A 116,450-nucleotide genomic window follows, 5' to 3' on the forward strand; every position below is an offset into this window, starting at 1 on the left:
AGACAGCTACCTGGCCAACCAACTGGAAAAGATCCAGATTTGGGCCCATTTCAAAGAAACGGGATCCAACAGAATGCAGGAATTTCAAACAATATCATTAATATTACACACAAGTAAAATTTTGAAGATCATTCAAAAGCTGTTGCAGCAATACATCTACATCGACAGGGAACTGCCAGAAATTCAAGCCAGATTCAAAAGAGGATGCAGAACCAGGGATATCATTGCTGATGTCAGGTGTATCGTGGCTGAAAGCAGAGAATACCATTAACATAAATTCACTACCCCCTCAGTTTCCTATATAATCTTTGAGTTGTTGTTAATTTGATATCATGTAAATAGTTCTTAAAAGAATATAATGCTCAAGGCAGACGTTTTTCACTAGTTAAGCTAAACTATTGTTTGGTTTTAAGAAGACTTCAGGAGATATTTTTGGCTTAAGGTTTAAAGATAACCTCAGGGCAACAATTACAGGGGTTTATCCAACCTTCACAGTTCCAGAAAGTCTAGAGTCCCTGAGATTTTGAAATTCTGTTCTGTATTTTCTCCCCTTTGATCAGGGTTCTTTTATAGACTCTTTGATCAAAATGTTCAGTAATGACAGCCAGGCACAATCTAATTCTTCTGGTCTCATGGCAAAGGAGGCAGTTGTTCATGGAGGCAATTAGCCACACATTCCATATCTCCCTCCTATTCCTGACTCTCCTTCTTCCTCTGTTGCTCCAGGATAATAGAGAGGAATTCTTGTGCTTTGGATGGCCACTTGCAAGCTTTTAAGACCCAAAGCACTACACAACAAGCTAGGGCGTAGAACAGAAGCACTAAACATGTTACTCAGCTAATTAACTCGGATTTCCCATGAAACCACGACTCTAAACCTCCAAATCAAGAAACCAAAAAGCTTGCCTTTTCTGGTTGTACATAAGTAGACTCAGCAAGCAGCTACTCTTTGGTTGTTGTTGTTATTGTTGTAAAGATATCTACCACACAACTTTTGCCAATTCAACTTTTACAGGTATGCAACTTATTGACATCAATTACAGTAATCGGCTGTGCAACCCTACCCCTTAATCAATGCAATTTTTCCATCACAGTTAACCTCCCCTTTTTCTTCCCTCCTGTCCCTGGTGACCACACAGTTAACCTTCCCTTTTCCTTCCCTTCCACCCCTGGTGACACCAGCAAACTTCGTTTTCTAAAAATTTTTATATAAGTGAGGTCATATAATATTTGTCCTTTTGTGGTTGACTTATTTCACTCAGCATGTCTTCCAGCTCCATCCAAACTGTAGCATGTATTAAGACTCCATTTCTCCTACTGGCTGAGTGTTATTCCACTGTGTGTATGTACCACATTTTGTTTCTGCATTCATCTGTTGATGGGCATTTAGGTTTTTTCCACCTTTTGGCTAATGTGACTAGTGCTGCAATGAACACTGGTATGCAAGTCTCAGTTTGAGTCTCTACTTTCAAGTCTTTTGGGTATTACTTAGAAGTGGAATTGCTTGGTCATATGGTAGTCCTGTTTTTAGCTTTTCGAGGAACTTCCACACTATTTGCCACAGTGGCTATACCATTTTTTATTCCTACCAGCAATGGGTAAGTGTTCCAATTTCCCCACATCCTCACCAACATTTGTTCTTTTTTTTTCAAATCTTAGCCATCCTACTGGAAGTGAAATGGTATCTCATTGTAGTTTTAATTTGCATTTCTCTGATGGCTAATGATGCTGAATGTCTATTCAAATTTTTTGCCCATTTCATGATTGGGTTAGGGATGTCATGTTGATTCCTGCTAAATAGTATAGAGAATGAAGCTTTCACAGAATGTAATTTCCTTGGAACACTGGTCATGGGTAAAGCCAGTATTTCTTGCCCCTTTACCATTTACGCAAACAATAATAGTCAACAATTAGTGACTGCTCACTATTTGACAGGCATTATGCTAAGGATGTCCTTTCATGGCCTACTTTTTTAAATATTCAAATATTTATGTAAATATGTAATTCCACTATTCGTCTGTCATTCTGTGGTGGCTTGTGTGTTGTTCTGATGCTGAAAGCCATGCCACCAGTAATTCAAATGCGAGAAAGGTGACCCATGATGGACAGGTTTTAGTGGGGCTTCCAGACTAAGACAGACTAGGAAGAGAGGCCTGGTGATCTACTTGAATATTAGCCAGTATAGTGCTAGATAATAAACCATGTGGGTTGGAAGGCACTCAAAATACACAGTGGCTACAACAATGGACACAAGCATATCAACAATCATGAAGATGGTGCAGGACCGGGCACTGTTCTGATCTAATGTATGTGGGGTCACCACGAGAGGTCACCATGGGTCAGAACTGACTTGACAACAACAAAATATCTAGTTTATAAGTAGGTGTTAAAAATTCCTCTGTTGAAGAGGGTCAGAAGCTGGCCGAATGGACATGAAAATAGAGAGCTAAGGGAAAGAGTATGCTGTCTCATTAGGGGGAGAGCAATTAGGAGTATATAGCAAGGTATGTATAAATTTTTGTATGACAGACTGACTTGATTTATAAACTTTCACTTAAAGCACAATTAAAAAAAATTCCTCTGTTGAAATTTATTGCAAAACTAAAGAAGATGCCAATATAATCCTAGATAGGGTTTCAGAATAGATAAAAGATTTATAATAAAACTAGTATTATGTTAGTACACCAGTTAAAATGAAGTATTAAGTCAGAACTAAGGCCTGATTACACTGCTTTACCTTGAGGCTAGCTTTACATACTTGAAAGTTAACTGTTGAGTAATACGTTCATAGCTCCTATCCTTGGGTCCTTCCTCAAGCCTCTTCTAATCATTGCTGTTATCATGTGGAGGCAGGCAGGGGGCCATGTCAGGAAAGATCCTGGAAAATGGGTTAAGGATTTGCATGTACCCCAAGAGCAATGAGAAGACCTCTAAGAGTTGTATATCAAAAGCAACATGATCTGATTGGCATTTTAGAAAAATTCTGGCTGCAGAGTGGGGAGCAGGTTAGAGAGAAGTAGCAGGATGAGTTCAGAAAAGAGGCTGATAGAGGAGTCGGGCTAGGACCAGGTGGTGACATTGAAGTAAAAGGATTCAGAAGACGTGTAGTAGGTAGACTCATTGAACCTGGAGGTTAATTAGGATGAGGGAGGAGAAAGCAAGATATCTAGAACAACTCCTAGATTTCTAGCTTGGACCACTGACTGAATGGTACAGACATTGTATTAAGACTGAGAATTCCAAAGGAGGAGCAAGTGTAAGGGAATAAAGTGAGTTCAGTTTTGAACGTGTTGAGTTTGCAGGGCTTTGTAGATATTCAAGTCTTGATATACAGGGTCAAGGCAGGAAATAAGGATTTGTGTACACATGGTAACTAAAGTCACAGGAAAGAATAATGTCACCCAGGAAGAAGGTTAAGAGTGAGAAGAGAAGGGGAACTAAGAAGGATGGAGGAAAGAATCTGTCAAAGAGACTGAGAAGGAGCAGCCAGAGAGGTAAGGAAAAAACTAGAAAGGTATAGACCAGAAGAGACTCAAGGAGGAGGAACTGGCCCACAGTGCTGACCATGGAGGATGTCAAGAGAGGCCTGGCAGACCTTGACTGTAGCCTTCCCAACGCTCATTAGCCCCTTCTCCTTGAATTGTCCAAACACAATTTGCACTGATAGACCAGATAAGAAATGAAAAGTGTCCCTTGAGCTTGGTGGCACAGAACTCATGGGGGCCTTGGGATAATAGGCTCAGAAGTCTGGAGTGGACTGAAAAGTGAGTGTGAGGTGGGACGGCGAAAACCTGGGTGAACGTGACTCTTCTTAACTGGTCTTTCAAGATGTTTGGCTGGTGGGTGGAGGGCAGAGAGTGTAGCTTGAAGGAGTAAGATAGGATCAAGGCTTGTGCTATTCTGAGACAAGCTAGACCAAGGCACATTTAAATATGGATAAGCAAGGCAACAGAGAGGCTATTGGACCAGGGAGACAGAAGATAATAGATAGTAAAAGGTTCCTAAGATAAGACAACATCTAGGGCAAAGGTGCTGGAACCAGGGATCGGCCACCTATAGGAGAAGACCAAGTCTTCTGCTGTAGTAGGAGGGACTGAGGGAAAGATGGTGGGAGAAAGTGATGGGAAGCCAGGAGTGATGGGAGAATGGACTAGGAGCCACAGTCTCCTTGAACGATGCTGAGTTAGATCTGAAAAGTTAAGGAGGATTTTCCTTCCTGTCTGATCTAGTAATAAAACTGCTCTTTTAATCTCTTGTGATGGCTGTAGTCACAAACATTAAAGCCAGCCTTTTGTAATGTAATAACAAATCTGAAACCTAATGGGCTAAATTTCATGCTTCTCCAACGTGAATCAAAATTAGACAATGGGATTACAACGCTGGGGCGTTGTCACTTTTGTTCCCTATAAGATGCCTCTGGTTAAAATAAGCCTCAAAGGCCAGCAGCCAGAATGGAAAGGAAGGAAGGCCTCAAAAAGAAACTTGCAGCTGGAGGGCGGCTTCCTTCCTTCAGTCTGCTTTCTCCACGAGTCACTGAATACCTTCAACCATCTGGTCTAAGTAGGAAAAAAACCAGTTACCGTTGAGTCAACTCTGATTCATGGCTACCCCATGTGCTTCAGAGTAGAACTATGCTCCGTAGGGTTTTCAATTGCTCATTTTTTCTGCAAGTAGATGGCCAGGCCTTTCTTCTGAGGTGCCTCTGGGTGGACTCAAACCTCCAGTCTTTTGGTTGGCAGCTGAGCGCGTTAACTGTTTGTACCACCCAGGGACTCTGGTCTAACTAGAGAAGTACCCCAAAATGTGGGTCTTTGGGCAACAGCCAGGGAACTGAAGATCTGAACAGCCACTGGAGCGTTCAGGCTGGCATGAAGTTGTTCTGTGTCTGGGTAACTTGGCCTCCTCTCTGCCTGAGTCAGTCCAGGATAAGTTCTCTTTGTATCTAGTACACACTGAGCCCTTCTTCCCCAGCATGTGCTGTTATCGTGAAGAAAGCTGACAATTTTTGAGTCTGCTTGCACACTAGAACTATACATCAAACTGGTTATGCAGAAAGCAGGAAGTGGTATGTCTTACATTTTTCTTACCACCTACTATAAACAGAGGCTCTTTCATATCTTGGGTTTTAATTCATTAAAAAAAAATAAAAAACCATTTATTTCTTGAATTCTTGTCACTCTTTCCTAGTGCTCTGAGGTCTGGAGGATTTGGGGGTGGTGCTGGTGCACATTTGATAATGTTATTGGGCTTCAAAGGGCTGGCAGGAGTTATCGAAATCAGATAATGAACAGACATGCTCTGTGAATTGAAAACATTGTGCAAACATGGTGTTTTTATTTGATAAATGTGTTTAAAATTTTAACTTTATATTAAGAATTGAATCACGTATCACCTAGTTAATTTTTGCATTTCCTATGAGGCAACGGATAGTGCAGGCCAAATCTGCAAGAATTCTTGGGAGACCAGGACAGGTAATCAGAAAATCTGAGGCAGGAGGAAATGCAATTTCCTGGGAGAAATAGGAAGGCAATTTAGAATTGAGCACCACGTGGTGCAGATACGAGAATAGTACCCCTTTAGCGAGAGAGGAGGCACAGACAGCCCCACAACTGGGGTCAGAGAGAAATCAGGGAACTTTGTTGAGGTAACACCAAATCTGTCTTGGAAGAAATACAGCCAGAATTCTCCTTAGAAGCAAGGATGGCGAGACAATGTCTCACATACTTTGGACATGTTATCAGGAGGGGTCAGTACCTGAAGAAGGATATCACCTTGGTAGAGGGTCAGCGAAAAAGAGGAAGAACCTCAAGGAGATGGGCTGACACAGTGGCTGCAACAATGGGCTCAAGCATAACGATTGAGAGGACGGTGCAGGACCGGACGGTGTTTTGTTCTGTTGTACACAGGGTCTCTGTGAGTTAGAGAGAGCTGAAGCATTAGGAATGGGCTGGAAGAGGCTGGTGTGATACCCTTAATGATGTCCTCTGAGTAGCCACACAGAAATGCATGAGAACTCTACCACCTGATTGAGAGGAGTTTCATGAGGCAATGCTGAGTAGGAAAAGCAAGCTGAAGAGATGTGACAAAAACACCTCACCAATATTTACGTGTTTGGTTGGAACCATATGAAATGGTCCTTTTTGTAAGTTAAAACAGTCAACCATTGGCAATTTCATATTGGTCCAATCTAATATTTATGTATGTCTGTGTGTTATTATATGAGTGTGGAGAAAATATAAAAGGATAACACCACAGGTTGACATGCGGCAGAAAAGAGAAGGTAAAACAAAAAGGGAAGGCAAGAAACAAAGATAAAGAAAAAACGAAGACTACAAACAAAACAAAACACAACAAACCAAAAAGAGAAACCTAGCATATATAATGTAATCCTACTTATGAAAAATCATGTTTATGCACATATGTAAGAAGCCCTGGCAAGGAGCCCTGGTGGCACAATGGTTAAGTGCTTGGCTGCTAATTGAAAGGTCAGTGGTTAGAACCCAGCAGCAGCTCCGAAGGAAAAAAGACCTGGCCATCTACTCCCGTAAAGATTACAGCCTAGAAAATCCTATGGACAGTTTTACTCTGTGATGTAGGGTCACTGGAAACCCTGGTGGCATAGTGGCTAAGTGTTATGGCTGCTAACCAAATGGTCGGAAGTTCGAATCCACCAGGCACTCCTTAGACACTCTGTGGGGCAGTTCTACTCTGTCCTATAGGGTCGCTATGAGTCAGAATCGACTCGATGGCACTGGGTTTGGTTTTTTTTGGTTATAGGGTCATTATGACTCAGAATTGACTCGACTGCCCCCAACAACAACGATATAAACAAATGCATTTTAACAGAATGATTTTAGATATATCTACTGACTTGTAGCTATGTCCATAATAAATTAAGTGAAAAAAAACTTGCAGCGTATGAGGCCATTTCAGCCAAAGCAAATTAAACCTCTACACAGGTGTAAATATGCTTGAACACACACAGACAGGTTTGTAGGAGCACGGAGATGCGTGGAAGAAGGCCCACAGTCTGTGAACATTGGTTACTCTAGGTGAGTGGGAAGAGAGGGAAGTGTACATTGAGAAATTCTTAGCTTTTCTATATTTCTGTTTGTAATGTTTCATTTTTTTGCACAGTATGTATTGCTTTTATAATTTGAAATATTATTCAATGAAGAAAATTTAAAGAAAAAAAAATGACCTCTGGCTCAATCCTTAGGAAACTCATTCCAAGACCATTCAAAGAAAAGATCACAAAATGCAGAACAGTATCTTTCTGGGGACTTCAGTAGTATCAAGAGAAATGGCAACAGTATCTATAGTAGCAGGAATGTGTTCGCTAGAAACATTGCCTAGGAAAAGGGTAACAAATCAATGTGGAAAGGATGGTGTATTTGTCAACTATTTCACCATAATGAGGCATAACAAACCACGCCAAAACACAGTGGAAAACAACAATAAGCATTTATTTTTTATTCATGTCTGTGGGTTGGCTGGGATTTAGTTGATCTAGCCTGGGCTCAGCTGGGCTGGACTCCAAGCTGCAGGTTGGGTCCAGGTTTGCCCCAGATGTCTTTCATCCCCCTTGGATGCTGTAGTCCCTGGGCAGTGCAAATGTTGCTTGATTGCTAACTGAAAGGTTGGAGGTTCGAGTCCGCCTGGAGGTGCCTTGGAAGAAAGGCCCAGAGACCTGCTTCTGAAAAATCAGCCGTTGAAAACCCTGTGGAGCACAGTTCTACTCTGACACACATGGGGTTGCCATACTGGTTGCTTATCTGCCGCAGAGTCGGCTCTAACTCATGATGGTGACCTTATATACAACAGAATGAAATGATGCCAGGTCCTGTGCCATCTTCATGATTGTTGGTATGTTTGTGCCCATGGTTGAGGGTATTGTGTCAATCCATCTCATTGAGGGTTTCCCTCATTTTTACTGTCTCTCTACCAAACATGATATCCTTTTCTAGTGATTGGTCTTTCCTGATGACATGTCCAAAGCAAGTGAGCTGAAGTCTCACCACCCTCATTTCCAAGGAGCATTCTAATTGTAGTGGTTGTAGCTCTCAAAAGGTCTTTGTACCATGAACTTATGCACATGTACCCACAGAGTTAGTGGGATCAGCTCCAGCCCTCTATTAAGACCCTGCCCTGACCCTAGATGAACCACACTGCCTTCCCCAGGAATTCAGAGTGAGGACCAGGATTCCAGCTTCAATCAGACTAGTTTGAAAAAAGAGTTGCTGTGGGGAGTTTTTGTGCCAATGGCTCTACTGGAAAGACAAGAAAAGAGTTAAACAGAGACCACTCTGAGAAGACTTCATGGCCTTCGGGTACCGAGACCCAGCAGCATCCTTGACTCGAACCCTCACACACAAAATGATCTCCTTTTTTCAGCTAAAGTTATTGCAAGTCAAGAGTTCTAATGGAGACACCAAATTCATGATTTGGGGGCCAAAAATAACATGACTACTTTAGGAAGATTCATCTGGCAGCAGTTTATAAGCTACATGAGAAGACAGAAGGGACCAAAAGCAGAAAGAAAATCTATTATAATGGCCCAGGCAACAGAAAATCATGATGCGGAGGCAACGGAAACAGAAAAAAGGAGTTTAAGGGTGGAGGGGGAACACATGAGCATTCTAGTTCCTTCTCCAAGTTCCATTATACCCTTCTAGTGGCCAAGGCTGGAATACCCCCCCAGACAGCTTGATAAGTTGATAAGCTTTTCTTTTTCCATAAAGGATGGATATACTACCATGGACATTTTTTTTTTCTTTCTAATTCTGTGTTTATGATTAATTTGTGAAAGATTTAAAAAATTTTCCCAGCGTATTATGAAACATTTCAAACACACAGCAAAGTTGAAAGAATTTTATGTGCACACTGTACTCCTGTATACCCACCTTGAGATTGTACTGCTGACGTTTTACTATACTTGCTTTATCATATACGTAGTCATCTCTAGCCCTCGATCCATCCACTAATCCATTTTATTTCTGGTACCATTCCAAGCAAACCGCAGAATCAATACACTTCCCCCTAAATAATTCAGTGGGAGTGTCATTAATTAGAGTTTAATATTTTTTTTTCATTGATGTAAAATTTAAGCACAGTGAAACACACAAATCTCAATGTACCTTTGCTGAGTTTGAGATACACCTGCATAAACCAAATATTTATCAAGATACAGAATGCTACCATCTCTCAAGAAGATTCTTTGATGCCCTTGCCTGTCCATCCCGTCCCTATCCCTCACCCCCAGGCAACCTCTCCTGACTTTTTCCCACCCTAGATTAGTTTGGGGGAGGCTGTTTTTAATATTCTTCTTGAGGGTACCGAGTAGCTTTCCAAGCCCAGGTCTGCAGGGTCAATCTAGGGATAAAATGTAGCCAATCTGCATTCCTTCCCTACCCAAGAAGGGCATGTACTTGTGTCCTTTCGTGCTGGGGATGAATGAGCAATAAATTCAGGTGGCCTCAAACTTCTGTCAAGATAATAAAGAATTGTAAAGTCCTCCACTTAAGAGTTCATGAAAAGATTCAGGGCCACACAGCCTTTTATGAAAGCAATTTTCAATGTAAATTAAAAAAGTATATATAGGAGTTCTCTGCACTTACTGCTCAATTTTTCTATGAACCTAAAAAGTCTATTAATTAAAAAAAAAAAAAAAGGGAACTGCTGAACAAAAACTGGACTAGCTAGCAAAATCGGAAAGTTAAAAAAAGATCCATAAGCTTACTGTGTTATTTTTCCATATGATTATACACTTCATATCCTTTAATTGCTAAAGGCAGACGGTGTAATAGGAGGATTAAAAAAAAAAAAAAAAAAACCCTGGGCCTAGCCACAAAAAAGGCCAAGATGTCTGTGTTTTTCAAGACAAAAAAACACTTGGACACACTGCTTTACCCTCAATGTATAAATGACATTTAAAACATTTATTTTGTTACCGCGGCAGTGGTGCTCTGGTGGTAGAGTCTTGCCTTCCACGCAGGAGACCCTGGTTTGATTCCAGCCCGAGCATCTCAGGCACAGCCACCATCTGTCCGTCAGTGGAGGCTTCTGTTGCTGTGACGCTGAACAGGCTTCCATGGAGCTTCCAGACTAAGATGGACCAGGAAGAAAGGCCTAGTAATCTACTTCGGAAAATCAGGCAATGAAAATCTATGGACCACAATGGTATCATCAGCAACCAATCATGGGGATGGTGCAGGACTGGGAAGCGTTTTGTTCTGTTGTGTGCGGGCCAACTCAACTAACAACATTTTGTATTAACCATGGCTGATCTGGTTATCAGCATACGTGCTAGCACATCCCTGGTTACGTTGGAACCCATGGCACTAATGTCTTCCCTCTCCCATGCCCAGCTTAACATTTTTAATGGCTGGATTGTGTGTGTGTGTGTGTGTGTGTGTGCTGGGGAAGGTGTCGTAAGGGCCTGTGTGGCAGGTCACCATGGTAAGGCCATCTGTCACTACAGATCCTGTCCCTGTAGCAGAGCAGGAGGATCCTGAGTACTCAACCCCAATTTGTCCTGCTCCAGGGACAACTTTATAAATACTCTAAGGCCACGGTGGGGCACATCCACAGTTAAAGAGACTTTTTCCTTGTTGAGCAACTTTGACCACAGTCACAGGAGGTGCTCAGAAACAGGCTTCAGTTCTGGCTTACTTGGCCCTCAACTCCTTCTTTAAAGAATGGAGGTGACACGAAGAACAGGGGCCCAGAGTCTGTTATCAACAGAAGCATCCCTCCTCCCCATTTCACATTAAAGGGAAAATGCCCCACTCTTTACCCCCCATGAATCTGCCCCTCCCATTAAATGTCGCAGATGGGCCCTCAACTAGAAACCAAGGAACACACAAAACAGAGTGAGGGACGGGTGAGTCCACAAAAAGTCCAAGAGCTAAACAAAGGTGGAAAATAAGACTAAAGCTGCTAAACTATAGGGTCACAACTGCTACTTAGGAATTTAATAAAAATATCAAAGAATTAAAATACCTGAAAAGAAGGTGGTGGCAACAAGGGCTTATTTAATTCCAGACATGTCTTTCTGGACATAAGAAGGTGGATCTGGATGGATAGGAAGTGATGGGGGAAGAAGTAGAGGAGCGGGCAGCCTCCTCTCATCCTCAGGGAAAGGAAAAGGGCTGCAGAATAAGGAAGGTCAAATAAATGGAACTTCTCAGTACAAAAACAGTGAAATGTCTCAATCTATGTGTTAAACAAAACTAAAAAAAAAAATCCTACTCATAAATCATCTCACTTGCTTGTCTTCTCTGGAAGGAAAAACAAAGCCTCTTCTCTCTCTCATGGTTTAAATGAACTCAGATCTCTTCCAGCAATAAAATCACATTCTAATTTTACACATCTCCATAAAAGCAGAGAGGCAGCAAGATTTAATTTCGGGAATTAAATAGGACCTCTGACCCTATTTTATTTTTCTTCAGCAAATTTTTTCACCACCTAAAATCCTAATTATTTATTTGGTTATTTGCCCTTCTCTTATCAAACCCCCTCACCTATCCCCCCGCCCCAAGAATGTAAACTCCAAGACAGCAGAGACCAGACTTACTGCTGCAGTACTTCCCATTTCCCCGGTACCTACTAAACCAAAACCAGTTAACTTTGATTCAGTTCCTACTCATGGCAATCTCATGCGTGCACAGTAGAACTGTACTCCATTGGGTTTTCATGGCTGTGATCTTTCAGAAGCAGATCACCAGGTCTTTCTTCCAAGGTGCCTCTGGGTGGGTTCGAACTGTCAACCTTTCAGTTAGTGGTTGGGCACTCAATCATCTGCACCACCCAGGGCTTCCTTCTGGCACCTCGCACATGCTTAAAAACATTTCCACAATGTGTGGGGACCACGGTCTTGGGGAACATCCAGCTCAGTTGGCATAACATCGCTTATAAGGAAAATGTTCCACATTCTCCTTTGGTGAGTTGCATCTGGGGTCTTAAAACCTTGTGAGTGGCCATCTAAGATACTCCATTGGTCTCACCCCATCAGGAGGAAGGGAGAATGAAGAAAACTAAAGACACAAGGGACTAATGGACCACAACTGCCATGGCCTCCACCAGACTAAGTTCAGTACAACTAGATGGTATCCGGCTACCACCACTGACTGCTCTGACAGGCATCACAATTGAGGGTCCCAGACAGAGCCAGAGAAAAATATAGAACAAAATTCTAACTCACAAATAATAAGACCAGACTTACTGGCCTGACAGAGATTGGGGAAACTCCAGGAGTATGGCCCCCAGACACCCCTTTAGCTCAGTAATGACGTCACTCCTGAGATTCACCCTTCAAAGATTAGACAGGGCCATAAAACAAAACGAGACTAAAGGGGCACACCAGCCCAGGGGCAAGTACTAGAAGGCAGGAGGGGACAGGAAAGCTGGTAATAGGGAACCAGAGGTCGAGAAGGGAGAGTGCTGACATGTGGGGTTGGTAACCAATGTCACAAAACAATATGTGTACTAACTGTTTACTGAGAAGCTAGTTTGTTCTGTAAAACTTCATCTAAAGTACAATTAAAAAAAAATTCCTGAATGAATGAAAGTAATGACTCCATGTGTTATACGAACCACATCAAATACAGTACTGCTTTTAAACTGTGCTTTAATTTCTGCAATCAGATATGATGCAGTGAGATACAAGTATAAACTTTTGTTGTACATTCAGAAAATAAAAAGCACATTTATACAGATTTAGCCCAACAGCTTATTCCCTTGGAGAAAAAAAAAAGGAAAGTTTTGGATTTAATTAAAGCTAGTTTATCTTCAGTGTAAAAACTCGGAGGTATAAACAAACTCAAGATACTATATACAGTAAACTAATGTACATTTTCAAACTTGCACAGTGCAGCATTTTCAACAAAGTCAATGGTCTCATTCGAGCTTTTAACTGCTAAGCATAACCCACCTCTCAAACTTGAATAAAAATTCCACAATATATAAACCCACTGAGAATTCTGTACACAAATACAAGTTATAGAAATCTGATTTCAAATATAAATACATAAATTGTCATGACCTTACATGTTAAAACAGCTTCCTTCGTTTTCTATTGAAGTTTTTTAAAAAAAATCGTAGAAAAATATTTCAATGCACATTCAACTGGTGTGACAAAAGCCATGACCTTGTGCCTTTAAACCATACTTTGTGGAGTGTAAAGCATCACACCGGGCATTTCTGGAATGAAAATCGCTAAGATCCTAAGACTGAAGAGGCTACCATATAAATATTCGCCTTGTAATATGGTAACAAAAATAGCTCCATAGTGTATTCGGGAGGCAATGGGGCAGAGAAGTGGAGGTTAGTGCTAGTTTAAGAAGGCCCAGGGGACATGTGTGAACGTGACTAATGAACTAGTGTATTTTTAAAATCCCTCTTGCAAACCTAACACTGACCTCACTAGCAAGATGCCTAAGGTGACCAAGGCTTGACGTGTGTTTGCCCCTCCGACGCAGGAACCCTGCCCTCCCCTCAAATCTGTCCTCATTGCAGACCAACCAAACATGCTAACATGGAGTCAGGAGAAGAGCAAAACAATCTGTTGTGTGTACCAAACAATTCAGTGCAAACTTAGAAACTCCTCTTTATCAATACTTTCAAGATTTCTTACTTCCCTTGAGCAACTGAAAGTTTTTCTGAACAGTTAATATTCAAATTGGGATCTATATTGGAGAGCAAATGTATATAAAAGGCAAACATTCAGTTTGAAACAGTCTAGCATGAGATTCTTTTTTTTTCCTTCCTCTTGTGGGATTTGACAGGGTTCCATTAAGAGTAAAAAAACTGGTCGTTACAAAGTGTGCTTTCCTGCATTAAAAATATATATATCATTTAGACAGCAGATCCAAGAAGGATATCAGGCATAATCAAGTTTCTTCTATGGCTTTTTAAATCACTGAGGTACTATATAATAATCATCGCTTCTGACATTTATGTTTAACTGCTTTCCTACGAAAGCCACATTCAAAGGTGGTCCTACCTCGTGTGTCTGTGAAGGCAGCAGACAGTGGGAGGAAACATCTGCGGGGTTGCTACAGAGGGCCACACTGCAAATGCTCCGGAGCTTGGCACGCATTAGAAACTGGCAAAGCAATTAATTTCCAACACTGAAAGACTCCAGAAGAATGGAAGCTCCCCTGGGCAAACCAAAGATATTCCCCAGCTGAATGATAGGTTTAGCAGCAATAAACCGGGACTATGTGCACCAAGGCAGGGAGCATGGAGGGTGTGGTCCAAAGCAGGCAGGGTAAGTCCTGGAGGTGTCAGTGCGTGTCAGCCCACCACCCACACACAACGTGACACAGTCTAGAAAGGAGGGTCTGGAACTACAGTGAGTGACACGGGGTGTTTCCCCAGCTTTCCTACAGGCAAGTGGGGTAGATGGAAAAATGCTATCAATAGTTTGTTTAAACAAATGCCATACATCCTCATACCTCTAATCTGAATCATTCAATTCACCGTATGAATATCACGTAAAGCTGCACTTGCTTCTAACTGAGATAGGTTATAGAGAAACTTACTATTCCCAACGGCTGGATAAATTTTCTTGGCACAGAAAGTAACTGAAGAGAGTATCAAGTTCAAGAATATCTTACAAAGCCCTTTTTAGTTAGTAAACCAGCCATTGTAGGTTCCGTGTAATACTTAAGCATCAGAAAACAGCCATGATCCTTTTATAGGTCAAGTAGTAATCCCTCTCAATTAATAATACTAGATATATGGTTTTAATTGCATAGCCTTTCACGACCACGGAGAAAAGTGAGAACCAGCTCTTTTCCCGAAGGCCCGGGTTTACTCCAACACCGCACCAGGCAATGACCCTCCCAGTATGAAGCTTCAGCATGACACACCAATCCAGAGATCAAATGTGTTTGATTCCTGTCCCAATCTTCAACGTTCCTTTTTCCCCAAAACTGAGAAAACAAGTCACACATCTCCTAGATCCACAAACTCATCTTCTCGTTTGGCCAAATCTTCTTCATCTCCCAAAGTTTTCCAACCACTGGTAGGTAGGACCGGCTTAGAGGAATGCCGCTGGAGCAAAGCGAAAGGAAACAGAGAGGATAGGCGGGCAGAATTCCTCAGCAGGGCAGGGGCCTCTGCCTGGAGGGCCACCTGCCTGTGGTGTTTCTCGTTTATTTTCTCTTGTAAGATCTGTACTTCCTCCATCATTTCCAAGAGTTTGCTCATAGTTGCCACTCCGCCACCTCCTAGGATCTGGGCTTCTGGAATCCAACGCAAGTACCTTTGTGCCCAGACTTTGATTTCTGCTCCCTCTATGTGTGGCAACAACAAGCCATGGTAGTCAGCAGGTTTGCTATGCCAGCTGTCATAGAACTCTCGAAAGTTGTCTTGTAGCTCATCAGAAGAATTAATAAGTTTGCTAATTCTCTTGCCCAGAAGGTTTTTAATTAAATGATCTGTTTCTTCCCTGAAAAATCCTCTTTTGGGAGATGATTTCGATTGGGTGAGTGGCAAAGAAAGCTGTCGTTGATGCTTTGAGAGAAAACACAAATAAAAATCTCTGCTTAGCATAATAGCAACCACTACACTTGTTACCATCAAGGAAAGGGCATAACTGTTTTAACAAGTATCAAGAGACATCAGAATTGCCATCTGAATGCAAATTCGTTAAAATGCTGTAACATACACAGGGGAAGGGGAATTACTGGTTTATCCATAAGATGAAAACGTTATATGTATACTGTATGCATAAACCAACGGGTGGGCCCTGGCGCGTACAGAAGCTCGCAGAGAGGCACGCTTTGACGCCAAGAGTTAAGCTTTTAACACTCCGTTCTCTGTAATTTTGTTGTTGGTAGCTGCTGCTGAGTCAGTTCCAACTCATGGCGACCCCGTGTATGCTGAGTAGAACTGCTCTATGGGGTTTTCAAGGCTGTGAACTTTCAGAAGCAGATTGCCAGGCCTATATTCCAAGATGCCTCTGTGTGGGTTCGAAATGCCCACTTTTTGGCTAGCAGTTGAGCGCTTAATTGTCTGTGCCACCCAGGGACTCACCCCTGTAATACCAAAAACTAAACCAAACCCGTTGCCATCAAGCTGATTCCAACTCACCAACCCTACAGGACAGAGCGAAACCGTCCCATTGGGTTTCCAAGGCTGTAAATCTTTATGGGAGCAGACTGCCACATCTTTCTCCCATGGAGTGGCTGGTGGGTTCAAACAGCCAACCCTCTGGTTAGCAACAGAGCACTTAACCACTGTGCCACCAGGGCTCCTTCTCTCCTCTAATAACCTGTTGCCGTCAAGTCAATTCTGACTCACAGTGACCCTAAAGGACACAGCAGAACTGCCCCATAAGGTTTCTAAGAAGTGGCTAGTGGATTTGAACTGCTGACCCTTGGATCAGCAGCCGTAGCTCTTAACCACTGCACCACCAGGGCTCCCTCCCTGTAATAATGGTATACAAATACACAAGTTTAACTTAAGATAGGTTGGTCTGGAAGAGTTTGGGGGTGATACCTAATCATTTTTGGATGGAAGTAAAATGTTTCCTCTTTGGAGAAGTTTAGGGCTGTTGGCTTCTATCATCTCCTGAACACCTGTGAGGAAGCAGTGACAACTACCTGAAGATTCTATCATTTTAATGAAACAACTGCAGGTTTTCAGGCACTCAGCGGGCGTTTAAGACATGAAGTTTTTTTTTTTTTTTTTTGGCAAAGTGAGCAGAGGCAGGTAGGGGCAAAAGGGAAGTGAGGAACCAGCGACACTGGCCAGACATCCTTGTTTGACGACCTGCATGGAGCAGAGGATGTGAGGGCATTTACGTGTTCTCCCCGGAGTAATCCTATCTGCAGCAAAAGCAAGGCATTATGTTTGGGGTGCACTGTGAATGGGCTGTAAAGATGAATAAAGTGCCCAAAGGAGAAGTAAAAAATGTGGGGAGAAGTTGCTTCTCTCCAACTCTTTTGCTCCTGAGATGTTCACTCGAACTAAGAGTAGATAAAAAATTTTACAGCCTAGCCCTAAAGTTCTCTATTTCTGCCAGAAGTACTTTCTTTGTTAAAAAAAAAAAAAAAAAGTATTCTTTATGATTAAGGAAATATTTCCTTATTATAAAAATTATGGATTATGGAATAACAAATCAAAAGGATGAAAGGAAAATCATCCACAATATCATGACTCAGAGAGTACCATGATTTCCGACTTTCCATCCCGGGACAGTAGAGACGAAGGCCAGGAGCCAGCTGGCCTCCCTTCTCCACACTGACGAAGCTGAGTCAGGCAGGGCAAGGGAACATGGAGTATGGATGAAAACCACCCATCACTGAGTGCTTACACCTTCTCAAACAACCCTCTGAGGTACTCACTATTATTGCCCCATTTTACAAAGAAGAAAACAAGGCACAGAGTCCAAAGGTATCAGCTACCAAGGGCCAGAGATGGTTTCAAACAGTCTGGTTCCAGCCCTACTCTCTTAATCTTATAAGGAGCTCTTAAGTAGATAGAACATTCTAGATGGACCAAGGTGGGGGCAGCACCATGTGTCCAAAGCCTGACCAACCCAGAGGCTGAAGCTGAGCAGAAACCATACGGCTCAGGTGACAATTCACAATACAGCATTGCCTGCTCTCCATCTGCACGGTCTTCAGAGTCTCTACAGAACTTCTTACAGCCATCTGTCCACTCAACATGGTGCCCCAAGCCTGACATCTGCATGTCTTACTCAAATGATTCAAAGTTCCTTGTTGTTCCAGCCCCCACTCTGCTTTATCGAGTGCAATCTGAGATTCCCCAGCCCTTCTGCTCCAACATCTCCCACCAGTCTGCTCTTGCAGCGTAAATCATGTGCCCCACCTACAAGGATAAGACACATTTAGAAAAACTGGACCTGGGGAGAGAAATGAAATCCAGTCTCACAAGGCAGAGCCTCAGCCTCTGAGGTTGGTCCCTTCCAACTCTGCTGTGGAGCCATTCTGCAAGCCTAACTCAGCAATCACAAGATGTGTGCATGCAGCCACCAGGGGGCATCACACACTGAAGAAAAGCTGAGCTCTGGCCAAGCTGTCTGGAGCCAAGCATAATTCTGGTCAAGCTGGTCAAGCCAGCAGAAAAAGAAGTTGAACCAGAACATCCACCCCCAGGCCTCAGGACCCCTGAAAGGGCAAAGTGGCAGTTCTGAGTTGTTCAGCAACCCACATCTTCTATGTGCTGGCTTTGGTTCACTCAAGTCCCCAAACCACTTTAGGATGGAACTAGCTTCCACCCCAAAAACAGCCAGGCTCCCTGGAACTCCACAACTACGGACAGACAGAAGCAACAAGGCAAGGCGGTGAAGGCAGCAACACACTTGGAGTTTACCACACTGCTCTGGTGTGGGGCCTGTGGGGAAGAAACTCCGGGCCAGAAGAACAGAGCTAGGAGATACCATTTAAATAATTTATCATACAGGGAAGTTTAGGGTAATAATAACCAGTAAAATGAATCTGAAGGAGAACCCAAATAATTCTTTGACATTTGTGGTTTACAGTCCAGGCCAGCAAACTACGCCCAGGCCGGCAAACTAGAGGCCACAAAGCAAATCTGGCCTGCTGCCTGTTTTGTAAATCAAGTTTCACCAGAACCCAGCCATGCCCATTGATTTACATACTGTCTATGACTGCTTCTGTGTTACAACAGCAGAGTGAAGTAGTTGTGACAGAGACTATACGGCCATGTACACACACATCTTGCCCACCTGTGGTTTATAATCATATCTAATTAAGAAGAGTCACGCTGTTTACTAACATGAACCCGTATCTACTGAGAGTAGAACCATACGATCAGCGCACCTTCTACTAACCATACACATAGGCAGAGTGACAGGCATGACTCCGCCCAGCACGACTACTGTGGCGGCAGCATCTGCAGTGATGTGAAGCAATGGCCGTATCTCATCAGGGCAAAGGCTGATTTGCTGAAAGCAAAGGATTCTAAGGAGCCCTGACAATCTGCCAGTCACAAATCTGGGTTCTGCAGGCTGTTTCAACGGGGAAACCATACTGACAGACAAAATCCATAAGCAACACTGATCTGTACACACATGGGGCTCTCCGGGCAGAGGACAGGGTTTAGACACACAGACATCTTACTCTGAAACGCATTCCTTTCCGCTGGCTTTTGTCCACTTTTGGCTTTTCCACATAGAGAGGGTTTCTGAGCAACATCTGGGCTTCGGGTTCAAACTGTACATGCCAATCCCACACGGTGAGCAGATTCAAAGGCTTGCTTTGTGTATCCTGGCTTTCCCTACCCTGCCAAAACAAGCACAGGTCACGATGGCTTCCAGGAGAGGGCTGGGGAAAGCACACACATAATTCTGAAGGACAGGCACCAGGAAGGGTGCTCCTGCTCTGCCCTGAGACTGAGCAGTCACGGGCACGCATCTCTAAAGGACACAGCCATCAGCAGTTGTTCACTAAAGGTTTTAGGCGAGGGAGAAGAGGGAGAGAAGAAACATTTATTATTTTCCAGCTGACCACAAGCCAGCCACTGTGCTGGGCACTTTTCATAAGAACCTTGTGAGGTAGGTGTTATTTTTCCAGTTTTACATTTGGGGAAACTGAGGCTCAGAAAACTGAAGTGAATTGCCTGACTTCACAGAGCTGGTGAGTGGCACAGCTGGAACCCAAAACTGGGGCTTTTTGGTTGGGAAGCCCAGGTTCTGTCTCTCCACTTGACTGTGGGGTCTGGTCAAATCTCTCCCGGAGGGCCAGCAAACCCTGAGGGTGACAGACGGCCGGTCAGAGTGCTGAGAGTCACCCACACAGAGAAACCTCTGGAGCACAGCCTTAAGTTAGACCAAAACGGTCTAAAATGGAAAGCAAATGCTTAGCTTCCCTGCTCTGCCTCTCACCATTCACTTCACAGAGTAACTCCAGGCGTCAGGCAAATGAAGACAGGGCATCTGAACTGTCTTTAAAAAGGACAACTTTTAATTTTCCTTAATTCCCTGGCTACAACACTTGTTCCCAGAGCCAACACTTAACTAGCAGTGTGAACATGGACAAGTTTCTTAGCCTCTCTGTGCCTCAGTTTCCTCAGGAATTATGATAGTAGATTCCCTATAGGTGCTGTGAGGATGAAATATTACTACCTGGAAAGCACTTAGAACAGTCCCTGGTATACAGTCAGTGTTATATAAACGTCACTTTTATCATCAAGATTACTGCATTCTGCTTGGGAGACACAGCTTCTTTGAGACACAGGTTCTGAAGCGGAATTCTTACCAGGTTAGTATCTTTTTGATGAGGTGAGTTGAAGAAGAAGGTGCTAAAAATAGGTATGTACAGGCTATCTGACAAAACAGTCAGGTACGTCTCTGTGAACTCGAAGGCTGGGGGATGCTGGTGGACCAGTTGCCACACGCAATCTAAGAAGAGCAGGAACACAGGAACCTACACAAAAACAAGCACATTACTCAGCAGGCACAGAGCCGGATTCAAGCTGTCCTGAAACTGGGGGGTGGGCGGCTATCTCACCGGCTGTGGGAGAACCATTATCTGGGCATTACAGTCGCTGAGACACACAGCGCTGTGCTGGCCAGTCAACACAAAACTCTACCCCATTCCAACCGAAGAATATGCTGAACTGAAATCACATGCTTGTGCGTTAGTGTCAGTATCTAGTAGTACCTTTCTGCGCAAAAAGACATTTTCAACAATGAAATCGGTAAAAATCCCATTACAAAACAGCGTTAACAGAGGAGCATTTGCCATAGATTTTGATGACAGCCACTTAAGCTCTGAACCCCAATTAAGGGAAATGTTATCCTCCAAAAAAAGAATTCCATTCTTCTCATTAGTAAACCTGCATTCTAACAAACTGTACTCAATTACAATTGCTGTTTTGAATTTTGTCAATAAAAAACTGTGTGTGTTGTGTGTGGGATGTAACAGCCCGGGGCTGCTCCTGAAGGCTCAGAAAAGAAAGAGGCCGGTAAAAAATGCAGAAGCAGCAAAAATGAGCTTCTAACATTTTCTCAAAAACATAATTATGTTTAACCCACAGCCCTCCTTTACATCTACGTGGCGCGTAAGGCCATAGTAGTACAGACAGCAGCTTCTAGGTTGCTTTATCACTTATAAAGCCCTTATCTCCACCACAGCACCTCCTGCATTCCCAGTGAGCCTGTCAGGTAGGTAAGACCGGCCATGTTACAGCTTCTTCCTTATAGATGAGCAAATAGAAGATGAGGACGCCAGAGGCTGGCTCAGCTCAGGATAAAAAGGAGCTGGGAATCCAGCCAGTGTGTTGCTTCAACTATATCACAAATTGGAGCACTCAATATGTTGACTCTGAGACACTGAGAAAAAAAGTCTATACGGCAACTCCATTTCACACCTCATTTTATGCTCAGCATCATGAGATAGAGCGGACAATATCTGAACCTCGTTGTACAGTCAGGGAAATGGCCTCAGAAAGTATGAGTGACGTATCCAAGGGCTGGGTGAGCAACAGCTCAAATCTTCTCTTCGAATCGTTCCCCATCAGACATGGTGCCTGTCAGTCCCCCTTCTCTCAAGATACACGAAAAGCACACTCTTCCCCACACGGCATCGGCTGTTTCTGCCATCACGCTATCTGAATCCCATCAACCTCTCAAATTAGGTCCCTGGAAAGCTAAAGTCCATTCCAAGACTGAAAGATGGTGATTTCCATTCAGCTCGATGGGACACGGCCTGAAAGAAACCACCAGGCCTGGGGAGAGATGCCTGGGTCTCCCCAAGAACACACCAAGCCCTGAAGCCAAGAAGCCTGGCTCTGTGTATTTCCGAAGCATGCTGTGTCAAGCTGCTCTACACCACTCAGACAGGCATGCTTATTATTATCTGGAGGACGAAAAACCACAAGCTACGCTACTAGCATACATTAGCACTACAGGTGATTTAATTAAAGAAGGCTTACCCGCTTTCATTTTTCTTCCACAACCGTCAATAATGCAGCCAAAGGAGTTTGAACAGCTGTAGCCTAGATAAGTACACCACAGTTTTGGGAATTCATTTTCCCTAACTAAACTGCTTAAGGCTCCAGGCCTGGACCAATCACACTGCCAGAAGGCAAAGGAAGTTGTGAGCACAGCCTCACAGACACAACCCCAAGGCTCTGGTAATGGATGGAGTTAACATGACCACATGCTTTAAACTGAAAAGGTTCATGTGCAAGGAAAATGTGCTTCATGCCATTATGCAATGTGTTTTCTATGGGAAACTCGCATGCTGAATATCCCTTTTTTTGCACAGACTAACTTAGCAGAAATCGCAGGAGTCTCTCTCACTGAGTTGATTCCTATTTAAGTTTTACAAATTAACAATACTCCCACCACAAACATATGTATACACTCTTGGTGTGCACAATTGCTATGAGTGACAACTCAGATGACAAGACTCTGAGCTCATGTGCTAATATCCCTTTCCTTTGGGAAGGGGTTCAATATTGCTCAGAGCATTCAAAGTCAACATGCAGTGAGGTGACAACAGTTTCCCAACAAGCCTGCTGCACAATGTGCACCTTGCTGGTGGCAGCCCTACCCCTGGACAGGTACTGCCTGTTTGAGACCGCGTGCTTCTCCCCATGACTGAAACATCTGGCAATAGGAAACCCACCTCCTCTTTGTCATTCTGGCGTAACTGGTTGCAGCGATCCAAGAAGCAGTGACCGCCCATGATCCACTCCTTTTGGATGAGGCTCTGGAAACCAAGCCTGGTTCGACAGTGGGGGTCCATCATCACTTGCACCAGAGAGGAGACGATACAGCAGAGGTCTGAGGCAGTCTCCTCTGGAGGGGGCAGGGGGCAGCAGCGGTGCAAAGAGGAAGGAAGGCACAAAGCATCAAAAAGCTGCAAAGAGAGCTCTCACTTGCTGTTAATAAGGTTCCCCACACCTAGGTCTGCTATGAACAGTCAAGCTCTTATTCCCTAAAATGCGAAGGCCACTGAAAAAGTGGTAACACTTTCAGACCGATAAACTGCTTCACACCTGTCTCCTATAGGTTCCAGCACACACCAGTACTGAATATGTCTTTGGTACCAATGAATAAAGGCAGTGCTGCAAATCCACGTCAGCACACAGACATCCAGATGTGCCACACAGCGAGGGCCGAACCACACACAGAACAACGACCTGCTCCTCTCCACAGACCAAGTCTAAAGCCCATCCCTCTTGGTCTATCACTGAACTCACTGCTCCGAGGCTCAGACTGCTGCTCTCAGACACACGCTAGAGTCTTCCCTCCCCTCCAATTCCCCCATGAACTCTGCTTTGGGGAAAGTTTAGTATTTTTGGATTGTACCAAAATGGCATCACCTTATCAGTTCCAAGGCACTTTCCTTTTCTGTTTCAGGAGCAGAGAGGTACCTGCTTCTCCTTGCCTGGCCTGGATGAGAAAGTCCTTCTTGGTCTACTTCCACCTGCCCACCCCTGGAGTGCACTTTACAAAACCCATACGATGAAGGCTCCATTCCCATACTTACCATGCATGACTTTTAGCAAATAAAAACATACCCCTATATCCATGCATCTGTCTCAGAGTTTTAAGATCCTAAAAGTCAGGGTCTACATCCCCATGGTTTCCTTCTTCATAAAAGTAAGTACAATTCAAGTTGCTTTTAAAAATGTTCACGAGGATGACAGTACTGGTATTACTGGGGTGAGAGAAACTTAAGAAGGGACTCTAGGTAGGGAGGTGTTTCTACTGTTAAACTCTTCATTCTGATCCCTGTAATCATGTGACATACAAGCCTAGTCTTACACTCGTGCTTCTATTTCTCCTTCACGAAACAAGCCTAAAGTACGGAAACTCAGGGGTTTAAAAGAAACAGGAGTTTTTATTTTTGTCTTTGCCATTTTTATTTTTAAGGGGACTTTCCTTCTTGCATCTGAAGGATGTTAAGAGTAGAGCTGTGGGTGATAGGAAGGAGAGCTAGAACATGAAATTCTGGATGACAGACATCTCAGCAGTCCGTTTAGGAGTGACGTATTTCAGTTGCATCAGCCAAAGATTTGGATTTCATTTTCGGCCAACAGCTCACGATTAATGCAGTCCGGCTCTGGGTTCTTCCACCTCTCAGACCCTCAATCTTAATCCCTCCTTTCACCAGGAACTCAGTACTAAAAGAATACTCTGTTCTCTCATTGTTGGTTAGGTCTTTTTTAATAATAAGCCCTCCCATTATGCTGTAAACTTCTAGAAGGGGGCCAAAGTACAGAAGTCTACACACTTTAGGTGTTCAATAAATGTGTTATAATCTATGTCAATGAGCCGGCGTCGCATGGTACGGGGTCACAGGCAGACACATTTTCCAGTCTGCTCTTAGAATCTAAATCCTAAGTGACGGAGAGCATCAGAGAAATTATAAAATCTTGTGAGTATAGAAGCATGAGACTGTCTATTTAATTTGTAGTGTGGAGCTATACGAAACTTCAAATATTCTAAGCAGGTCAGATCTAACCAGCGAGAGCAACTATTTTTAATTGCATGGCGGTTTACACCTGCTTTGACACATTCTATACCTTTTAAATCACCGTCCTCACGTACAGTGAGTTACGCCCACTGAGGAAATCGCAGACCGTCAAGTTCATATGGCAACTGTTTGAAGTTGTCATAAAAATACAGAAGTAAAAACTAAACCATTTCCTGGGCCCCTTTACATAAAGGGGATGATCAAAATATTTTAACTTTAACCAAGCCGAGTTAATATAAAACAAAGTCCAAAACATTAGGAAGTTTAAGCTTTGGTAAAGATACCAAACAATTCCTTCTTGGGCTGAAAACAGGCCTGCCAAGTTCCAAGTGAAAGAATTTATTTTTAAACTGAAACATTACAATCGAAGACAGGCTGCAACAAATGTCGCAAAACAAAATGTGTATGAATTATTGAACGGGGAACTCTGTAAACTTTCACTCAATAAAATTTTAAAACAAAAAAAAAAAAATCCACGGCAAAGGATTCCAAGGTCAGAGCAGAGAACAATGGAAAGGATTTCTACACTAGCTTAGTCACTCCTTTTCTAAGACAATCCCAATTACATAAAGCTGTGTATACAAAAATTGAATCTCAAGAAAATGGAGATCATCCTTTGTGCTTTAAATATATTACCTAAAAGAAGAACGTTCATGTTTTGTGCTTCCAGACATTCTGTAATCTCTATTGCTTTTTTAAGGCAACGTCTAAATAGGAGAGAGATGAGAAAAAGGGGCGTTAGTTCTTGAGCTTGGTACCATAAAAGATGAGAACTTTAGATCTTCAGTTTTCTGTCTCACTTATCTTTCTATGTTATAGTCCTCCAGAAAAGAAACCATTTACCATTTATGCTATTCAGATACTGGAAGACAAACATCTGCCATAAAAAACTTGACGTTTTTAGACAGGAATCCTAAAATGGACATAACAATACTCAGAGGTAATTTCTAAACTAGATTTGTATTGAAAACTCATACTGAAGTCTGCCTGTGAGTTCTAGTAAGACCCATAAATACCCCCACCTGGAGAATCTGATGCATGTCACCATATTGTTTGACTCAAGTCAACCTGCCATCTGTATCAGCATGGCTGAAAAGATTCAATACGACCAGAAGTCCTTTTTGCTCTCTCTAGACAGATCATTCCCTTTGAAACTGTGGTCACTAAGCAGCTTTGATTTGTCCTGGACTTAGTCTAGGGGCCTTCACATATGCTACTCTCTGCAGTGGTGACCCCTTCTTCCCCCCACCTACACTGCTCCCCAACTCCTCATCTGGTTAACGATGCTTACCCTTCTCTGATCACCCCACAGAGAGAGGGGTTCTTTCCTGTTAAAACATTTATCACAGTTTGAGATTATAAACTGAAATCATGGGACATGTAGCAAGCCCTTCAACACTTATTTACAGGGTGGGTAGATGGCCGAAGCTCCTTTTCATAATACCCACCAGGGCAGACCCGAGAGAGGGTTCTATGCTGGGGTGAAAGGAAGAACCCTTCTCTCTCCTCACCTTGGGCGTCCTGTCTACTTTGTGCCTTCCTCTGCCCTGTCTTCTATCTAACTACAAGAAAGGAGGCATTCAAAATAGGAGGTAGGAAAGGAAATCTAATACTGTTCTCTGCAAATCTCAACCCAACTCCATAACCAAAAATGACTACTTGACATTAATTATGATTTAAAAAAAAATCTTTTAATAGGTAGTAGATGTATAAGACACAACATGCAAAAGGTACTCAATGTCAAGTCAGTATCCTTACTACCCCGTTTCCTAGTTTCCTCCCTGGAGGCAAGCACCGCCGCCTCAGTTATTCCCCTTTTTTACAGTCTTTCAATGCCTAGACTACGAGTAAACGTCTCTGTAAGCAGGTACCACGTCTGTAAATTCCTATCAAATGTGTACAGAAATAAGAAATAACAAATGTAAAATCCAGCTGAGCCCTGAACAGAGTATTCAATCTAAGAATATTTAACTGTGAAATATAAAATGGTTAAATTACTTGTCAATTTGCTTTACTACTTTGAATTAGAGCGTTATAAAATTCACAAGCAGAAGAATAGCGTGAAATACCTGATTATCTCAAGCCAGCCGCTGCTTTCCAGCAGAGAAAACCATTTTATATCTGTGTCCCAAAATTCAGTACTATTGTCTGAAAAGAGAAAAAAGAGTAAAGAAGTCAGGTCGTTGTTCACTGACATACCTCCCACAGAAAACCTGTGCTACTCAACTGTGCTGTTCAGATTGGTGGTCCTAGGCTTACACTGCAGAATCCAGGCACAAGCCTCCACCTTAAGGGCATTTCAGAACTTCAGCTGAAGTGTTTTTTTGAACTGTACGCCCCTATAAGGATGTAGCAGTCAAAAAACAGATCTTTATTGCTCAAATAAGAAATGCCCTACAATACGGGTACAAAGCCACGGTCTACCCTACAATTCAACAGAGGCAGTAACTTGTTTCAGGTGGAAAGAGTCAACATCCAGGCGACTGTTCCTAGCAGTGGAAAATACAACATATATCCTGATGCCGTGGAAGCAGAGGGGTGAGGCCCGAAATACACAAGTACAAGTATCCTGAACACCAGTACACAATTCCCCCTATGTATTTTGTAAAATAGAAAACCTTGAATTTTACCGACATCTAATACATTTAAAAATTACAAACTTAAATCAATGACTGCAAATCCAGGATGATTAAAACAATAGCAGCAACTGTAGAATCACAGTCCTAGGTCAGTTAGTAAAGTTAATCACTCTCTCCCTCAAATCCCTACTTCTTACAAACTTATGTTATAACACGCATCACAATGTTTTAGTTAGAGATGTACCTTTCTGTTTCCCCAGAAGAATATGAGCTTTTGGTGTCCTGTTCATCAATGCCTAGCATGGCTAGTATATACAATGGAAATTCAATAAAAGCTGGCTGAATGAATAAATGAGGAAATCCCAAATTAGGCTAAAAGGTTCACATTAGGAAAAGGTCCCGATATTGAGAAAAATTTCAGAGGGATAAGACTCATACAAGAATGAAGAGAACCAACGGGTGACTGAGCATGATGACCTAGGATTCGGGCCATAAACTGCTAACAGTGGGCAGCCCGGACAAGGACGTGGGGGTGGCTGGCATGGGCTTCTTTCAGTTTCTACTCTGCACATTTCTGATTGATTTTTTTACATTGTAAAATATATATCTGTGTGTATGTATGTACATATATATTCAATAAAAAAAATTAAGATATTTTCTCTTAGAAAAAATAAAGTCAATTCAATATGATACTAAAGAAAACAGATCATTCAGGCTTTATAAATCACTACAAACAAGTCAGTGAATACAGGTGCTGCATAGGTCAACAACTGTTAAAGAGAGAAGCCAAAATGCTCATCTGTGTGCCAGGGAAAGGAGAGAAGGGGTGGCTTTGTGTGCACTGCCTTAGGAAGGGGGCAGTGGGGTAAAGCCTGGAGAAAGATGGAGAGGTGGCGTGGCACTGTCTGTTGCCCTCGGCTACTGGACCCTCCGCTCCACACGAGCTGACCCTCATGACCATGGGTATCTGTGTACTACCACAAGGAACCCAGGGAAAAGGCACCAACTTTCACCTGATCCATGTGGCATGTCTTCCCCCATTTGACAGAAAGGTTTTGCTCAGCATTCTTCTCACCTATCAGAAATAGCTGTTTAAATTTAGAGTATGCAGTCTGGATTTCCTGCAAGGAGAGGAAGTTGCTTGACAGGTCTTCAGTTTTAACAATTTCATAGGGTGGCCTGTGGATGGTCTTGTAAATTCTAGGTATCAAAGAGTAACAAGAGATTAAAAAAGCACACATAAACTAAAAACAGTTATTTTTTCCCAAGCTTTTACTGTGTACCAAGATCTGTGTTAAGAGCTCTGTTGGTCTCCTTCCATTTAATGCTAACCATTGAGGTAACTAATATCCAAAAAACCAAACCCATTGCTGTCAAATCGATTCCAACTCATAGTGACCATATAGGACAGAGTAGAACTGACCAATAGGTCCAAAGAGCAGCAGGTAGATTCAAACTGCCAATCTTATGGTTAGCAGCCGTAGCTCTTAACCACTGCGCCACCGGGGCTCCAATGAGGTAACTAGTACAGGGCTGCTATTCCCAGTCAACACATGTGGAAACAGAGGTCCACAGGGCTTAACTGCCTGCCCAAGATTATGAAGTTTATAAACCGATAGAACTATGATTTAAATCAAGGCAATACAATTCCAGAGTCTACTTCTGGACTCACTTTTAATTAATCTACTTTTTTTTTTGGCGGGGGGGTTCAAACACTCAGAAAAGTAGAAAAGAATAGTTCAGTGACATATACCATGACCTACGTTTCAAAACTGTTAACATTATAGACATTATGTCATTCTGTCCCTAAATACTGTAACATGCATCTCTCATAACACTAGAGATGACTTTTGTAATGATTAGGTTATACTGACTCTTTTCACAGTAATTAAAAATGACTACTATAAATGGTATTTTCCTAGCACTGAGCTATCAGTAGGTAAACAGAAATGGACATACTACAAAGAACTATCCCCTGCTTCTTGCAGAGGTAGAAAAACTGAACTAAATGATGGCAAAATACAGAACTAGTACTGACCCATCCAAGAAGCTTTTTTGGATTTGTAAAATGCCATCATCTTGTTCTTTGGGCAGTGCTGACATTTTCATAAGAGCACATCCGTTGTTGTAGGACCAACACCAAATCTGCAGAGAGGAACAAATAAAGGTTTTCCAGACATAATATACACAACCTAACCAGGGACACGTAAGTTAGCATTTAAATGCATACCGGGAAATTTAAACTTCAATAAGAAATGGCTGAATGTTCCCCATTTTATTAAGCCAAGGGGTTTTTACTTGTAATGAAAAAGAAAAAACAACAAAACAAAACAGGTCTCGCTGTGGTCAGACTCAGATGTGCACCTTTGGATTTGACCTTAGTGCTGTAACCTAGAGGATGACACCACCAACAACACTATCGTTACCAGGATGGCAGCTGTCACTGCAGTGCAGCTTACTAAGTGTCAGGCATTTGACATGAAATTAACTCATTTAATTCTCACAGTCACCTTCTGAAACAAGTACAATTATTATCCCTATTCATAACAAGAAACTGAAGCCCAAAGAGACTGAATAACTTCCTCAAGATGCACAGAAAGTAAAAGCAACCTGACTCTAAAAAGGCCATGTTCTTGTCCACTGTATTGAGCTGCCACTCTTACTGTTGTTAGCTGCTGTGAGAGTCAGCCCCCAACTCACGGCGACCCCATGCACAACAGGACTGGGCTGTTCGTTGTGTTTTCACTGCCTGATTTTTCAGAAGCAGACTGCCAGGACTTTCTTCCTAGTCTTAGTCTGGAAGCTCCGCTGAAATCTGTTCAGCAAGCCTCCACTGACAGACAAGTGGTACCTGTGGTTGAGAAACACTGAGCAGGAATTGAACCTGGGTCTCCCACGTGGAAGGCGAGAACTGTACCACTAAACCACCACTGCCCCTTCTCCTGCCTCCACCTGAATGGTAAAAAGCAACCGGCACCCATCAATGGAAAAAGTTCACACTAGAGATAATGGAAAGTTGACTATTCAACATATATTGAATATAAGACTCATACGTGTGAGGCACTGCATTAGGTTGTAAGAGAACATAAAGATGACTAAGATGCTGTATCTACCCTCAGGGAGCTTATACTCTAAAAAAAGAAATAAGTTTACAAGTAGAAATGAAGGTGGAATGTGGTAAACAACAGGAGAGAATTTCAAGGAACAGCAATGGGGAAGTAAGAAGGAAGAAATCATGTGAATGACCATAAATGACAGGCTAAGGTGTTTAGGGTTTTTCTGGATACAGTCATTTTTGTTTGTTTGTTTTGCTGGAGATCAGAACAGATCTTGGGGCAAAGTAATGTGCCATGGGTGCCTGGAATGGAGGCAGCAGAAATTCTGGGTGGGGGACGGAGTACAGTTGTGGATTCTGGCCCTGCAGAAAGGCCTGGCTACGGGTTTGAGAATGGCTAAAGCCCAGCCCTTGTTCTGCTGACCAAGCCATTGGCCACGGCTCAAAGGCTCGGACTTTGAGGGGAAGGTTGCCTTTTATAATTCTTCTGTCTATCTTTTTGCCATTCATTTGCCAAGAGGGGTCATCTGCTTAGAAGCCACACACTGAACATCCTAGCCGCAGCCTGGGCTGGGAGAATAAAGACCAGCACGACAATCCAGAAGGCACTCTGCACTACGCTTAGAAAGTCAGAAAGTGGAACCTGTTTGAATTTCAGGGGAAGATGATGGTATCAGTATTGGTTATACTGGGGTGTCTAGTGCCAACAGGACATTTGTGTGGAGATATTCAGAGGCACCTAAAATGAGCATCAAAGGCTTAGGAGATGAAGGCAGGACTGGAGCTCTGGTATGGAAGCTGATGCCAGTTGAAACGGAAGAGATGACAATCTGACCCAGGGAGAAGGCTGAGAGAAGCTTTAGGAACTGCAAGGAGAAGCAACTCTGGGCCGAGCTGTACTTTCTTTGATTCACAATGAGGTGGACGTGTTAAGCAAATCAAAGGGTCATTCACTGTTCTCTTAATTCTCGTTCCAATGCCACGTCAAGCAACATGCAGAAACCAGCACACGGCTGTTAGCCGTCTGCCAAAGGCGGTGATGTTTTCAGCGCCCAAGCAGTCTTGTCTGCCTAGTCAGTGCAGCTCACTCGGACGAAGGAGATGCTCTTAACCATGACTGGGCAACAGATGCTAAGGAATTATGTGTTCTTAGTCCTTTTTATTTCCTTTTCTGGGATGGAAAGGGAAGGCCTTTATGATATTCAACCATAACTCATTTTCCATTTGGGGCACATGTAATGATAATCTCCAATCATAACTTTCTCGTCTCATCTGAGGCACTAAGTGGCAGTTCCCTTTCTATTCTCTATTTGAAACATTAAATAGACAACAAGCGTAATTCCTGGCCAGAGACAGACTCTTTCAGGAATTTAGCAAAAGGTGCACAGGTCTTCTATTGTTGCAATCTGTACAATTTCTCTCTGATAAAAGGCCACAGAGTTTTCCTACTGCTATTGACACTTACGATTTGAGTGTTTATTCTATGCCAGATCCTGGGATAAATTACATGTATATATAATCTCATAGATCAACGACTCAAACTTTTTGGTTTTAGAACCCCATCACACTCTTAAGGAGCACTGGTGGCACAGTGGTTAAGTGTTTGGCTACTAACCAAAGGTCAGTAGTTCAAACCCACCAGTCACTCCACGGGAGGAAGATGTGGCAGTCTGATTCTGTAAAGATTTTACAGCCTTGGAAACTCTATAGGGCAGTTCTACTCTGTCCTATACGGCTGCTATGAATCAGAATTGACTCGACAGCAATGGGTCACACTCCTAAAAATCATTAAGGATCCAAAAGAGCTTGTTTTTATGTGGGTTATATTTATACTATTTACCAATTAGAAACTAAAACTGAGAAACTTTAAAAGTATTAATTAAAAAGCAACAATAATAAATCAATTACATGTTAACATAAAGAATATATTCTCTAGCAAATATCTGTGAGAAAAGTGGCACTGTTTTACATTTTTGCAAATCTCTTAATATCTGATTTAAAAAAAAATAGCTTGATTATCTTATCTGCTTTAAGAAAAAAAAGCATGGAGAATAGTTTAAGTATGAGTAGGTCCAATAGGAATGAGACACAGAAAGAGGAAAAAGTTGAAGGATATAGCCAGGAAGGGGCTTATTAACGCCTAGGGAACTGAGTTACCATATTTTCTGAAAGTTTACTTAACAATATCTGATGAGACATGGTAAATAAGAGACAACTAATCTAAATCACCTGAAGCCAGGAGTTTTCAACCTGAGGTGATTTTGCCTCCTTCCACACCCCAGGGGACATCTGTCAATGTCTGGAAACAGTCTTGGTTGTCTCAACTGGAGGGAGGACTACTGGCATCTAGTGGGTAGAAGCCAGCCAGGCTGCTAAACATCCTACAATGCAGAGGACAGCCTCCCACAGCAAAGAATTATCATACCAAAATGTCAACAGCACTGACATTGAGAAACCCTGCCTTAAAGAAAACGAAACAAAAAACAGAAGTTACTGCAGTTGTTGATGTTAGGAGCCATTGAGTTGTTTCCAACCCATAGCAGCCCTACGTATGATAGAACAAAACACTGTTCGGTTCAGTGCCATCCTCACAATCATCGTTAAGATTGAGCCCACTATTGCCGCCACTGTGTCAATTCATCTCATCAAGGGTCTTCCTCTTTTTCGCTGACTCTCTATTAAGCATGACGCCCTTCTCCAGGGACTGGTCCCTCCTGATATCATGTTCCAAAGTATGTGAGACAGTCTTGCCATCCTCACATCTAATGAGCATTCTGGCTGTACATCTTACAAGACAGCTTTGTTTGTTCTTCTGGCAGTCCAAGGTATATTGAATATTTTTGCCAACACCATAATTCAAAGGTATCAATTCTTCTCCAGTCTTTCTTATTCATTGCTCAGCTTTCACATGTATATGAGGTGACTGGAAACACCATTGCTTGGGTCAGGTGCATCTTAGTCCTTAAAGTGACATCTTTGCTTTATAACACTTTAAAGAGATATTTTGCAGCAGATTTGCCCAGTGCAATGTGTTGTTAGATTTCTTGACTGCTGCTCCCATGGGCATTGACTGTGAATCTAAGTAAAGTGAAATCCTTGACAACTTTAATCTTTTCTGTTTATCATGATGTTGCTCATTGGTCCAGTTGTGAGGATTTTTGTTTCATGCTGAGGTGTAATCCATACTGAAGGCTGTAGTCTTTGATCTTCATCAGTGTTTCAAGTTCTCTTCACTTTCCGCAAGCAAGGTTGTGTCATCTGCATAATGCAAGTTGTTAGTGAGTCTTCCTCCAATCCTGATGCCCCGTCCTTCTTAATACAGTCCAGCTTCTCAGATTATTTGCTCAGCATACAGACTGAGTAAGTATGGTAAAAGGATACAACCCTGACACACACCTTTCCTGACTTTAAACCATGCAGTATCCCCTTTTCTGTTCAACCAACTTGGTCTAAGTACAGGTTCCTCATGAACACAAGTGTTCTGGAACTCCCATTCTTCACACTGTTACCCACGTTTGCTATGATCCACACAGTCAAATGCCTTTGCACAGTCAATAAAACACAGGTAAACATCTTTCTGATACTCTCTGCTTTCAGCCAGGATCCATCCAACATCAGCAGTGATCTCCCTGGTTCCACGTCCTCTTCTGAATCCGGCACAATGTGCATCTCAAGGAAAATCACTTATTTAACTGCTGAAGCTGTTTTTTTTTCATGGAATTAAAAGAATGCCTGATAGACAAACTATGGGTATTCAGCAGATATTGTCTTAAAAAAAACGAAGTGAGCTTATTACTAAAAAGAAAACAACTGACAAATTGTTGCCAATGATAAAAATTGAACTCTTATGCAAAAACTAGAATTTTGGATGACTCGTATCCACCACTGTAGCTGGACAGTTTCCTTCCCAACATTTAAAGACTCTTCTGATGAAACAGGGGTAATATTAATGAGCGATTTTATAAGCTATTATACAAGGAAATGTGTCAATATTTGGAAGATCTGTAGAACCCAGGCAACCAATGTTTTCCAAATGACCAATGCGTAATGTTACAAAATCACATATGTTTTAAGATCAAAGTTCAAGACAGACCAAGGGATTTTAATGTGACAAAGAATGAAAAGTTGATTGAAATGTTTTCAGATTCCTTATTAAAACTAACCCTTAAGACACTGTCACTTACCAATTTTTTTGTTTTGTTTTGTTTCCATCAAAGGACAATAATATTCACAATTACCTGAAAAGGCTACTAAATAGTCTCCCATTTTCCAACTACGTACAGATCTGTGTGAGGTCAGATTTCCTTCATGTACTTCAACCAAACCTAATATACCATGACAGACTGAATGCAAGAAGCAGATGTGAGAGTGTAGCTCTCTTCCATTTTCAAAAATATAAAACAATGCTTCTCTTCTATTTTTGTTTTGAAAAATATAGTTATTTTTCATAGAAATATGTTGTTTATGTTAACGTGTAACAAGTTTTATCATTTATATAGATAAATGTTTAAATTTTTTTTTCAGTTTTTATTTTTAATATGGCAAACATCAGTAGATACAACCCACATAAACAAAAGTTCTTTGACAGTCTCAGTAATTTTTAAGAGTGCAAAGAGTCCTGAAACCAAAAAGTTCGAGAACCACTGCTCTGAATCAAAGGTTGCAAACTGTGGGACATGAGCCAAGTGCAGCCCAAAGACATGTTTTTTTAAACATTTAAATCAGTTATATACATTTAGAAATCAGGAAAACTCACATAAAAATTCTTATTTCTGGCATCTCCTAAAAAAAAAAAAAAAAAAACAACAGACCATCTGGCAACACCAGGCCCATGTTCCCACGTGGCACAAACCAGCTGGCGCTGAAGAACTGCTGCCCCCAAGACCAGGTGGAGGGTCTCTGGTTCACTGCAAGGGCCACTCTGACTACTTGGCTGGCCTCCACGGGCTCCTGGGTATGTGACTGCTGCTTCAGTGTTCCTCCTCCCATATGGGAGTGACCTTTTTGGTGAACCAGCCCTGTGCATAGCACAGCATTTATCTGTAATTCTCATTCCTTACTAAATTCCCTGCAGCCTTGGCGACTCCCAACCACCAATTAGAAACTGGAGTAACTGCCAGAGTCTTGATTTCTTTGATCAGTGACACATTAAGTATGGCTCCCGTCCCATTCTCTTCTGTGAAAACTAACTATGCACTCCATGTTGTCTTTGGGAGAAAACTCGGCCACACCCCCACAAAGATTAATAGTGCAGCCAAAAGAAATCTTAAGTCCTACTACTCTTAGTTGGCTCAGCTTCAAAATGATTTAGGTGTTAAATCAGGCTTTCAACACTAGACAGATCTATAATCCTCTTAAAGCTTTTTAAAGACATCTCTGTTAAAAACTCAAGTGCATTTGTGAAAACTTTAGAACTATGTCCCAGGAAGCCTCATGTTTAAGAGGCTTCAGCACCACCTCTAGTGAGTCCCAAGGATATTTTTGGATCACTCTTGGACTGAAGACAAGCTCTTTAGTACCAAAGCCAAAGGTCTTTGAGGCAGACGATTTTGCCAGGATGGGCCAATGAGTAAAGCATGCTTCTTAAGGCTTCCATATACACTTACCGGTATGCCGTGACCCTGAAAGTGTAGAATATTCTCTTCAGGAAGAGAGACGGGAACAACGAAGTATGCTGGCAACCTAGAAGAAAGCAATGACATCAATATTTTAGTACTAGAGTTAATTCACTAAATATGAAAGCTCAACTTCAATGAGCACAAGGAAGCCAGGCAGAGTGCTATGAGAAGCTCAAAGGGACTGTCTAGCTAAGTCCGGTGTAAAGTACTCTGGCCAAGTCACCCAGGAATCTAAGTTCAAACCCTAGCTCTCTCCAATTCTGTAGAACCCTAGGTAAGTTACTGCACCTTTCCAGGTCTGTTTCTTCATCCATAAAATGAGGGGGTTAGAATAAATGATATCTAAAAGTATATATAGGAAGCCTAAAATATTGGAATGACCTTTCTCATCATACAGCAACAATATAAGCACCTATGTTGCTTTCAGTCAGACTAATATGAAAACCAGTAATTATGATGACTACTACCTAGACAATTTTATCAAGGGCTCCGACAACAATAACAAACATCTAAGTGCTTACTATGTGCCAGGTGCTGCCTTAATTACTGAACATGTCTTATTCATTTAAGCATCTCAAAAATCCTGAGGTATACACTATTATTATTTCCACTTTACAGATAAAGAAACTGAGCCACAGTGCTATGAAGTCCCTTCCTAGGTCACACAGGAACTCTGGTGGTACAGTGATTAAGAGCGTGGCTGCTAATCAAAAGGTCAGCAGTTCGAATCCACCAGCTGCTCCTTGGAAACCCTATGGATCAGTTTTACTCTGTCCTATAGGGCTGCTATGAGTCAGAATTGACTCAAGGGAAATGGATTTTTGGTTAGGTTACACACCTAGAAAGTATATCATGGAGTTGGGATGTGAACCCAAGCAGCCTGACTTCAGTTTCTACGTGAGAAGATTTAGGTCTTTAGTAACATCTGTTAAGTAGTAGGAAATGGGAAAATTAGGTTTTCAGGGTAGCAGAGATCAGAGATACATGGGGACATAATCTTTAGTCAAGGTTGCGCAATGGTTAAGCACTTGGCTGTCAACTGAAAGGTTGGCAGTTCAAACTCACCCATCTGCTCTGTGGGAGAAAGACCTGGTAATCTGCTTCTATAAAGATTACAGCCAAGGAAACCCTATGGGGAAGTGGTACTCTGTCACATGGGGTCACTAGGAGTTGGAATCAAGTCCACAGCACTCAATAACAGCATCTCTAGTCAGCAATACAGCTTTCTATTAATTAAAAAAAAAAAAAAAAAAAAAACCTACCTAGTTCTACTACTGTGGAGCAGTAAATGGCTTTCACTCAAAGAGGTAGAAATACAGTCTCATGAGAAGTAAGAAGGTGCATATGGTGTTAGAACTACAACAGAAAATAATCACATGGTGTCTGTGTGCATGATGCATATTTGAAGTAAATCTGTTAAGTATTAGGTCATGAGAAAGATGGATTGCCAGAGTTGTAGAGATGAGAACTCAAATGTGATTAAGCCGTTAGATCTAATCCATCCACAGGGGATGGAGCAACATGTTAAACACCATCATGGGATGTGGTCATCAAAATCCAGACTGCTGGGAAACTCCATCAGGCAAATCACCTGGTTTTTTTCTCACAAATTGCAAGGAAAAATGATGGAAACCTATAGGTTAAGAGACTTAAGAAACCTATCAATCCATTGTAAGATTACAATCTCATTGAATCTTGATGAAAGATAAATGGTTTTAAAAAAATTCATGAAGCAGAGGAGAAAATTTAAACACTGAATGAATATTGAAAGGTATTAAGGAATTAACATTAATTTGAAAGGTGTGCTGATGGTTATGTTCATACAGAGACCTTCATTTTTAGAGATGTATACTGAAGTATTTATGAATGGAATGTGATGATATCTAGGATTTATTTCAAAATAATCCAGGAGAGAGGAAAGTAGGTAGAGGCATAGAGAAAACAAGGTGAGCCACAAATTGTTTAGTGGCTGATGGTACAAAAGAATTCATCATATCCTCTTTTCTTCTACGCTGCTTGAAATTTTCCATTAAGAAAGCTGGACTTATTAGACACTGAGCTTCTGTTAAGGGTGATGGAAAACTCTGGAAATGGATAATGGTGATGGCTGAACAACACGATAAGCATAATTAATGTCACTGAATATTGTATACTCAGTGAAGAATGCTGCATGGCAAATGCTGTGTTATTTATATATACATATATACCACAATTAAAAAAAAAAAAAGGAACCTTCACAGTGAACTCATTTCTTTAAAAAGGAAATTCTTAAAAGTAATTAAAAAAAGAACCATCAGAATGTGATGTAAAATCAGGTTCCGGAACCACTGGCCAAAGCTAAGATACCTCAAACCATCAAAACCTTGAAGAATATTCAACTTTGGAAGTTTTCACACACCTGGAATATTTTCTTTTATGTCCACTTGAATGAATAGAGGGTAAGGTATCCTGTCAGATGTGGTCACTAAAATAAGACTCCTTTCAATCAATGGCTCTCAAGGTCAGCTGCTCATTAAAATCACATGGAGAGATTTAAAAACCACCAAGGTCCAGGCTCTAGCCCAGAACTATTAAATCAGGTGCTCTGGGATTGGGGCAAGCAGTAGCAATTTTAAAAAGATCTCCAACTAAATGGGCAGCTCCTGTCCAGAGGCAAGATGAGACTGCAAAAAGGGACAGGAGCTGCTTGAATGGACACGGGAAATCCTGGGTGGAAAGGAGGAGTGTGCTGTCACATTATAGAGAGAGCAACTAGGGTCACATAACAATGTGTGTATAGATTTTTGTATGAGAAACTAACTTGAACTGTAAACTTCCACTGAAATCACAATCAAAAAAAAAAAACCTCTCCAGGTGGTAGTCAGGATAATAACTGTTGTTCTAGAAGATTTTGCTACTCAAATATGCAGCAGCAAGCATCGTTTGAAGCTTCAAGGAAAGCCGATTCTCAGGCCTGACCCCAGACCTACTGAATCAGAACCCGCATTTTAACAAGATTCCCTAGGTGATTTACAGGCACCTTCAACTCTGACAACCAGGTCCCTAAACGGTAACTTACAAATAGGCTACTGTTCTGGTTCTCAGCTTTTACAGGAGAATCACCTGTGGAGTTGTTTAAACAAGATTCTCAGCTTCTTCCGTGGCTCATTCTATAAGGCTGGGGTAGGGCCCCATTTTTTTCTTTTAATTTGCATGTCTCCCCTTATTAGTGAGATTGATATTTTAGAATGTTGCTTAACCAGTTAGTTTCCTCTTACAGTCTTTCACAGAAGAAAAAAAGATGCCAGAATCAAATGTATTAGCAAATTTACCATCCAGTCGCTCAACAGAGGAAGTTGTACAGAGATAAACAGCACTCAGCTAATGAGGGAGGTTTAAGACATATTCTCCTGTCCCTATTAATTCTAGGTAGAGCCTGTGGAGTCTCTATCATGAGATTCCCAAATCAGAGAAAGAATGAATCTTAGCCCCAAGGAACGCAGTTATTTCAGCTATTAGGATGAGTTCAGAACACACCGTCAACAGTCTCTCCAAATACAGAATGACTTTATTCACAGAAAGTTGTATGATTCACAGAAAGTTGTATGATCTGCTCATGCATAACCTTAGATAGGGTGATGAAAGCCCCAGAGCCCTAACACTACAAGAGCAATATGTCTTTCTGTGCCAGTATCATTTCATAGGTTCCCATGTTAAACACACCCTTGCTGTTGTTGTTAAGCTGATGTGGAGTTGGACCCCAACTCATGGGGACTGTCTTAGTCATCTAGTGCTGCTATAACAGAAATACCACAAGTGGGTGCCTTTAACAAAGAGAAATTTATTTTCTCACAGTCTAGCAGGCTAGATGTCCAAATTCAGGTCATCAGCTCCAGGGGAAGGTTCACTCTCTGTCAGCGCTGCAGGAAGGTCCTTCTCATCAATCTTCCACTAGACTAGGAGCTTCTCCACGCACGAACCCCAGTTCCAAAGGACATGCTCTGTTCGCAGCACTGCTTGCTTGGTGGTATGAGGTCCCCGTCTCTCTACTGGCTTCTCTCTTTTATATCTCAAAAGAGATTGGCTTAAGACGCTATCTAACCAATATAACTGCCACTAATCCATCTCATTACGTCATAGCGATAGGATTTACAACACAGAGGGAAATCACGTAAGATGACAAAATGGTAGGCAATCACACGCTACCGGGAATCAGGACCCAGCCAAGTTGACACAATTCTACCCACGACAGGGGCCCATGTACAACAGAAAGAAACGCCGCCAAGTCCCATGCCGTCCTCATGACCGGCTGTAGACTGGACCACTGGGATCCGTTTGCTGTTCACTGGCTGATTCTCAGGAGTAGATTGTCAGGCCTTTCTTCCTAGTCCATCTTAGTCTGGAAGTTCCAGTGAAACCTGTTCAGCATTATAGCCACACACAAGCCTCCACTGGCAGATGGGTGGTGGCTGCTCATGAGGAACACAGGCTGGAAACTGCCACACAGAAGGGCAAGAATTCAATCACTGAACCACCACTGCCCTCAGGCACACCCTACAGGGCTGTGCACCTTCCTGGTTTCTTACTCTTATCCAACCTGCCTACAGCCCCTTCTAACTACTGATGGGGCATTCATTTTTCATTCTTTCTCCTGTTTGTTGAGCACCTGTTATAGGCCAGGGACATGCTTAGTATGGAGGATATAAAGATGGGCAAAAACAGAGTGTTCTTGCCTTCGCAGAGCTGATAGGTTGAGGAAACAAACAGTAACCAAACGAAACACAAATCGATACACAATTGCAGGAAGTGCTACGAAGAGAAGGCACACAGCGCAACAACTTATCACAAGGAGACTGATCTCATCTTGGGAATGCTCCTGAAGGAAGGGACACCTGAACTACCTCCAAAAGATGAAGGCCAATTAACTACATGGGCAGCCAGAGGCAAAATGAGCACCCCAGAGAGGAGACAGCCCAGGCAAGGCCTATCCAGGGAGGTCAGTATGGCTAGAGAGCTGTGATACAAAGTTGGAGACTTAGGCAGAAGGCAAACCATGAAGTGCCATGTAGTGCCCCTAAGGGTTTTGTCCTTTGTACCAAGAACAATCAATGGGAAGCCACTGAAGCAGAGGCTAACAAGATCTGATACATACTGGCAGCGGCTCACTCTGGCTGCTGTGTACAAACTGTATGCTCCAGGGACTACAGTGAGCAGAGGAGACCATTCAGGCAGCTACCATAGTAGTCCTGGTGAGAAATAAAGCACAGCTTTCCTTGTATCATCGCCAAGGAAAAGAAAAGTGGGGGTGGGGAAGGGCGACTGGAGCAGTCAAAGAAGTGTGTGTCTGCACTGAGTGTTCCAGCATCAAAGCTTTGCTGAAGCTCCATTCTCCCCATTTACCATTAGTTAATAAAATCTTTCCCCTCTGCCTTCTCTATCAGGTATATTTTTGAGGCATTTGAGGCCTATGCACATACCAACTAATTTAATCAGTATGTGACAGAACTTTTTTTTAATTGTGGTAAACGTATAGGTGTCAAAACATCTGCCATTTCAACAATCTTCTCATGTCCAGTTCAGTGACATTAACTATGTTCATCACGTTGTCCTACCATCACCTCTCCCGAGTTTTTCCATCACCTCAACAGGAGCTCAGTGTGTGACAGGACTTTAGAAAACAATTCTGGGAATGAAGATGCCTTATATCAGTATCAACATTACATTACAAACTATCACTTTCTAAACAAAAAAAAAAACACCCAAACCAGTTGCCATACAGTCAATTCCAACTCATGGCGACCCCATGTGTTTCAGTTTTCAATGGCTATGATCTTTGGAAGTAGACTGCTAGGCCTTTCTTCCGAGGCACCTCTGGGTGGTTTTAGACCGCAAACCTTCCAATTAATAGCCAAATGCTTAACTGTCTGTACCACTCAAGGATCCCGTCACCTCCTAAACAAACAAAAAAAATTCATTACCATGCAGTCAATTCCAACTTATAGAGACCCTATAGGACAGAGCAGAACTGCCCCATAGGATTTTCTAGGCTGTATTGGTTAAGAACTACGGCTGCTAACCAGAAGGTCAGCAGTTCGAATCCACCAGCCTGTCCTTGGAAACTGTATGGGGCAGTTCTACTCTGTCCTGTATGGTCGCTATGAGTTGGGATCCACTCAACGGCAATGGGTTTGGTTCTTTTTTTTTTTTTATTCTTTACGGAAGCAGACCGACACATATTTCTCCTGAGGAGCAGGTGGTGGGTTTGAACTGCCAACCTTTCAGTCAGCAGCCGAGTGCTTAACCACTGAACCACCAGGGCTCCTTCATCACCTCCTAGATGCAGGGATTTCCAACCTCTTTATGAACAAGAGCTAGCTTTCCCCTTCAAGCTTTACAACTGGGAAAGAAGGGAGGAGCAAGGTGGGGGTAAGGGAGTGATATAACAATTGCCCCACAGGCCCCTTCCCACTGTCCTCCTAGCTCACACTGAGACAGGGGGGTTAACCTTGTAAATGAGTGAGGCTGATCAGAATCAAGGCTCATCAGCTGAAGAAGCCCATCAGAAACATGAAACTATTATGGAGGGCCGTAGTGAACACGCTCCAAAATGAAAAGATTCATATCTCTAAAAAACCCACTATGCAGAGTCATTCTTTAAAAATACAGGTCAGATCAGTTCATACTTCTGCTCAAACTCCCTTCGCTGAACAGAGTCGAGACTATGAATCCTTAGGAAAGCCATTACAACCCAGCACCTCCCCCCTTTCCCTCTCCTCCTCCAGCCCCAGGGCTCCTCCATGTTTCTCCCACAAGCCAGACAAGATTCCACCTTAGGGCCTGGCCTTTACTACACTTTCCGCCAGGAATGGTCTGCCCCCAGGTGTCTTCACATTTAACCCTTCAGTTTCCTTGGGTCTTTGCTCAAAGGTCACCTGCTCAGTGAGGCCTTCCTGACCAACCCCTGCACCAACACCTCCAGCACTCTCTATTCCCATACCTGATTGGTTTTTCTCTACAGCATGTACCGGAGCCCTGGCGGTGCAGTGGTTAAGAGCGCTGCTGCTAATCTGAAGGTCTGCAGTTTTTTGTTTTTGTATAGCATGTATTACCTGTTAATGCACTATATCCTACTTATTCTGCTCTCATCATTTTCCCCCCACTAAAATGAAAGCTCCATGAGGGCAGGGTATTCAGGGTCTCTTTACTTCTATATCTCCAGTAGCTAGGATATTGCCTAGCACATAGTAGGCACTCAAAATTTTTTGTTGAATGAATAAATGAAATGCTCAATGAAAAGAAAAATGTGTATATAAATTTAGAAATGCCTCTGAAGTTTTACACTTGGATTACAGATACAATACTGACAAAAAAAGAAAAAAAGACAAATTGAGTTTTGAGTATTTTAAGGAATACTTTAAGTGTTAGCGTTGATGGGGAGATACTGGAACTCATATACACTGCTGGTGGGAATGTAAACTGGTGCAGTTTGGCAGGTCCTCAAAAAGTTAAACACAGAGTTACCATACCAAAAAAATCAAACCTCTTGCTGGTGAGTTGATTCCGATTCATAGCAACCCTATAGGACAGAGGAAAACTGTCTCATAGATTTTCCAAGGAGCGCCTGGTGGATTTGAACTTCTGACCCTTTGGTTAATAGCTGAAGCACTTAATCACTATGCCACCAGGGTTCCCAGAGTTACCATATGACCTAGTAATTCCACTCCTATGTTACATGCCCGAGAGAAATGAAAACATAAGCCCACATAAAAACTTGTACAGAAGTGTTCATAGCAGCATTATTCATAAGAGCCAAGAAGTGAAAACCACCCAAACACCCATCAATTGATAAACTGATAAATAAAATGTGATATATCCATACAATGAAATATTACTTGGCAATGAAAATGAGTAAAGCTCTGATACATGCTACAACATGATGAACCTTGAGAACACTATGCTAAGTGAACGAAGTCAGTCATAAAAGCCTACATATGAGTCCACTTATATGAAACGTCCTGAACAGGCAAATCTATAGAGACAGAAGTGAATCAGTAGTTGCCTAGGGCTGAAGGGGATGGGAGGTTGGGAAGAAATGATTAGTGACTGCTAACTGGAAACCCTGGTGGTATAGTGGTTAAGTGCTACGCCTGTTGCTAACCAAAAGGTCAACAGTTCAAATCCACCAGGCACTCCTTGGAAACTCTATGAGGCAGTTCTACTCTGTTCTATAGGGTTGCTATGAGTTGGAATTGACTCAACAGCAACGGGTTAATAGGTATGAGGTTTCTTTTTGGGATAATGAAAATCTTCTAAAATTGACTGTGATAATAGTTGTACAACTCTGTGAACATACTATGAAACACTGTAAACTGAGTGGACTATATGGCATGTGAATTGTATCTCGATAAAGCTGTTTAGCAAAAAGCACAGCACTGAAAGCTTACCTTTCACAGACTCTATAATCTTTGTTGACACTCACTGCTTTGTACTTCATGCTGCCTTTGGTCCGCTCCAACTCCCAACACCAGTCCTTAAGTGTGTCAAACATTACAGTATGATTCTTGGGATCTGTGGCTAACAAAACAGAATTAAAGACAATAAAATATTTTCTTGCAGTACTAATATTTTAATTATGTGAAGGTTGATTCTTAGGCCCCGGTTTCTGTCACTAAGCAAATTTTTATCCAAGCAGAATGAATTCACTGCTTACTCCTGTGTTTTTTTTATTTATTTTTTAATTAACCCAAAATTATGAAGGCTCTGTCTTTTTATACTGTAGGAAAGCAGCTATCCTTGCTCCATTCCTTGCAAAAGGAATTTATAGCTTCATTCTCAGTCATCTGACCATGAGATAATTTATGTAACACAGAAAAGGTCCTGTGAAGCACTAAAAGACAGCTTGGCACAAACGTTAAAATAATAAAATATTTTTAGCCCTGCCAGTATGTGCATAAGCCAGCACATTTATCTGAAGAGCATGCCACGTTCTTAAATGTAAATGCTCTTTCAATTTGAAAATGCACTGCCAACCAAAAGGGATTTTCCAGTGTGACACCTGGCTGCTAAGGGTCATAAATAAATCAGACAGCCTTGGTGAGGGTCAGCATGCCATGGGCTGCAGTGTGGTGATGGGCACTCTTGTGCCTAACACAGCCTGGCCACTACCTACGTGGAGAAAATTCTTCTGTGGCCCAGATATGCCTGCTAGAGGTGACACATGCCAAAACAGTCTCGGATATTTACACAAACTCTTTCACAAATCGGTTAGTTCAAGCCTTTTGCACATCTAAAATACCAAGTGTCTGGAAAAAGCAAAGTGTTTGATAAAACTCCCACCTGCTCCATTTAGTAAAACCAGATCATAGCACAAATGATAATAATAGGAATAATGATGATAACAGTAGTTAATACTTATAAGGAGCCCTGGTGGCACAGTGGTTAAGAGCCTGGCTGCTAACCAAAAGGCTGGCAGTTTGAATTCACCAGCCGCTCCTTGGAAACCCTGTGTGGTGGCAGTTCTACTCTGTCCTATAGGATCGCTCTGAGTCGGAACCAACTCGACGGCAAAGAACAACATCGCTTATAAAGCACTTACTATGTGCCAGTCACTGTTCTAATCATATTACATTTTATTGACTCAATCCTCAAAACCCCATATAGGGTAAAGTAATATTATTTTCTCCATTTTACAGATGTGACACAGAAAGGCTAAGTAATTTGCCCAAGGTTACAGGGCCAATCAACGGCAGAAGTGGAATTCAAACAGAGGAAGCTATACATGAAATTTCCACAAAGTACTAAAAGCAAAAAAAAAAAAAAAATTCCCCATGGACATAAATGAGAACCACTTCCCTAGGAATACAAGCAGGCCCTTCCCTAGAATGCGATGGCATAAGGATTTAGAACCTTTCAGCCAAAACACATTTGTGGACTATCAAGCCAGGGAATAAAAGATGTTCTGATTGCAAAGAACCCACCTCTACAAACCCCTACTCGATGAAAAGGCTAACTGGTCAATTAGCATCTATCAGTTATAATCTTTCCTTCTCAAAAAATTTGGAGGTTGGAAGGAAAACAGGATAGGAAAGATGGATTTAAAATAGAACAAGAGATGCTGGGCCTTCTGGCACAAAAAGCCACCACGAAGTAATACAACTGCCAGGGTCAGTCAAGGTAAGGGCTTTGGCACACTAATCAACATATTTTGGCCAACAGAGAAATAGTCCTTCACTGGGTCCAAACCAGGATTCAGGATATCAGTAAAGAGGTAGAATTTCTAAAAATACAGCAGAATTACTCAAACATAAACCCAAAAAATATTTATATGAATTACAGTGATCAACAAAGAAGTCCTCTTTGTATATCTCGTATCGCGACAACCTGTAAACCAGCACCCAGTTAATCAGCATTTGCACACACAGCTTCAACAAAAGATCTCAGTCATTCACAAAGATGAACTTGCTGAATTAAGAAACACATTTTACGTTGAACTAAAGCTCAACATTAGTGCTAAGTGTATTTTATGTCAATGTAATTCTCTGAATACAATGCATCCTGAACAACCGTTATACTCTCTATTAAGGAGCCCTGGTGGCTCAGCATTCAAGCACTCAGCTGCTAATCGAAAGGTCAGTGGTTCAAACCCTGCAGCCGCTCAGGAGAAAAGGTATGGCAATCTGCTTCCATAAAGACTACAGCCAAGGAAACCCTATGGGGCAGTTCTACTCTGTCACATGGGGTCACCGTGAGTCGGAATCAACTTCACGGAGCACACAACATTAACCATGTAACAACACTAACAACAACGACAAAAAAAACAACATACACTCTATTAATTAACCAGAACACCTCACTCCATAACAAAAGCTAACTCAAATAGATCAAGGGTTTTTACAACTGGATTAAATCTTTAGAATACTCCAGCTCAAGCCCCTTACTTTACCGACTAAGAAACTGAGGCCTAGAAAGACTGATTTGTCCCTGCAGCTATGGCCCACTTCTCGCTTTTGCTTTCTCTTTCCAGTCTTCCACACGAAACTTCTCGAAAGCAGAAAGCAGAGTCTACGTAAATTGCTTCTACTTCTTTAGTTTCCATTTACTTCTCCACTCACTTCAATCTGATTGGCCTCCCACCAGTCTCCAAGTCTGCTGAAATGGGTCTTGCTAAAGTTATAAATGATTTCCTAACTGCCATGTCCAATGGTCGCCACTAAATTCTTATCTCCTTTTATTTGCCGGCTGTGACTCAGCTGAACGCCCCCTCCTTCTCGAACACAGTTTCTTCCTTCCTGGCTTTCCTCCTATGTCTCTGGACACCTTGGGGCTCGCTATCTCTGCCTGTCCCTGAAATGTGTGTGCTCCCTCTCAGTCTACATACTCTTCCTTGGCAACTGCATGAACCACTGCATTTCTTATTATTAATGCTAGAGGTTAATTACCGGGATTTACCCAAGATTTACACGAATTATTTGTTTTCTCCTGGCTTAATTATCTCCTGAAAAATTTCAAAGATCTTATTTCACCATACTAAAGGGAGGGAGGAAACCCTGGTGGTGTAGTGGTTAAGTGCTATGGCTGCTAACCAAAGGGTCGGCAGTTCGAATCCGCCAGGCGCTCCTTGGCATCTCTGTGGGGCAGTTCTACCCTGACATATAGGGTCACTAGGAGTCCAAATCGGCTCGACGGCACTGGGTTTGGTTTTGAAAGGGAGAGAAATAACTAATAACTGAAATGACATCCTTAAGCTGTAATAGTTTCTAGATCTATAGAAACTAGCTGATGGTTTCTAGATCATATAACAACTGCGCCTCTACCTGTACACTGGGGTTCTTCTAATTCTTTCGTTCTTGGCCCAGGCTGCCTACTGGACCTGTGCATATTTCACAAATACCTCAAACTCAGTATGTTCAAAATGGAACTCCGTAGCTTCCCTCTGCTTCCCAAGCTGCTGTTTCTAATTTCTGAGTAAATGGTACCATCATCAATCCAATAAACCAAACCAAAAGTTTGGAACTCATCTTTAAATTCTTCATCTCTTTATAAAATGTTTTCAAAACCACAAAATTAACACATGGTACTACCTGCTCTCTTTCTCCAATTCTCTCAATTCTACCTCCTAAATCCTGACTCTGCCTTTTCTCTTTTCTCTGTTATCTGAGGCCCTGAGTCATCTCTTCTCCCATTACTGAGGCTGCCTCTTACTGAGCTCACTGCTATTTTATAAAGTACTTTGTCTCTTAGCTTTTCAAGAGCGCCATCGCTTTAGTGTGGTGTGGTACAGTGAATTACTTAATATGGCCCTTCTACCCAGAGTCTTTGTAGCTCCCACCAAATGCCTGGGTGAGGGCTATGTAAATGAGGTGCTTATGGCCCACCAAAAGGGTTGGATAGCTTACTAATGAGGTAAAAAAGGTGCATGGAACCCTTGTGGGGGTAGGACCCTGCAAATATGGTGTACAGAACCTTAATGAGGGGACTGCTCAGTTTTGCCATCTGCTAGGTTTAAAAGAGCAGTCAATCCCAGAGCAGAGGGGGACCTACTACCACCAAGGAAGAAGAACTAGGAGTGAAGCGTGTCCACTGGACCTGGGATCCCTGTGCTGAGACCTCCTAGACCCAGGAGACAGAGAAAGAGAGAGCTTTAACACCAGAGACAGTGAGAGATGGCAAGAAGCAGTGGCAGAAAGATGGCAGCAGAGGCAGCTTAATCAGGAGACCAGCATGAAAAAGTGTGGTGGGCTTCCTGGCCCACAGAACAAGGCGATTACATGGGTGTACCTACCCACAGAGCGAGAAAGTTGATGGCCTTCGGGCAGGAGGCTTCCTGGTGGTGCAGGGTGCCTCAGTGTACTTATCAGCAGAGCTAAAAGAGTAACACTTGCCCGAGCAGGGCAGAGGCCGAAGGGCCAGAGAGAGGCGTGTCTGTGGGCACAGCTGACAAAGGCTGTCCTGATGGAAATATCGTATCCTAAGCGTTCCTGAACTCTATGGGGCAGCTCTACTCTGTCCTAAGCTTTCCTGAACCTGAATTGTAACTTGTTACTATAAACCCCATAATCATGAGTATTGTCTGTGAATTATGTATGGCCATTGCAACGAATTATCAAACTTAACAGAGAAGTAGAGTGCCGTGGGAGGGATGGTTGGTTTCAGAATTGGTAAAAAGGTTGGAGGATGGAGGCACGTCTGACTTCTGCCTCACAGGAATTTGCCTTGGGCTGTTGATCTTGATTCTCCTCCCCCCTTGTGAAGTCAGAGCAGGTCAGACACCCTGCCACACCATTTTTACATGTGGCAAAAAGGCTTTCATTATCTGATCCTACCTACCTCTCCAGGCTCACCTCTATGATTTCCCTCCCGTATTTTCCCTGTTGCCTAAAACCCAAAACGAAACCTGCTGCCGTTGAGTTGATTCCGACTCGTAGTGACCCTATAGGACAGAGCAGAACTGCCCTGTAGGGTTTTCAAGGAGCGGCTGGTGGATTTGAACTGCTGACCTTTTGGTTAGCAGCCACAGCTCTTAACCACTGTGCCACCAGGGCTTCCCCTGTTGCCTAGCCATACTAAACTATTAACTATCATTTAATGACTATACACTGTATGTCATGTATTTAACAATTTAAAATTCTCACAACACTTCAAGGTAAGCATTAATGTTACTGTTTTAAAAACAGAAGAATGGAGGTCCCAACAATAAGTGTCATCCTCAGGACTACACAGTTAGTAAGCAGCTGGGCAAGGATCTGAGCTTGGGTGAGACAGATTCCTGGGCGGTACAAACAGTTAACACACTCAGCTGCTTACCCAAAGGCTGAAAGTTCGAGCCCACTCAGAGGTACCTTGGAAGAAAACCCCGGCAATCTACTTCCAAAAAATCAAACTGACTCAAGAGCAGCTGGTTTTTTTTTTTTGGAGACAGACCCCAAAACCCATACTTATTCTACTAAATTGCCACAGTTCCCAAACTGTAACATGCTCTTTTGAGGTATCTGTATCTTTGTACACGCCAGTCCCTCTGCCTAAAATGCTCTCACATCCTTCCACTATCAGTTGAAGTGTACAGGCACAATCTTCTCCCTCTGGTAGTCCTCCCTCCCCCGGCATGGTCAGCCACTTCCTCCTTTCTGCTCCCATGGCCCCTTCCATCAGAAGACATTTCACTCAGGTGCCTTTCCTATTTTAACTTTATACTCCTTGAGGACAGGGGTTAAGTCCTGTAAGCCTCCGTATCTTCACAGTGCCTAAAGGAGCAGTTAGTAACAAAGTAACTCTACATTTCAGAAAGTCTTATCTACATGTGACATTTCCCTGACAACAAGCACAGGGCACACAGAATCACTAAACATCAAATTAATGTTAAGAGTAATGGGCAGAGCAAATGAACACACTCGGGGACAAGCAAGACAGGGAGAGAACCAGAGAAGGGAGAAGACGGGCATATGTGAAAACACAGTACAATGCTAAGTTTTACCAATAGCTAATTTTTTTTCTTTAATTCAGATGATCAAGATTTCTTAAATGATTTCTCCTTTTTTTGGTAAACTGAATGGGAAACACTTGCAAATTTAAGTTTTCTCTTACTAAACTAGTTTCCTGATGTGCTTTCTTATGTACAACTGTTTCATTTCCCCCAAAGTATTTGCTATAAAGCTTGCACTGGTTGTTTACAAACTTTCTAGAATGCAAGACATCCTCCAGAGCTTTAAGAAATGAAATCAAGTGTATTTAAGTAGAAAAAGGAATTCAGGTACAACAGAGCTCTTTTAAACTTGTTTCAAACTTTATTTTAAATTTGTCTCAATGTTGTTATGCTACAGTCTTATATTCCCAGTTATAATATGTTGATTTTATCTTTCCTAAGAAGCAAATATACAAACAACCCCTCACAAAAAGCAAACAAACCTAAAGGACAGAGTTAAAGCAGCAAAGATCACAGGGAAAAAAAAAAAACGACAGAAAGATTCCGAACCACCCAAGCAAGAGGTGACCAATTGCTAGAGGAGAGGAAAAACAAAAACAGAAACCCATGAATGGGTTTTCTCCCACGAATTTCAGGGAGGAATGGGAAGGGTCCTACCTACCCTCAACTTAAAACCCAGGTAGAAACTATCTAAATGCCTATCAACAGATGAATGGATAAACAAAATGTGCTACGTATACAATGAAATACTACTCAGCCATAAAGAGAAACCAAGTCCTGATACAAGCTACTACACGGATGAACCTTGGAAACATGCTGAGTGAACTAACTCAGTCACAAAAGAATAAGTATCATATGATCCCACTTACAAGAAGTATCTAGAACAAGCAAATGTACACAGACCAAAGTTTTTTAGTGGCTATCAGGGGTGGGAGGAAGGAGGAAAGACGGAGTCATTGCTTAAGACAGACTGAGTTTGTGTTAATGGTGGTGGAATAATTCGGAAATGGATAGTGGTGATAGTTATGCAACATGATGAACATAATATCTATGAGCTGTCCATGTAAAAACTGCTGAATTGGCAAATGTTTTCATATATATATATTTCTACCACAATAAAACAATAAAAGAAAAGTTAAAACCCAGAAGACACTTACCCGTACTGTTTCGTGCCGCAGTTGCATAGGAAAACAGAAACAATCGTTTAAGCAGTTTAGGAGCCTGGGTGTGATGAATTATGCCACTGACAATCTAGAAAAGAGTCAATCATTGTGAAGTTATTAACTGAGCCCTGAGGACTTGATTCAGTAAAAGAGACAAGAGCAAAGTTGTCTATGCTTTCAGCCATGCCAAAGTGACTCCTAACAACAACGTGGCTCCTATGGACAACAGGCTATCTCTTGCTGGGGTCTGCCTATAGCTATCTTGGGATAAGGCTAAATAAAGAGAATGCTAACCATTTTGTCAGGTTTTCTAAGAGCTTTGAATTTCTAGGGAAATTAAAAAAAAGTAATCTGATTTCTCAGACAAGGTGGTAAAAAACGTAATAGCTTTAAGTCAGATGCTCCAAAAATCTGGCATGTCAAAGACTTATGGCCAGTATCAGATAATAACCAAGACACTTAACTATCCTGTTCCACTTGTTTTGGCCTTTAGAACCTTCTTCCAGACAATAAGGAAAAGAAATCAACCTATTGTGCTTTCTGTTTGAACCTCCAAACAAAAGCACGTTCGGACAGATGACTATACCCATCATTTAAAATGAAGTTTCTGGCTTCTCAGGGAATTTTCCCTGAAATTCAGAATAGATACCAGAGTCATGTTTATAATTCTAACTGGACTACCATACTACATCAAAGAAAATTAGGAGTTACTTGTAAGTGTGCAAAGCTCTCTGTAACCAAAGACAACATATATGGACTGGCCTCTTGCTATGTTTCCCCTGATGTATTTAGCATGACACCAGCATGCTAGTATCTTTGATAGGAGAAACCTCGGAAGTTACAACGAACATCCCACTGGTACAGGCACTTTCTGAGTTCACCCAGTTGGACATCTCAGTTTGCTTTGGCATCAGGAGATTAAGTTTATGTGGTCTCCCAAAGCACAGGCCTCACTGGATGATTCAGCTTTGCTCATCTGACCTGTATACCTCCTCGCACACAACCACTACTTCCAGCTGTAAACTCTTTTATTCACTGGACTTTGGGGTAACTACACTGTCTTTTGGAGAGGCTGTCCGAAGTGGAAGAAGAGTGTTACCTGCAGATGTTCCCCTTCTCCTACAACTGTATCCTGACTCTGGTTACCACTTCCCACTCTTTAGCAGCTCTGAGAATAAAAATACTATGGATTGAAGGATTAAAGGTACCACGTGCTCAGCTAACACACAGGCATCATTCACCAAACTACCTCTACCTCTCATGTTCTAACGAAGGCACAGGGGATTATAACCAACTTTAACTTTACAGCAGTGAAGTTTCCTCTCAACCTTCGTGTAATACAAGCAGAAGCTAGAGTTAGTGTCTGATGGGAAATAAAACCTGAAAACATATTCAATTAGTTACCCTTTTGACTTCCTCTTCCTTTGTGTACCTCAGACAAAAGTGGAATACCCGGAGGTCTTTGCAATGGATGATGAGTTTCTCGGGATATTTCTTCAGTTGTCCAAAGAGAGTTTTTTTTTTCTCATCAAACACTGCAGATCAATGAGGAAATCAGGAAGGGAAATTATAAGGCAATTTTAAGTTAATGCTAAAGAAACAAGGCTGACTACTAACTTCTGAATTCTAAAGATACCTCTCAAAAGTGAGAGGAAAGGTACTGTCTACCTCCAAATTACCATCAGCAGGAATCCAGTCCCACCTGGCAGGGGCCTGGGCTCTCTAAGAGCAAGTTTGGGTTCTTCAGGCCTTTGGAGTAGGCACAAGCCCAAAACGGACTGGTGGCATTGGCAGAACTGATTCCACTGACAGGAAACCGTGATTACAAAAGATGGAAGGAGATCACCAGGGACATGCTTTCTTTGGACAGTCAGCTCCTGGGCTTATAGCTAGGTCCCCTTCTGAATTTGGAAACACTCAGCACCTGCTAGCGTTAAGAACATCATAAATGGCTACCAAACAATTTCTGAAAAAGCCCTAGATACAAAAATAGAGAAGTGGAGTAGAGAGGCTTGGCAGGAGAGGTGTACTTATTGAGCAGAAAAGATAACCTGATGCAATACAACAGGACTTTATTAGATTAGCCTTTGAAGTAAAACCTATACAGCTAACTGAGAGCAAAAGTATAATCAACATCTAACACATAATGGCATTGTGCAGTACTTGACAGAACAGGCTCTAAGTTCAAGTCTGAGCTCCCCAAACTAAGTGACTCCAAAACAAGTCACTTCACAATTTTCTCATCTATAAAACTGATTTAAACAAGATAATATATATAATTTTTTTTTTTTTTTTTTTGGTGAACTATAAGGGACAGAAAACCCTGGTGGTGTACTGGTTAACTGCTACAGCTGCTAACCAAAGGGTCGGCAGTTTGAATCCGCCAGGTGCTCCTTGGAAATTCTATGGGGCAGTTCTACTCTGTCCTACAGGGTCGCTATGAGGCAGAATTGACTCGACAGCAGCGGGTTTATAGGGACTAGGGAGTACCTGGGTGGTACAAACAGTTAATGCACTTGGCTGTTAACCAAATGACTGGAGGTTCAAGCCTACCCAGAGGTGCCTCAGAAAAAAGCCCTGGCAATCTACTTCTGAAAAATCAGCCAATGAAAACCCTAGGGAGCACAGTCCTACTATGATATACCTGGAGTCACCACGAGTGTGAACTGATTTGAAAGCAATTGGTTTAATAATGGACCATAAAAATATCACCACTGTTATCAGATATACTTCCCCAGGGAAGAAAAGAAACTTACCTCCATAAATTTGATCAACACAGTGGAGTGTGATGTCATTTTCTCCTATAACCTTATTCTTAAACTGAATATCCTATAAGATTCAAAAAGAAAACAACTGTAACTCCTTTCTATGCCCCGTTAGATATTTATAAACAGAGCACTAACTCTCCACTTACACATTAAGGAAAATGGGGAAACGCAGTCCTATCCCTGACAGGAGGATGGTGAAGTATGTGAGAAAAGTCTGCAGACACTCATTTTTCAACCCAGGCAGAACAGGCCATTTCTGGGCTGCTCCTGGGCAAACCTCCCATCCCACACACCATCAGTTTGAGAGGTGTTGACAAGGGAGACACAGGTGAACATTTTTCCACATAAATGCAGGTAGGTGACTGACGGAGCCACCTGAAGCCAGCTTTAGGGAGAAGACACTGGGTGATTCAAGCGTCTGGCAAATGCTGTCTTTGTACAGGTCTAGGAACCAGGCCCCTGCAGTGGGCCACAGCATAGAAGATGGCACTTTGACGTAGCAATGGTGCTGCTGTTTAAGAAGCAACGGTGGTCAGGGATAGCTAACAGCCTGGAGCCAGAAAGTGCCTTGGCTGGGTTTCCATTAACGTACACTGTTCTCCTTACTTGGCTGCTTACTCTTTACAACAGAGATTAAGTCTTACAAGGACACTACTACTAGCTTCAGACTGGGTTAACATAAAGTGAACCCAAATTCCAGTGCTGCAGTCAGCATCAATTTCATTATTGAACTCAGTTACTGAATTTGAGGAAGAGCTTAGCACAGAGAAAGCATGAGGAACTAGCGTGTTTGGGGAGGTATTTTCCCAATGAGTGATATACACGATATTGAAATATGGAAGAAAATAAGAAAAAAGTTGACAGTGCCAGGCTCTGGCGCCCAATGCAAGGCAGTGTGACATAAGGCATAGGTGGGAAATTTTAGAATAGTCCCACTTCTGAAAGGACATTCTGAGGGATAGGCAGCAGGACTGGTGGCAAGCAGGGCTTTTGGCCTTTGTGTTCACGTGTGTTGGGGGGAGTTAGGAAGCTGGGGAGAAATACACTGGAGCCACAATTGCAGTGTTTCCCCCAGAAGTCAACCAAGCACCTCATACATACATCATTATCCAAGGCAGATTCATCATCGCCCAAGAAAGCAATCTTGAAGTCTGTGCAGACAAGTTTCCCACAAATCCCACGCTGACATGAATCTTCCTGGACATACTTCAGTACTGTGCTGGCTTCACAGAGCAGCTGCTCACCTGATCGAAACCAAAACAAGTCCTCCTTAGAGTCCTCAGGGAACATGTGGTATGAAAACACTGAAAGCTTTCTGGCACTACATACACAAGGACACACACACACAATACAATGCAGCCCTTCAAAACCTTATGCTTTTCATCATGGCAGGGGCTCCAAACCTTGGGAGAGAAAGGTAAAGCAGAGTGAGGACCACCAATAAGCAAAATCAAAACAGCTCAGATCCACCCTCAACCAGACATTTCTCTATCTTCTTCACTGTGAACAACGGACATTTCCAAATAGGTGGTAATGACCTCAGCTACACTTGCAAGCACAGATCTTAGTGCTTTTCTAACTTTGACCCAAGCAGACATTCCATAGACGCAACACCCTAAGTGAAATGGAAAAGGAAAATGAAAAGGCTTGCCAGCGTGCTCTGTACCATCGATTCCAGGCCCACTTTCCCATGAAAGTGCCATGTCTAGCTCTGGAACTGCTAAAATAGAGCAGACTGTCTCCTTGGCTACAGGGTTTCAGGCAGCTTCCCCATGCACAGGAGGTGCTGCAATTTTTTGTGACACGGCCACCCTCGTTTTGGCTCCAGAGACAAAGATGGGAGGAAAAAGGATGTCAGAGGTTTGTGGGGAAAAAAAAAAATGGTTTCCTCTCTTTCTTAGTTTAGAGTATTTTCTGTGACTGTGTCACCTTTCCTGCTCTATCGGCAAGCACCCAGCCCACAGGAGAAGCTGCCTTTCCTGGAGGCAGAGAGTGCTTCTCTTCACAATCAAAAGGGTAGGATTGGGGACAGGAAGTACTCTCTGCTCCCTGGAACCAGAGAAGGTGATGAGTGCTGGACATCTGGGTGAGGGTGGGAAAAATAGAAGGAAGTGGGGGAAATGAAAACCAAGTAAATACTACACAGGGAAAAAGAAAAGCTAATCATTTTCCCCTCCCCTCAAAGTCTCCTTCTGGGTATCTCCTTCAATGCCTTTACATTTACTCTCAGCTCAAAATTGATCAAGTCTAACTTTCAACGTGAAAACAAAGAAGAGTTTCAGACACTAAAACTATCAAGGGACACATGTTATGGAATTTGTTTTCCCTCTTTCAAGAGGTTAATTACCCCTGGTTGAAACTCTAAGGAAATACAGGAAGATGGCTCAGTCACTAGGCTAGCCTCTATAGAGACCTCAGAGTTTGAAGAAAACAATGAAGTCAGGGCCACACTGAAGTTTAAAATAGGCCCAGAAAAAGTACCTTAGCTAAGTCCAAGATGGAGGACTCGTCAGCAAGGCTTCCTGTGTTTAATGCTTTTAACATGAAATTGTTCTTTCAATACTGACACTCCCTCCCAAAACTAGGCAGGCCCTATCTCGTGGTCAATGTACACGGAGACTAGAAATTAGCACGCAGGAGCTATGACGACATTCCTGGTGAGACTCTGCAAGCACAGCATGCTGGTGCGTCGTTATCAACCACATACAGAGTCTGGAGCCAGGGGCTTGGGAACTGGAAAGATCTTAGTCTAGGAAACTGAAGTTCAGAGAAGTTAACTGTGTACTCAAAGCTGCACACTTAGACGAGACCATCAGGCAACACAGGTGATGGTAGAATATATGTTAACACTAAGCTAAACATAAAAGTTAATTTCAGAATCTATAACCCCAAGAAAAGGCAAAACGATAGGATATACAAATGAAGGTTTAGGCCATTATATATTATAGAAAAAAGGCTTTGAAATTTAAAAATATATATTTTTAAATGTTACAAGACTCTATTTCACCAAAGAAGATGGATCAGTCAGAAATCTGTACATATTCTCCCAATAAGCTGGAATAAAATAAAAAGTACCAGAATGAGGCCCCTATTGCTTTGGAGAAGTATACCTAAAATCAGACTTACGGGGGGAAAAAAAGCTATTTTGGATTGGGAAAAAACGGTGGAAGAAGAACTGAATACACAGCTCACAGGACATCTCTGTATATAGACAAGTAGTTGCTGCTCCTCAATTCAGAAATGATTAAGATTTAACTTAAGCCACAAAGTCACTTTCCTCCATTTCAGAAGTATCTAACCAATACGGCTTCCTTCATAATGACGTCAGAGCAAAGCCCTGGTGGCCCCTGTGTTGGTAAACACCAGCATCCTCTGGACTTGTGTTCAAATGCACAAGCAGAGACAGACAGGTGAGAACACCCATCAAGCCCTGTCCTGGGATACCCCGGCAGCTGCTTTAGTCAAGGGCAGCTAGAGGTGTGGGCAGTAGGGATAAAGTAGGCGGTACAGAGCTCTGCGGAAGACTGGGCTTTTCCTGATCTGAGACCTGAGTAATAGATGGGGCCAAGTAAAGCAACCTGAAAAAGGCATCGTTTGCTTGTAAAAACCTCTTGCCATTGAGCTGATCCTGACTCATTGTGACTCCAAAGGACAGAGCAGAACTGTCCCATGGGGTTTCCAAGGAGGGGCTGGTGGATTCGAACTGCCGACCTTTTGGTTAACAGTCAAACACTTAACCACTGCGCCACCAGGGCTTGTGAAAGAGGTGATCAAATTGCCAGGTTTATTTTCATCAGTTTGGGGGAGGGCGGAAACAAGAAAAATTCTTTGCAGATGTTGTAATACGCAGGTGTAGTTATGGAACTAAAGACCTTGATATTTGTGTCCAACTCATTACTGTGACATGCTCTCTGGATGAAAACAATACTAGGATGAGGTAATTTATCATTAGCTTTGAGCCGCACATGAGGTTTGATGCTAACATGGCCGTTACCTGGCAACAAGTGAAGAGTTACTTCCTTTTCCGTTGCTTCTTTGTCATTTGTGTGAATATCCTAGAAAAGAAGAGCAAAGGGTAGTATTTTTCTTTGTTTAAAGGCTTGAAATAAGAACATAAAGCCATGCTTTCAGAATACACATTAAAACATCATATACTATTGGGTTTGTTTTTTTTTTTACTTGACAAGGTACTTTTTTTTTTTTTTTTAAGTGTTTTTAACTAAAACCAAACCAAAACCAAACCCAGTGCCATCGAGTCGATTCTGACTCATAGCGACCCTATAGGACAGAGTAAAACTGCCCCATAGAGTTTCCAAGGAGCACCTGGCGGATTCGAACTGCTGACCCTTTGGTTAGCAGCCATAGCACTTAACCACTACACCACCAGGGTTTCCAAAATTCCAACAACTTAGGGATATTCCATGTATTAAGCTAATTATTTAGGATTCACATATACTACAAAATGGAACACATAAACATCGACATCCTAGGCATTAGTGAGCTGAAATGGACTGGTACTGGCCATTTTGAACTGGAGAGTCATATAGTCTACTATGCTGGGAATGACAACTTGAAGAGGAATGGTGTTGCATTCATCATCAAAAAGAACATTTCAAGATCTACCCTGAAATACAACGCTGCCAGTGATAGGATAATATCCATACGCCTACAAGGAAGACCAGTTAACATGACTGTTATTCAAATTTACGCACCAACCACTAAGGCCAAAGATGAAGAAATAGAAGATTTTTATCAGCTGCTGCAGTCTGAAATTGATTGAACATGCGATCAGGATGCATTGATAATTACTGGTGATTGGAATGCAAAAGTTGGAAAAAAGAAGGACCGGTAGTTGGAAAATATGGACTTGGTGATAGAAACAATGCCGGAGATCGAATGATAGAATTTTGCAAGACCAACAACTTCACTGCAAATACCTTCTTTCACCAGCATAAATGGCGATTATACACATGGACCTCGCCAGATGGAACACACAGGAATCAAATTGACTAAATCTGTGGAAAGAGACAATGGAAAAGCTCAATATCATCAGTCAGAACAAGACCAGGGGCCGACTGTGGAACAGACCATCAATTGCTCATATGCAAGTTCAAGCTGAAACTGAAGAAAATCAGAGCAAGTCCACGAGAGCCAAAATATGACCTTGACTATATCCTACCTCAATTTAGAGACCACCTCAAGAATAGATTTGACGCATTGAACACTAGAGTGACTGAAGACCAGACAAGTTGTGGAAGGACATCAAGGACATCATAAATGAAGAAAGCAAGAGGTCATTGAAAAGACAGGAAAGAAAGAAAAGGCCAAGATGGATGTCAGAGGAGACCCTGAAACTTGCTCACGAATGCTGAGCAGCTAAAGCAAAAGTAAGGAACGGTGCAGTAAAAGAACTGAACAGAAGATTTCAAAGGGCAGCTCGAGAAGAAGTATTATAATGACATGTGCAAAGAGCTGGAGGCAGGAAACCAAAAGGGAAGAACACACTCGGCATTTCTCAAGCTGAAAGAACTGAGGAAAAAACTCAAGCCTCGAGTTGCAATAGTAAAGGATTCAATGGGGAAAATATTAAACGATGCAGGAAGCATCAAAAGAGGATGGAATACACAGAGTCATTACATCAAAAAGAATTAGTCACTGCCCTGACAGGGAACACAACTGCCCTGACAGGGAACACAACAGAGAACCCTTGAGGGAGCAGGAGATTAGTGGGATGCAGACCCCAAATTCTCATAAAAAGACCAGACTTAATGGTCTGACTGAAACTAGAAGGACCCTGGTGGTCATGGCCCCCAGACCTTCTGTTGGCCAAGGACAGGAACCATTCCCAAAGCCAACTCTTCAGGCAGGGATTGGACTGCACAATGGCTTAGAGAGGAATGCTGGTGAGGAGTGAGCTTCTTGGATCAGGTGGACACTTAAGACTATGTTGGCATCTCTTGCCTGGAGGGGAGATGAGAGGGTAGAGGGGGTTAGAAGCTGGCGAAATGGACAGGAAAAGAGGGAGTGGAGGGAGGGAGTGGGCTGTCTCATTAGGGGGAGAGCAATTGGGATTATGTAGCAAGGTGTATATTAAGTTTTTGTGCGAGAGACTGACTTGATTTGTACACTTTCACTTAAAGCACAATAAAAATTAAAAAAAAAAAATCAGTCGATGTTCAACCATTTCAAGAGGTGGCATATGATCAGGAACCGATGGTACTGAAACAAGAAGTCCAAGCTGCTCTGAAGGCATTGGCGAAAAACAAGGCTCCAGGAATTGATGGAATATCAATTGAGATGTTTCAACAAAGAGATGCAGCGGTGGAGGTGCTCACTCACCTATGCCAAGAAATATGGAAGACAGCTTCCTGGCCAACTGATTGGAAAAGATCCATATTTATGCCTATCCCCAAGAAAGCTGATCCAAACAAATGCGGAAATTACAGAACAATATCATTAATATCACATGCAAGCAAAATTTTGCTGCAGATCATCCAAAAACAGCTGCAGCAGTACATCCACAGGAAACTGCCACAAATTCAGGCCGGTTTCAGAAGAGGACTTGGAAGCAGAGATATGATTGCTGATGTCAGATGGATCCTGGCTGAAAGCAGAGAACACCAGAAGGATGTTTCCCTGTGTTTTATTGACTACGCAAAGGCATTCGACTGTGTGGGTCATAACAAGTTATGGATAACATTGCAAAGAATGGGAATTCCAGAACACTTAATTGTGCTCATGAGGAACCTTTACATAGATCAAGAGGCAGTTGTTCGGACAGAACAAGGGGATACTGATTGGTTTAAAGTCAGGAAAAGTGTGCACCAGGGTTGTATTCTTTCACCATACCTATTCAAGCTGTATGCTGAGCACATAATACGAGAAGCTGAACTATATGAAGAAGGACGGGGCATCAGGATTGGAGGAAGAGTCATTAACAACCTGCATTATGCAGATGACACAACCTTGTTTGCTGAAAGTGAAGAAGACTTGAAGCACTTACTAATGAATGAAGATCAGAGACCACTGCCTTCAGTATGGATTGCACCTCAACATAAAGAAAACAAAAATCCTCACAACTGGACCAATAAGCAACATCACGATAAACAGAGAACAGACTGAAGTTGTCAAGGATTTCATCTTACTTGGATCCACAATCAACAGCCATGGAAGGAGCAGTCAAGAAATCAAATGACACTTGCATTGGGTAAATCTGCTGCAAAGGACCTCTTCAAAGTGTTAAAAAGCAAAGATGGCACCTTGAAGACTAAGGTGCGACTGATTCAAGCCATGGTATTTTCAATCGCATCATATGCACATGAAAGCTGGACAATGAACAAGGAAGACTGAAGAAGAGTTGACGCCTTTGAATTGTGGTGCTGGCAAAGAATACTGAATAAACCATGCATGGCCAAAAGAACAAACAAATCTGTCTTGGAAAAAGTGCAGCCAGAATGCCCCTTAGAGGCAAGGATGGCGAGACTGCGTCTTACATACTTTGTACATGTTGTCAGAAGGGATCAGTCCCTGGAGAAGGACATCATGCTTGGCAGAGTACAGGGTCAGTGGAAAAGAGGAAGACCCTCAACCAGGTGGATTGACACAGTGGCTGCAACAATGAGCTCAAGTATAACAACGACTGTAAGGATGGCACAGGACCGGGCAGTGTTTCGTTATGTTGTGCACAGAGTCACTATGAGTCAGAACCAACTCGATGGCACCTAAAAACACCACCTACTAGTGCCCAAGCGGAGGGGCAGGGGCAGCACTCCCTACGTAAAGGAACAAGGTCAAGTGTCACACCTCAAAGTATGACAATGGATCAAAGTTAAGGCAGTTGAAACACAGAGTCAGAAATAGAAGACATTCCCCGTTTTTCTTCAGTAAGAATCAAGGGTAGGAAGCAAAAGGAAACTCAGTGTTTTTGAGAGAAAATGAACATATGTAAAGATACTGAAGGCCAAGAAGAGAAAAAATGTGTATCATTTCAATACTGATTCACCTACTCTGTAAAATACCAGCACTTAGTAAAGACAGTTGTGAACACTCTGTGTTATCTAAAACCACAAGACAGCGTCACAGAGTGCAATCACTTCTAATAAGGGATCGAGGCCAGGTTCTGGGCCACGGTTCTCAGTGAAAACATCTTCAACTGCCCCTATTTTGGGTTCAGAGTTTATTGAATATTCAAAGATAATTAGCAATCGTTAATGAATTAATGGACCAATGCCAGGATCATAAGTAACTGTTAACAAAAAGAGAGGCACTGTGGCCTCCAATGAAGTCCATCTATGAAGTATTTTTGCCAAATACCTAACCCTTAAGCTGCCTGGGCTTCTATGTCAATCAACAATGCAGAAGAAACACTGGGACAGAGAAACATGTTAGAACGACGCCAGGGAGATGCACTCAGTAAAATCTAGACTGGAAATTCCACAAGACACAACGAGTTTTGTCAACTAATAAACTACAAAGAAAAAAAAAGATCAGCAAATAGATCTGGGTGGTATGAATTTTTTGAATTTGTTAATTCAGAATGAAATACGGCATTAAAAGAAACTTGGCAACAGCTGACGCAGCTGAGGCCAATCTTGAGACTGAAGAAGAAAGTCATGACTTTTTCAGAGAACCTGTTTTGAGCACAGTCTATCTTGGAGATGACTACAACTTCCATCCTAAGAGATGCTAGCAAATCGAGCCCCTCTGAGGCAGTGGTTCCCAAACATGGGGAGTATCAGAATCATCTGGGGAGCTTGTTACCTACACAGACACTCAGGCCTAACCACAAATCTACAGAAACAGAGTGTGGGGATGCTCTGGTTTTATAAAAAGCTCCCCTGATGATTCCAATGCTTTACTCAGCATTCCCAGGCATTACTCAGCAGTTTATGTAACGATAGACAGGGACTATTCTTGCATATGTAAATGCTATAAGTGTTTTGGTAATTTAGAAATTCTCATTGTTTAAGGATTTTCCTTATCTGTCACTGGCAAAGAACAAAATCGAAGCAGGATTCTTTTTGACAGTTTCTACCATCTTTCTCTGAGGAGGGCAAAGCTATTTGTTAAATTCAATCAACTGGTAGACAACTTCGCTGGTGCTGGGAATTCAGTTCCAACCGGGCCAGCTTTGAGAAGACTAGCCTATTTTTACATCAGCAGAAGCATCATCTCCTGATGAGGAAGGATTTACCTACCATTAATTACTGAAATTGTTAGTGAATCTCCTAGAAGAACAAAGGGCAATAGTTTTCTTTGCTGAAAGGCTTGAGATGAATAACATAAAGCCATGTTTTCAGAATATGCACTAAAACATCATATATCACTCTGGGCTTTTGCTTTTCTTTACTTGACAAGGTAGTTACTTTTTTTCCTTTCTGCATGTTCCATAAAACAAACCAATCTTCAGGAGACACCTCTTAAGATTCTGACCTACCCAAACTCCCTTTTCCCAGAGAACTGGTCCCCGCTCCCCCAACCTCCTGGAGTGAACCACCCCCTCCCCAGCTCAACTGCATGGGGGAATGGATGTCTGTCCCACAATGGACTAATCAGTTTACCTCTCCTGTTAATTCAGTCAAGGGGCTATGAGATGCTAATCAAGCTGGCTCCTTAAACTAAAGACTGTAAATTTGGCCACAAATATGGAGAAGCAGTGAAAGCTGTTCCACAGAGGATGAGAGATATATGAAGCAGATTTGTGGAGACAGAAGCCCAAGTCCCAGACACACAAACAATAATGGCCTGAACTCCCATCAGCTTTCCAGGCCTTTGTGAGGACCAGCCACATCTTTCGCTCACAGTTCCATGAGCTACATACACCTGTACTGTTACAATAAATTCCCTTGTTGACATAAATTAGCTACAGTGGGTTTCTGTTGATTGTCACCAAGGGTACTGACTTAGGTCAACTGCATTAACAATAGAGAAACCACAGATGATCAGAATCATATCATCCAACATATCCAGGACCATAGGATTAGGAATCAGTGTCATATCCACCACTCATCAGTACAGTTGGCAGGGAAGTATCAAAAGCTAGACCAAGTATCTACGGCCTTGAGTGTGTGAGTTTTAGGTGGGGTGATGATGTATGAGATCTCCAAACAGTAAAGCCTAATAGGATTTTGCCAGTATTTGGCTAATGAGAACACCCATGGAATAGCTTTTCTTGGCTGCTATCACCACATTCCCTGCATGACCTCGCTGGGTGTAGAGGCACATAGCTAACACACACACACACACACGCCCGAGGAAAGCAGAAACTGATTTAAAAATGAACAACAAAAAAACAAATATCATTCTTAGCCTTGCAATTTCCAAACTAAAAGAGCATATATATGTTCTATTTCTTCCTTTTTTTAAAAAAACAAAGGAGGTTAGGCTCCTAAAGATAGTTGAAGTTTATACATGGGAGGTAGAAAGACATCAGTAAAAGCCAAAGGTAACTTAAATGAATCCTTACCAAGTGCTAGGTACTGGGGACTCAAGAATAAACAAGGAGCTCATGTTTCATTGGGGAAAATAGATAATATCAACACACTTTTGTAATTATAATATGATGAATGCTATCATAAAGGCGAGATGATAACAGGCACTGATGTGGGGCTAAGGGAGCACAAAACAGGGGCACCTAACTCTGTAGGGTGATGAATCAATGGAGAAGGGAAAGGAGACTGTTCAAGTCTTTCTAGGGAAGTGACTTTTAAAGAATATGCAAGAGTTCAATAGGAGCAGAGAGAAGAGGAAAGGAAAGAAAAGGTGCAATGACATGAAGGCAAGTAATTCTGCAAGGGAAGTGAGAAACACAGCTCGGGAAGTGACGGACTGGACTACAGCCTAAAGAAGTCTGCAGGCCATTTTCAGAAGTTTGGGTATCCTGTGTGCAATGAAGATCACGAAGGATTTCAAGCAGGAGAGTGAATTAAGCACATAGTGTTTACTCTCTCCAATACATTTCTTTGGGGGCGGGGAGGGGCGAAAAGGGACAGGACTAAGTCAGGAACCTGGATAGGCTTAAGCATACAAAGATTACAGAAGGATCCTGGCAAGTGCCCTGGGCCTTAGTGTCCCCATCTAAAAAAATGGAATTGGCTGTATTGCCTGCCTCCTGAGATAAGGTGTAAGAGAGCCTCTGCAAGGTCTAAAACAGGACGTGGGACTATGAGTATTTGTGTCCTCAAAGGAGGCAGCGTCCTGGGTGGCTTTCCCTCACTGGACACTGAAAGGAAGGCTACTGTAGACCCACTCTCTTCTATCAGAATTGCTAAATCGCAGCAGGAAACCACGTTCTCAGAGGGGTGAATATCAACCTACCAGAAAAAAGAAAAAGGCTGGGCACCTTTTCCCACTCATCCTCATCTTTGTCAAATGTCTCCAAAAGCTTTTAGGATACATTTTTCATTTTAAAAGTACTGGCTCCTTCCTCTCCTTCACTAGGATAACATTAAATAGATTTCATTGCTGGCACCACACTGTTGACCAAAAATTGATCTGATAGAGAAAAAGGAAAACCTGTAAAAAGCAACCAAGTCATCCAGGAGTCACATCTTTTTTCAAGTATGTGGTAATTTCAACATGGGCGGAGGGGGCGGGGGGGGGCGGGCGGTTATAGCACAACCACCAAGATTCCTTAAGGTGTTTAACTTCCTATTAAAATTGTCACTATCCATCAGACTTCTTCAACACTGCAAACAGGGAAAATGAGAGGTCAGAACAACACAATCAAATATAAAGTGATATAGCCATCAAAAAAGGAGCCCTGGTGGTACAATGGTTAAGTGCTTGGCTGCCAAACTAAATGAGGTTGGCAGCTCAAACCCATGTAGCGGCTCCACAAGAGAAAGACCTGGCAATCTGTCCCAGTAAAGATTATACCCTAGAAGACCCTATGGGGCAGTTCTACTCTGTCCCATGGGGTCGCTATGAGTCAAAAGCTGATGGTACAGCACCTAACAACAACAACCATCAAATACATGAAGCCCCTGCCTCAAATGCCAATAAACAAATTACGACAATATGCATCCAAAACACAGATCGTGCAGCAACCTCATCTGTTTGGAACACTGCCGAAAACCTGAGTCAAATGGCTCTGCGCAGTAAAAACAGATGCGTCCAAGTTTGTGGGTAGCAATCAAAGCCCTCCACAATCTGTTTTTAAATCTCATCTTCCACCTAAACTGCATACTTTTAACTATAATAAGAATAATAGCTAACATTTATCAAGCTTCTGACTTGACTCCAACGGGTTTGGTTTTTTGGTTTTATTATGTGCCATATGGGAGTTTGTGCGTTGGAACTTAATGGCAACGGGTTTTTTTTGGGGGGGGGAGGGGCTGGCACAAACAGTTAAGTGCTCAACTACTACTAGCCAAAAGGTTGGTGGTTTGAACACACCCAGGGGGCCTTGAAAGACAGGCCTGGAGATCTGCTTCCCAAAGGTCACAAACTTCAAAAATTATGGAGCAGCTCTATTCTGTATACATGGGGTCGCCATGCGTCACAATGGACTCGACAGCAACTAACAACAACAATGTCTACGTGCCATGTAAGTACCCTTCCTGAGTATCTCATTTAATCTTCACAACAACTCTAGTACTGTAATTACCTCCATTTTATAGATGAGGAAACTGAGGCTTCACAAAGTTCAGGAACTTGCCTGAGGTTTTATAGGAGGTTAAGTCTCTTAACAAGGATTCAGCCCAAGGCCTGTCTAGCTCCAGAGCCCAAGTTCTCCTGCTTTGTACTTGAATTCTAAAATTGTGAACCAGTTGAACAAATTAAATTTTATAATTTCCTTAAGGGAAATGTACTTCACTGTACAAGGATTTGCCCGATACAGGACAAAAGCATGTGAAAGTTAAAGTCAGCTCGGACTCCCAAGAATCTGCTGAAGTTGGAAAGCAGCCTGATCACTTCAAGGGGATGGTGTCTCTACGATTCCTAATTTGTATACCCTGATTTTTGGGAGTCCTCCAGGTTATTCCATTTTTCAGGACTGGTGTATACTTTGATTTTGGGGAGAGGGGGAGTCCTAAAAAGTAAATTCTCTGATTTCTTACCAAGTTCACATTCAGAGTGCACATCTTCTCAAGAGTGTGAGGGACCTGGGCAGCTCAGGAAAGGCAGAAAAAGGGAGAGTCCTGCCTGAAAGACCCATGACCTTGAAAAGAACAGGGTAGGAATCTTCAGACATGGATTGGACTGGACAATGGGTTGGAGAGGGATGCTGGCAAGGAGTGGGCTTCCTGGATCAGGTGGACACTAGAGACTATGTTGGCACTTCCCGCCTGGAGGGGAGATGAGAGGGTAGAGGGGGTTAGAAGCTGGCGAGATGGACACGAAAAGAGAGAGTGAAGGGAGAGAGCGGGCTGTCTCATTAGGGGGAGAGTAATTGGGAATATGTTGCAAGGTGTATATAAGCTTTTATGTGAGAGACTGACTTGATTTGCAAACTTTCACTTAAAACACAATAAAAATTATTTAAAAAAAAAAAGAAAAGAACAGGGCAGGGGTTCTTCTACACCAAAGCTCTCATAGGCTAAAATGCTTGTAAATGTACTCCTTATAACGTCTATGAATCCAAAACTGAAACTGTTGTTCTCAGTTTAACTGTACCCAGCCCAAGGGGTAAACTGCAAGAGGCACGATCCCTACAGGTGCCAAAACACAACTTGTTTTAATCGCGTTTAGCACCAAAGTGCTAGAAGGACACAACACAGACATTATATCCCCTCAAAGTTGACTTATTTCTCTAAAATGGGTATTTAAGACTCCTTCTTTTTGCCACTGTAACAGAGAACTTGAAGGGAAAAAATATATTTGCATTCAGAGATTATGTGGGAATCCATAAGTATCTTAAAACAAAATTTACGTTTTTTGAAGCATAAAGTTCCATTTTTAATATATTGTTGTTACGTACCATACAGTCAGTTCCGACTCATAGTGACTCTACAGGAAAGAGCAGAACTGCCCCATAGGGCTTCCAAGGAGTGGCTGGTGGATTTGAACTGCTCACCTTCTGGTTAGCAGCCAAGCTCTTAACCACTGTGCTGCCAGGGCTCCATTGTTCAATATAGCATAGTCTTAGTAACTTAAGATTTGTCTTTCTCCATGTCTCTTCAAACTTCTATGTACTAAAAATAGAAATAATTCAGACATGGGTCCACAGTCCAAATCCTAGCTCTTCATGATTTCGTTTCTTTTCTCCTCCTTTCCTTTAATGAGCAAACATACAACTCAAATATATTTCTTAAAAGCTGCAATTATGCAAGATCCTATCACGTAAGTACAATAATTTCTATTTCTCTTCTAATCCTGTTTCCCACATTAAAGTAAATTGACTTTACTCTGGAGGTCTCTCAATTCTTTTTTGTGTGGATCAGAAACTCCTGAAATCAGCAATATCCAAATCGGCTCTGTGGAGCCTCTGGGTGGTGCAAACGGTTAACGCACTCAGCTGCTAACTGAAAGACTGGAAGGTTTGAGTCCACCTTGAAGAACCTCAGAAGGAAGACCAGGTGATCTACTTTCAAAAACTCAGTCATTAAAAACCCTGTGGAGCACAGTTCAGACATACATGGGGTCTTCTCCATGAGGTCAGAATAGACCCCCTGGCAACTAGTTTCAAGTCAGCTTTAATTTCATAAGATTTTGACTATGCATGAATATCTAAAGCTATGGAAAAAGAAATAACTTATCTTCTATTAATAAGATGTGTTTTCTACAAGGTCACAATGATTTAGGTCTGGTCATTCTGTGTCTTATCTTTTGCAAGAGAAAGTACTTTGAACCCACTACAAGACCAAAAGAGTAGACTAATGGCTTTCTGAAGAGAAGAGACCACCACATCCGAGGTGAAGGACTGCTCAGGTATGCTTGTACCAAAGAAAAGCTTTCTGAACTGCTGACTTTACTGAAAGTAGATTAAGTTGCTAAAGTTGATAAACTGAGAATAGAGGGGCGGAGCCAAGACGGCGGAATAGACAGATGCTTCTGTCAAGCCCTCTTTACAACAAAGACCCAAAAAAAAAGTGACACGAGTATATTTGTGACAAGCTGGGAGCCCTGAGCATCAAAGGCAAGCTTAGACAATGAACTGAGGGGTAGGGGGAGGAAGAGGCCATTCAGAGGTGGAGAGGAGTTACCGGCCCTGAATCACTGGGAGCCCTCGGGCACCATTCCCGGAGCGGTAGTGGCGGAGGCAGGCTGGTCCTAGCGTTCAGCCACAGTTTCCTCAAGCAGCCAAGCACACAGCCCACTCACAACTCTGGAACCGAGGAGAAGGGCGCTCTCCGCAAAAGCTAAGTACTTGCGTATATTTTACGGTGCCCCGCCCCACCCCCAAGCCAGCATTAGCAGCTGACTTCCCTGGGCCCGAGATAGGACCTGTTGAGCACATAGAGCCATTGTCCTGGCCTTGGAGAAGGAATAAATTTGCAATTGGGGGGGAAAAGATAATTTGCTAGCTCCATTAACTGGGGGACCTCAGGACAGAAGTGGCTCCTGTCCAGGCATAAACCATCTGTGGACCTTGAGCACCTTTCCCTTCTGCATGGACCTGTGTGGGCCTATTTCAGAAGAATAGGCCCTTGTTGGCAAACTCCAACCATTTCAGCTGTGTGGTGGAGAGGTGGGTGTTTGACGTTTGACATTGCTTTGTCTATTAAACATGGTCCTCACCTACCCACAAGAGGGTCTGGTAGCTCCACTCAGGTCACCCAGTGACCAGCGACAGGGGTCCAAAGATACCTGGTACCTCCCAGTCCTTACAACAAAAACTTTGGGTGCCCATGGTTCCTCTGCAGAGCCCACCCACCAGCACACTCTAGGGAACAGAGACGCGTTTTCCTCAGAGACACTTGGGGTCGGTTCTCAGCCCCCTGCCTTGTTCAGAGCGTGACCCCCTGCTGTAATCAGATACCGGTATATATGCCAATCACCCCTGCCCCTCTAAGACTATAGGACAGAGCCTGTACCACATACTTGCTATCAGCTACCTGGAAACCTGAGCTGAATTCATACAAGAAAACTGAATGGACTCCTACACTGATATACCTGATAACAGCTCTAGCCAGCTGGGGACAAGACACCAGAGCTCCAAAGACAAAAATAATCAACCTAGCTCACTCAAGCAACCGATAGGGGTATACCAAAACAAAACAAAGCAAGCAGCTACGACACAATAAGCAAGCATAAACTAATACAATAACTTATAGATGGCTCGGAGATAACAGTCAATATCAAGTCACATAAAGAAATAGGCCATGATCACCTCAACAGGCTCCCAAAACAAAGAATCCAGGGATCTTTTAGATGAAAGTGCATTCCTGGAATTACCAGATGCAGAATACAAAAGTTTAATATACAGAACCCTTTAAGACACGAGGGAGGAAATGAGGCAATACGCAGAACGAGCCAAGGAACACACGGATAAAGCAACTGAAGAAATTAGAAAGATTATTCAGGAACATAAGGAAAAGTTTAATAAGCTGGAAAAATCCAAAGACAGACAGCAATCAGAAATTCAGAAGATTAACTATAAAATTACAGAATTAGATAACTCAACAGAAAGTCAGAGCAGCAGAATTGAGCAAGTAGAAGCTAGAATTTCTGAACTTGAAGATAAATCCCTTGGCACTAATATATTTGAAGAAAAATCAGATAAAAAAATTAAAAAAAAAATGAAGAAACCTTAAGAATCATGTGGGACTCTATCAAGAGAAATAACCTTCGAGTGACTGGAGTACCAGAACAGGGAGGGATAACAGAAAATACAGAGAAAATTGTTGAGGATTTGTTTGCAGAAAACTTCCCTGATATTGTGAAAGATGAGAAGATATCTATCCAAGATGCTCATCGAACTCCACATAAGGTAGATCTTAAAAGAAAGTCACCAAGACATATTATAATCAAGCTTGCCAAAACCAAAGATAAAGAGACAATTATAAGAGCAGCGAGGGATAAAAGAAAAGTCACCTACAAAGGAGAGCCAATCAGAATAAGCTCAGACTACTTGGCAGAAATCATGCAGGCAAGAAGGCAATGGGATGACATATTTAAAAAACTGAAGGAAAAAAATTGCCTGCCAAGAATCATATATCCAGCAAAACTGTCTCTTAAATATGAAGGTGAAATTAAGACATTTCCAGATAAACACAAGTTGAGGGAATGCATAAAAACCAAACCAAAGCTACAAGAAATACTAAAGGGAGTTCTTTGGTTAGAAAATCAATAATATCAGGTATCAACCCAAGACTAGAACACTGGACAGAGCAACCAGAAGTCAACCCAGACAGGGAAATCCAAAAAAACAAAGCAAGATTAAAAAAAAAAAAGCCCAACACAGGGTAACGGCAATGTCATTACATAAAATAAGACAACATTAAAATAATAAAGAGGGACTAAGAAATGTAATCATACACCTTCCATATGGAGAGGAAGATACAGCGATACAAAGAAATAAAAGTTGTTTTAAATTTAGAAAAATAGGGGTAAATAATAAGGCAACCACAAAGGAGACAAACGGTCCTACTCATCAAAATAAAATACAAGGAAAAAATACAAACTCAGCAGAAACAAAATCAACAACAACAAATATGAGGAAAGGACAATATGTAAAGAAAATCTACTCAGCACATAAAATCAAGTGGGAAAAAGAAACTGTCAACACACAAAAAAAGACATCAAAATGATAGCACTAAACTCATAAAAAAAAAAAAACCCATTGCTGTCATACCTATCCATAATTACCCTGAATGTAAATGAACTAAATGCACCAGTAAAGAGACAGAGAGTGGCAGAATGGATTAAAAAACAAGATCCGTCTATATGCTGCCTACCAGACACACCTTAGACTTAGAGACACAAACAAACTAAAACTCAAAGGATGGAAAAAAATATATCAAGCAAACAGCAATCAAGAAAGGGCAAGAGTGGCAATATTAATTTCTGACAAAATAGACTTTAAAGTTAAAACCATCAGAAAGGATAAGGAAGGACACTACATAATGATAAAAGGGACAATACACCAAAAAGATATAACCATATTAAATATTTACGCATCCAATGACAGGGCTGCAAGATACATAAAACAAACTCTATCAGCACTGAAAAGTGAGATAGACAGCGCCACAATAACAGTAGGAGAGTTCAACACACCACTTTTGGTGAAGGGCAGGACATCCAGAAAGAAGCTCAATAAAGACACAGAAGATCTAAATGCCACAATCAACCAACTTGACCTCGTAGACATATATAGAACACTCCACCCAACAGCAACCAACTATACTTTCTTTTCTAGTGCACATGGAACATTCTCTAGAACAGACCACATATTAGGTCATAAAGCAAGCCTTAGCAGAATCCAAAACATTGAAATATTACAAAGCATCTTCTCTGACCATAAGGCCATAAAAGTGGAAATCAATAACAGGAAAAGCAGGAAAAAGAAATCAAACACTTGGAAACTGAACAATACCCTGCTCAAAAAAGACTGGATTACAGAAGACATTAAGGATGGAATAAAGAAATTCGTAGAATCCAATGAGAATGAAAAGACTTCCTATCAGAACCTTTGGGACACAGCAAAAGTGGTGCTCAGAGGCCAATTTATATCAATAAATGCACACATCCAAGAAGAAAAAAGGGCCAAAATCAAAGAACTATCCCTACAACTTGAACAAATAGAAAGAGAGCAACAAAAGAAACCCACAGGCACCAGAAGGAAACAAATAATAAAAATTAGAGCTGAACTAAATGAAATAGAAAACAGAAAAATTGAAAGAATTAACAAGACCAAAAGCTAGTTTTTTGAAAAACTCAACAAAATTGATAAACCACTGGCCAAACTGACAAAAGAAAAACAGGAGAGGAAGCAAATAACCCGAATAAGAAATGAGATGGGCAATATTACAACAGACCCAACTGAAATTAAAAGAATCCTTTCAGATTACTATGAAAAGCTATATAAAAAAAAAAACCCACTGCAGTCGAGTCGATTCCGACTCATAGCGACCTATGCTAATATATATATACTATATACTCTACTCAAACAAATTTGAAAACCTAGAAGAAATGGATGAATTCCTAGAAACACACTACCTACCTAAACTAACACAAACAGAGGTAGAAAAACTAAATAGACCCATAACAAAAGAAGAGATTGAAAAGGTAATCAAAAAACTCCCAAGAAAAAAAAGCCCTGGTCCGGACGGCTTCACTGCAGAGTTCTACCAAAGTTTCAGAGAAGAGTTAACACCACTACTACTAAAGGTATTTCAGAGCAAAGAAAGGATGGAATACTACCAAACTCATTCTATGAAGCCACCATATCCCTGATACCAAAACCGGGTAAAGACACCACAAGAAAAGAAAATTACAGACCTATATCCCTCACGAATGTAGATGCAAAAATCCTCAACAAAATTCTAGCCAACAGAATTCAATAACATATCACAAAAACAATTCACCATGTCCAAGTGGGATTCATACCAGGTATGCAGGGATGGTTCAACATTAAAAAAACAATTAATGTAATCCACCACATAAATAAAACAGAAGACAAGAATCACATGATTTTATCAATTGATGCAGAAAAGGCATTTGACAAAGTTCAACACTCATTCATGATAAAAAAAAAACTCTCAGCAAAATAGGAATAGAAGGAAAATTTCTCAACATAATAAAGGGCATTCATACAAAGCCAACAGCCAACATCACCCTAAATGGAGAGAGCCTGAAAACATTCCCACTGAGGTCAGGAACCAGAGAAGGATGTCCTTTATCACCACTCTTATTCAACACTGTGCTGGAAGTCCTACCCAGAGCAATTCGGCTGGATAAAGAAATAAAGGGCATCCAGATTGACAAGGAAGAAGTAAAAGTATCTCTATTTGCAGATGACATGATCTTATACACAGAAAGCCCTAAGGAATCCTCCAGAAAACTACTGAATCTAATAGAAGAGTTCAGCAGAGTATCGGGATACAAGATAAACATATAAAAATCAGTTGGATTCCTCTACTCCAACAAAAAGAACATCAAAGAGGAAATCACCAAATGAATGCCATTTACAGTAGCCCCCAAGAAGATAAAATACTTAGGAATAAATCTTACCAGAGATGTAAAAGACTTATACAAAGAAAACTACAGTACACTTCTGCAAGAAACCAAAAGAGACTTACATAAGTGGAAGAACATACCTTGCTCGTGGATAGGAAGGCTTAACATTATAAAAATGTCTATTCTACCAAAAGCAATCTATACATTTAATGCAATTCTGATCCAAATCCCAAGGACACTCTTTAATGAGATGGAGAAAAAAATCACCAATTTCATATGGAAGGGAAAGAGGCCCCGGATAAATAAGGCATTACTGAAAAAGAAGAACAAAGTGGGAGGCCTTACTTTACCTGATTTTAGAACCTATTATACCGCCACAGTAGTCAAAACAGCCTGGTACTGTTACAACAACAGATACATGGACCAATGGAATTGAATAGAGAATCCAGACATAAATCCATCCACATATGAGCAGTTCATATTTGACAAAGTCCCCAAAACAGTTAAATGGGGAAAAGACAGTCTTTTAAACAAATGGCACTGGCATAACTGAATATCCATCTGCAAAAAAATGAAACAAGACCCATACCTCACTCCATGCACAAAAACTAACTCAAAATGGATCAAAGACCTAACTATAAAATCTAAAACGATAAAGATCATGGAAGAAAAAATAGGGACAATGTTAGGAGCCCTAATACATGGCATAAACAGTATACAAAACAGTATAAGGAATGTAGAAGAAAAACTAGATAACTGGGAGCTCCTAAAAATCAAACACCTATGCTCATCCAAAGGCTTCACCAAATGAGTAAAAAGACTACCTACAGACTGGGAAAAAGTTTTCAGCTAAGACATTTCTGATCAGTGCCTGATCTCTACCATCTACATGATACTGAAAAAACTCAACTACAAAAAGACAAGTAACCAAATTCAAAAATGGGCAAAATATATGAACAGACACTTCACTAAAGAAGACATTCAGGTAGCTAATAGGTATATGAGGAAATGTTCACGATTATTAGCCATTAGAGAAATGCAGATCAAAACTACAATGAAACTTCATCTCACGCCAACAAGGCTGGCATTAATCCAAAAAACACAAAAGAATAAATGTCGGAGAGGCTGTGGAGAGATTGGAACACTTCTACACTGCTGGTGGGAATGTAAAATGGTACAACCACTTTGGAAATCGATTTGGCGCTCCCTTAAAAAGCTAGAAATAGAACTACCATACGATCCAGCAATCCCACTCCTTGGAATATATCCTAGAGAAATAAGAGCCTTTACATGAACAGATATATGCACACCCATGTTTATTGCAGCACTGTTCACGATAGCAAAAACATGGAAGCAACCAAGGTGCCCATCAACAGATGAATGGATAAATTATGGTATATTCACACAATGGAATACTATGCATCAATAAAGAACAGTGAGGAATCTGTGAAACATTTCATAACATGGAGGAACCTGGAAGGCATTATGCTGAGTGAAATTATTCAGTTGCAAAAGGACAAATATTGTATAAGACCACTATTATAAGAACTGGAGAAACAGTTTAAACTGAGAAGAAAACACTCTTTTGTGGTTACGAGAGGGGGGAGGGAGGAAGGGTGGGAGAGGGATATTCACTAATTAGATAGTAGGTAAGAACTACTTTAGGTGAAGGGTAAGAGCACACAATACAGGAGAGGTCAGCACAGTTGGACTAAACCAAAAGCAAAAAAATTTCCTGAATAAACTGAATGCTTCGAAGGCCAGTGTAGCAGGGGCAGGGGTCTGGGGACCATGGTTTCAGGGCACATCTAAGTAACTGGCATAATAAAATCTATTAAGAAAACATTCTGCATCCCACTTTGAAGAGTGGCGTCTGGGGTCTGAAAGGCTAGCAAGCAGCCATCTAAGATGCATCAATTGGTCTCAACCCACCTGGATCAAAGGAGCAACACAAGGTGATTACGAGCCCAAGAGACAGAAAGGGCCACATGAACCAGCGACTACATAATCCTGAGACGAGAACTAGACGGTGCCCGGCTACAACCGATGACTGCCCTGACAGGGAACACAATAGAGAACCCCTGAGGGAGCAGGAAAGCAGTGGGATAAGCAGACCCCAAATTCTCCTAAGACCAGACTTAATGGTCTGAGACTGGAAGGACCCTGGTGGTCATGGCCCCCAGACCTTCTGTTGGCCCAGGACAGGAACCATTTCTGAACCCAACTCTTCAGACGTGGGTTGGACTGGACAATGGGTTGGACTGGACAATGGGTTGGAGAGGGATGCTGGTGAGGAGTGAGCTTCTTGGATCAGGTGGACACTTGAGACTATGTTGGCATCTCCTGCCCGGAGGGGAGATGAGAGGGTGGAGGGGGTTAGAAGCTGGCGAAATGGACACGAAAAGAGAGAGTGAAGGGAGACCGTGGGCTGTCTCATTAGGGGGAGAGTAATTGGGAGTGTGTAGCAAGGCGTATATGGGTTTTTTTTGTGAGAGACTGACTTGATTTGTAAACCTTCACTTAAAGCACAATAAAAATTATTAAAAAAAAATTAAGAATGAAAATCTTTATAAGCACTTAAGCATTGAAGGATATCCTGGTGGCAGAATAGTTAAGTGTTATGGCTCCTAACCAACAGGTAGGCAGCTCGATCCACTAGGCACTTCCTGTAAACCCTATGGGGCAGTTCTACTCTGTCCTATAGAGTTGCTAGGAGTCAGAATTGACTCAAGGACAATCAGCTTGCTTTTTTTTAAGCATTGAAATTGAAGGAATCACATTGTACTCAATGATCACTATTATCTAAACTTTCCGTGGTTAATGCTTCAAAAAAAGTAAATATACATTATCCAGTTCTTACAAATACTCGACATAGGGGAAAAGTACCACCACTACCACCACCACTCCAAATCAAAACACACACGAGTCCTGAAAAAAGAAATAACCTAGACCACTCCAATAAATCAGGGTATACAAATAGGAATCATAAAGACACTAACCCTCAAAAATTTTTTTTTATTGAATTTCTTTTTTTGGTTTGTTTTTCAAAAGATAGGGTGGGGGTTGGAAGAACAGAATAGAGAGTATTCATTGGCAATGCCCTATAGTTCCTTCTCCCTTATATTTTACAATTGCCTCTCCAACTCCACAAAACAAATAATAAATATGGAAACAATATTTTAATGTTTTTGAGAAAGGAGAAATAGTTGTAATATCAGCTGCTTGTTTATTCCAGGAAAATGAGCACAGCCGAACAGAGGAGAGGTGAAGTGGGTACCAACAAGGGTACAGGACTGCCCCCATATGGATGTGCTCAGTCCTAGATACAGATCTTAAAGTGAGCTATATGACAAGATGAAATCCCATGTGTCCATCCTACTCCTGATTACGCTGTGCTCGGAAGGAATAAGGTATTAAAAGCTGCCCAACTTGACCTTCACAGCTGGATGAGTAAATGCAATCTCTTCCTTAGCAACATTCCAAATTACTACATCATGGCTCAGGAGTCACTCCTGGACTCTAGAAATCACAAACGTGCTTTCTGGAATGCCAAAGTCTTCTGACCCTCTTTCCAAAGAGTGTACTTTCAAGGGTCAGCCCTTACTAGCGTTTAGAGATGAATAATAACAACAATCACTTATTAAGTCTTATTTTGCACCAGTGTTTAAAAGGCTTTATACTTATTAACTCATTTAATCCTCACAGCAATCCTTTGAAGTAGGGTTATATACTCACTATTATCTCCATTTTACAGATGAAGAAACTAAGGTACAGAGAAATTAAATAACTTGCCTAAGACACCCTGCTAGTACGTGGCAGTGGTGGAAATCAAATCCAGGTGTAGATAGAGGAGTCTGTGTTCTTAAATGATGCTATACTGCCTCTTAAATGGAATGAAGGTGAAAAGAAGAAACAGGACAGAATGATTAGTAAATGCACCTGGCAGACTTCATGGATAAGAATCAACATAAATCTAATCCCCAAAATGTGAAGATTAATCAAATCCCCACCTTCCCACTTCTCAACCACGTCTGACAGCAGCCGCCCCTGCGGCACTCCCTCTCTCTGCCCCTAGCCACCTGGAGCCAGGTCAAAGCTCACAAGTTATAAGGACACAACCCATCAAGACTGCCAAATAGGTAGACACCGGCCGCAAACTCGGGAGTCCACATGACACCCTCACTTCTGACCTGCTGGCTGCAAACTCAGGGTTTTAACACTACCCCTTCCAGATGCCAGCCGCTAGCTCGGGGCCTCCCATGGGCTCCTTCACTTTCACTTGCTGCCTCCCAGTACTCCTTTTGGTTCGATATTTGCTCTAATGACTCAAAGACTTTAATTATAGATTTAAACCAGGATCATCATAAGACACATGGACGAGGTCTGAGAGGGTTCCCAACATGAATCTTCCATATCCCAAAGAGGGTGCATCACTCTCCCCTCACCAATCAGGAAGCTCTTGGGGCCTTCATGTTCAGAGCCTTTATGGGCCTCAATCATTACATAGTCATGATTGGGGCCTCCTTGCATAATCACGATAGGTTAAATCATGCCTCCTAAGGCTAGTTGATATCAGGTCGTCTTTCTTGTCTGGCCAGCCCCCACTTACTAGCACAGATCTTCAGGTGTGGTCTGGACATTTTGATAAGGAAGGAAACTCAATTACTCAGGAAATTCCAAATGTGTAGAGTTATCCCTCAGGAAACAGGACAAGACCACATTACTTTAGGTAAAGTTAAATTCTTTATACCCCACAGACCCGCCTCAACCAGGTCAAAGCAAGCATCACAGAAAGTGCCCAGGAGAAGCCTAAAAGAGCGTTATGAAGAGGCAAAATGAGGCTGATGCGGGGAAAAACATTCAACCTACCTCCTAGAAGTCATGGACATAAATGACACTGGCTGACTGCTTCTTTAACACCAGCTCAAAGAATCACCTCTTATGACTTAGTCCACTGGGTCCTCTAAGGCTTAAGCCTCTACTGTCATCCCAACCAACCTCAAAAGTTCAATGGGAATCTTCTGACACATCACATTCCAGGATAGGCTCTGACCACAAATAACAGTGCTATGTGTTGACTGGGCAATTCCATATCTCACTTTAAGAGCATATGCATATATTCTAGAGGTCATCCTAAGAGTTCCCCCTTTATACTCCATATCCAATATATCACCAAATTCTCTCTCAATATTACCTATTAAATACATTTAGACTCCATCCTCCTCTCTTATCTCCAGTAGCACCACCCTGTTCTAAGCTATTTTCATCTTTTATCTGGACTGCTGCAACAGCTTTCAGCTGGTCTACCTGAATCCATCCTCCACCCTAAAGCAGGAGTGATCCTTTCAGAACACAGCCTGCTCTGGATTATTCATGGGATGAAGACAATGCTTTGACATGGCCTAGGAGCCTCTGCACAGCCTGGCCCTTACCTACGTGTCCAATCTGGCCTCCTATCATGCTCTTCCTTAGTCTGGCCTTCTTTCAGCCTCGCATACCTGCTATGTTCCTTCCCATTCTGAGTTAGAATACTTGTCCTTTCCCTCTTTGCCCTGTGAATTCTGTGTATCCACCAGGCGTTAGGTCAAGGGTCATTTTCTCAGTGAACCTTCTCTGACTTCCCTGACTACATCAAACCCTATTACCAGGTTCTTTAAGCTCTATGTATCTCTCCCTCCTAACACTTGTCACAGTTGCAACTTTATACTTGCTTATGTGATTATTTGTTTAATGCCCATCTCCCTAACAATCTATAAATTCTTTGAGGGCAGGTTCTTTGTTATTTTGCTCACTAATATATCCCTAGAATCAGTAGTGAGAGATTTTAAAAACATGCCACACTTTTAGGTAATTTTCAATTTTTTGTTGTGCTTTAAGTGAAAGTTTACAATTCAAGTCAGTTTCTCATACAAAAACTTACACACATATTGTTATGTGACCCTAGTTGCTCTCCCTATAATGTGACAGCACACCCCTCCTCTCCACCCTGTATTCCTCATGACCATTCAACCAGCTCCTATCCCCCTCTGCCTTCTAATCTCTCCTCCAGACAGGAGCTGCCCACAGACTCATGTGTCTACTTGAGCTAAGACGCACACTCCTCACCAGTACCATTTTATGTCTTATAGTCCAGTCTAATCTTTATCTGAAGAGTTGGCTTCGGGAATGGTTTTAGTTTTGGACTAACAGCGTCCAGGGGCCATGATCTCTGGGGTCCCTCCAGTCTCAGTCAGACCATTAAGTCTGGTCTCTTTACTTAGAATGTGAGATATGCATCCCACTTTTCTCCTGCTCCATCAGGGATTCTCTGTTGTGCTCCCCGTCAGGGCAGTCACTGATGGTAGCCGGGCACCATCTAGTTCCTCTGGTCTCAGGCTGATAGAGTCTCTGGTTTATGTGGCCCTTTCTGTCTTTTGGGCTCATATTTTCATTGTGTCTTTGGTGTTCATTCTCCTTTGCTCCAGGTGGGTGGAGACCAAGTGATACATCTTAGATGGCCGCTTGCTAGCTGTTACGACCCCAGACGTCACTCAACTTTCAGGTAATTTTTAATTTCCTAATAAGCTGATTCTAAAATCAGCAAGGACCAGAGAAACATTTGTGAAATAAAAAATATGTAGGCGTAGGCACTAATATGGATGTCACTAATATGCATCACTAAATACTCTAATTACATTGTAAAGTACTGGAGAAATACCGCATTCCATTAAAGACTGTCACGTATATGGTATTACTCCAGAAAGATTAGAAATCGTGAAGCCTGCCCAGTAAGAACGGCTGCAGTGCAACAGCCGTGGATGGGCCTGGCGTTGTCCCAAGTTCCCCCAGCCAATTCATCCAGAGTCCCACGACAGCTGCATCTATACTATCTCTGTTTGATGGGGCAACGGGTACTTCTTCTACCCTCATCTCTCAGGCCCAGAGTCCCCATCAACTCTCTGCTCCTTCTATTCCACTATCCATCAACTGACACTCCCTGCCCAACTTCCTAGTCAGCAAATGGTGACAATCTAACTTCCACAGCTGTGAAAAGTGACATAAAATTCCTCACTGATCCCAATTAACTATCATGTTCAATGTACAGGAATAGAAGGCAGAAGAGATACGGTTCTTTAACAATTAAGCAGAACTTGTTCTACTAGTTACACTGACAGACTTTTCTCAAACTCTTGCAAGACTCTTAAAAATGAATTCATCTGAAGTTATGCAAATTTTCTGCAAATGTATCAGTTAAAAATGGCCTATGTGCTTTGTATGGCACCTACTGCTACTCCATTTGAGATTGGACAAAGCTTGCCACTATGGCACAAAACAGTGACAAAAATTGCTGGCACCATGCCCAGGGTTTCAAAACTAGGATATTTCTCTGTCACTTGAATTCAGTTAGAATAATGACATCACACCAATGAAGAGTAGCTCTGTCAATAGAGGGAGATTCAGATTAATTTTTTAGCTCCTTATTTCAAAGTTTACTCGAACGTTTATGGCTTTTTGTTTGTTTTAACTTAAATAGAGAATAAGGGCATGAGTACTAAGGCTTGGCCCACAGATCAAAAGGAGCTACATCTGTTCTGGCTCCCACTGTGAGTATCAACAATTCCCAGGCCCAGCAGCTGCCACTGCTCCCACTTCATCTGAGAACCGTGACACATGCTCTGCCAGAAGCACTCCTACCCCACAGCGTCTATGCTAGAACAAGATGTGAGAACTGCCACCCATTCTTGGGCAAGTTTATGGCCCAAAGGAGACATACCTACTGGAACCCACATGCTAAAGCTGGCCCAGCATCAAAAAAAGTTGTCAATCCTGATCTCTTCTCAGAACTGTGTTTCTGAGAAGGAATGAAACCACTGAGTCAACACTCAAATTGCATGTGTGGTTATTCAAAGTTGCAAGATGATCCAATCTCTAACATATACCAATTCATTTCAACAAACAACTCCTGAATGTCCAAAATGCCAAATGCTGGAAATACAAAGCTAACTAAGAATTGACTTTTGCTCTAAGTCAATTCAGACAAATAAAAAAAAGTTGGAAGACTGGATAATAAGTTCAATAAATACTAGAAGCCTGCAAAAAGATATTGTTGTATGCCATCTTTGTCAATTCTGACTCATAGTGACCCTATAGGACAGAGGAGAACTGCCCCATAGGATTTTCTATGGCTGTAATCTTTACCGGAGCAGGTTGCCAGGTTTCCCCTGCAGAGCCACTGGTGGGTTCAAACTGCTGACCTTTTTGGTTAGCAGTCGAGTGCTTTACCACTGTACCACCAGGGGTCCTTACAAAAAGATGTATCTCCATGCATCATCTCACAACTCTGTTAACTACCATTATTATTCTACTCTATTATTTTAGATAGGAAAATGAAACCATGCAAGGTTAAGTGAAGTGCGATTCGAGCCTAGATTTACCTGACTAGAGTCGTGCTCTTAACTACAACACAACCTGCCTCTCTCTGCTGCCCACATCCTCCTTGACACTGTCTGCTCCCCCTTGACTTTCAAACCCTCTTTCATTTCCGGAACCATCACTTCTCATGCACCTACTCTATTCCAGGCACTGTGCATAATAAACACAGCAAATACAGGACTGACCACAGCACACAGCTCCTACCTTCCCAGGTACACGGGCGTCAGACAACAATACAGGCTATAATAAAGGCACGTGTTAAGTGCTACTTAGGGGAAGTACAGGGTACAATGGGAATATAGCAAAAACACCTAACCGCATTCAGAAAGTGTCAAATAAGACAGTTTTCCTTAGGAAGAGTCATTTATGCTGAAACCTGAAAATTAGCAGAAATTAGAAGGACCAACACTCTCTCCGGCCCCTCTTCCTCAAGTCTTCTTTCTGGACAAGGTCCTGTTCCCTCTTCCCTCCTAAGAACTGAGCTCTTTGGATAAACTCTCCCACACACTGTGTTTCAACAATGTATGCTGATGACACTCAAATCACTCTTCATTTCAGATCTCTCTTTACAGCTTCAGACCTGGATACCCATACAGCTTCCTGGCCACCAGCAATGAAATGTCCTTTGGGTCCTTCAAATTCACATTTCAGAAACAGAGCTCATCACTTCCTCTTTGCCCCTCACCAAACTTACTCAAACTTGCTCCCCTGGACTCTGGTATTATCAATGCCCCCACCACCCACTCAGTTAGCTATGCCAGAAACCCAGGAGTCGTTCTCAACCACTCCCTGTCTCTCATATTCTATCTGCTCTACCTTCCTCACAGCCCCAGAACCTGTTTTCCACCTTTTATCCATCCCTGTTGCTGCTGACTTACTTCAGGCCACCACTGTCTCTCGTCTCACATGCTCCCATAATTACTAGTCACAGTGCCTCCAGTTCAGCCCCAGTGAACCCACTGTGCCCACCCAAACCACTGTCCCCCAGTCCTGCACATCCAAGTCACTAACCATTGTACCCACAGTTCAAGTCCTCTGGGGAACTCTCTCTGATTCAACCTCCCTCCCCCAGAATGGTGAGGTACCCTTCTCTGGACCCTTAAAACCCACTCTTTATATGCGTCTATTACCGTACTTTTCACTCTGTACTGCAATAATTTCCTACCTTGTCAGTCCCCCCAACCAATTCTGCAAACTGGGGGCTGAGGCTGTACCTTTATGTAATTTTAGCCTTAGCTCCCAGCATATAATTCCTGGCATATAGTAAATGCTTGATAACATTCTACTGAAAGAATGGATAAATGGAAACATCACGAAAAGAAATAAATTATTTTTAATTATTCTTGTCTTGGTATATTCTTTAATCTTAAACATAGTTCCTGAGGCTTTAAAGAATTAGTTCTACTAAAAATTCCTAACTAACTGTATGATTAGTGCCAGGTATTACTGAATACTGTCATACTCCTCTCTCAGCTGGAGTTCTGAAATACATTCCAGCTTCAACAGTAAGATAAGGGCATATTCAAAGCCAGTCTGTAAATCTGAAGCCGTATCACTGAGGATGCAGACTATATCCACTATCTGTTGCAGAGGACTAGAAATCAAAACAGGATGTTCCCTAGAATTAATTTCCAAGGGTTGCCAGGTCCCAGCTCCTGGCCAGAGGGCTTCGCTCCCTTCAGCGACAGCCTGAATATCAGGTTCATTCCTGAAACCTCCCAACTCTGAAAGCAAGACCAGTTAACAGCTCTCTTCTACTAACTATACGCTGACTACGGCAGTTACGAGGAACAATTACTATAAACAAAAAGAACATCTCAAGCCACAGACGCAAGCATTCATTAATGGATAATCTCTGTCTGGTCTCAAGGTGACAGAGCACATACACAGAGCCATTTGGGTACCTGGTCTTTAAGGGCTCTGCTATTTGCTCATTATGCAAATCAGTTCTTAGCCATAATAAGTATTCATTTCACAGGGCTGGCTTGGGTTCTAGAGAGCAATTCAGACCAATCATCTATTATCCACAAAAATATATGTCTAACTTCTTAAACAGAGTCCCTAGGTGGTGCAAATGTTTAACGCACTTGACTGCTGTCTTGGTTATCTAGTGCTGCTAAAAGAGAAATACCACAAGTGGATGGCTTCAACAAAGAGAAGTTTATTCTCACACAGTCCAGTAGGCTAGAAGTACAAATTCAGGGCACTGGCTCCAGGGGAAGGCTTTCTCTCTCTGTCGGCTCTGGAGGAAGGTCCTTGTCATCAGTCTCCCCTCCATCTGGGAGCATCTCGGCGCAGGAACCTCAGGTCCAAAGGATGCGCTCTGTTCCCGGTGCTGCTTTCTTGGTGGTATGAGGTCCTCAGGTCTCTCTGCTCACCTCTCTCTTTTGTATCTCAAAAAGATTGGTTTAAGACACTACCTAATCTTGTAGGCCTCATCAATACATAAAAAAAAAAAAAATTTTTTTTTTTTTTTTTTATATAACTGCTGCTAATCCATCTTATTACATCATGGTGACAGGATTTACAACACACAGGGAAATCACATCAGATGATAAAATGGTAGATGATCATACAATCATATAAGAGAATCATGACCTAGCCAAGTTGACAGATATTTTTGGGGGACACAATTCAATTTTTGACAGCTGTTAACCAAAAGCTTGGAGGCTTGAGTCCACCCACAGATGCCTTGAAAGAAAGGCCTGACAATCTACTTCCAAAAAAATCAGCCATTGAAAACAAACATAGGGTTGCCATGAGGTGGATACAACTTGACAACAACTGGAAAAGAAAAAAAAAAATCTTCTTAAACACACAAAATATAATTTGTTGGAGGTTTCACTATGTCTACTTTCACATGCCCTAGCTCACTTATCTTGCCAACAGTCCTGTAATGTTTTTTCATCCCCATTTTAGAGATAAGACCACTGAAGCTCAAAGATGTCAAACGATGTACCCAGGCTTACCCAGCTAACCAGGGGGTAAAGTAAGACGTACTTCTTAAAGTTCTGACACTATGTTTAGTACTCTTGATTTTAAAAAATTTCTGTAATAGCTTTATTAAAACATAATTCACATACCATATATTTCACCCACTTAAAGTATATACTTAAAATTTAGTGGTTTTTTTAGTATAGTCACAGAAGTGCACAACCAATTTTGGAACATTTTCATCACCTCATAAAGCAACCCCATGCCCTTTAGCAGTCATTCCCTGTCCCCTCTCCCCCACCACCAACAGCCCTAGGCAACCACTAATCCTAACCTTTTTTCAGATTACAAAAATAGTACCATCAAATGGGCTTTCAATCATAACAAGTTTCCAGGGCAGGGAAGTAGGCAACACCCTTTGACAATGCGCTACCCTACCCTCTAAGCAATATGGATTAACATGTCCATTCTAAATCCTTCTATCTGTTTTGTTTGTAAAGGAGGAAAGCAGCTTCTCAGGAAGATGCAAACAATCTCTCACTCTATTTTGACAGCCCATCATTACTGAACAACAGTGAAGGCATTACTCATTTATGCTTCTTAGCAAGGTTCACTCTTACCAGGGATTCGCCAGGCCTTTAAACAATCCAGACACCTTATCAAACTCTCCCTAGTAAGACACTCAACCTAGAGAGAATGGTAAAACCCAAATACCAGCATAAGCCTCCAGAGCTTATAGATCTAACCCCACCAAAGACTCAGTTCTCATAGTCTCACTTGTGAGCCACACCCAACAAAAAGGGTCTTTATGGAATAAGGAGATGCCTGAGGAAGCAAAAGGGTAAGCTGGGGGTCACATCACTGGGTAACAACTGGGCTTCAGGCATCCAGGGCAGCCCATTGGTTTAACAAACTAAGCATTCCAGTGACAGCTAAAAAGAATATTTTAAAGCAAAGTACTTGATGCTAAAGCTGTTTAAAATAAAAGATACCAAACCTGTTGCCATCAAGTAGATTCTGACTCATAGCGACCCTACAGAACAGAGTAGAACCGCCCCACAGGGTTTCCAGGGGCGGCTGGAGGATTCGAACTGCTGACCTTTTGGTTATTAACTGAGCTTTCAACCACTGCACCCAAGAGTAGAGTCAAGGATCACACTAAAGAACTAAATACAGTTCTCAGCCTAACCTCCCCAGATCACACTCAGCAGGAGAAATAAAAACACACCTCTGAATGACTCTTCCACCTGCTATCTCCTGGGACCACCTTCTGGGACAGGCTCCATGTGTCTGGGAGGAGCTTGTTGCCACAGTGTTTTACACTCTCTAAGTCTACACAGCCTTCTCTGCAGCTACCCTGAGCTCCACAAGACCACAATGAGTGGCCAGCACTATGCCAGGGGCCATGGTCCATGACCTCAAGGAGCTTACAATGCTGATGGAGAGACAAGACTCAGACATTTAGCAATTATATATGCAGGAGTATAGAATAAATGTTCAAGTGTATCATCAAGAACTTAAACCTGTTTATAGACAACCTGTATCATACCAGGTATGAGGAAAGACTTACGATGACAAAGAAGTTACTGCCTAGTCAGGTGCTTTCCAAACTGTGCTCCTCACACCCCTTTTCTTCTCTTCTCTCTCTCCTCTGTACTGTTGGGTCCCCTATATAATTTCATATGTTGAAATAGCAGTTCACAACAGGGGGTGGGGGGTGGGCGGGGGAGATTGAGACTAGTTACCTGGAAAGGTTTTTTTTTTTTTTTAATGCAGGTATCTACTACAGGTGCCCCCTGCCCCCAGGCCTAGGGCAGATGTGAATTTCTAAAGACTTGGGACAGTGTATTTTGAAAAAGTTCCCTAAGAACCACTGCTTGAAAAGAAAGGGTACTTGGATAAAGCGTATCTAAAAGCACTTGCCTAGTCTAGCTCTTTCTATAAATGAGGAAATGAGGCCCAAAGAGGTTCACTCAAGGCCACGCAGAACCCAAACCTCCCAAATCCAAGGTAACACTCCTCCAATGACACTGTGTCAGGTAGGATCTGGGGTGAGTCTTGAAGACTTGTTAAGATTTCGATCAGTGGGAAGGGGAATAGGAAGGGAGGGCTCTTAAATAGGAAAATAACATAATGAAGGCTGTTCAGAGAAAGGAGCCTACCGATGATGTGCGGAGTGTGTGCAGTGGTGTAGACAGGGAATGGCAGTAGACAGAGAAGTCAGTTAAGCGCTTGTGGCAGGTGGTTCCAGGCACGAGAGGAAACACTGGACAGGGAGGGTGGTAACGGAAATTAAGGTAGACCACCAAAGGCCCCCACCCTGGGGACTGTGACCAGTTTGGAGGATGGGTAACTAGGGAGAGAGGGGAGCTGCCGGCGGAAGCTGGAAAGACTGGCTTAAAAGGAGTGGAAAGCCAAGGTGAGCTGGAGGTAGCATCCCTGAATACAACATGCTGCCCAAACCCCTAGTCATCGCAGGAACACTTGAGACAAGCGAAGACAATGTTATAGAAGGGCAGAAAGGAAATCCATGGAACAACTCATTGAAAAAGAAACTGTGCAGGAAGGAGGCCCTAGGGGCAGATGGTAAAGGTACCTGCTGTGGATATAGCATAACCCTGCAAGAGGGACAGCACCCCTGGCTCCAGGCACAACGCCCAGGAAGCAGAAGAAAAGAACCATGCTGGAAAGGAATATCGGTCGAGTCTCTTGCCACCATCAAGACTGGCACTGGTGGCCCAAAGAACACACACACAGTCTTTCTGGATGAGGAGTAACAGCGACTACGACCATTAACATTTAGTAAGTGTTAACTGCAATGCCAGGTACTGTGTTAACTAACAGTTCTCCATGCACTGCCTCACTTCAGACTAACAGCAACCTTATGGGCTAGGTACTATTATTATTAATCCCATTTCACAGATCAGGAAACTGAGGCTCAGTGAAGCTAAATAAACCAAACCTATTTTTTACTGCTGTCAAGTCAATTCCAACTCATAGCAACTCTACAGGACAAAGTAGAACTGTCCCGTTGGGTTTCCAAGGCTGTAAATATTTACAGAAGTTGACTGCCACATCTTTCTCCTAGAGAGCCACTGCTGGTTTCAAACTGCTGAACTTTCAGTTAGCAGCTGAGTGCTTTAATCACTGTAATACCCAGCCCAAATTCATACAGCAAATAGCAAGGCTCTGACTGGCTCCAAAGCCATACCCTTAACCTCCTCTTTAGATTGAAAGTAAAGAAGGTAGCATTGGGATGTGTACAAGTGCTAAAAGAAAGATGTCAGGTGGCAGTGATGGGGGGGTCACTGTCTTATAATTTCAGCTAACTGATGTGACTAACACCAGCTGCAGGCACACATGGCACTGCCTTCTATGCCTCCCCCTCCACCACCTCCCCCAGAACTGCTATATAAATACTAGGCTAGCGGAATAGCTGGAGAGGAGTTAACGGCCTTGGAGCAGGATGACGGCAAGGTGGTCCGACGCAGCTTCCAGACTGACCTAATGGTAAAGCAGTATGTCACAGAAAAGAGAAAATTCTGAAAGAATTCTGGAAATCATTCCACGTGCCCTAGTGATGCCCCTTGGACTCTGCTCTCCAGAATCTCTCTCTCACTCTCACACACCCACGCCCACACCTTATATATATTAAAAAAAAAAAAGAACAGGTGCTCCGACTACCCAGTCCCAACACGCCTGTGAGCCTTTCAAGTGGTCCTCTTACCTGCTTGCTACATGATCCCCCTCCTCTCCACACCCAGTCCCACTTGAATGCTGACCTCTCGGAGTCATACACAGCCTTCAGATGAGACCAGATGCTGCTCGACTCAAGGACACTGGGTTGGGTTGGCTGCCCCAGTTTCTCCTGTGGGCCTTCCTCTGTGCGCCAAGCACGTTCTGTGTGGCTCCCTCACAAATGAATGCACAGTGATACCTCCATGTATTAGAACCATCTGTTCACCTGCCGTCTCCCAAAAGAACAGTGCACACGTTGTTTTATTAATCTTCATATTCCTAACTCTAACACAAGTGGCAGGTATACAAAAAGGCTGCTAAAATACATGTCTTCCAATTCAAGTTACTGTTAATAATAACAGCATCTAGCAGTGCCAGGTCCTGAACTGGGTATTCATAGTATTTCTTCTAATCTGCAAGGAGGCCTGAAGGGAAGATATTTATCCACAGGTCACAGCTGAGGAAAATACATCTCAGAGAGGTGAAGTCACACGTCTAAGGTCACCACCAAATGGCTCAGCCAGGATCTGAGTCCTTCAGAATGAAACTATCTCCATAACACCATGCCACCTCATTCCCATCCCCAAACACCTACCACATTTGGTTTATTCTTCTGCTGTCCCCATTATGGCACCAGTCCCCGTGACAGCCGTGCCTGCACCACGCTGAGGAACTCTCTTACACCCCAGAGTGCCTAGTACTGAGCTAGTCGGGACACTTCTCTGTCCACTACCTGGATGACATCCAGACAAAGCTGTGCGGTATTAACTGAGTTCTTTGGGCACTACTTACAGGTACAGCTGGTTTCTCCTGTCACCCTTTTACAATAAACCGCCTTCTTTATACACCAGGTACTCACAGGTTATTAGCAAACAGTGATCATATTAAAAAAAGAAAAAAGCTACTACTTCTCTTCTCCAGAGTAGAGCGGCATAAATGGTTGAGTTGAGGCAAGTGAAATTGAAGCAAAGCTAAGCGAGTGGGGGGCGGGGGGCAGTAGGTAGGTATGTAGGCATAGGGTGAGAAAAAGAGGGGCAAACGGACCATGCTTGGGGTAAAAGCTCAGGAGATTCTGGGAGATACAACAGAGGTACCTTCTGATGCCGAACAACTGGACCCCAGGATCAGTGCCCCAGACTCTTCTTTAAGTAGCAGATCTCCACCATCACGGCCTGGCCCACTGGGGAAAGGGCTATTCCTACTAGTTTTGTAGACAGGAGGCACACACTCACAGGGAAACAGAGAGGAGTAAAAGAGAATCATTACTTCTCTCCAGCACAGAGACACACTGCAAAGTTGTTCTAAGGGATTAAAGCAAAACAGGAATTCAATTTTATGTCTGGAGAAAAGGTAGGAATAGTGATTATTTTTGACCTGAAAAACTGGGCTCACTGCCTTCAAGGCATTCGCAGATATTTTAAAATTTCTCTTAGCAAAACAAAAACCCTAGCAACTCAGGACCACATTGCCTGAAACAGGGTTGGCAATCTGTCACAAGGGGAAGGTAGACTTAAAAATATTTCACCACTGCTGCCAGGGCTTCCCTTGCGCCTACCCATACAAAAGCCCTTTTTTCTTTTCGCCTCTCCCTTCCCAAAAAGCGAACAACTGAAGGCTTAGAATGTCATGTCTGAAAGGTGCCCATCAGCCAGGTCTACAAGAAATCATGAAGGACAGGGGACAAGGTAGAACAGCGAAGACAATATTATTTTAGGAAAAGTATTTAAATATGAAATCCAAATGGCATGGTCTTGCAACTGCCTTTGATAGAGTTATTACTCCCAAAGGTAATTCGATTTTACTCACTCATACCTTAACTGAACCACTGAATGAATGCTATAAACAGGCAAAATGTGCTCTTTAATAAAGAGACCAAAATGAGGGAAGAGTGAAGAGGAAAAATCAGGCAACAGAATGAAGTCAGCAAAATATCAAAGGCCAAATGTTAACAATGAAAAAAGTCAACTACTAAGTGTTCTCATTAGGCTGGAATTTTAAATATAATCAAGTCATTCTCAAATGTATAAAGGAACAAAAAAAAGAGGAAAAGAAACTTTTAGAGACAGTGAAAAATATTCTAAGAAAAAGTTACCACACAGTGAACTTTCCTGTCATGATACCACGGCAACAACAAAAACAAAACCCCCCTCCACTTTTCTTAATACCTTGGCTGAGAAAGAGTTCTGTACTCTAAGACTAATTAATGATTAAGCACTTTCTGAAAGCATCCAAGTGGCTCTTACCAAAAATTTCTTAATAAATCTAAATACAGGTAGTCCCCCACTTAACGACATATTCAAGTTACAACGAACCGCACTTACAACCATCTTTTTTTGGGTACATCTTATTATTAGTAATATGCACTACATAGAAGCCCTGGTGGTGTAGTGGTTAAGAGCTGTGGCTGCTAACCAAAAGGTCGGCAGTTTGAATCCACCAGGCGCTCCTTGGAACCTCTATGGGGCAGCCGTACCCTGTCCTAGAGGGTTGCTGTATGTTGGAATCAACTTGACAGCAATGTTTTTTTTATGTACTACATACAACACTGCAGCATGTAAATTTGCTGATGTTATCATTCTCAGCTGTTCCCTCGCCAACAAATAAAAATCAGATTTGTATAGATATTGATCATAAAAGGCTATAGTAATGAAAAAAAAGATATTACATCAGAACCAACTTACTACAGAGTTCTGGGAACGGGACCCCATCGTAAGTCGGGGACTACCTCTAAGAACCATAATGAAAACTCACATCTACTGATGGCTAGCTCCGTGCCGCTCACCCTGCTAAGTACCTTATGTGCACTCATATGTAATTTTCATAAATGTTCATATATACCTATCATACACCAAAAACCAAACCCAATGCCGCTGAGTCGGTTCCAACTCATGGTGACCCTATAGGACAAGGCAGAACTGGCCCATAGGGTTTCCAAGGCTATAAATCCTTACAGAAGCAGACTGCCACATCTTTCTCCTGCAGAGCGGCTGGTGGGTTTGTACCACTGACCTTTTGGTTAGCAGCCAGGCATTTTAACCACTGGTCCACCAGGGCTCCTTATCACAGGTATTAGTATTATTCTCATTTTTCAGACAGAAGTATAACCGAGGCTTAGAGGAACTGGCCTTACAGCTATAAGGAAGAGCTACTGACAAGTTTCTGCTCTCCTTAAAGTGGTTTTTTTAAAGTGGTGGCACGCGAGGTAAGCAGAGGGAAATAAATGAGGGTGACACACTGCAGTCTTTTTTTCCATCTCTGACAGCTTTCATCCCTCCTAGAGTCCCTTCCATTTTTACTTTTCTTCTTCTTCCTCCCAAATCAACAGGTTAGTAGTTTAAGATTTATTCCATTCATTTCTACCTGCTACCTGATCTCAATAAGTTTATTTACAATGATTCAGTCTGAAAATTTAGAAGACTTTTTTTTTGGCGGGGGGGGGGGTCCCATGTACCATAGAGCTGCTTCACTAAGAGTTCACACACACTGGGTGTTGGGCTGAGAACTTTGGTTTATCAATGTTGCTAAGCATGTGTTTACCCAAAGCTCCATCTCCCCTCAATGCCTACCTCTGTTAATTGCTTAATCTCACCTAGGTTCTCTCAGCTGGCTTCCGCGGGCAGAAGCCTAACAAAGCCAAGGTCTCGGCTACAGTCCTTTTCTGAACCTGCATGTCTTCTTGTCAAAGGCTGCAAACCCACAGCACTCCCGTCACCTCAACCAAGCACATCAGAAGTCACAAAGGTAACCTGATAAGAACTGAGGGTGGTTCCCTACCAGAAAAACAATTCAATGTACATGCTCTACCAATATGGATCAGCAGTGTCCTCTTCAAACATGACAGCCACAGGCAGGTTATAAATTTTTACACATAGTATGACTACAATATATGAGATGCACACACACACACAAAGCCTAAAAGAACATACTCAAAAATAAAAATAATTGCTTTGGTTAAGGTAGCATAATTAAGGGCAATTTTTTTCCCCAACTTTCAAACTCTGTAATTTTATTACGTTGTGTTTATCAAAAAATAAGGTACCATCTAAGATGCATCAATGAGTTTCAACCCACCTGGAGCAAAGGAGAATGAAGAACACCAAGGATACAAGGTAATTACGTGCCCAAGAGACAGAAAGGGCCACACGAACCAGAGACTACATCAGCCTGCGACCAGAAGAACTAGATGGTGCCCAACTACAACCCATGACTGCCCTGACAGGGAACAAAACAAAGAACCCCTGAGGGAGCAGGAGAGCAGTGGGATGCAGACCCCAAATTCTCATAAAAAGACCAGACTTAATGGTCTGACTGAATTAGAAGGATCCCAGTGGTCATGGCCCCCAGACCTTCTGTTGGCCCAGGACAGGAACCATTCCCGAAGCCAACTCTTCAGACATGGATTGGACTGGACAATGGGTCGGAAAGGGATGCTAGTGAGGAGTGAGCTTCTTGGATCAGGTGGACACTTGAGACTATGTTGGCATCTCCTGCCTGGGGCGGAAATGAGGGTAGAGGGTGTTAGAAGCTGGTGAAATGGACACGAAGAGAGTGGAGGGAGGGAGCAGGCTGTCTCATTAGGGGGAGAGTAATTGGGAGTATGTAGCAAGGTGTATGTAAGTTTTTTGTGTGAGAGACTGACTTGATTTGTACGCTTTCACTTAAAGCACAATAAAAATTATTTTAAAAAATAAGGTATACATTTTTATAGTGATAAAAAATTTTTTTGGCCCCTAAAAAAACCTAATTCTCTCTAAAGCACATTATCAACTATCACGTAGGCTGGTTTAACATGGATATATTCCAAGAGCATCCAACATTCTGTGGAACGTGTTCAGAGAAGGATCCAGAACTTTAAGCGTCTAAGTGTGGGTTCCTCATAGCCTAAGATTCTGATGGTAGCACTGGTTTTAACATCAAAGATGGAAGTAGGATGCAGAAGAGTGCCTAGCTCTAAGACTGCGGCAGCTGTTTGATGAGGCTGCAGGAAATGTTACTTGACATAGCCTCATGACAGCTTCTGATGCTCCATCTGCAGAAGCTGGGTGGTGTTGGACTTGACCCAGGGAGATGCCACAGGAAGCACACGTAGGAGAGAAAAAGCGGAAGTTTTGGACAGATCATCAGGCTAAAGTCACAGCTAAGAAAGTGATTATTTTAGGAAGAACTTTTATGTCCTTTGGTGGCCTGCTAAATCAATGGTCTCCAAGTTTGAACCCATCAGCCATTCTGCAGGAGAAAGGTGTGACAGACTACTTCTGAAAAGATTTACAGTCTTGGAAACCCTATTATTGGTCTCCAAGGTCCAGGAGAAATTTTTGCCATTAAAAAAAAGAAGTTTGGAATGGAAAAAAAAAAGTTATGCATTCTTAAAAAAGAAAAAAAAAAAAACCCAATAGATTCTAGATGTGGCTTCATTTCTAGGACTACTTTTATTGCTAGGACTGAGGCAAGATTGTTTTGGGACAAGCCGAGCTCTTCTTGCATTTATCCACCAAAGTCATCAAAGCTAAGGGTCCCACACAGTAGTGGGTCACCAAAATATAAGCTCAATAATTCATCTGTGTTATAGATTAATGTATCCACAACAAGTAGAACAGCGCCTGCTACATAGCAGTTGCTGAGTAAATATCTATTGAACAAATAACTATCTTTGGAAAGCACTGCCTCTAGAGACTAAAACATCCAATAGGTCCCTGTATCCACTCATAAGTCACCTGGGTGATGGCCTCACAAAGCCAAGAGAGAACATGCTACTAGAAAACACAAATGGAAAGGCATTCTAGTGTGGCAACACCAACCGTTCCTATAAGAATGTTTTACTAATAATAATCTTTGTGTACAGAAATATTTGGGTAAGGGAATAGATCCTGGAGTCACCCTGTCTTAGTTTAAATCCTGACATCAACCCTTGCTAGCTGTGATCCTGAACAAGGTACTTAACTTCTCTGAGTCTCAGTTTCCACGGCTAAAATAAAAAAGGTGGGCTGGGGAGGAATAATAGTATCTACCTCACAAGATTATTTAAAGAATGAAATCAGGTAATTACAGCATAATTCCTGGCACAAAGAAATGCCTAATAAATGTCAATCACTATTAATTTTTTGATTATTTATACACCCAGAGTCATATGTCTGAGATCTGACTTTGGGTGTGTAAGTTCCTTCTCACCAAAAGAAATGGGCTTAAATGAGAACTAATCGACTGAATGCACTCTTTTCCCTGAGGGATAAATGAAAAGGAAAAAAAAGAAAACCACATTAATTAGCCCTTAAGAACGTATTTTTTCACTCTCCTCAATCTTCATCTCTCTGCTTGCCTTTTCTTCCCAAGTCAACATGAAACCTTTCTGAGCTTCTGTGGGCACAGCTTAGCCATTCGCATTGGTGGCTCCTGGGAGATAGTTCATACTCTGTTCTGTAAGAACTCTGTGCCCCAGGCGGGATTATGAACCTTAGAGGGCCTCAGTTTCTATACCCACGTAACACAAGAAAAGAACAGTGGCTGAGATTATCTTTCAATTCTCTTCCAAATCTAAAAATCCACAAATAAGTAATTGATAACTATTACAGTACAGTCAATCAAACACTGGACTAAGCTCTATTAGAAAATATTTTTTAAAAATAAAATTTGCATTAAAAGAAAACATTTGGAATACACAAAAATGGGCAAATACAGGTAGTCCCTGACTTATGACATATTTGAGTTATGCAAACGGCACTTAAAAACTGTTTTTTTTTGTTTGTTATTTTTTAGTACATCTTATTGTTAGTAATATGTACTACATAAAATGTTAAAATACATCTGTAATTTAATATGTTTCGTGGCTATTCATAAGGCTTTCACTGGCTATATCTTTTCAGAAGTAGACTGCCAGGTCCTTCTTCCTAGTCTGCCTTTAAAAAAAGAACGAACAAATCTGTACTGGAAGAAGTACAACCACAATGCTCCTTAGAAGCTAGGATGGCGAGGTCACATCTCACATACTTTGCGCATGTTGTCAGGAGGGACCAGTTCCTGGAGAAGGACATCATGCTTGGTAAAGTAGATGGTCACCGAAAAAGAAGAAGACCCTCAATAAGATGGATTGGTACAGTGGCTGCAACAATGGGCTTAAGCATAACAAAGATTGTGAGGATGGCACAGGGCTGGCAGTATTTCTTTCTGCTGTACATAGGGTCGCTATGAGTTGGAACCAACTCGATGGCACCTAACGACAACAACAATTTTATACATAATGTTTCCAAAACCCAAATACAAATAAAGTCAGGATTTATAAAGATACTAATAATAAAAGGCAATAATAATGAGGCATTCGAGTTATATCAGAACCAACGCGACCGAGTCTTTGGAATGGGACTCCATCATAAGTCAGGGACTACCTGTAAGGCATTCTAAACGCTAAATTCTTCCTAGTCTTAGTTTCAAAGAACAACACAAGAGACCCCAGAAGCTTTTATTCAGCTTCCTTATCATGATGAAATGAGCCCTTATTAAATCAGAACCTTCTTTCTTAGGACCACCCAGTGGTCCTTTATTTACAAGTTCAGGGAACAGTCATTTCTAATCACTATAGATTATCAAACCAGTGCTTACAATCCATATTCAAGTCTGGCAGAAAGCTGACAGATTTGAAGAAACAGAATTGTCATTCAGCACCAGAGAAGATGACTAAGTAGAGAACCACTTAAAAATTACACTACTTTCTTTGGCTGTTTGTGCTACCTAACCTCTCCCATCATGTTGTGTGTTTCTGTAGAGAAACAGAGGTCTAATTTAAAATAATGCCGTGGGTTAACAAGTGACATGGAAAGATGTTTACAATATATATTTTTGGTGAAAAAGGTAGACTGCAAAATAATATGATCAGCAATATTAATTCCATTTTGATCAAAAATATATATATATATATACCTACATATGTATTCGATAGGATACCTTCCAAGTGGTTAATAAGCTTATACTTTTTCTTAAAAAGAAGTTTTTTGCGGGAGGCATGGCCAAGATGGCAGAATAGTCAGATGCTTCCTGTGGTCCCGCTTACAACAAAGACCCGAAAAAACAAGTGAATCGATTATATGACAATCCAGGAGCCCTGAACGTCAAAGGCAAAGTTGAGGAATTGGACTGAGCAGCAAGGCGAGGAAAAGATAGTTCAGAAGCAGCAAGGAATTGCCAGACTTGACCCAGCGGGAACCAGCACCCTGCAGGCTGGGATCGGCTGGTGCCAGCGGTGAGGCAAGCAATGGCATTCGGGACCCGTTTTTCACATCAGGAGAGATCGGGCAGCAGAGAGTCTACTCACGACTCCAGAAGAATCAGCAAAAGATAAGTACACACGTCTAACCTACGATGGGGATCAAAAAACACCCCTCTGGGGAAAACCTCTCTTCTACTTACCCAACCCCTTCCCACTCTCCACTGGGTCCAAGCCAGCTTCTGAGACTGCCACATCCCCTGGGTTGGGAGTAGGACCCATCACGCGCCCTGAGCCATCCTCCCAACCATGGAGAGGGAACAAACTAACAAACAGGGAAAAAGTAATCTGCCAGCTACCCTAAGCCAGGAACTTAGGGCAGAAACAGCTCCTTTGCCTAGGCACAGGCATAAGGGGTCCACGGACTTTGAATGCCTTTCACCCCTGCATAGACCTGTATGGGCCCATTTCAACAGCATAGGCCCTCATTAGCATGGTTCAACAGGGACACCTGAAGTCTAACTTCAGCTGTTTCAGTTATATGGGGGAGAGAAAGGTCCGTGACATTTGACACCACTCTGCCTATTAAGCAGGGTCCTCACCTACCCACATAAGGGGCCTGAGGACTGGTGGCTCCACCCATGCCACCTAGCCACCCGCAACAGGGGTCCAAGAATAAGTGGTGCCTCCCAGTCCTTAGAGCCAACACCACTGGGGGCCCATAGTTCGACTGCAAAACCTACCTACCTACACATCCTAGGGAACAGGGACACGCTTTCCTCACAGACATTCAGGGGCAGTTGTCAGCCCCTTGCCTTGCTCAGCGTGTGACCCCCTACTGCAGCCAGATACCTTTGCCTACACCAATCATCCCTGCCTGTCTAGGACTGTAGGTGAGAGCCTGCAACACACACTTGATGACCGACTACCTAGTCACCTGAGCTGAATCCATACAAAAAAAGTAACGGACTCCTGGGCTCATATACGTAGTAACAGCTCTAACCACCTGATGACAGGACGTTAGAGCTTCAAAGGCGCCAATAATCAAACTAGCTCACTCAAGCAGCCTATTTGAGCATATCAAAACAAAACAAGAAGCTAGTATACAGTAAAAAACCAAAACCAAACCCATCGCCGTCGAGTCGATTCCGACTCATAGCAGCCCCATAAGGACAGAGTAGAACTGCCCCATAGAGTTTCCAAGGGTGGCCTGGTGGATTCGAACTGCCAACCTTTTGCTTAGCAGCCCTAGCACTTAACCTACACCACCCAGGTTTCCAGAATACAGTAAGAAAACATAAATAAATACAATAACTTATTGATGGCTCGGAGACAACAGTCAATATCAAATCCCATAAAGAGGAAGACCATGATGACTTCAGTAAGCTCCAACAACAAAGAATCAAGAAATCTTCCAGATGAAGAGAACTTCCTGGAATTACCGAAGGCAGACTACAAAAGATTAATGTACAGAACTCTTCAAGAGATCAGGAAGGAGATCAGGCAAAACGCAGAACAAGCCAAGGAACACACAAAGCGATAGAGGAACTTAAGAAGATTAGAGAAAAGCATAATGACAAATTCAATAGGTTGCAAAAAATCCACAGAGAGACAGCAAACAGAAATCCAGAAGATTAACAATAAAATTTCACAATTAGACAACTCAATAGAAAGTCAAAGGAGCAGAATTGAGGCAATGGATGTCAGAATTAGTGAGATTGAAGATAAAGCACTTGACACCAACATATTTGAGGAAAAATCAGATAAAAGAATTTAAAAAATGAAGAAACCGTAAGAATGACATGGGACTCTATCAAGAGGAATGACCTACAAGTGACTGGAGTATGGGGCGGGGGGGTATAGCAGAAAATACAGAGAGAATTTTTGAAGACTTCTTGGCAGAACACTTCCCTGATACTGTGAAAGAGGAGAAGATACCTATCCAAGACGCTCATCAAACCCCACACTAGGTGGATCCTAAAAGAAAATCACCAAGACATTTTAATCAAACCTGCCAAAACAAAAGATAAAAAAAAAGTTTTTTTTGCATATCTGTATTTTCTTATTTTTCTACAGTGGACATTACAACTTCTAAAATAAGAATAATTCAAACAGTTGTTTTATTTAGCAAGAAAGATGGATTTGGTACCCAAATCATAACTAAATGCCTCCCTGAAAGAGACCTCAGCACCCAGCAGTTTGCGGCACAGAGGCATCCACATCCTTTGCACCCTGTGCCTGAGGCTAAGCTGGGCTGGGGAAGCCAGCTGTCTTTAGGTACTGGACATCAGGTGCCACCCAGATGGCTGTGGGTCTCAACTTCCCATTCTCAGCTCCCTGAGCCATCGGCTTCCCACTTGCCTGCCTTTCTGATGTGTAATTCTCTGAGTAGAGGGTTTACAAAAGATGACCAAAGGGTCTAAATTATGGTTCAGGATTTTAACATTCACATTTCCTGATTTAGAAGAAGCAATGACGGAAGAGCCCAAATTATTCTGGCAAAGGTCCACTTTTAAAAGTTGGAATAAATAACCACCCCTCATTTACAGATGCCCCATGCCAACTTCTTCTGATTACAAGGGAAAAAAGTAAATCCATTGTGTTTAAAAGTAATCACCTTCAAATACTTTATTCAGTTTAGCACTTCTGTTTTTAACACAAAGTGCTGACTTTTGATAGCCTCTTTAGCATACTGAAAGCAGATGCTGTTGAACCTCCTGAAATATGATGAGCCACATCCAAATTCATCACCAAGGACAGGTATCAATTCATCATAAGGTAAAAGGGTTGTTTGGCTGCTCAGAGATCTACCCAGAAAAATGGCACCTGAGAAGCTGTGCAATCTCCAGCTAACAAAAATGTATGCAAAGAAAGAAGTGATAACAAGACATACTCCAAAGGCAGTAGAGATGAGGTGATCAGAGAGAAAGGAAAGTAGAAGCGCAAGAATGACAGTTTTCAGGAAAGTATGAAGGACTCCTCGTACTGAGTGACCAACAAAAGAAGGTTACTAGACCCAGTGCTCAGGGGCACACAAGCTGTGTCTCAGTGCTACTCACATGCATTTCCAAAAATGGAATAAAGAAAAAAAGATACAACCTTCTTGCTGGCAAAAACTATATGCTTAAAAATAATTTGCTTTCTTATCCTCTCCTATCCTTATCTTGGAAAAAAATCCACAATTTAGATCAGATCTTTACACTTTTACAAAATATTTTTAGAGAGAGATTACAGCAAGGAAGAATAGCGTCAACACAGCATTTTTAACGCAAGGAAACAAAACTGCCAACTATAAGGATCTGAAAAATGTGATCACTTCAGGCTTATTCTTGGGCTCAACCACTCCCGTTCCCTAATTACCCCTCAAAGGAAATACATCAGGCACTCTGGGCAAAGAGAGAAAACACATCTAATTACAACATGCACACTTGGTGGACGAACAATCTGAACACTCTTGAACTCTGGCCACTTTTCAGAAGACTTTCTACTTGCAGTTTAATCTCACTGAAGAGAAAAGGTTAAAGGTCAGTTGCACTTCAACCAAGGGCTCAATCACAAAAGACACAAAGAGAAACTGAACACATTACTGAACATGTCATCCTACATGGGAAGCCTGCAGAAAACTGAAGTTGACCCAGGCTCCTTATCAAATGTTAACTAACAGAGGAAGTGGTTTTTATTTTAAAATTAAGACCTAAAAATAAGATTCATTTCAAGGGTACTACTCTCCACTGGAGAACACAACTTAAATTTAAAGATACATATGCAAAGGATTCAGGCCCCAAGCAGTCTTACAGAACTAGTCCCTGATCAGGGCCCCTCACCGGCCAGCCGGTAGCCTTCTGCCTCTGCTTTACTAAGATGGGAAGATAACCAGAGGCAGTGAACTTGGTAGTGCTTCTGCACATTGCTGATCAAAGCGCTGAAGAGAGAAGCAGAAAAAACCTTCACAAATCCAAAATGAGAACACATCTAATTAGGCATCTGGGTTAGGAGCTTAGCTCAAGAAGGCCTACAAGGTCTGACCTCCTCTACGACTCTTCTCACCCACTGGGCTTCCACCAGGCTGGCCTCCTTGATGCTCCTCCAACAATGCAGACACGCTACCGCCTTCACGCTGGCTGTTCCCTCCACCTGGATTACTCTTCCCTCAGATCCCTCACATCCTTCAAGTCTTTGTTCAAATGTTACCTCTGCCCTGATGAAAAAGATGCCTTTTCTTTTTCCAAAGTATCTATCACTTTCTAATAAACACCATGTAATTTCCTTATACATTTATTGTTTATGGTTTTCTCCTCTCCCCTCAATTACGCTCCAAGAGAGCAGAGATCTTTGTTTTGTTCACTGACATATACCCCTAGTTCTTAGAACACTGCCTGACAGGGTGGGAGCTCAAAATATATTTTCTGAATGAATGAACCTCTCGGCACTAACACTGCAAGAAAGAAACTCTATTTGAAAGATTAGGAAGAAAGGGAGAATGGGCGATGGTGAGAGGGTGAAATGAAAGGGTAAAGAAGAGACAGAGGATATCAAAGGGGGCGGCAGAGCCTAGCCCAGGCGAAGGCAGACCTACTAGTTCTCCCTACAGTGCTGATGGGTGGTGGGAGTCGGCGCGGTGTCCCGCCGGCGGCATCAAATAGCACTCTTAGAAGCAGGCAGCGAGACAGACGAGCACTAGAGTCACACAGGGCAGATCCACCTGGTGCCGGGCTCTGCGGAGGCCCATCCCGGGGTTTGGACCACTCAGCCCTCCCCCTTCTAGCGGAGCCCAGACTCCAGTTCCTCTTCACAGTGGCCCCGGGCGTCCCAGGCCGAAGCACCTTCCCCGGCTCCGGCCCCTTCACCCGGTCGTCAGCGAGCCGGCCCTGCGTTCCGGCACCTGCCTGCCGGCGTCAGGGGTCCCCACCCCGGCGCGCCCCTGCAGACCTCACCCGCCCAGCTCCACTCCCGAACGCCGGCAGGAAGTGCCCCACGGCCCTCCGGCGGCGGGGAAGGGGCTCCCAGCGCTCCTCAGCCCCGGCCCCTCCAGCCCGCTGTGCGGCGCCTCCTCACCTCGGGGCGCACGTACGACACGAAGGAAGGCTTGGGCACCTTGGTGCCGCCGCCACCGCCGACGACTCCTTTCCCCAGCATACCGCCGCCCTCGGAAGCAACAACCCGCGGCAACAGACGCTGCGCTCAAGCTCTGGCATCGGCGGCCGCCACCAGCACCAGCCGCTGGGGCTCCGCCCATGCCCAGGGCCGAGGCGGCCGCGGCGCCGCCCGTATCCGGCTCCGCGGCTGACACCGTTCGCCCCGCCCCGGCCCGCGCCCACTCCGCGCGCGGGCTCACGCAGCCCGGAGGTGGAGGCCCGAGGCCACGCCCCCTTCCTCTGGGAGCGCAAGGTAAACTCTACTCCTCCTAGGCAAGGCCCGCCCCCACACGGCCTCTGATTGGCCAGGAGGAGCTGCCGGCCTAGCCGTACGCCATCCACCTTCTGGAATGAAGCTAGAGAGATGTTTCCTCTGACCAATTGAGACAGCGTTCTCTCTAGACTTCCGGGCGATTGGATAGCGAGAATGTCGCCCTCATCCAATGGTTCGGCGGTCACTAAACTGTCGTGGGCAGTGGTTCGCTGCAGTCGTTTTCTTCTGCTCGTTGCTTTGGTATCAAATCTCCAAAAGTGTGGTGTATTGAACCTCGCCGTATTGCTTGAGTTCCGGATCTACGTCGGTGACGTTCAAGTTTTATTATTTTAAATGTAGACCAAAAAAATGAGACAAATCCAAGCGTCGGTAGGCACTAAAGAAAAGATTGGAACGCTTGGTCATAAAAGGCAGGCCAGAATTTTACAGTGTGAGCTAATGTTTACTTTCTCACTTTCCAAATACTTTTCATTTCCATGATCTTCCATAAGAGTCAGTATGTTAGCGTGGGTAAAGAGGTGGGGGCCCCTGGCTAGGGTTGACTTCTTGGGTACGAAACTAGAGCAGTCGCACAGGGCCGTGCGCTAAGAAGGACTTGGAGTTTAATGTTATCGGTTGCTGTCTTGAAATTCTTAATAATTTCACACAAAAAGAATCTGTATTCTGTAAATGAAGTTTGATGGAACAATGAAGCACGCTCAAGGGAGCCTTCACTCATGGGAAGTCCCACCTCCCACTGCCTCCTGGCCTCTCCTAGGTACGTCTCAGCTCTCCTATCCCATCCTGTCGCACCCTAGCCTTTCCTAGCTCTCCCCTCGCGCCATCATTGTATCGGCCGTCTGCTCAAGACAGCAACCAGGTCTCATTGTGGTGAGGGTGGAGCAGGAACGTTTTCCACCATGATCCCATCCACCTCCAGTGGGTGCCTGGGCACGGGCTCCGGGAGATGAGGGTAGTGCACAGCAGCGCTCCCTCCGGTGTCTCAGGGTAGGGCAAAGTCATCCTTGCCTCAAGCTAGCAGCGGTATGGCGGCTGGTGCGAGCCTCTTTCCCACTCCCAGTCAGATGAATGTGGCCTGGAGCAAATGTTAAAATCCTCTGGAGGCCGCCCATTCACTGTGGGGAGGGGAAATTGACTTCCCCGACCCTCGCCGAGCCCCATATTTTCATTTTGCTCTAGGCTCTGCAAATTATGTAGCACTGCTGTCATAGTAGATTTTCGATTCATATAGTCCCCATGTAACAGAGTAAAACTGCCTTATGGGGTTTTCTAGGCTATAATCTTTGTGGAGGCAGATTGCCAGGTCTTTCTCCCTCGGAGCTGTTGGGTGGGATCTAACTGCCAGCCTTTGGGTTAGCTGTCCAGTTTATGCAGCACTAAACCCTTTGTCGTAGAGTCGTTTCCAATTCCTGTGGGACCTATAGGATAGAGTAGAAATGCCCCACAGGGTTTCCAAGGCTGAAATCTTTACAGGAGCAGACTGCCATGTCTTTCTCCCACCAGCCATTTCTATCAGGCATCTATAACATATTATAGACAACGTTGTGAAGAGTGGGAATTCCAGAACACTTAATTGTGCTCCTGAAGAAGCTATACATAGACCAAGAGGCAGTAGTTCCAACAGAGCAAGGGGATACTGCATAAAGTCAGGAAATATCACCATACTTATTCAATCTGTATGCTGAGCAAATAATCTGAGAAAATGGACTATGTGAAGAAGAACACAGCATCAGGATTAGAGGAAGGCTCATTAACAACCTGCTATGTGCAGATGACACAGCATTGCTTCCTGAAAGCTAAGAGGACTTGAAGCACTTACTGATGAAGACTGTAGCCTTCAGTATGGATTACGCCTCAACATAAAGAAAACAAAAATCCTCACAACTAGACCAATAAGCAATATCATGATAAACAGAGAAAAGATTGAAGTTGCCAAGGATTTGATTTTACTTGGATCTACAATCAACGCCTGTGGCAGCAGCAGTCAAGAAACCAGACAACATTTTGCATTGGGCAAATCTGTGGCAAAAGACCTCTTAATAAACTGTTAAACAGCAAAGATGTCACTTTGAGGACTAAGGTGTGCCTGACACAAGCCATGGTATTTTCATTTGCCTCATATGTGTACGAAAGCTGGACAGTGAATAAAGAAGACTGAAGAAGAATTGGTGCCTTTGAATTATGCTGTTGTTGAATTATATTGAACTATACTATGGACTGCCAGAAGAACAAACAAATCTGTTTTGGAAGAAGTATAGCCAGAACGCTCATTAGAAGCGAGGATGCCGAGACTTTGCCTTACGTACTTTGGACATGTTATCAGGAGGGACCAGTCCCTGAAGAACATCATGCTTGGTAAATTAGAGGGTCAGCAAAAAAGAGGAAGACCCTCAGTGAGATGGATTGACACAGTGGCTGCAACAATGGACTCAAATATAGCAACAATTGTGGCGATGGCACAGGACTGACCGGGCAGTGTTTTGTTCTGTCGTGCATGGGGTCACTGTGAGTCCAAACCAACCTGACAGCACCTAACAACAACACAACAACAGAATGAGGGAGGAGCTCTAGTGGCTCAATGGTTAAGCACTGGGCTGCTAACCAAACAGTTGGAGGTTTGAACCCACCAGCAGCTCCATGAGAGAAAAGACCTGGGGGTCTGTTGCCATAACAATTACTCAAAACCAAAACCAAGTCCATTGCTATTGAGTCCATTCTGACTCATAGCAACTCTGTATGACAGGGTAGAACTCTCCCATAGGGTTTCTAAGGTTATAAATCTTTATGGAAGCAGACTGCCACAACTTTCTCCCATGGAGCAGCTGGTGGATTCCAACCTCCAACCTCTGGGTTAGCAGCTGAGTGCTTAACTATTGCACTACCAGGGCTCCTCCAATAAAGATTATAGCCTAGGAAACCCTATGGAGTAGTTCTACTCTGTCACATGGGGTTGCTATGAGTCGGAATTGACTTGAAGGCACACAACAACAAGAAGAAAAACAACCACCACCACCACAACAAGAGAATGAGTATGGAGCCTCCGGGTGGCATGAATGTTTAAGTGCTCAGCTACTAGCCAAAAGATTGGTGGTTTGAATCCACCCAGAGATGCCACAAAAGAAAAGCCTGGCAATCGCTTCTGAAAAACCACAGCTATTGAAAACGCTGTAGAGCAGTTCTACTCTGATACACATGAGATCGCCATTAGTTGAAAGAGATTCCACAGCAAGTGAAAAAATGAGGACAAAGAATAAGCTAAAATCTATTTCCATCATGCCCTCAAGGTTCTCTAGTGAGCAGCATAATTTTGCTTGATTTTGGTGGTGCAGGTCAAATCTCCTTGGGAGAGTCTCAAGTGATTGAAAAATTCCTGTTGTGCTGAGGTCAAATAATTCTTCAGCTATTAATAAACACAGCTGGTAGCCCTTGAACTTTGAAATAGTTTCATTTACACAGTAGTTTAAGCTCAGTCTTTTCTCCTAATGTTGCCCAAAGCTTTTCTTGAGAATTTTAAATAGAAACAAGTCTTAGCTCACATAAAGACACGTTCCAGACCAAAGGCAGTCCTATTTCTTCCCACAGACAGTTGAAACCAACACATGGAGAACTGGTGGGAGGGTAAACTGATGAGGGAAAAACTTACTCTGATGGATAGTTGAAGCCTAATACACTGCAGTGAATTACTTAGTATGGCCCTTCTAGCCGTAGTCGTTGTAACTCCCACCAAATGACTGCTTGGGACTATGCAAATGGGGTGTTTGTGGCCCATCAAGGGGATTAGATAGCTTGCTAATAATATAAATAAGGTTCATGGTACATTTGTGGGGGTGGAGCCATGCAAATAAAGTGTATGGAATCCTAATGAGGGGATTGGCCAGTTTTGCCATTCTGCTGGGCTTAAAAGACAGCCAATTCCATTGCAGAGGAAGGATCTCACCACCATCAAGAAAGAAAATCCAGGAGTGGAGTGTGTCCTTTGGGCCTGGGATTTCTGTGCTGAGAACGTCCTCAACACAGAAGACAGAGGGAAAGAGAGCTGTAACACCAGAGATGGCAAAAAATGGCAAGAAGCAGTGGAAGAGAAATGGTAGCAAGAGAACCAGGAGACAGGCAGGAGATGGCATGCTGGGCTTCCTGACCCATGGAGGAAGAACGCTAAGTACCTTTGGGCAGGAGTCTTGCTGGCAGAGTAGGGTGCCTCCGGGCATTTGGTGGAGCTAGGTTTGCCCACAGAGTTAGAGCTGAGAGCCTTAGGGTTGAGGCTTACTGGTGGAGTAGAGTGCCTGTGAGCACTTGTCAGCAGAGGTAAAAGAGCTTTGTAACACTTTCCCAGCCGGGGCAGAGGCCAGGCTGAGAGGCCAAGGGCCAGAAAGAGACCTGCCTGTGGACATGGCTGAGAAGAAGCTGTTCTGATGGAAGAACTGTATCCTGAGTGTTCCTGAACCTGAATTGTAAGCTGTTACTTCTCTAATAAACCCTATAATAGTGGGTATTGTCTGTGAGCTCTGTAAGGTCATTGCAATGAATTCCTTTACCCAGCAGAGAAGTAGAGAGTGCCACCGAAGGGATGGTTGGTGTCAGAATTGGTAAAGATGGCAGAGAGAGGGGGCATGTCTGACTTTAGCCTCATAGAGTCAGTCAGCCTTGGGTTGTTGATCTTGATTCTTCTCCCTTGTGAAGTCAGATGAGGAGGTCAGGTGCCTCCATTCCATCATATTCACAGTCAAAGCCTTTTGCATTGCCTCCTCTTTTGAGTCACTTGAAGCAGCCTACTTGTGAGTTTTATTTATCTTCATCTATCAGGTACCTAGCATGTAGTACTGGGTCAAGTGGTATTAGATGAAAAGCAGAGAGGGCAGCAATTGATTAGTAAGCAGGGAAGTGATAATTCAAACTCAGACATCCTGGTTGGAACCTGCACTTAGAAATCACTTGGATGCAGACTATAACTAGATTTAAATATATGCATTGTAGTTGTTGTTAGGTGCTGTCAAGTCAGTTTAGACTCATAGCGAACCTATGTACAACAGAAGGAAACACTGCCTGGTCCTGCACCATCCTCACAATTGTTGCTGTGCTTGAACTCAGTGTTGCAGCCACTGTCAATCCATCTCACTGAGGATCTTCCTATTTTTCAATGACCCTCTACTTTACCAAGCATGATGTTCTTCTCCAGGGACTGGTCTCTCCTAATAACATGTCTAAAGTTCATGAGATGAAATATTTTTTGGCTTCTAAGGAGCATTCTGGTGAACTTCCAAGACAAATTCGTTAGTTCTTCTGGAAGTCCATGTTATACTCAATAATGTTCACCAACACTGTAATTCAAATGCATTAATTCTTTTTTGGTCTTCCCTTTTCATTGTCCAGCTTTTGCATGCATATGAGGCAATTGAAAGATACACACACACACACACACACACACATATATTCAAGGGCTAAAATGCATGTGTTATTTAATAGCCACTTGCCAAATCTCAACTTTAGCAAACAGGTCCTGTATCTGCAGACTTCGGTCTTCTTTTCCCTGGAAATAGAAAATCCCTTAACCTCTTGCTGCCGCTATGGGTCTTTCAACCCTCCTCTGAAGATGGTGAGGAATAGGCCTGGATCAAGAAGCCTTTGGATTGTTCTTGCTCTTGTGATCCCATAATATAAAGGCTTGCTGGGGAAACTAAGCAATTGTGAACAAGGACTTTTTTTTTTTTTAAGGTATTTCACAAAAAACACAGCCCAAGCTGGTCACATGGTGGGGGTTGGATGAACATACTGTATGTGATTTGTATCCTGCCTTCTTCAAAAATAAACTGATAGCCTGATTGGTTTATTCTTTACAGAAAGGTTTGGTCCCTTGGGACTCATCTCCTAGCCTTTCCCAATAAGACTAGAAGTTCTCAAGAGCACAGATGGTCTCCTTTATAACTAGTAGTCTTCTCTCAGCACCTAACCAAACACTGGACACTATAATATTAAATGAGCCCTCAGTGAGGGTGGGAGAAACAAGAATTCTCACTTATTACTGGAGAGAGGGTAAACTGATGGAGCAAAGAGGAAGGTTTTGATATTCTAAAAAATTCTCAGTAATTTCACTTTACAGATTTTCTCCTACAGATACACTCATGCATGTGTGAAGTGATAGATGTCCAAGCTTATTCATTACAGCAATTTTTGTAAGAGCAGATGATTGGAAGTGACCTAAACATTCATCAATAGGGGGCAAAACCAACAAACTAAATTCATTGCCCTCAAGTCGATTTGGACTCATAATGATCCTATAGGATGGGGTAGAACTGCCCCATAGGGTCTCCAAGGAGCGCCTGGTGGGTTCAAACTGTCAACGTTTTGTTTACCAGCTGTAGCTCTTAATCACTATGCCACCAGGGTTTCCCTACAGGGGATCAGTTAATTATGGAACAGATATACAATGGAATACTATGCAGTTGTAAAAAGGAATGAGGAATTTCTTTAGGTGGAGGCTTGCCATAACAGAAATACCACAAGAGAGAAGATTTAAAAAGCAGAAATTTATATTCAGATGGTTCAAAAGGCTAGGAGTCTGAATTCAGGGCGTGGGTCTAGGAGGAGGTCCTTCTTTGTCTGTTTTGGCTTCTAGTAGCCAGCAATCCTCAGTTTCTGACCTTGTAGATAATCTGTTGTGTGTGTCTGTCTTCATATGGTGTCTTTCCCCGTGTCCCTGTGTCTCCTCTGCTCTTTTTATGATTAGAAATGAATAGATTTAGAATCCACCCTAATCTGGTATTGCTCCATTAGCATAACAAAACAGCCCCTTATTTCTGAACAGGGTCATATTTACAGGTACAGGGGTTGGGATTTCAATACATATTTTGGGGGATAGAATTCAATGCATAACAATGCCATAAAGGATAGTGGTTAAAAGCAAATATTCTGGAGGCAGACTGCCTGGGTTCAAATTCTGGCTCCACGAATTACTTACTAAATGTGTGACTTTTATTTAGTCATTGAGCTTCTTGGGCCTCAATTTTCTCCTCTGTAAACATGAGGGTTACGAGGACTATGATGGTACCCACCTCACAGGGCTATTGCAAGGATTATATGAATACATAAAGTGTATAGAGTGTTGGTACATATGGTACGAGAACTGAGACACAGTAAGTGATGAAGTCAGGTGCAGAACAGCGATGTATGTAGTTACTGTTTGCATAATAAAAGACGGAAATAGTGTATTACCTACTTCTTTATATTTGCATAAAACATCTTTGGATAAATAAAAAGGGCACTAACTATGGCATTAGTTGCTTTTAGAAAGGGGAACTGAGTGTTTGGAGACAGGCTGAAAGAAATATTTTCACTGTATACCCTTTTTTACCTTTGATTAAAAAATTTTTTTTTAACATTTTTTATTGTGCTTTAAGTGAAAGTTTATTGCTTAAGTTAGTTTCTCATACAAAAATTTATACACACATTGTTATGTGACCCGAGTTGCTGTCCCTATAATGTGATAGCACACTCTTCCTTTCCCCCTTGGATTTCCTGTGTCCATTCAACCAGCTCCTGTCCCTTTTTGCCTTTTCATCTCACCTCCGGACAGGAACTGCCCATTTAGTCTCTCTCTTTTTTTTTTTTTTATCTCCCTGAGCTAAGAAGTACTCTCTTCACGAGTATCATCTTATGTCTTATAGTCCAGTCTAATCTTTGAAGGGTTAGCTTCAGAAATGGTTTCAGTTCTGGGCTAATGGAGAGTCTGGCGGCCATGTCCTCTGGGGTTCCTCTAGTCTACCTTTGATTTTTTAACCATGAGAATTATTACCTATCCCAAACGGTAAACAAACTTGAATTTTAACTTAAAAACAGGAGACTTAAATAAGATCTTACCATTTTCTGTCTCTTCAAATCTTGGCATAGGGGCCCTAAATTGTCCTATCCATCAAAGTCTTTTTCCAATGCCACCACCTCTTTAAAAATCTTCCTTAGCTAGCTAGTCATGTTGAAAACAGTCTCAAAACAGTCTTGAGCTTTTCTGAAATTCCTAAGTGTCTAGAATCTATATTCAGCCTTGGCTTGTTAACTTGGCTTGTGTCAGGTTCATATCTTTCACTTCTTCCCCAGAGCTTTGCCAGCAGCCTCTCAAGGTCAGAGGTCCCTTCTGTAATTGTTGGTATTTTCTACAGTGCTTTGAATAGATTGTCAGATAGATGGGAAAGCCTTCGGTGCTTTACTGAACCACTGAACTTTCCTGAACTGTGGAAGCCTCAGGGACAAGGAAACTGTGCCCTCTATCGGGCTATTTAAAAAGTGGTGAGGGAAGAAGATAATCTCAGCACAGGTTGGGACGTTCTAGTCAGTTAGGGCACAGGATAAAGGGAAAATGATAAAGGAGGAGGTTGGGCCCATACCCTCCCTGTTGGCCTACACCAGGCCTCCTCTGGGCACACTTACTGGATCCATAACCATGTGAAAATTGGAGGTGGAAACTTGCTTTGACTCAGGTGCCAAGCCACGCATAAAAGCTGTAGACAATATACTCCCAGAGCTGAAAAACACCTCAGAGTTAACCCTTCATTTTGAAGAGGGGGCCACAAGGCCCAGAGAGATAAACCAACTTGCCCAAGGTCACACTGTGGTTCAGTATCACTCTGGAACTGACTTCTTTAATACAATTTGATCTTTGAAAGCTGGTTCTAAGCCACTGTGGTTTGATGCAGGCAACCTAATCCAGAAATTTTTGAGTTTTGTCTGCCTGATACAGTGATTGCTGTCCACTCAGGATTTATAAACCAGTCAGAGTCCTTTCTGTGTTTTCTTCCCCGTACTCTCTGGGCTGGAGCGAAGGCTCTAGGGCTGCACACAGCCTCAGTCAGGCCTGCAGCAGGAGTCGGGTACCCACCTCCTTGATTCAAGGGTGGTGGCTTGGGGAATTGCAGTCACTCCTTCCTGCTTCTATGCAGCTCACTGGCATGATTCCTCAGAGATGCAGCTAAGACCTTTCTCAACCCTTGGCTATGCAGTATCTTTGGATAGGTGTGCCCATTTCCTCTGCTGGTCAGTCTCCCTCTAGCACCTTGGCTCTCTCTCATTACCTTGTATGCTTCACTTGGGAGCTATAGAAAACTTGTTACTCATATTCAAGTCCCTTAGGAGACACAAAGAGGCAAGGGGCTTAAGCAAGTTCTCTGACACCTGGAGAGGCCATGCTACCGTTTCTTCTGCTCTATGCCTGGTGTCGAGGGGAGCATCAGCAGGGCTTCCATACTTCAGAACTCCCCTACAGGGGCACCAGACTCAGGTCCACTCCTCTCTCAGATCCCCCAATTTATAGGGGAACTATGGGGCAGGGGGAAAACTGCATGGATACTACCTGCCTCTCACTCTGCTCTCTCCCCAGCTCAGTGTCCTCTGTGTGTGTATGTGTGTGTGTGTGTGTGTGTGTGAGGTGTATGATGGAAGGTTAGGGGAAGAAGGATGCAGGGAAGGGGGCAACAAGCAGAAAAACCTATTATTTTGGTTGGCTTCCTATTTCAAATTTCTCATGACTCATTCCAGGATAACAGAAGTCAAACTCTAGCATTTGATTCAGGGATGATCTCCAGGAAAGGAATAAAAAATGGCCTGTTGATGTCTCAAGTTGTTAATACTGATACGATGCTTTACGTATCAGCCAACCATACAAAGCTTGTATATCACAAAATAATGTATTTCTTCCTGAATTTAAATGGGACCAAAGAAGCATTAGGTAAAAAAAAAAAAAGAAAAAAAAAGCATTAAGTTTAGATGTTAGAATTTCTGGTACTTTGAGTTGGTCAGGGAAAAGTGAGGGACCTGGCACCTAGGCTATTTACTCTCTAACTTTAAGAACGAAGGCACTGAGAGAATTTTCCCAGTTTTGCTCTGGGCTGAGTGGTTTGAAAATCTGGAGGAGCAGCGGGAGCATGCCCCCTTTCTCATGGTAGAGGAGCACTGGAGCTGGGAGCCGAGGAGGAGGAGGGAAGCCGCTGCCATCATAAAGGCCAGGAGAACTGTCTCAGATAAAAACAGGCTAGGCATGCCTCACCACTAGGATATTTGATTTTCGCACAAAGTGCAGTCAAGCCTGTTTTGAGCTTGGCTAACCATTCCCGCTCGCTGAAAACTTGAAAGGCCTATTGTTTGGTGGCTGTAAAAGAATACAGAAGTTGTGAAAGGCCCACCGTGTTATGTTTGCAATAGTCATCTGTCCCAAGGCTAAAATGTGATCAATGAAATTAAAAAATTCTTTTTTGTTCAAAGGCAGAAGAGAACATAAGGTAGAGAAATCATTGCTAAGCTGCAAAGAAACATTCAGAGAAACTTTTCTGATTGAGCATTGTTAATGATCAGCCATACCTACCTCCAGAACACTGGAGTCTATTCACCATTCATTCACCTGGTCTCTGGGCCGGATTCTGAGGGCAGCCAAGGAAAGCACCAAACAAGGCACTCCCAGACTTTACAAGTATCTTTCTCGTGTTTAAGATGTCTGAAAAGTTTTATGATTCAGCTGAACTCAGGGTCCAGGAAGAGAGGGGAAAAAACAAATTCATTTTCTCATCTAATGTGAGACAACATAAACTGAAAATTTCTCACGCTGAGAAACTCTATTTGGAAGGACGTTAAGTTCAGAGAAGTCATCGATTCATTGTTAGAAGGGAAGTCTCTCTGCTCTAATTTTTCCTGGTCTCGTATCAACAGAGTGACACTTGATCAGAAAAGAAGCACCCATGTAGGCCTACGAGGCGGGCCTCAAAGGGAGCAGGGCGTGTTAAGTTCCTGAAGAGGTAAGAAAAGGATTTTGCTCTGGAGGCGGCACTGTAGGTAACAGGACAGGGACTAGCTAAAGACTGGAAGGACAGGTTGGAGCTATCATTAGTGGGGTCCTGTTTTTTTTTTTTGACTACCATGCTAAGGATTTTGGGATTTTATCCTTGGGCATGTGGAGCTATTGGAGTTTTCACAACTTAAAAAAAAAAAGAATTTTAAGTAATAAAGCTATCATAGAACATTAGAAACTAGAAATTAACAAATCTCCTAGTCAAATAGAAACAAAAACCCAAACAGAACAAACCATGATCAAAATACACAGGAGTAACCATTGGGAACATTTTGAGAAAGAAGGGCATACATAGATACGTATCTGTTAAAACAAAATGGGGTGGGTACTACTTACCACATGGTTTCAGCTAATTTTTTTCCATTAAACATTATATATTTCTTCATGAGCTATCCTCCAACAGTTACTTTCAACTTTTTTTCCTGATCTAACATTTCGAAGGAGCTGATACCTTTTCATGAGTAACGGGTTGAATAAGGCATGATTTTTAAAACGGTGGAGCCCTCCCCTCTAGAATCACTGGTCTATAACTGTGAATTTTTTGAAACTGTGTTTTACATGAGGGTTTACAGAGCAAATTAGTTTCTTATTAAACAATACACATATTGTTTTGTGATACTGGTTGCCACCCCCACATGTCAATGTTTCTCGACCTTGGGTTCCCTTACCAGCTTTCTGTACCATCTTGCCTTCTTGTCCTTGCCCCTGGACTGGTATGTCCATTCGGTCTTGTTTTACGGGCCTGTCTAATCTTTGGCTGAAGGGTAAACTTCAGGACTGAGTTAAAAGGGTGTCCGGGAGCCATACTCTCGGAGTTTCTTCAGTCTCTCTCAGACCAGTAAGTATGGTCTTTTTTTTTTTTTTTTTTGTGAGTTCTACAGTTTTCTCCAGCTGTCTGGGACCCTTTATTGTGATCCCTGTCAGCGCAGTCGATGGTGGTAGCCAGGCACCATATATTTGTGCTGGACTCAGATTGGTGAATGGAAGACTGTTTGTTGTAGTCCATTCGTCCCTCGGACTAATCTTTCCCTATCTTTGGTTTTCTTCATTCTTCCTTGCTCCTGACGGGGTGAGACCAGTGGAGTATTTTAAAAGGCCACTCACAAGTTTTTAAGACCCCAGATGCTACTTACCAAAGTTGGATGCAGAAAGTTTTCTCAATAATTGAGAAAACTGAGCTATATGTTCCCCAAGACCATGGTCCCCAGCCCTCAGCCCAGTAAATCTGGTCCCTCAGGGAGTTTGGATGTGTCTGTGGAGCTTCCGTGACCTTGCCTTGGTCAAGTTTTGCTGGTCTTAGTATTGTGTACTGTCTTAGACTTCACCATATTTACCACGTATCTATTGTCTACTTAATGTGTAACACTGTCTAGATGGCTGGGCTGTATTTTAGTAAACTCTTTATTGAACTTTTCAATTATTTCTAATATCACACACTTTCCAATGCTCCAGTAAACATATTTGAATTTAGTTTTGTACATTTACCGTATTTTTATGCATACGTCACATTGTATGTTTGCCAACGGTGCCCTCCCCCGAGGTATTTTTCTAAGTGCACTATGCTAATATGCTAATTTTTTCTTCTAAACATTTTTGCTTATAATAGCTCCTCCCTCTTCACAATTTCTCCAGTAGGTTCCAATCCCTTGGGACTCCCCTTTTCAGTCCTCTGGCCAGAAATCAGGTGTTTTAGTTTTCTTCCTCTTCCATACACATCTATGGCTGTACTCATGTCTGAGGCTGTGCAGTGGAAGACTGACTGACTGAAGGGAGGTATCTGAATATTTCAAATTCTGATGTTCTTTAGTTTGCCTGATTACTGCCCAGACTCCTCCAACTGGTTTCTATGCATTTTATCCAGTTTTAAGCTGTGCGCAGTGGGATGCTTCCTCCATCCTACCTGGAACTCACCAATTTGATTTCAGCTCCCCTTTCATTCCCCTCCCCTTTATCATTCTCTAAGCCCTCTCCTTTTCATCTCTTTTGACATACACTAAGATTTCATACAAAGAAAGTATTTAAGAAATCATATAATTAACACATTTTGCCATCCAGAAAACTTTATTTTCCTTTTAGCCCATCTTTGTTCTCTTCAACCCTCAAAGTCTCTTTCTTCTACCTCTTTCCCTTAGTCCAAAGAGCAGGCAGGCAGGCAGGCAGGCTACTCCAATGTTACTATGAGATTTTCAGGATATATAGAGTATTTTGGCCTCTGTCCTAAAATAAAGGTTCTCTTAAGGCTGTAGCTTGCTGAATTAAGCTTCCTTCCTGACATTTCTCTTGAAACAATCAATACAGGAAGTACATCCCTTACACCAAGTGAAGTGTGGGGACAAGTATCTTAGTATATATGAGAGAAACCCACGATCACAGAATACCACAGATTGATAAATTCTGGATAAAAAAAAGCAAACCAAACCCACTGCTGTTGAGGTGATTCTGACTGACGACGACCTCATGTGTTACAGAGGTGCACTGCTCCATTGTTTTCTTGGCCTTCATTGTTACGGACAATATTCCATGGTGCTGCTGGGTGTGGAATCGCCAACCTTTTGGTTCGTAGTCTAGCATGAACTGTTTGTGCCACATAAGTCCCTAATCCAGGCCCTGGATATTTACCTAAGTACCCTCCCAATTTTAGTGTACAACCACCTCTGATAAAAAGAGACACAGATAAAGTTACTTTCAGCTCCCCATGTGTACTGAGAGATATCTCCAAGATATACTTAAAAAAAAAAAAAAAAAAAAAAAGGAGCAAGGTGCAGAACAATGTGCATAGCATGCTGCCATTTGTATAAAGGAGATATACAT

General features: G+C 42.5%; 1 protein-coding gene across 1 annotated transcript; it reads right to left on the minus strand.

The window, feature by feature from the left end:
* Positions 1 to 12,617: 12,617 nt before the first annotated feature.
* On the minus strand, positions 12,618 to 102,632 carry MTMR12 (myotubularin related protein 12). Its single transcript, XM_049861699.1, has 16 exons — positions 102,461 to 102,632; positions 58,061 to 58,121; positions 55,168 to 55,310; positions 54,055 to 54,127; positions 52,703 to 52,833; positions 51,293 to 51,386; positions 44,161 to 44,290; positions 35,726 to 35,801; positions 29,103 to 29,209; positions 28,140 to 28,264; positions 26,555 to 26,633; positions 25,122 to 25,192; positions 22,629 to 22,801; positions 20,253 to 20,420; positions 19,116 to 19,277; positions 12,618 to 15,519 (listed from the first exon to the last, which is right to left on the minus strand). The coding sequence occupies exons 1-16, from the start codon at positions 102,539 to 102,541 to the stop codon at positions 14,950 to 14,952; spliced, it is 2,244 nt and encodes a 747-aa protein (XP_049717656.1). The 5' UTR covers positions 102,542 to 102,632; the 3' UTR covers positions 12,618 to 14,949.
* Positions 102,633 to 116,450: the final 13,818 nt, after the last annotated feature.

This window comes from Elephas maximus, chromosome 2, assembly GCF_024166365.1.
Source record: "Elephas maximus indicus isolate mEleMax1 chromosome 2, mEleMax1 primary haplotype, whole genome shotgun sequence".
Taxonomy (NCBI): domain Eukaryota; kingdom Metazoa; phylum Chordata; class Mammalia; order Proboscidea; family Elephantidae; genus Elephas; species Elephas maximus.

Excerpts from the sequence above, each read along its gene's own strand:
- MTMR12 (XM_049861699.1), bottom strand. The coding sequence starts at position 102,541 with ATGCTGGGGAAAGGAGTCGTCGGCGGTGGCGGCGGCACCAAGGTGCCC. Across the intron at positions 22,802-25,121 it reads CATGAACGTTCTTCTTTTAG|AGGAGACTGCCTCAGACCTC; the intron begins GTAATATATTTA and ends TGCCCCCTCCAG. Across the intron at positions 15,520-19,115 it reads GGAAAGGAATGCGTTTCAGA|CATCAACGACAGCTTTCTTT; the intron begins GTAAGATGTCTG and ends TTTCTCTCAAAG.